Here is a 142,974-nt window from a genome sequence, read left to right on the forward strand (position 1 = left end):
ATGTATGTAATAAACTCAGGACATTCCCAGATGGACCACAGATTCAAAATGGTAGCACTGGACTGTGACCTTCTTGAAGGCAATGAGGAGCTCATGTCTCTTGGACAAATTAATGCATGAATGAATAAAAAAAGAACAAAAGAGTCAACTGCCAAAAAGGCCAGAATCTTGGACTCTTTGCTGGTTAGCAGCACATCATCTCCCCTGGTATAATCACCTCTGGAAAACTGGCTGGTTTCATAAGACCTGGGTTCAAGTTTTGCCTTATCCACCCTACTGACTGTATGACCTTGGACTTGTCACCTAACCTCTCTCAGCCTCATTTTCCTCATCAGGAAAATAATGTGAATTACAGAGAGTTTTTCTTTTTGTTTTAAGTTTTTTTTTTTTTTAGCCACGCAGCGCGGCTTGGGGGATCTTAGTTCCCCAACCAGGGATCGAACCCGTGCCCCCTTCAGCGGAAACGTGAGCACCAGGGAAGTCCCCAGAGTGTTTTGTAAGCTCCAAAGTCTACTGAAAACATGAGGGGCTCTTATTTTTGGTGCACCTGGACCTAGGCAAAAGGAACCCAAAATAATGTTCCTATCAACCTGCCCTCAAGGCCTCCAGCTCCCATCAGCACAGGCCTGCCTTGGGATAGGGAGATTCCTGGGTGGGTCAGCTTGCTCAGAGGAAGGTGTAAAGACATGCTGAGCTGCCAACACCATCTATTGTTAGCATATCCACAGTCAGATGGCCAGGTTGCAACACAACTGAGGCTGAGACAGCTTGCTTTGGTCTCATTCCAGGCCTAAGGCCACACCCTGTACCAGTAGATGAGGTAGAGACTCCTGCAATCCTTCAGGCAACAAGTATTTATTGTGCGCTGGCTGCTCTAGATCAAGGCCTGTGCAGCTGCTGCGGATATCCTGGGAGCAAACGCACTATGGCCCCATCCTCGTGGAGGTGACCTGATGGAGTCTGATGGGAGGCAGACATTAATCAATCACCCAGGACAAGTACAGGGTGCTGTGGAGATGTGGAATGGGAGGTCCTGACATCAAGGTGGGAGGAGGGGTTGTGGGCATAACAAATTTCCTTTTAGAAGTGACATACAGAGCTCAGCCCTGAACTCAGTGAGAGGCCATGGATGGTGTGGGAAGAGGCTACAGTATGTGCAAAGGGCCTGTGGTAGCACATGTGAAAGTCTGAAATAAGGCTGGTATGTTTAGAGCACACAATACGAGGAGGAGAGGGATGCAAGAAGTAACCATGGACACGAGGCAGGCAGAGGCTAAATCGCCCTGTTCTCTCTAATGTGACATTTGCAAAAATGAAGAGACTAGAGTGGCAGGTTTCAAGCCTCTGAAAGCTGTTTCACAGAAGGAGGGTGCTTAGAAGCCAAATGAGAGGAACTACCCCAGCAAGTGGGATCTGAGTCAGACAGCACAGACTTCCTGGCCCAGACGAGGCCCTAGGGGATTACTTTGTCTTCTTCACCTGTAGTGGGGGTCTGCTAGGTAGCAGAAAGGGTATTTGCTCATTCACTTCTCTATCCTGTTCCCCCTGCCACATTACTCCCCAACCTTGTTGTTCAATGGGGGAGGACAGCAGACAGCTCAGTCCGGGTGAGCCCGTTGTATGGAGAAGGGGCCGGGGCTGGAGAAGGCAGGGAGGGAAATGTTACCCGAAAAACCTGGAAAGGGATTTATCCAGCCCTGATCCCTAAGCCCCAGCACAATGCCTTAGACCCAGAGCACCTAAAACAGATCTTGCAGAACTGCCTGAGCGGGGTCACTCCCAGTGGCCTCTTCCACTAAGCCCACCTGCATCAGTTACCAGATCCCCAAGGGAACCTCTACCTTCTGCAGACAGAGAAGTGCTGACCTGAACATCGGGACTGACCACCACTTGCTACACAGCATCTTTGGGCAAGGTGCTTTCTTAATGTCCCCAAGCTTCTGCTTTCTTATTTGTAAAATGGAAATACTAAAACCCATCTGCCAGGGTTGATGTGGGAATTACGATCTTGGCACCCAGTTGGTGCCCAGTGCCTGAATGCAGTCGTCCCGGCGGCAATCTGCTCCTCCCTCTGGCAAGCGCTCCTCTCACCACCGGGCAGATTGGAGAGTCAGAGGCCACATTCCTGGCCTCCCGGCCTCCCAGGCCTTACAACCAAAACCTCGGGCAAGAGTTACATCCTCTTTGTGAAGAACAGCTGGAGAGCTCCATTCCTGGCCACCTGAGTCAGGGCTCACCAGGGACTCCTGTCCCTGTCACCTCAGATGACTCCCATCTCCACAAGCTCTCTGCCAGATGGACTGAGCTGAGTTCTAAGGTGAACCCCATGGGAGGGGAGGAAGTTCTGCAGCCAGAGAGCTGGGCAGAGGCCTCAACCTGCTGGGGGTGGGGATAGGGTGTGGTAGCAGGTGAGAATTCCCATTCCTTCTGTCCCCATCTTTAGACACATGGCTGAGCATCCAACTTGCTTACTCATTGGCACAATGAGAGGGGAAAGTTTAAAGAGAAATACAGGGCTTCCCTGGTGGTGCAGTGGTTGAGAGTCTGCCTGCCGATGCGGGGGACACGGATTCGTGCCCCGGTCCGGGAAGATCCCACATGCCGCGGAGCGGCTGGGCCCGTGAGCCATGGCCGCTGAGCCTGCACGTCCGGAGCCTGTGCTCTGCAACGGGAGAGGCCACAGCAGTGAGAGGCCCGTGTACCGCAAAAAAAAAAAAAAAGAGAGAGAAATAGGTTTGCGTCCTGAAAATTTTAGTGCAGGGAGAGCTAGGAGTTTCTACATTTATTCCATAAAGGTGCTTTGCACGAAGCCCCTGTTGAACTTTGGTATCCCTGCTGGAAGGCGAAATCAGGCAGTAAGAACTCACTATAGGCGGCTACAGGAAGCTCTCTGCCCACCCCTCCTTCAGCCCCAGGGGTGAATTTGGAAACAAGGTTAAAAGGGCTAATTGCATCAAAGGGATTAGAATCTAGTGCCTCCTGAGAGCATGTGACCCTGGACAAGTCATTTGATCTCAATTTCCCTGTTGTAAAATGGGAATAAATCCGAAGTGACTGTTGGTGTGAAGATTTAACAGGGAACACAAGTGGAGCACTAACGTTGAGGAGACTAATGTTGAGGCGAACACAGCAGGGGACCTGTTTCATCCAACAACAAATATCTAAGGTCTACTATGTGCCAGGGTCTATATGCTAGGGACTAGGGGGACACTAATAAATAAGACAAGCATGGTCTCTGCCCTCGTGTTGCCTACTGGAGAAGCAGCGAGGCAGACACTGAATGAGAGGGTGTGGCGTGATGATTAAGGTAGCCAGGTTGGAAGCCCAGCTCTACCATTCACCAGCTGAGTGACCGTAGTCTAGCTCAACTCTTTGTGCCTTGATTTCCCAACAGTAAAACAAGCCATGCACCCACTTCATAGGGTGGTGAGGATTTCATGAACTGACATATGGAAAAATATTTATGTTACTTGAAAACTAGGCTTGCCCCTTGGTGGGTGTTGAGCCAAAAGACACAACCAAACCAAAAAGCAGGAGAAGGAAGAATTTATTATTTAAAGCACACTTCCACTGCTGCGGCCCGGGTTCAACCCCTGGTCAGGGAACTAAGATCCTGCAAGCCAGGCAGTAGGGCAAAAAAACAAAAACAAAAACAAAAAAAGTCAATAAGGAGAACACCAGGCATCTTTCCCAAAGGAGATTCAGCATGAACTGGGGCAAAAGTCAACAAAGTTCAAGCTTTACTTGATTGAAGTCGGGAGGGTCAACATCTTCATTCCATCCTCCACCTGGGCAGGGGCCTTAGCTCCTACAGAACTCAAAGATATGTATCAGATTGTCATGCAGATCCCTTGAGGAGGATCCAGGACTCTGTTTTATAGCTGAGCTATTGTTTCTTGACGGCTTTTCCTTTTTTCCTGCATTCCCTCACTTTCCTTAAACTCATGAATTACTGAGACCTGTTAACGATAAGCACCGTGGCCTGGATCAGATCACAAAATGGCTTAGGTCAAAAACGGCCTCTCTCATGTCAAGAAAGCCATGCCTGATCTCTTTCTCCAGGGACCCCCTACATTTACAGCACCTACTACGTGCTCTGTTAGCACACACGTGATCAGTATAATAAAAGGAAGTGCAGGATGTGTAACAGGGCAAGAGATGATGTCCAGGCTGAACTTGCTCAGCAAATGGGGTGGGCGTGGTCCTGAGAAGGAAAGGGCCCCCTGCAGGGGAGCAGGAGGAAAGGGTGAGGCGTGAAGACAGGGCTGTGAGATGAAGTGGAGCAGCAAACCAGTTGAAGGAGCTGGGGCACTGGGAGTTACTGGCAAGGGTTTTAAAGGTCAGGTTTGCAAATTTAGAGCCTTGCTTCCCCTTTGTATATATGGAAACATGGCACACGTTTGCCCTATTCATCAATGTACCCCTAGCCCCTGGCACAGAGATTAGGGTACTTCCTGGCTGACCCTCACTCCCTCTCTGGTTTCCAGTCCCACTGGCCTCCAGATCACTCAGGGCCTTTGCATTTGTGCCCTCTCTTCCCCCAGGAGTGGAGCCAGGGAGACTAGCTCCAGGCCTGGGGCTGCCCACCTTCTCCCCACCCACACAGCCCCTTTGTGACCCCCCATGAGTTAGGTGTGCCTGGGTTTGAACTCAATTTTTCCTGCTGTCAACATTCAACCATAAGTGCTGCGATCTAGTACGATACCCGGTTCATAGTATGTTCTCAGTAAATAAGTTTCTTTCCTCTCTAAACATAATCTTCTCTCCTCCTCACCACCAGGGTGGGAGGGCATAAGGGTGGGGTGGGTGTGGCTAGGAAAGGACTCAGCGAGCGAGGAGAAAGTGGGTTTTTTATTTACCACACTACTTGCAAAGGGGCAGAGAGTTTGGTCCCCAACTTAGTGTTTACAGGGTAGGGGAGTGGGAAAGTCGGCAACTCCCTGTGACCTGTAACGGGAGCAAGGGTCCCAAGGAGCGGGGCGCAGTGACTCCGCCTGGAGGGCAGAGGGCACCTAGCTATGCGCACGTGGGAGAGGAATTGCTTTTCCTCGGCGGGGTCAACCGATCCCTGCTCTTGAGCTTAGGAGAGCAGAACGGAATAAGGGCTGGAGATGGTGGTGCATTTCTGCAAATCTCCGGGATCAGAGCCCTGGAGGCGGCGGTGGAGAAAGTCCACAGCCCGGGCACCTCCAGGTGTGTGCTCGGGACTTACGTAGAGGCCCGCAGCCGCTCTAATGAGGGTGCCCCCACCCACGCCCCTCTGAAGGGACGCGTTCCACCTCCACTCTCCTACCCTTCCCCGCAGCTCCCTATCCCACCTTCGCTTGCACTCCGGGAGCCTCCGGGGCAGCCGGGAGGCGTGGCCTTCGGCGGCCCGCCCCCTTAATGCTCTCCGGCGCCACTGTGATTGGACAGCCGCTTGTGACGTGCGGGGACTGCGGTGGGCCCGGGTGCTGCGGCAGCCGCAGCGCCAACCGCGGCTTGGGCTCCGGCTCAGGCTCCCGGGTATTTAAAGGGGACGCGACGGCGGCCCGGGGTGGGGATGGGGGGCAAGTGGAGAGAGCGGTCCAGATGCACATCATCCACGGCCCCTCGGGAGTGGAGGGACTCGTGAGAGCCGGAGCCCAAGAAATCCGGGGGCGGATAAGACACCGCGTCCCCTTCAATTCCCGTAAGCACCCCTTGCTCCATCCTGCGCCCAAATACCTCAGCTAGCCCCTCTCCCCACTCTTTACACTCCAAACTCAGCCGGGACAGACGTCTGCAGCCACCGCTCCCCACGTGAGTCCTGGGTCTCCCGAGGTGGGGAGTGCTGGGGTCCCAGTGTGGGGTGGCGGCTGCGCTAAGTCTGAGAGCGCTCTTTCACGCGCGTGTCATTGGGGGAGTCTCCGGGGCGGAGGAATGAGTCCCCCTTCTCCTACCCCAGGAACGGGCTGTCCGGGTTTAGGTCTGTCCCCGACTCGGACAAGGCTTAGGAATCCGTGCTCCTTTGCTCCCTGCCACCCACGAGTCCCCTCGACTCCCGAGCTGCCCGCCCGCCGCCCCTCACTGGAGCGAAGCACCCGCCAGCTGGGGGTGTGCCAGAGTGCCTGCTTTCCAGCCACCTCTAAAAATATCTCTCCCCCCACTCCACCGTCAGCTGCCACCTCCTTGCCCACTGAGGATCCTCTCCTAGCTTGTCCACCCAGGCAGGGCGAGACCAGAGGTGACTCAGGGTCTCAGCTTCCTCACTGGCAAGAGAGCTCCAGGACTTCAACCCAGCTAGTCAGGACTGCAAGCTCACAACCCAGGGGGGCAATAGGGAGAGTTCTGGCTGCAGTTTTCCCAAGAGGCAGTAGAGACCCCTGAGTTCTAATCTTGATTCTGATGCTGTGTGACTCAGGATGTTAGCTTGACCTCTCTGGGCCTTTCCTATTCACTGCTGGTGGTGGTGAGCAAGGAATAGACCATGACAAAGTTGGGAGTGCTGTCTGGGGGAGGGAGAGAATTCCAGCCTAGTGGTGGAATCTGGTTTCTAGTGGTTGATACAAAGAGGATGCGTTACTATAGTATCTCTGAGGTCCTTGCCCCCACCACATCCTTATCCTGCACGTTTCTCGTAGAAAACCGTTAAAGCTGCTAAAACTCCATCCATCCATTAAGAGGAGCATTTCAAACTTAGGGCCTATTCTTGTTTCCCTCCCCCATCCCCAGGTGTCCTCCCACCCTATTCGCATAGATGTAATGTAGCAGCACTTGTGTAAAAAGGTGAACAGGGTGGGGGGGAGGGGGGAGGGGGGAGGAGAGAAGCAGTGCTTTTAGGTAGGACTAGAACGTGGACTCCCTGCCAGCCTGATGAAACCCTTCTCTCTACTCTAGCCTGCAGGAGAAGCTCAGAGGTCCTATCCCCCTTTCCTCTGAGGGACCCTTTTTGGTGACCACAAAAGGTTTTGATCACTCAGGACAAAGCTAGCAGAGGTGAGTACCTTTTTGAATGTCACAGGAGGCAGATCCAAGCGGAGCCTGGGGTCCCTCTGACTACTCTGGGGTAGGGGTGGGTATCACAGCATGGCCTTCTCAGTTTTGAGGGGAGAAACCCAGGATGCCTGGCTTTCTGCTGTGGGGACTAAAACAAGGGCAACTCACCAAATAAATGTTTAACTGATTTCCCTAAATACTAGTATTAGATGAAAAAAATGTAACTATTTCTTTTGCTATGAGAAGTTTTGAACATGATTAAAACCCAGTAGACTATTCCACCAAATTTAAAAAAGAAAAGAAAAGAAAAAGAACCAAGGGCAGTGAAAGTTGGCTTCTGGGTGGCTCCTGGAGACCCTTTTTTATCTTTGTATCTGCCGGGCACATGTCTGTCCATGTTTGCTTTTACAAGGGGAGTGGCATCCCTTGACCTTTTCTTTTTGGATTTGCCTGGCCCCTGGGGAACATGTGATATCAGCCAGGATTCTGGAAGGCTGAAACTCCCTCTAGATGGGGCCTGGGGACAGCCCTCCCACCTCTAACCCCCCTAAACGTGCCCTTCCTTCACCTCACATGCCTCCCTCCCCTTCTCTCCCATTTTCTTTTTCTTTTTTTTTTGCGGTACACGGGCCTCTCACTGTTGTGGCCTCTCCTGTTGCGGAGCACAGGCTCCGGACGCGCAGGCTCAGCGGCCATGGCTCACGGGCCTAGCCGCTCTGCGGCATGTGGGATCTTCCCAGACCGGGGCACGAACCGGTGTCCCCTGCATAAGCAGGCAGACTCTCAACCACTGCACCACCAGGGAAGCCCTCTCCCATCTTCTTGAACTGTGTCTCTTCAATTCCTAGATTACAAGTTCTTAGGGAAAAGGCTGAAACCCACATCCCATCCCTAGTGAAAGGGTTTAACGCATGTGTGGTCAGGGACTGGGGAGGGATGGGGTACCTCAAGATGGAGAGCGAGAGAGCCCCTCCCTCCTGGGATATCCCAGTCTCTGTCTTGAGGGCTACAGCTTCTCCATGCTGTCCTGGGATGCTCTGGGGAGAGTCAACTTGACAAAGTCAGAGGGGTACCCAGTGTCACCCACTCTCACCACCAGAGGGAAGCAGCCAGCCAGACCTTTGCTCCTTTGCTCCTTAGCCTGTCTGGTCTCCTGGCTCACAGTAGCTTTCCAGACCTGTCCCAGCTGCATCTAGTCTCTCATTTAACCCCAGGATGGAGGGGAGAAACTGGAGTTGTGGGTTTGTAGCTGCACTGGTGAAGCCCCCCACGAAGCCAAACCCTGTCCCCAAAGTTACATAGCAAAGTCCGGCAGAAATTTCAACCCGACTCCTGCTGACTGCCAGCCTCTAGAAGCACCAGGGAGGAAGACAGTCGCAGATCACCTGTGGTGCCCAGGGGTCCCGGCCCTCCAGCTGTGGTGCAGTGAGCCTGGTCATCTGCCCCTTCCCCTTTGAGGGCAGAGGGCAGGCAAGGCTGTGGCCAGGTTTTCATGAACCAGGCTCTGTGCCATGGAACCGTCATGGCCTTGGGCAAGTTATTTAATCTCTGAGCCCTTCTCATCTGCTGAATTCATGGGGTTGTGATGAGCAGGGAGAGAATGTGAGTGAAGATGACTTGTAAACTATGATGCACCATACACAAGAATGGGGCAATGACCATACAGAGAAAAAAGCGCTGGTCTCAGACTCTGAGATCTGGTTTCGAGATCTCTCTCTGCCACATACAGTGGGTGATGTCTGCACAAGTGGGTTAAACCTTCTAGGTCTCCAATAATATCATCTGTAACCTTTCCAGCATCGTAGGGGATTGTTAAGAGGGTGCCCAGCAAGGGCTTTGTGGTCCTTAGCCTATCTGAGGGGCTGTTTTTACTGAGTGGTTCCTGGGGCTCAGGAGAGGGGTTAGGACAAGGAAACAAAGCCACCTGATTGGGACCCTCAAACGGACCTTGTGTGGTTTTTAGGAGCTCTGGACGACAGCTGGAGGCCAACAGTCCCTACAGGTGGTGCCCAGGTGATGTACTGACAATGAGTGGGTGTTTTCCAGTTGCTGGCCTCCGATGCCTATCTAGGGTAAGTGGGCCCCTCCAGGGGTCTCTTAGGATGAGGCCTCAGCTCCCATGTTCCCATCATGGGGAGGGAGAAGCCCTATCCAGCCCCTTTTAAGCCTGCCCTCACCTCTACTGCGCCTCCACTAATCCCTGGAAGCTTCCATCCCAGGGGTGGGGCCCTGATGCTTTACATCCTCCACTCCAGGGATCGTGGGCCACTGAAACTCACAGATAGATGTTGGTGAGACCAGAGAGTGACTCTAGGGGTGGAAGTCAAAGGGACAATTCTCTTAGGGAGGCAGATAGCAGGTTCAAATCCCAGTTTGGAAATCAGGAGCTTGGCCTTCTGTTTACAGGATGTACCAGGCCATAAACATCACAGGAATATTGGAAAGGGAGTTAGGAAGAAACCAGAAAGAGGAGTGGCTCTGTCTCAACTAACTGGGGTTGGGGGTTGAGAGGCAGAAAGGCAGCATGGTGGATATTCTGAAGCTGTACGTAACCTGCTCGCTGCCCCTCTGTCACATAAAGCTGCTGGCAGGCTCAGAGGCAGGGCCAGGCTGCAGAGGGCTTCTGCTCTCCATTTGCTTGCCTTCGCGCCCTCACACTTGCCCTGTCGCCTCCCATCCTCTCCCTTGTGTTTCCCACCCGCCCCCCACAACATGGTTAACCCAGGGTCTTGACTTCCTGTTCCTTCCTCCTCGTGGCCCCGGCATGACTTCCTCCTCTAGCCCTCTTCTTCCCCACTCCTGCCTCATCCCCCCCCCCACGTCCCCACTACCTGCTCCCTCCTCTGCCTTTTCAGCCACTGCTGCTCTCTTTCCTCTTCCTTACCTGTCTCCCAGGTATGTCGTGGCCTGGTGTGGGAGGCTCCGACTTCCCCAAGCCCCACTGCTTCTCCTGCTGCCCGCTTGCTTCGGACTCTCGCAGAAACCCCACCTGCTGACAAGTTCCTCCCGGGGAATTGGCAAGTGATTAGCGATGAGCTGTCAGCACAGGGCCCTAAAACTCCCCCGAGAAGTTGTGTCCCATCCTCGGACCCCTGCCCAGTGCCACTGGCTGGAGGCAGCTCACAGAGAGCCTGCCTGGATTTGGGATAGTCAATCCACCTACCTGGCTCTTCCAAGAGCTAAAATCCAATTCTCTGGCCAGTGCAGAAGCCCAGGCCCCTAACTCTCCAGGCCTGGCACTGATCGCCCACATGCTTTGGGTGGTACCAGCAAGTCTTCCCTGGCTCCTCCTGTCCACCAGTCCCACAAGCCATCGGCTGTGCATGGCCAAAAAGGGGAACGAGGAGGCTGCTGCATTTGGATGAATGGGTGGTTTCCCTTAACTATGTTAAGGAAGAGGGAGTAGAGAGTCCCTCCCACCCTCCCTGTATCCAATGGACAGCTGGGGTCACTGGAAGTCTCCAGAATACTCTAGTCCAGAAACCTCACCAAAGGAGCGCCCCCTTGGAAGCCGCTCTGCCACTCTTTTAAGCTGACCCTCGTTAAGCCCCCATAGCCCCGGATGAGAGTAGAAGAAGCAGGTGCCAAAGAAGCCCTTCTGGGTTCACAAGGAGGATGGTCCCCTGAGGATAAACCCCAGCGCAGTTAACCGAGAGGTGCAAGGGGGTGGGCGGGGAAGGCTGGGGGTGGGGACGGCGTTGCTTAACCAGCCTTGGGTCCTCCTCAGGTCTTGGATGTGCCAGCGCCTCTGGCCGAGGCCCGCTAACCAGCCTCTCCCTGGCCGGCTCCCGCCGCGCCCCCTCTCGCTTGCTCCCTCCTCTCTCCCCTGCTCCCAGGACGGCGGGATGGCTGCGCAGGGCGCACCGCGCTTCCTCCTGACTTTCGACTTTGATGAGACTATCGTGGATGAAAACAGCGATGACTCCATCGTGCGCGCCGCGCCGGGCCAGCGGCTGCCTGAGAGCCTGCGTGCCACCTACCGCGAGGGCTTCTACAACGAGTACATGCAGCGCGTCTTCCAGTACCTGGGCGAGCAGGGCGTGCGGCCCCGGGACCTGCGCGCCATCTACGAGGCCATCCCCCTGTCGCCCGGCATGGGCGAGCTGCTGCAGTTTGTGGCCAAGCAGGGCGCCTGCTTTGAGGTTATTCTTATCTCAGACGCCAACACCTTTGGCGTGGAGAGTGCGCTGCGCGCCGCCGGCCACCACGGCCTGTTCCGCCGCATCTTCAGCAACCCGTCGGGGCCCGACGCTCGGGGGCTGCTGGCGCTGCGGCCCTTCCACGCGCACAGCTGCGCTCGCTGCCCCGCCAACATGTGCAAGCACAAGGTGCTCAGCGACTACCTGCGCGAGCGGGCCCACGACGGCGTGCACTTCGAGCGCCTTTTCTACGTGGGCGACGGCGCCAACGACTTCTGCCCCATGGGGGTGCTGGCAGGAGGCGACGTGGCCTTCCCGCGCCGGGGCTACCCCATGCACCGCCTTATCCAGGAGGCGCAGAAGGCCGAGCCCAGCTCCTTCTGCGCCAGGGTGGTGCCCTGGGAAACCGCCACCGAAGTGCGCCTCCATCTGCAACAGGTGCTGAAGACGTGCTGAGGACGTGGCCTGCAGGGGGCACCCGGGCGGGGAGGGGGTGAGGGGGTGGGGGTCGGGAAAGACAAACCTAGCTTTATTACCCCCTTTCCCTTTCGCTTTGTTATGATCCTCCGGGAATTTCCGGAATCCTAGGTTCGTCCATTTGGGGACTGAAAGAGGGAGTTCGGAGCTGTCCCCGCCTATGCAGTTAACCCAGCTCTGCTGCCTCCCCCAGTTCCACTACAAGCAAATTCCAGAGTCTGCCCCACCCGGGTGGTGCGCATACCTGAGCAGGCAGCAGCGTTTCCAAAAACCTGGTCCTCCCAGCTGGGAGGAAGGGGTTCCCTGGCGGGGTAGAACATCTCCCGCTGCATTGGTTTAGTTAAACCAACTAAACCTTTAACTAAAGGTTTAGTTAAACCTTGGGCTGCATGACCTCCCACCCCCAGTCTTCTGTCAAGGGGACCCAGGCCCTGCACTCTCCACCACCCCCTCCCCCGCACCGGACTCCCCGCGGAGCGGGGTGGCACTCTCTGCCGACGGTCCCAGGCCTAGATCTTGTTTTACCTACTGTGACCCTACACTGTACTCCTGGCCTCCCTTCCCCGCCCCCCCCCCGCAACCGTGTCAGCATCCCCACAGGAAAAAAAAGCCAGAGGGCACAGACACCTCCTTGTGGTCGAATGAGGTAGCACACTGTCCGGGGCTCGGGTCTGGCCAGCCAGGGACCTCACAGACCCCGAAGATATCTCCTCGCACCCCAGCCTCGTCTATGCAGCAAGAAACCAGGAACTTAACCAAAGTTGCCCCGCCGACTGGGCCCTGAGTCCCCCTTCCCCCGTATGGAACAGAAAGCCATGATGTTTTAAAGCAGAGCCAGCGGAAACCCAAGGCCCTCCTCCCTCTTTTGGTGTTTCAGAGCTATAAAGGAGGTGAAGGGGCTTCCCTGGTGGTGCAGTGGTTGAGAGTCCGCCTGCCGATGCAGGGAACGTGGGTTCGTGCCCTGGTCCGGGAAGATCCCACATGCCGCGGAGCGGCTAGGCCCGTGAGCCATGGCCGCTGAGCCTGCGCGTCCGGAGCCTGTGCTCCGCAACGGGAGAAGTCACAACAGTGAGAGGCCCGCGTACCGCAAAAAAAAAGAAAAAAAAAAAGAGAAAGGAGGTGAAGGGGGCTGAGATCTCTTGCGCCGCCAACTGAGGGATGAGGGCGAGGTGATCTCTGCTCTCAGAGAGCCCCACTTAAGTGAGGGAGCTGGTCCCCACTCTTGGGAGGAGTGCCCAGCTTGGGGAACCAAGACTAAATACATAACAAAGCAAGCAACAGGCAAAAGAGCAGGGTGCAGCCCATCTCTGCAGAGGGGCACAGGGGTCGAGTGCAGAGGGCTCAGTGAGCACCGAGGAGATGGGGGATACTGCTGCTTAGGGCAGGCAGGGGGGGCTCAATTAGCGGGAGCCTTACAAGTGGGTTGCCTTTCAGTCCCTCGGTTCCCCAGCCCTGCAGGGCAATCAGGTCATCAGAGTTTTATTCAAAGTTGGCACTTGCGGCTGGAGACCCTGTCATGCATGGCGTAAGGGTCCCCTGTGGATAAGGTCACCAAACTCCTTGGTTTCCAGCTCTTTCCTGTCTCCAGCAGGCCTCTGGAGAAGGAACAGACACAGCTCACAGCCCAGGAGGTGTGCAGGCCTGGTCCAGTCTTGACTGTGGAGCTGGCTTCGGTGTGGGACTCAAAAAGAGGCTCACTCAAGGCTGTGCTTGGGTCCGCATCCCAGAGAGCCCAGACTGTCAGCAGCTGGGTTCCACATAGTTCCCGGGGAAGAATCCAGACCCCTCTGAGCAGACACCCTCACACCAGCCATCGGAGTAGCGGCGGGTGATGCAGATAACGGTGCCCTCAGAGAAGGAGAGTTCGTTGTCCTTCTGGCGGGTGTATGGGTACAGTGTCACCACTGCAGGGCGGGAGGAGAAGGTGCCATGAGATGTGCCTCCTGCCCTGCCACAGGGATGCTGGTGCCCACATACTGGACCCTAGGGAGCAACGTGGGGAGTGGAGCAGGAAATGCCTTCTCCAAAGCCCCGGGACTCCTCCCCAGCTGAGATAATATTCAATATCAGGCCGGCTGCTTCTCTTCTCTATGGGGGTGTGGGCAACAACAGGCTCACCCCTTTGCAGCTGGAGGGGAGAATGGCTCTGGGCTAGAAGAGCGGGGAATCCTGACCCCAGGATCTGGCGCCTTTCAGTCCCAGGAGTCAAGTACCTTTCTCCAAGTATGCATCAGGGACCCAGCTGGGTTCTTCAGGCCCAAAGCCTGGTGGTGGCGGAGGTGGTAGCCCCAAATCACCTACATCCAAGGGTGGAGGAGGGGGCAGGTCCAGGGGCATGGGCAGCTCTGGGGCTGGGAGGGAAAGCAGAAAGGCTGCAAGTGTCACACAGGCAACCCCCTCCAGGCCAAGAAACTTCAGTGTTGGAGAGCAGGGCCCCAGGATCTACCCATTTTTTGCTTTCAGCCCCCATTCATCCTGGTCCTCCCACAATGCCTCTAGCAGGTAGTAGGTACTCAGTAAATATGGTAACATTGAACAGTTGTAGGGCTGTCAGACTCTGCCACTTGGCTGAGTGAGCCAATGCACTTAGTTTAACCTCTCAGGCTCAGCTTCATCTACTAAATGGGAGTGTGAAGATCCTAGGAGGTTAAGTAAAAGTGAGAAAATGGATGAGAAGCTTTGACCCTGGGGTCTGGTATAAAGCGGGGGCTAAATTATGTTAGTTCATTCCCTCCGCCTCCTTTCTTCCCGTTACTCCTGCCTTGGACAAAGTGGTCACTGACATAGACCCAGTTGGACCCAACAAGGGTGAGGGTGGGGAGAAGTATTGGGAGGTGAGAACGACCCCAAAGTTGAGCTAGGAGGAGAGGGCAGAGCTCCTTACCTGTTGGGGGCAGGCACAGTTCCCCCAGCGGAGGGGGCGGCAGGAAACCTTCGGAGGCAGCAGGTGGAGGGGGTGGAGGTGGGGGTACTGCCTGCTCCTGGGTCGTGGAGACCCCACCAACACCTTCGGCGCTGCTGAAGACCAGAGAAAGCGGGCGCTCGGCTAGATTGGGGGCTGGGGGGACACCTTCCTAACTCAGCACCCAACTGGCCCCGCCCCCTTCCGTCATAAAGCCCCGCCCCCGTGACCCTGAGTCCTCTTAAGCCCCCGCCCTTCGCGACCACCCCCAACCTGGACCTGTGCGGCTCACCCGGCCGAGGCTAGGGAGGAGGCAGAGGAGGCGGCGGAGAGTTTGCCGTCCGGCACCACGGGGAGCTGCACTGGCTCGGGGATCCGGGGCGCTCTCCTGGGGGTGGGCAGAGAGAAGGGGTGTCGTCAAGGGGAAGGCATCAGGCGGGCAGGCGGTCGGTGCGGGGAGGAGGTGGCAACTGGCGGAGGAGGAAGTTTGGCGCCCGGCTTGAAGGGGGCTGTGGAGGAGTAGGGTTTCTGGATGGGGCGGCGCAGGTGTGAATTGCGGGGAGGCCTCACCCCAGGGTGGCGGAGCCGGGTGTGGCAGGCGCCTTGATGCTCTTTCGAGACAGGGTCCCGGTCCGCGACAGCTGTGTGCTCAGATCCTGCGGGGGAACAGGGGGCGGGGCTGACACCGGGGTGGGGGGGCCTGCAATAGCCCCCTCATCCCAGAGAGGAAATGCGGGAGGGGCAGACGAGAACTGGGAGGGAGAGGGCGGACACAGCAGGTTCCCGGTTCCACTTCCCAGCCCCTCTCTCCCACCCCGCCCCACCCACTCTTGCTCGCTGCCTGGATCCCAGGCCTCAAGTCTGCCTAGGCTCAGACAGGCACGGTCAGAAGGCCACTTCCTCTGCATAGCCTCAGCGGCTGAGCCCCACCCGCTCGCAAAAGCATCTCAGCGCTCAGCTTGGTGGTCCCTGACTCTGAGAAACCCCAACACCAGTGTGCGGTTGAGGAGGTAGAGGTTGACTTAGAAATGTCCCACCTGTCATTTTCTCAGGCCTGGGGAACTGGCTTTGGGGAGTTTGGGGCAGAGAGGAGCAGAACATTTAGAGTGTACCAGTGACAAGGTGCAAACCCACATGAAAGCCAGCACCTCTGTTAGTGACAGGGTTTCCCCTACCTAGAGTGGGTGCATGGGGGATGATGTCCTCTGCTATCCTTCACAAGGGACAAGACAAAAAGGGACTCGAGCTCAAGCATAAAGAATTTAAGTTGGACAGAAGGAAGAACTTACTGGTGAGGAGGCCTGGTGACTGAAGGAGGGAGCGTGCTTTCTCTTTCTGGGGGGAGATGGCGTGTTAAGGATATCAAGGGGCCATTTAGATACAGGGGAACATCCAATCTAATCTGGAATGTTGGAGTGTGGGGACAAGTAATCAACAAAATGTGATGGGGGGGTGTGTCCTCTCCCACCTCTCAGAAGGACATGGGTTGTCAAGAAAATGCCAGAGTCATTCACCGTGTTCTCCTTTGAGTGGCTGCGTCCCAGCCCCTTCCCACCCAACAGCAGCTCTGGGGTGACTGTTCAGTGCAGTGACCTCAAACCTCCAGACAGAGGAAGTTGCCGATCTCATGTGGCTGGCCTGCCATTCTCATGCACACCCTGACATTCTCCCTCCCCCCTCTTCCCTTTCACACACACCCGCCACCCACAAGGAGGGGTGGGGTGCCCAGATGTCACTCGCAGCAGATCGTGTGATACAGAGTAAAGGTCAGTTATGAAGAGAGGGGTCATGAAGAATTTTTAAGGAGGAAGGGGGTGAAGGGACTCCTCTAAGGAGGCCTTGTGGAGTAAGGTAGCCACTTAGGGTGGTGGCTTCAGGGAGTGAGGACGGAAAGGGACTGCAGCTTGGGACAAGAACATGGTTGTGGAAGAAAACTGAGGGTCTAGAGAGAAGAGAGCCATGAGGCAGAAGAGGGTGGGGGGACTTCCCTGGAGGTCCAGTGGTTAAGACTCCGCACTTCCACTGCAAGGGGCACAGGTTCGATCCCTGGTCAGGGAACTAAGATCCCGCGTGCTGCGTGGCACAGCCAAAAAAAAAAAGAGAAGAGGGTGGGCTCTGGAGAAAGAGGAGGAGCCCCTCTCTCTACCTTGACCCCGTGACCGATGTCATCCAGGCAACCGAAGTTGAGGGGTCTCCTGTAGTAGGGCGTGAGGGGAGGCAGGCTCTCAGGGGCGATAATTTTCTGGCTGGGGGGCAGCCGCTGGACGGTGGCTAAGGTGCCGATCTCCCTTCGGGCCACCTTCTCCATGTGCATGTTCACCATCTGCAAAGACAGAGTTGGAGATGACAGTGGGGCAGCCTCTGCACAGCACCCTTCCCCTTAAGACTTTGGGGTGGGAGGAGGGACCATCGGAGGCAGGGAAGTCCAGAGAAAGAGTGAGTTTTGTCCCCAAGGGCAGGCAGCATTTGGGGAAAGGGTTGCCAGTTGAGAATGGAACCACTCTGGAGCAACTTCCTGGTGGAAGAGAACAAGGGTTATTATTAGCTGAGCAGGAACCGAGGAAGAGAAAACACAACATCCCTGGGGATGCTGGGAAGAGACTGGGCTGGCTTGGGAGCAGAGGGAGATAAAGTGGAGGTGGCTGAGAATTGTGGCTGGATCAGCTCTTCCTTTGAGGGGACAATAATATAAGTGAATTAACTTCCTCTTGGAATGTACTGTGGAGAAACCTACAGCACTGAGAGGGTGGGAACTCCAATCTGCTGGGGTGAGAGGAAAAGACACACCCACACCGAACATGTGAGTGATGCACAGGCCAGACCAATGTGTAGCTGGATCTGTGCGTGTGGTTTATGGGGCAATTCCTTGGCCAAGGATCCAGGAAGGAAGGAGGAGGGTGCGTATGCTAGATGGGCTGGGGTTGCTGTGTGGTGGTGGCAGTGCTTCCAGGGCTGAGGACGACCTTGCCAAGCAAGCACTCTGAGTCTGGGATATTTATAAAATCACCACCCGTGTTTATATGGAAACAGGGTCCATTTTCCTCTTTCCTGTCCTATGCAGCCACCATGATAGGGAGAGCCTGCTTTCTACCATGTAGGATAGAAGTCAGAGAAAGATGAAGTTCTGCCATCAGGGAGTTCCTGGTCCGATGGGACAGCAAGGCTCACCCCTGAGACACAGCCACAAAGACGAGAAGGCTCAAAAAGTCTGGGGAGTGCCAGCCTTCTGTGATACAGGTGGGCATTTGGACATGGAGGGAGGCAAGAAAAAAATTTTGCTGCAGAAGATGTCCAGGTGGGGCTGAAGAGTTGGGGTCTGAGGCAAGCAGCCTTCCCACAGCCCTTACCTGGCCCAGCGTGCTCACACGGGCTTCCACCTGCCTCAGGGCGGACGCCTGAAGGTCCAACATATGCAGAGTGTGTCCAGCCAGGTTGCCCACCTGGTAGGCCACACTGGCCAGGGCCTGGGTGGTGAAGGCCATGGTCTCCTCCAGCGCCTTCCGTTTGTCTGTGGCCTGAAATACACACAGCCCTGGCCTGAGGCCAGCATATTCCACTGGGGCCGCGGCTGGGTGGGCTGGGATGGGATGGGGTATAGGAAAGGTGGGGGCTGAGTTGGGAGGAAGTGGCAACCCTCAGATGTTTGAGGAGGTTTCTGTAAGAATGATGTGGTAAGAAGGACTCAGGGGACATCAGGAGAGTGATTCTGCAGCCCTGAGGACTGGGTGCAAGGGAAGGAAAAGGCACCCTGCTCAAATAGTCACACAGGATTGGCTGCACCATCCTCCTGAAGATATTTTTTGAGGGGGGGGGGCGGCGGGAGCTAAAGGGTGAATGGTAGAAAGGAAAGAGGAAGTCAATACTGGCTGGAAGAGATATTCTCAGACTTGAAAACCAAACAGCCAACCTCATGCCCCCATCCCAGACCTTCTAACCAGAATCCCCTGGGCGCGAGACCAATGAATCTGTACCTCTAAAAGTTCCTCAGGTGACTCCTGTGCTCCTGGTTTATCTCCAGTCTTCAAGCTGGTGTTTGGGAAGCAATAATCTGATCCATTTTATAGATAAGAAACTGAGGCCCAGGAAGGGTGACTTCAATCATTCATTCCCTCCAACAGCTTCCCAACACACTGAGAATAAAGCAACTTCTAACCGTGGCCTATATAGGGCCTCACAAGGCTGGCTCCTGCTTTCTTTCTCACCCTCATTGCCTTCCACTCTCCCTCACTCACGCCCCTCAAGCCACACTGGCCATTGGGTCTCTCTTCCCGATCAAGCTAAGATTGTTTCTACCTTAGGCCTTTTTTTTTTTGGCTGCGTTGGATCTTTGTTGCTGCGTGCAGGCTTTCTCTAGTTGCAGCGAGCAGGGGCTACTCTTCATTGCGGTGCACGGACTTCTAGTTGCGGTGGCTTCTCTTGTTGCGGAGCACGGGCTCTAGGTGTGCAGGCTTCAGTAGTTGTGGCACACGGCCTCAGTAGTCGTGGCACACGGCCTCAGTAGTCATGGCACGTGGGCTCTAGAGCACAGGTTCAGTAGTTGTGGCGCACGGGCTTAGCTGCTCCGTGGCATATGGGATCCTCCGGGATCAGGGATCGAACCTATTTCCCCTGCATTGGCAGGCGGGCTCTTAACCACTGTGCCACCAGGGAAGTTCCTCTACCTCAGGACTTTGCACTGGCTGTATTTCTTTCTAGAATCCTTACTAAATCTCAGCGCTTCAGAGACACCTTCCCTCACCACCCTAAGATCTCCTCCAGCCCACTTCTGTATTGACTCACTATAAGATTTACTCTGTTCTCTTTTCTTCATAGCACTTAGCACTATCAGAAATTATTTATCTATGTACTTTATTATCTATACTCACACACACACACTCACACACACACACACACAAATGTAAGCATTGTGAGGGCAGGGAGCGCATCTGTTATATTCTGTATCCTGTCCTGGAATAGTGCCCAACACACAGACGGTACTTAATGAATATGTGTCTGTGAGTTACTCAGCGGATTGAATGCAAACCCAGACACTTGCTGGGCATCTTCCTGCTGCGTGCCCGGCACTGTGCCAGGTGCTGGCCAGGGCCACACTTCCAGTCAGTGGCGGTGGGGTGGGCAGGGAGTGGCTGAAGACAGAAGAGGGTTTTTTTCCGTCCCAGATCGGACTGTGCGGGTTGGGACAAAGCTTCTCCGGTCATTTGCTTCCCCAGACAGCTTCCTCATCTCAGGTCAGGGACATGGAGGGTAGTGGGCCAATCCATGGCAAGTCTGGGGAGAGGCCAGCGGAGTGACCAGCGAGGCTGCACGCTGAGGTCTCCTTGCTAAGGGCTCTCAGGTACTCCTCTGGGCCTGCAGTGGAGAACAGACCTAGAACCTGTCCGAGAAGGGTGCTGAGAGAGACCTGGGTGCCTCCAGTGTAGCCCAAGCCAGGCTTGAGCCAAAGGGCAGGCCTAGAACCTTCTGGACAGCACACACACACACACACACACACACACACACACACCCTCCATGCTTTTCCCCTCAGGTGCTCCTCCTTGCCTTTCTGTTCCAACTGAGGGAAAGAGCTGCTCGTTTGCATCTAATTTACATCTCATCAACATATGTAACCAAGTGCCTTGAAAAGGCAAAGAAATCAAACCAGAAAGCATAGCAGGTCTTATTCTAGTCCAAGACCTTCCTTTAGTAGGCAAGGAAATGGACGAAGGCCCAGAATGGAGCTGTGACTACTTCTCTGGTCTTAGCTGGCCTCGCCTGTACTGTCCCCTCCCTGGACTGGCATATGGAATTCATCACTGGATTTTTCCTGTCAGTCCAAACAGGAAAAATGTCTGCTTGGGCCCAGCTCTGGGAGGCTAGAGCCTGGATGCCTACTGACCCCTGGCTTTGGTCTTAATCGAAAGTGAGGTCTGGAGAGACAAAGGTCTGGGATCCATCTTCATGGCTGACTGCTTATTCATCATGCAAATCACCCTGTCTACAAATCCAACGGACCCTGACGGAGAACTCTGCAGTTCACCCCAGCCTGCCCTCCCCCATTCCCCATGGGTTTCCTGACACCTGGTTGGGGTGGAGGGAGGGGTGAGGGAGGGAGGGTGTGGGAACAGGCTTTGTTTAAGACCAGTTCTGAGAAGTCATCCAAACCCTTCCTTAGCATTTGCTCCCCAGACAAAGATCGTCAGAGAAGTCAGGAAAGGTAACTGGTTGTGTGGTCTAGTAGTTAGTGTTCTGCATGAAGGAAGCATAAATCTACAGATTCTGACCTGGGTCAGGGCTTCCAATGCCCTGAGTGTTTTTGCAAGGGCTGCTTCACCTCACTAGAATTGACATATCTATATGTGTCTTCCATCCTTCTGATGAAAGATGGTGATGACGGTAACAGCTGCCATTTATCCTGCCCTTAAGGAGGAGGCGCTGGGCTAAATGCTTTAATACATTATTACATTTAACCCATATGACCACTGTGAAGGAGGGTATAAGAATCAGAGAGGAGGGCTTCCCTGGTGGTGCAGTGGTCGAGAGTCCGCCTGCCGACGCAGGGGACACGGGTTCGTGCCCTGGTCCGGGAAGATCCCACATGCCGCGGAGCGGCTGGGCCCGTGAGTCATGGCCACTGAGCCTGCGCGTCCGGAGCCTGTGCTCCGCAACGGGAGAGGCCACAACAGTGAGAGGTCCGCGTACCGCAAAAAAAAAAAAAAAAAAAAGAATCAGAGGGGAAATTTGTCTCAGGTCCAGGAGTTGGAAATTGGACTCAGCTCTTTGCGACCTCAAATTCTGTGTGCACACTGTGTGCAAACGGGAACCCATCTGGAAGTGCTTTGAGATGCGCAGAAGATACTGAAGGAATGGGAAGGCCAGCCTCCATCCTAGTCCATAGAAGGAGCATGCCTTCCAGTGCTTGGAGAATAGAGCTGGTTTACAAGCCACATTCCAGCTCATCTGCAGTAGCTACAGTCAGCCACTCAATATCTACACGCGGGGTAACATTTTCAACTAGAGGTTTGGGGGTGCTGCTCTGGAGTCAGAGTTGCCGGTTCGAATCCAGATTCTACCACTAGCTTAGAGACCTTGGGAAAGTGAGTTAAATTCTCCAAAGCTCAGCCTCCTGGTTGTGAAGTAGGAGTGGTCCTCACCTCACAGACTGGGGTGAGGACTGAAGGAGGCAATGAGAGCAGTTTGGGCGCAGAGCAAAGCGGCTTAACTTTTGTTACCATTGACTCTCTTTAATCTGCCATTTTCCCATAAGCACTTGCTCCTTATATTATTACTTTTTTCCACACTCCTACTGAGCCGGGAGGTCCCAGTGCAAATAACTGTCTTAAAATCATACAGCATGTCAGGGAGGGGAAGGCAGGGAGGAGAGGGCTCATCGTCAGAAGTCAGGAGTCCTGGGCTGATGCCTGCTCTACCATTGCCAAGCTGTATGACTTGGACAAGTCACCTCACCTCCCTGAACTGTTGTTTCCTCATCTATGAAATTGGAATAATGATGCTGTCTCACAAGGTGGTTAAGAAGATTAATGAGGGCTTCCCTGGTGGCGCAGTGGTTGAGAGTCCACCTGCCGATGCAGGGGACACGGGTTTGTGCCCCGGTCCGGGAAGATCCCACATGCCGCGGAGCGGCTGGGCCCGTGAGCCATGGCCGCTGGGCCTGTGCATCCGGAGCCTATGCTCCGCAACGGGAGAGGCCACAACAGTGAGAGGCCCGCGTACCGCAAAAAAAAAGGTTAATGAAATAACAGAGGTGCTCGATCGTTGTTAAGTTTCCCGTGCTCCAGACTTGCAGTCCTGGGACAACCCCACAATTTAGAAAACTATTCTAAAATGCCACCATCCTTATGTTTTGCCGGTAGCCTGTTCCCGGCAGTCTTATTGTCCATCTCCCTGCCTCTGAGTCAGACCTCATCTCTTTAACCCAGCGTAGTCTGACATCTCTCGGCTCTCCCTCAGATCTCAGGAGCAGAACTTTCCCCCGTCCATCTCAAGCTCATGACAATGGGAAGTTCTTATGAAGTCTCACCCAGAGCCAGCCTGAACATGGAATGATGGCACCAACAGGTGTGTGAGGACAAGTTTTTGGGCCTCTGGATCTGAGTGAAAGGCTAGGAGGGAGATGAGCCTAGGATGAGGCCTGTAGCGCTGCCTGCCGGGCATGTCTGAGGCTCTGGAAGAGAGAAGGGGCACAGTGGGGGCTTGGAGAGCATGAGTCAGCATTAGAGTTTGCGGGACTGGGATGAAGCCGACCTGGAGTGGGAGGATAGATCAGCCAAGGCCCAGGCCGAGCACCTGTCAGGATGGGGTCCGGGCCCCTGGAGGGGCTGGGCCGCCGGGGCCGCGCCTGCTCTGCTTACCTGCACGTAGTTGTCCTCGCAGTAGTCTGCGACTCGCAGCAGGGAGCTGTAGTTGCCCTGCAGGGCCTCCCGGCCCGTGGGGATCTCAAACTCCTGCAGCTGCTGCAGCTCCGCCATGGCCCCCCGCCTCTGCCTGGCTCCCCGGGGAGCCGCTGGTTTTGCGCCTCACCCTGCCCTTGATTGGTCGCTCTGCCTTCCCTCCCTCTCACTGCTTTTGGTTTCCTCTGCTTGAGAGACCCAAACCCACTTGCAAAGGGCAGACATGCTCATTCCGGCACAAGAGGAAGTTAGTCCCCGCTCCCTGGGCCTGTGCTTCTCTGTCCCCTGCCCAGGGGAAGGGGGAAGCTGGGGGCCCCTTGCAGGGGCCCAGCCCCCCAATCCCTCCCAGCAGAGGAAGCCAAGGTCGGGGCGGCTGTGATTGCTCCCTGGGCCTGGAGAGGAAACTGCAGCGGGGGCTGGGATGGGAGACAGGAGGAAGGGGGCTGGCCTGCTCTGGGGGTGGAGATGGATTTTCCACTCATGGAAGGGGAGGAAAGGGCAGAGGGTGGGGGCTTCCTTGGGAAGCTCGGGGATGAGTCACCAAGAGACAGGGGACTGGAGGGTGGAGAGGATATGGAGACCGGTTGTGCTGGGGGCCCTAGGGCAGTGGTGCCGAAACAATGGAAAACAGCCGATGCAGCAGCCAGGGACACCATGCTGGACACCGGGAAGATACAGCCAGAGGTCCCCTGAGAATCATTATCAAGTCTCTGAAGGGTTACCTGCAATGAAGATCTGGTGTACATACATGCTCCGTACCTGATAGCGGCAGGACAAGATGAAATTGACTAAGCGTAGAACAAGGGACTCAGATGGGACAACAGGAAGGACTTGGCTTTGAGAAGCACTAAGTTTAAATTCCAGATTAACAGGTCAGTCTTAGGAGGCAGCGGTGGCTGGAGCACTGAGCCCGCCTCGGGAGGTCTGTGCTCCAGTTCCTGCATTCACAGGAGGAGACTCAGACAGGATGACCTCCGGGGTCCTGTCCTGATCTCAATTTCTTAGTGCTCAGAGCTGTGAGTGGGACTTGGATCCTGGAGCAGGGGAAGTTAGGATGGACTCTGGGCCTCCTCCCAGCCCCTCCCACTGGGGAGTCTGTCATTCATTCTAGAGTCAGGAGAAAGAAGAGGATCCCTCACTGACCACATCGGTCCCTTAACATCTGCTCCTTGAGAGGGTTTCCTGTCTTTGGACGGGCGTCAGCCTGAGCAGGAGCTCAGTGACTATTAAATGGCACAGCCCTTGGGTGGTCCTGGGAGGAGACCAAGAGAGAGATCAGGACGTGGGCCCTGAGCTCGGGGACTGCTGAGGGAGACCCACACATGGGGCTCAAGGGGAGGCATGGAGGCAAAAACGTGTGGACACAGGTGTTAGAGGTGTGGCCATGGGCCCAAGTGCTGACAGGCACAGCGTCCTAAGTGAGTACATTTTTACTGAATGAGTGAGTGAAGATTGAGCCGGGAGAACCTTGTAAGGTGAAATGGTGGGGCTCGAAATGGGGACACAAGGCTTCTCGGGTGAGGGAAGTTAGGAGCTGGTCTAGGAATTGCCTCATTGGGAAGAATAGCCTCAGAGCAGGCTCAGAGGTAGGGGAGGAGAGGGCTTGGGAGAGAAGGCCGGGGAAGGGGAGCAATCAGGGCCGGAGGGCGAGAACAGGGAAGCGGGCTGTAAGCCAGAGGGGTCACTACAGGAGGGGGGCCGACGCAGGGGGCAGGGTGCCTGCAGTGGTGGCAGTCTTGGAGGCTCAGGCTGCTGGATGGGCTTAGAACCTTGAGCCTATGATCAGCTTAGGCATCAGAGGTTTGGGCTTCCAAACCATCTGCTTTATTCAAAGACTTTCAGCCGCTGAGGAGCTAGGAGGCTCAAACTCCATCTTGTCTGGGTTGGGGACAAGACTTGAAGTGCACGTTCTTTCTTGGCAGGTAAGAGGGGCTAAGGTTGCACTGGGCTGGGAGCTAGCCTTAGAGTTATTGGGTTAGGCACTGGGCAGGCCTTCCTGATAACCCTGTAGCAGTGATGGGGATGATGATAAATGTATTTGTTCATTATGTGCCAGGCAGTGTGTTAAAATATTTTACATGCATTATTTTCTTAGTACTCACAATAATCATATAAGGTAGGTAGCATTATCATACCCATTTTGCAGATGGGGAAACTAAGGCTCAAGGAGGATGAGCAACTTGCCACAACTTGGAAGCAGCAGAGTCACGATCAGAGTTGGAGTCTGGCAGATTCCAGAGTCTTTCTCTTAGTCACTAAACTACTCTCTCTTCTGACAGGACCTGGAGTTTCCTGAAAACTTCTACCTGTGTCATTAGGTGGAACAATAACTTTGCTTCCCAAATCTGCCTCACTGAAAGAAACTCTTCTCTCCCTTCTCCATGCTCTGATTCCCTTTTCCTCCATAGACAGGTCTTATCTAAAGGGCAAGGATTGTCTGTGCCTCCCCCATGGGGCTGGGAGCATCCTCTCCTCCAGAGGCTAGACTCATAATGGGATGGGGGTGGGGGTGCAGTGAATCTATGGTGAGGGATGAGAATATACGGTGAGCAGGGAAGAGGGTAGAAGTTGAGGTGTGGGGAGTACAGAGGAGGGAGCTGGGGGAGCCCAGGGGATTTGCAATCCCAGCTGTGGAATCCTTTCCAGGACCTGGTCTCTCCAGGGCAGGATGGCCCAGGAGCTCAGTGAGAAGGAGCTTTTAAAGATGGAGGTGGAGCAACTGAAGAAGGAAGTGAAGAACCCAAGAGCTCCGGTGAGCCTCCTATTCCCTTCCCTGCTTCCTCTTCTCCATCCCCTTCTGGTCCTCATGGAGCCGGGACACGAAGGAGGAAGTGATGGACAGCCTGGTGGTGGGCCTTCTCCAGGGCAGTAGAAAGAGCAGGAGGTGCCTCTGGAATGGGATGGGAAGTGGAAGGAGGTCAGGGTTTGATCCCACAAAGGTGTGTAAGAGATAACCTCAGAGCCTCGAGGGCTCAATGTGTCCGGCCCTGTCCCTGGGCTGGACCTGGCCAAAAAGTCCCTCAGGGTAAGAGTCAGGCTTTGCGGTTCTGGTCAAGGAACTCACACCTGCCTGTGCCTCTCATCTTTCTCCTCTCCGGCCTCTATCCCCGCCCTGCCCAGAAGCCTGCTTTCTTGGGACTGAACAAATCATGAATCCCGAGCAACAGACAAGGGCTAGAAGCACACTTTATTTTCTCGCAGATTTCTAAGACAGGAAAGGAGATCAAGGATTACGTGGAGGCGGAAGCAGGAAACGACCCTCTTCTCAAAGGCATCCCTGAGGACAAGAATCCCTTCAAGGAAAAAGGCGGTTGTATGATAAGCTGATGGCACTGGAGCCCCTCATCCTGAATGCCTGCCCCTCCTCAGCCCACTCCTTATCCAGAATCAAGTATCCTGGAACGCCCAGGGAACCAGTGGATGTTCACCTTCTCTTAGTCACAGAATGAGTAAAGATGCCTGGCTGCATGCATCATGAATCCATTCCCCAGTCCTGCTTTGAACTCTTTTCTCCCATTACCACCTGCCTTGTCACTGCTGACCCCACTTGGAAACACTCCCAGGAAAGCTTCCCTGGCTCAGCAGTTGACACCTAAACTCGTGGGGTCTGAAAAGACTGCAGTTCCCTGAGACCTCGGACAGTCCTTGGGAAACAGTTACTCCTCCCATTTCCCCCCTCCACTGTCTGCCTAGGAACCAGAATTCCCATTCAGAGCTTTTGGGTTGAGGACTGGAGTTGGGGCGTCCTTTCCCCCCACCTCATGTCCGGTCCTGTGGAAGTCCCCCTGGTCATTTGGGTCACCCCAGATGGCCTGGTGACAAAAAGAGCTCGTAAAGTCATGATGTCATGATTTATTGAATGTTATTGAGTGCCTGTTCCATGCTGGGCTAGGATAGAAAAGTGAGCTAAATTCAAATGGCTCTTATTTTCATGGAATTTAGCATAGAAGGCATGAAACAGGGATACAGTTTAACCAGTAAGTGCTGCTGTGGGGAAAAGAAAGTCAAGGGTGGTGCGGGAACACACAGCAGGTGGACAGTCAGGGCAATGTGAACTGTCAAAGTGAACTGTTGCAGGCAAATGGGGGCGTGGGGGGTGAGGACAGACCTGGGAGGGGTGAAACATGGGGCTGGAGAGGAAGATGAGCTCAAGTCTAAAGGATCTTGCTGTGAGCTCAGGTAAGAACTTCCTTTTTGACCCTCATTGCAATAGGAACCTGCTGAGGGTATTTAAGCCGCAGAAGGCTAGCTTTTGATTAGCATAAGGGAGGCTGGATCCTGCTAAGGTCGGGAAGACTAATTCCTAGGCCTTGTTAGCAAGAAGATTACTGTCTAAAGGGGCCACAGACAGACGTTCATGATGCAATGCATTCAGTGCAATGTCAGAGAGGTCTGCGTGAAGTATGAGGGGGACACATAGAAGGGCTATCAAATCCAGCTGAGTGGCTGCGTTGCATCCCGGGAGGGAGGACAGGAAAGGCCTTGAAAAGTAGGTGATACTTGGAGCTGAGTCCTAAGGGGTTAAGTTGTAAAGGGTGGATGGGTGGCAAATCTGGTTGAAGGGGCAGTTATGAACAGAGGAATAGATAAACAAAGAAGAAAAAAAGAACATGGGTTTGTATGCAAACACTCATCAGATCAGTTGTTGGAATGTCAAGAGAAAGGCCTAGATTTTTAAGATCTGCTGCTAGACAGGTGGGGTTGGAGACCATCAGAAGGTCTTGTTTGCAGTACTAAACTACTGATTCTGCTGGGAGTGGGCTGGTAATGTTCGCATTTAGAAGGGAATAGCTTTTGACAAGATGGAAAGGAGAAAGAGTGGAGGCAGAGAGGGAGTTAAAGAGATGATTGTGAGCTCAGGGGAGAGGTGGGTTAGGGCAGTGGCTATAAGTCTAGAGGGGGAGTTCTTTGCAAAATAAAGTTTTCAGATCTTTTTTTTTTTTTTTTTTTAGTTTTCAGATCTTGACATCTCATTGAGAAGCGAGGGACAGGGGGTGGTCAAGGATGCTGACAAGTTTCTGGCTTGGAGGGTGAGAGAGAGAATTGAAAGCAAGTATCTGAAAACAAACCTAACATAATACATTGATCTGAAAACAAACCTAACATAATACATTGATCTGAAAACAAACCTAACATAATACATTGAGCTGCAAACTCCCTCAGCCCCTCCCCAGTGGGCCACAGCCCTACGGTGTGTCCTGCTCCTACAGGTGAGGTCATGGGCCACTGGTCAGAATCCAGGGTCTCCCGGGAACCGTCCACTCCTTTCCCAATTCCATAGTAACCCCACTATGCCATTCTGTGACCTCAATAATAAATTCAGCCACCCCAATATACTCTGCTTAAGAGCAGGAAAGGAAGAGGAAACATTTAAATATAATACTTTTTTTTTTTAATGGGGAAGTGTTAATATTTCATATGGCTCCATCAGTAAGAAAGGAAAAACAGATGGGGGCTACAGTCACATGGGTGTAGGTCATGGGCTATGGCTTCCTTCTTGGTTGGAGTTCTTGGTCCAGGGGTGGACTCCCACCTTCATTCCTCAGGACTCTGAACCCTTATCAGGGCTCCAGGTAGAGCAGTGGTTTCTTCTGCCCACCTTTGTTACCTGAAAAACCCAGTCTGCCTCCTGGTGGGTTTCAAGCTAAGAGACACAACCAAGCCAAAGAGTGGGAGAAGGATTTATTACTTACAACAAGTAAGGAGAACACCAGGGATCTTTCCCCAAACAATAAAATTGGGGAAGTTTTAAGCTAAGGATACATGCATACTCATGAAGGGTCCACAGGAGTCCAAGCTTGAGTTGATTGAAGTCATGAGGGTCAGAAAAGGTCCACATCATTATCCCTTAGGTTCCAGCTGATCTGGTGGTTGAGTGCTTCAGGCTAATCTTTACCAGTGAGGCAAAACTGGGAGTCTTTACAACTGATATATTATCTTTGATATAGTACAATAACTTCTCTCGCCTGATAACAGTTGTTTGCTTTTGCATTCTTTTGTTCCCTTAAGATCTTTAATTACTGAGACCTGTTCAAGGGCAAGCATTGTGGCCAGGCTTACATCACCAAATGGCTTAGGCCAAAAATGGCCTGTCTTATGTCAAGAAAGTCATGCCTGGTTCTCTTTCTCCAGGGACCCCTTACCTTATCTACTTACACCTTTACTCAGGGCACAGTGCCCCAGAGGTTCTCTAGGCTCCACCTGTACCTGCCTAGTCCCCCTAAGATGTGGTGACCATCATAGGACCTCAAGATAGTGGTGGGCCCAACAGCTTGACTCCCTTTTCTGTCTGTTTTCCTAGTGCCAGGGGAGCCTTCAGTGGCCAAAGGCAATCTCAGCTTCCATTTCAAAGGAATTAGTATTTTGTGCCCTGGTGACAACATTCCTTCCTTCACATTAGCAAGTTCAGAGGAGGAGAATAAGGGTGGGTCATTGAAGTCATCTGAGCCACCCTTCTCCACCTCCCCCCCACACAGATCCCTGAGCCTTTTGCCATGAAAGGAAAGCACCAGATGGATGTTGTTACTGGTTCAGGTCACAGCACGTCCAGCAGGCTCTTCACAGCGCCTCATCTTTGGAACATGGTATCTCCTCGCTGGCACCAAACTGGGGCTCCACCAGGCCAGTGCTCACTCTGTAAGGCCACCAACGTCCAGATGATGGACCAGATTGACAAACCCCCAGGGACTTTTGCTTTACTGGGATGGAGGAAGAGGGCCATGAAAAGACCAAGCAGAGAGGGTCAGAGGTGTGAGGACACCAAGCAAAGACACGATCATTGAAATTCTGATGATCCTGAGCAGTAAAATAATGCCAAGCCAGCAAAAGGGAGGAAGGTGGGTGGGATGCTCTCGAACTTCTGATTTCCTGGTCAGCTAACATCCAGCTGAATACTTTCCAAGTTTCACATTCTCTAGCACCTTCCTTCCACACTGCACGTTCACCGGAGACTCCCAGGATGAAATTCCCAGGCCTCAGAAGGAGGAGAGGGGAAGAGGAGACAGCTAACTTAGCTAATTCCAGGCTCAGCTCCAGGGCTGGCTGCAGCTTGAAATCCTGCCTAGTGGATCAGGCAGCTTCGCCTCCACCCCTGCAGCCCTAGGGAGTGGAGTCGGGTGTGTGTGTGGGGGGGGGCCGGGGTCTTATCTGCTCAACATGTTGGTGCCTCAGGCAGAGGGCAATTACCCAACCCTGACCTCAGGGTCTCTGGGAAAGTTAGTCAGAGCCCCCAGCCGCCTGCCACCTGTTCCCCAGCTGAGCTTGAGGCCTGGAGACTTAGATCAGCTTTGTGGGTGTATTCCACCTGTGCCGTCACACGGGGCCCCCTGCTTAGAAGGGCCCTGTGCTTCGTTTAACACTCTGTTGCTTCCATCTTGAAATTCTCAGTTTTTGAACATGGGTCCCACACTTTCATTTTGTCCTGGGCCAACACGTGTCTGGTCCTGTGTTGGGAGACAGAGGCCCTGGCCTGCTGGACAAGGCAGGATGCTTATCCAGGAGCAGGGTTTAAAGTGGGGTTCAAAATAGCATCGAAATGCTCGTACTCCCTGCCCCCCTCCACCATTTCTGAGGGTTAGAAGCTGGGGTCGGTGCGGGGGGGAATGACTCTGCAATAGTGTCTCAATGTCCCCCTGGCCCCTCTGACTTTTCTCTATGGGTGAAGGGGGTGACATCACCTGCAGCATCGGAGCTGAGGAAACAAACCAGCGGGGCCAGAAGAGGAGAAAAAGGCCAAGAAGAGATGAGGACTCTGCCCACTGCCCCATGCCGTCTGATCAGATGCAAATTCCTCAAGACTCTAACTTCTACCCTGCTCACACACTCATCTGTCTGTCCCTTTGTTCCAACGGCCTCCACTGAGCTCCCCTCATCTGGCCCCTCTACTCCCACCCCCAACGCCTTGGCTGCAGTGTTTCTCTGTGGCTCCCTTGCTTACCTCCTGTAAGACCAAGTCAAGACTTGTGGGTTTAGCACCAAGGCCCTTCCCACACCATGGGTAAGGGTCCTGCTTACCCCTGCTTACCCCTGAGGCCTCAGCTCTCCCCACTGCTCACCCCACCTGCCCCCAGGGCTCCATCAGTGGAGCTTTTCTTAATTCCTCCACCAGCTCGTGCTGGGCTTGAGACACCTTCTGTATCCAGCTAATTCATGTAGAGTCACAACTAGGCTGAAGCATCCCTTCTAGGAAAGCTTTCCCAGATTCTCTCCTTTATGACTGAATGAATAGGTCATTCAAAATTAGGTAGTTCAGAATTTAAGAAAGAAGTGTAAAACGGCATACCATGAACAGTGCCTCCCTCCTCTTCTCCTATATCCCTCCCTGGAGAAACCAATGTTAACTGTTTCTCACATGAGCTCTCAGAGATGTTTTATGCAGATACAAGTCAACACATATAAACATTCTCCCTTTTTTTACACAAATGGTAGCGCTTCATGCTGTTCTGAGCTTTTGTCTGGATTTCTTTTTTTTAACCTTACCTAGCTGGACTTCACTTACCTTTGGTGCCTACATGTACTCCTGAGCCTATAACCTTTCATTTTAAACTCTCCTTTAGTCTTCCATTTATTAGTCAAGTTTCAAGCTCCTTGAGGGCGGGGGAAAAATCTTTGATTTTTGTATTTCCAGCACCTAGAACATAGTAGGTGCTCAACAAATGGGTGTGGAATGACTGAGTGATTCCTCTTTATAGGCTTACTATGCGCCAGGCATTGTGTATTGAATATACACTATGTCATGTACAAATGAATAAACCAAAGATAATGAATGGACAGCCCTGGGAATATAGCATAATGGAGGGGCCAGGCTAGGCACAGACCCGGCTTCCCTGGAGGTCCTGGTGTTCTGCCCTCTGCTGGTCACTCCAGGCAAGGACAACATCCTGCAGGCGCTACCTTCCCGACGATGTTGTCCCTGGGGGCCCTTCCGTGAAATAAACCCATGGGAGGGGCTCCTCAGACTGCTGGCAAGGAGGAGAGAGAGGTTCTCCCCTCAGCTACTGGGGATGGAAAAGGGAGGAAAGGTGGTGGTGGTGGGGGGTCTCAGAGAGAGAAGTCTCAGAGAAGCTGAGCTAGGAGGGGAAGGAAGAGGGGATGATAGTGCGTTCAGAACCATTAGTGAGCAGTTGTGAAATCACTTTAGTAGTTGTGACCAGATTTATTTCTCTTTAGTATTTATTTCTTTATTTATTCTTTATTTATATTTATTTTGGCTGCGCCAGGCCTTAGTTGCAGCACACAGGATCTTGGTTGAGGCTCATGGGATCTTTAGTTGTGGCAGGCAGGATCTTTAGTTGCGGTGCGCAAACTCTTAGTTGCGGCATGCATGCAGGATCTAGTTCCCGAACAGGGATCAAACCTGGGCCCCGTGCATTGGGAGCGTGGAGTCTTACCCACTGGACCACCAGGGAAGTCCCGAGACCAGCTTTAAAATAATAAAAACATAGAAAATATCAGAGTGCAATTTACATAGAATAAAGGTGAATATTGTTTCTCAAACTTTTATTTCAGTTTTGTGTATGTGTGAACTGGTTTGTGATGTAAAACAGATATCTTACTGAGGATCTTCGTACAAACAAACAAGCAAAACATGGTGAAAGCCACTGGAGACAGGATGAGAAAGGTCGTGGGGAGTAAGTCCTCAGTGGGCATGAGGATTCCCAGCAGAATCAAAGCTCAGAGAAAACCATAATTCAAAAAGACACATGCACCCCAATGTTCATTGCAGCACTATTTACAATAGCCAGGTCATGGAAGCAGCCTAAATGCCCATCGACAGACAAATGGATAAAGAAGATGTGGTACCTATATACAATGGAATATTACTCAGCCATAAAAAGGAACGAAATTGGGTCATTTGTAGAGACGTGGTTGGATCTAGAGACTGTCATACAGAGTGAAGTAAGTCAGAAAGAGAAAAACAAATATCGTATATTAACGCATATATGTGGAACCTAGAAAAATGGTACAGATGAACCGGTTTGCAGGGCAGAAATTGAGACACAGATGTAGAGAACAAACGTATGGACACCAAGGGGGGAAAGTGGCAGGGGGGTGGGGATGGTGGTGCGATGAATTGGGAGATTGGGATTGACATGTATACACTGATGTGTATAAAATTGATGACTAATAAGGTCCTGCTGTATAAAAAATAAATAAAATAAAATTCAGAAATTCAATTTAAAAAAAAATCAAAGCTCAGGGCAGAAGGCAGGGCAACTTTTGTGGAGCTCAACCTCTATCTCAGTGCAGAAATCTTCCTACACCCCATGTGACAAAGACCTTTGAGCTCCCTGACTCCAGACTTCCAGGCACCAGAAGCTCAAAATTTCTCAAGCCTGTTCCATTGATGGACAGCTCAGACTGTTAGAAAGTTCTTCCCATTTGCCCCTCTAACTTCCACCCATGAGTCCTCATTCTCTGCCTCTGTTGCAACCAAGACTAGGAACAACTAGGCAAATAAATTGACAACTAACAAGTGCTCTATAAGTTTTCTTTTCCTTCCCATATAAGCATTTGCTTTTTTCTCAAGAATCTAACTTTCCATAGTCTTTAATATTCTGGTTATCTTTCTAGCAGTTAACATTATTGAGCCTATCATGGATGGGACACAGAGAAAAGGACTTTTTGCTTACTATATTATTAAGTCTTAGAGCACTGCCATGCAAAAGGGACCGTTATTGTCATTTTACAGATGAGGCGCAGAATTTTTTTTCCAGCTTTATTGAGATGTAATTGACATATAACATTGTATAAGTTTTAGGTGTACAACATAATGATTTGATATACACGTATACATTGCCAAATGATTACCACAGTAAGTTTAGTTAACACATCCATCGCCTCACATAATTACAATTTCAGAACATTTAAATTGCTTACCCAAATGCACCCACCCAGTTAGTGGCAGGATGAAATTTATCAGTGTCTTTGTGTGATCCCTAGGATTGAACCTGATCCTCTGAATGTGGTTCAGCTGGCTCAGAATAGAGGCTCTTTATCCTGACTCCCTCTCTGTGGACAGCTTTTGATCTCGGATTTCTCATCTGTGACCATGGCAGAAACATGTCTCTAGGCAGGTACTTTTTGACTTTTGTTTGTTTGTTTTCTTTTGTGAGTTTTTTGTTTTGTTTTTTTGCGGTACGCAGGCCTCTCACTGCTGTGGCCTCGCCCGTTGCGGAGCACAGGCTCCGGACGCGCAGGCTCAGCGGCCATGGCTCACGGGCCCAGCCGCTCCGCGGCATGTGGGATCTTCCCGGCCTGGGGCACGAACCCGTGTCCCCTGCATCGGCAGGCGGACTCTCAACCACTGAGACACCAGGGAAGCCCCCTGTTTTGTTTTTTAACTTATTGAAGTATAGTTGATTTACAATGTTGTGTTAATTTCTGCTGTATAGCAAAGCGATTCAGTTACACATACATATATATACATTCTTTTTCGTATTCTTTTTCGTTATGGTTTATCACAGGATATTAAATATAGTTCCCTGGGCTATGCAGTAGGACCTTGTTATCACTTTTTGACTTTTTAAATTGACATTCAGAATAGTGCATACAACATAATGTGCACTTTAACAAAATTTTGTAAAGTGAACAATCAATGTAACCTCCACCCAAGGACAAGAAATACAATAGTACCAGTACCCCTGGAAGACTGTTGCTGGCCCCTTTCCAATCATGGCCCTCTCTCTTCCCCAAAGTATTCCATATCCTCACTTATATGTGAATTACTCCTTTGCTTTGCTGGATAATTTTACCATCTAAGTTTGCAGCTCTAGACAATATACAGTAGTTAGCTTTGCCTGTTTAGAAACTTTATTTATTTATTTATTTTTGGCTGCTTTGGGTCTTCATTGCTAAGTGCAGGCTTTCTCTAGTTGCAGCGGTGGGGGGGTGCTACTCTTTGTTGCGGTGCGCGGGCTTCTCATTGTGGTGGCTTCTCTTGTTGCGGAGAACGGGCTCTAGGTGCGCGGGCTTCAGTAGTTGTGGCTCACCGGCTCCAGAGCATAGGCTCAGTAGTTGTGGCTCTCTGCGGCATGTGGGATGTGGGATCTCCCCGGACCAGTGCTCAAAGCTGTGACCCCTGCATTGGCAGGCAGATTCCTAACCACTGCGCCACCAGGGAAGTCTCAAGAAACTTTATACAAATGGAATAATTTATCATTTATCCTTTTGTATCTACCTTCTTCTGTTCAATACTTTAAAAAAAATTCACCCATTTCGTTGCATGTAGTTGTCCATTTGTTTTGTTGCTGTGTAATATTCCATTGTGTGGCCTTACTGCAAATTATTTATCCATTCTACTGTAGGTGGACATTTGAGTTCCAATTTTTGGCTATTATGTTGCCCAAAACTCTTACACGTGTCTCTAAGTGCACAAAAGTACACATTTCTGTGGGTATATGCACAAGAATGAAATTGCTAGATCATAGGGTATGATATCTTCAACTTTAGTAGATATCAAACTGCTTTCCACCAATTTACTCTCCTTTGAGAATTCACATTATTCCATATTCTCAATAACATTCAGCATTGTCATTCTGGTGAGTGGTATCTCAATGGCATCTCATTGAGCTTTTAATTTGCATTTTCCTGATGACTGATGTGTTGCATCTTTTCGTGTGTACCGGTTATTTTGGATTTCCTTTTTTTTTATGAAGTGCCAGTCCAAGCCTTTTGTTATTTTCCATTAGGTTGTTTGTCTTTTTTCTTACTGAATTTTAGGAGCTTTTAATATACTCTGGATACAAGCTGTCAGTTATGCATTACAAATATCTTTTCCTATTCTATGGCTTACTTTTCACTTCCTTTTTGGCGTCTTTTGAGAAGAAAAACATAGACTATCATATTAATATGGTGACATATATCAAACTTTCAGAACCTTTTGTGTCTTGCTTAAGAAGACTTTCCCTACCCTGAGGTCATGAAGATATTCTATGTTGTCTTCCAAAGCTTTATTGCTCTCTTTTTTCTTTTTTTCACATAAAGGTCTATAATTCACATGCAATGTATTGCTGTGTTAGTGAAAACTGGGAGGAATTTGATTTCATATTTTTCCATATGGACACTCAATTGTCCCAGAATAATTTATTGAGAAAAGGTCCTTTTCCCCACTGCCCTGTTGTGCTATATTTGCCATAAGTCACTGGTCCAAGTATGTGCGCAGCTCTATCCGGGCTCTCCATTCTGTCCCATTGGTATGTTTGTCTTTCTTTTCACCAGTACCACACTGTCTTAATTCCTATAGTTAATAGTTGATAATAAGCTTTAATATCTGTTAGTGCAAGTCCTCCCACGTCTCATGTTTAGGTATTTTTGAAGCTGGGATCGCTCACACACACAAATTCATTCAAATGTTTAAGGGGTGTGTGGGGTGGGGTGGGGAGGAAGGGTGCTCAGGAGAGAGTTGGGGAGAGCAGAGCGAGGGTTCTGTTTCCACGGCATCCTCCCAAGGCGCGGGGCCGTATAACCACAGTGCCAGTCACCCTGTAGGGGGATCACAAATGCGTGAGCGGGCTCCCTCGTCACTTGTCCCCGAGAGACAGACAGCTCTCAAAACCCAGATACCGATCCAAAGAAGACAATACTCCGTGTACGTCTCTTCCCCGCTACCCCAGAGGTAGAGCCTTTCCTGCAAATCACGTGCGCTTGGTCAGCACCCAAATCAGCGACCCTGGACAAATTCGCCAAAAGAGATTCGCTCAGCCCTGCGGGTGAACCCCATAGAGATTCCTATCGTCTGCTCGGGAGAAATAGCCCATCGATACGGCGAGAAACCGCCGCCAGAGATACCCTGACCGGCTGAAACGGATTGAAGGGTGGATTCCTTGACTAAGGGATTTTTTTTTTCCAACTGAAAGACAACCTCGCAGTCTACTGCCCGAGTACCGGACAACCCAGACAGACACACTTCAGTATCTGGCCGACTTCCGGGCGGACGGACCCCCAAACACACGTCCTCCTCCGCAGTCGGTTATTCCCTCCCGCTCCCCTCGGCTCCCTTTGGCTATTTCGTTCGCTGTTTCCAGAGCAGAAGTGTTTGGCCCTTCTGCATGTTAGCCAATGGGGAGAAGCATTCCCGGCAGCTTGCGGGGCGGGGGTGGGGGTGGCGGTGGCGGTGGCGTTTCCTAGACCAGAAGGCTGCCACTGTTCCCCGCCCGAAGCGGAATCCTCGGGATCCCTCGGGCACCTTCGGCCGTCCCCGGCAAACTAAAGTCACGCTCCAGCTCCCACAGACACTTACTTTTCCGCCCCGAGTCTCGCGCATGCGCACCGCGACCTTCAAGCAGGCTCTGAAATGAAAGCATCTTGAGAAAGAGGGAGGGACCCTAAATCGCGGTCAGGTAGGTCACGGGGGGGCGCCGGCACAGCCTGAGATGGCCACTGCCGCCAGGGGCCTCCAAAATAGGAATTGTAGAACCAAAAGGTTTTCGAGAGGTCCCACCGAGATTTGAACTCGGATCGCTGGATTCAAAGTCCAGAGTGCTAACCATTACACCATGGGACCCGCTCGCTACTTCACGCGGCCGGGAGCCTCCTCAAGCCACATAGCGGCGCGCCGGGCTGCCTTTCGAAAACGGCAGTGGATGCCGGGTTTACCGGCTCTGGGTCCTGGGCTCTGGTCCCCAAGCCGAACTGGCGGGCAGGAGCGGAGCAACGAGGGCTTCAGCGTCCCCGGCGTCCTATACGATCCCGGTCCCAGGGTGTCATTTCTTGCTGCCTCTCTCCCTGCTCTCCTCCAGGGGTCCTCACCGGGTTTGAGGAAGCCCGGGGCGTGGGGGGGGGGGGGGGGCGGAGGGGGCGGGGCGGCAGGCTGGCGGGGTCGGCCTTAGCGGGGCTAGGCCCGCGATGTTGGACCGGAGAAGGCCGGCTCCGACCCATAGACCCCGAGCAGGAGGCTCGGCGCTCGCATCCTGGGCTTCGTATTGTTTATTTATTTACTTACACAGCGACTACCCCGGGTAGGTTATTTTGGCCGAGCGGGGAGGAAAGCTGACTGGCACGTCGAGGGACAGCCGTTCAAGGCCCAGGTGCCCCAAGCGCGAATCGCCGCTAGGAAGTGCGCCCCACCTGATTCCTTGGCGTTACACGTAGCTAGAGCCACCGAGAAATCTGCACAGAAAGTTCCGCTTCCATTTCCCCTCTCCTACTTTAAACGCTACTTGGGGGCATGGTTCCTTTTAACGTGTAGATCAGAATCAGATCAGTGAAAGAGACAATCCCTTTTGGACTTTCTCATAAGTTTTAGTGAAGGTGTAAAAGGATAATGTTTCTTCAGGTCAATCTGGCGACAGATAAAATTTCATATGCCATTTGCTGAGCAATTGCACTTTTGGAAATTTATCCTAAGGGATTACTAGGACGAGTGCCGGTTAGTCAAGGATGTTCTCAGCTGTGTGGTTTTTAATAGTAAAGAATAAAAATAAATGTCCATTGAGTGAAACTTGATTAAATAAATACTGACAATATCTATACAATAAATACTGTGCAGGAATTTAGGGGGGAATTTATTGTATTGGCATGAAAAGATATACTGTCCTAAAGAAACAAAAACAAAAACAAAAATCTACTTGCCAATTAGTGTGTATAATAAAATCCAACTTATACACAAACAGAAAAGCTGAATGAATACACATGTAATGAATATCTGCCATTTATTTGCCCTCGGCCATCTGATTGACTCCGTTTCTTGACTCAACATTGCATGGGACTGGGTGACAGCAGAACTGTGCCCCAAGGTAGACACGCTCACTCTCCAGGCTTCTGGCAGCCAGAGTGAAAATGTGTGTCCTTAACTTGGCCAATTGGATTTAGAATCCAGAAGCAGGAACGTTTTAGAACTTAGTTGGCTGCCGGTGGTGGCTGTGCCATCCAGAGCCTCAGGGGCAGTGATGGCAGCCGTGCCATGTCCACTGGCAGCAGAAGTGGCATCCTAACTAGACTGTCCAGGATCCTGACCTTGGCTGGGTTCCTGGTTGCCTAGTTCCCCTTCATTCTTGTCCATCTTTCTGAGTTTGCTTTCCCTCTGGTGCTGTGAACTCTATAACGTCCTCCTAATAAGTTCCTTTTCTATGTAAGGTACCCAGAGTCCCTTTCTGTTGCATATAGTCAAGAACCTGCTTAGCCCAAATCCGAAAAGATCTGTTGATGACATTTATCTCCTGGGAGTAAACTTATGAAGTCCTGTTTTTTTGTATTGCTTGAAAAAATCGTTTATAATTCTTGTATATTGTCCGAAGAAACATTAATGATTTTCCATTTTGAAGAATGAACCAAATTCCCCTTCAGCTCCTATGAGATAATGGTGTCCCTCTCAAGGCTGGAGTGACTTAATATCAAATTGACTTAACATCAAATGACGTTAGCAGCTCTGGACCTCAGCTTTCCCATCTATTTCCTTCTTACAAGGGTTCTGTACTGGCTAGAGGGTATTGAAATTAAGTTTTCAAAAGCTACTGTAGAAAGCTACTAAAGGGTGATGATTGTATCCTTTGAAAGTGTATGACAGTTTCTCTGTCTGGTGTGAGGAGAAGGAATGACTGCCCTCCTATTCCCACTCTCCCTACTCCACTCCCTAGTTCTTTGCAGTTCCCTCCACTTTCTTTCTCAGCTTGAAAAAAATCTTACCAGCCCAAATGAAATCCTCCACTTGCTCATTCCTCAAGGAACGTAAAAGAATCATCTCCCTTACTGCTTTTGTCATGACTCACTGGAATTATAAGAAATTGTGTTCTGCGGCTCAGTCTCTCCCATCTTCCCGCTCTCTTCCCCTTGGTTGCGCTGTGAATTCCTTGGGACTTGCTTATCTTTATGTGTGGCTAGTGCCTTAACAGACACGTCCCCTGAACCCCCTTAGAGGGCACAGGAGAACTTAGGAGGAAGAAACAACATTCTAATTTTGTGTTCAGAGACCCTTTATAGCATCATATTCTATATATATATATATACTTAATGATAACAGAGAAAACGGAGACAATATGTAATCTCCCTGCCCCAGTGTGACTAGGTTCTTTTAATATAAATCCACTGCACGTGACATCCCAAAGATGGCATCCCATGACGTCTTTGAGAACAGACTCTCAAGCTTCCACACAAGGCGGCTCCTGAAGCTGGGGAAGCCCAGGGCTCTGCTGGAGGTGGGTTTATTGTGGCTTCAGCTGTGGCATTCTAGCTGAGGGCTGAACTGGGAAAGAGTGTACCCCAGAAACTACAATGAGGCCAAGGGTTAAGAAAAGAGGGCTGAAATCCAGGATTAGGGGCTTTAAAGATATTTTCCCAAGTTTCTTATGAGCCTGTAAATATATAGACAATGGAGTAGGGACAATAATGCTTTGAGGAGTCAACATGGAAAGTATTCATATTCACTCTCAAGGCTGTGTTCAGACAGTTTCCTGTATCCATGCTAGGCTGCTCACAGCTGGGATAGAATGGGCCTTGCTCTGTGTCCTCGCCATTCAGGATAAGTGAGATCTGCCACAAGTCCCTACTTTGCCTTGGGAGCCCTGGTTTTGCCAGACAAGCCACCACTTTGTGCAGGGTGACAGCTTGCCCCTACCCAACCCCTCCGGTCCAGGCCCCCGCTCTGGGCCTGGCATTCCCCAGGCTCTGATGGGGAAATCTGACCGCTTAGTTGTTTGTTTGTTTTTTTTTAATTGAAGTATAGTTGATTTACAGTGTTGTGTTAGTTTCAGGTGTACAGCAAAGTGATCAGTTATATATAATATATACATATATATATTCTTTTTCAGATTCTTTTCCCTTATAGGTTATTACAAGATATTGAATATAGTTCCCCGTGCTATACAGTAGGTCCTTGTTGTTTATCTATTTTATACATAGTAGTGTATATCTGTTAATCCCAAACTCCTAATGTATCCCTCCCAGGCCACTTACTTTTTTTGAACAACAGAAAAAAGCAGCATTCACCTTTTATCCTTTTCTTTCGTGTTTCTACTTTCTCTTTTTAAAATAACTATCTTGGGACTTCCCTGGTGGCACAGTGGTTAAGAATCTGCCTGCCAATGCAGGGGAAACAGGCTTGATCCCTGGTCCAGGAAGATCACATGTGCCGCGGAGCAACCAAGCCAGTGTGCCACAACTACAGAGCCTGTGCTTTAGAGCCCATGAGCCACAACTACTGAGCCCACAAGCCACAACTACTGAGCCCGCAAGCTACAACTACTGAGCTCACGTGCAACAACTGCTGGAGCCCATGCTCCGCAACAAGAGAAGCTACTGCAATGAAGATGGAAGGCAACCAAAAATAAATAAATTAATTAAAAAATAATAATTATTATCTTTTCAGATTACAAAGGTAAAATATTTATGGAAAATGTAGAAAATACAGTAGAAGGAAGATTTTTAAATAACTGCCATTCCAACAAGCACTTTTACATTTGATATTTCATTTCCTTTTTTAAAATGCATTTTTACAGTCTCACTGTATATATAATTTTATGTTCTGCTTTTGCACTTAACATAATTAAAATGTTAAAAAATATTTAAATGGATAATACATGAGCATAATACAAAATTCAAAAGGTATAAAAGGAAAACACAGATAAATAAAACTTCCTGACTATAATTTTTTTCTGTTCTCCGAGGCAACTTCTGATATGGTCCTTCTAGAGATATTTCATTCTTACACAGATATACATGCATATGCGTAATCCTTTTCTAGAAAAAGAAATCAAAACATTGTTCTGCACCTGGTTTTATTTATTTAGCACCATATCTTGAGCATTGTTTCCACAACAGTACATATGAAATATACCTCACTTTTTTAAAGGCATTTTATTTTGAGATATTATTTACATTAAGGAAAATGCACAAATCTTAACGGAATCAATTATTTTTTACAAATGTATACACTTGTGTGATCATCACCTAGATCAAGATATAGGGCATTTCCATCACTCCAGAAAGTTCCCTGGTGCCTTTTTCCAGTTTTTACTGAAATCGCTACTCTGGTTTCTATCACCAGAAATTAGTTTTGCCTATTATTATAGTATACGTATACTGTTTTGCAGTATCTATCGCGTGTGGCTTCTTTTGCTAAACATGTTTTCGAGATTCATTCATGTCACTTTATATATCAGCAGTATGTTTTTCATTGCTGAGAAGCACTCCACTGTATGAATATACCACAATTCGTTGGTCCATTCTTCAGCTGATGGACATTTGGCTTGTTTCCAATTTGGGCCTAATATAAGTAAAGCTACTATGACCATTCCTTTACAAACCTTTTTCGGTTTTGGGTATATAACTAGGAATGGAATTGCTGGGTCGTAGGGTAAGTGTACATTTAAGTTTATTAGGAACAGCCAAACAGCTTTCCAAAGTGCTTGTACTATTTTACACTCCCACCAGCAGTGTATGAGAGAGTTCCAGTTGCTTCACATCTTAGCTAACAAGTGGTATTATTAGTCGCTTAAATTTAGCCATTCCTTTTGCTTTTAATTTGCACTTCCCTAATGGTTAATGATGTTGAACGTATTTTTTTACATGCTCACTAGCCATTTGAATATCTTCTTTTCTAAGTGCTTCAAGTATTTTGCCCATTTAGAAAAAAAAAAACCTGTCTTTATCTTATTGATTTATAAGAATTATATATTTATACATACTTTTATGTATATATATATGGATCCATTATGGATATATATATGATAATTATATATACGGATCCATTATGGATATATATATGATAATTATATATATGGATCCATTATGGATATATATATGATAATTATATATATGGATCCATTATGGATATATATGATAATTATATATATGGATCCATTATGGATATATATATGATAATTATATATATGGATCCATTATGGATCCATATATGATAATTATATATATGGATCCATTATGGATCCATATATGATAATTATATATATGGATCCTTTATCAAATATTTGTACTGCAGATATTTTCTTCCAGTCTGTGGCTTGTCTTTTCACTTTCTTTCTTTTTTTTTAATTTTGCTAATTTAAAAAAGTATATTTATTTATTTGGTTGTACTGGGTCTTAGTTGTGGTAGGCGGGCTCCTTCGTTGCGGCATACATGCGGGATCTAGTTCCCCGACCAGGGATCAAACCCGGGACCCCTACATTGGGAGTGCAGAGTCTTAACTACTGTACCACCAGAGAAGTTTCTTCACTTTCTTAATAGTGTCTTTTGATTAGCAGGTTTTAATTTCAATCAAGTGAAATTTATCTTTTTTTTTTTTCCTTTTATGATTAATGCCTCTATGTTCTTGCATGCAGAGATCTGGGATATTTCCAAGCACACAGGATAGAAGAGGGGCTTGTGCAGTTAATACAGATTACTCAATTATACAATGAAAACTTTGATAATCTCTTGGTAAAATTTCAAGAGAGATGTAGGTTTTATTTATTTTTATTCTTTTTCTGTTTCATTTATTTTTTTAATTTTTAAGTTTTATTTATTTATACAGCAGGTTCTTATGGGATGTAGGTTTTACATGGGAGAGTTGTCTGAAACTGGAGCAGGGAGGCTGAAGGGCAGAAAGGTAGCTGGAGGACCCAGGCAAAGGATTAAGAAAAAGAGCTGTATATAGACATGAATACTGTGAAGGTCATTAGATGTAGGTTTGAGCAGAAGAAATGGGGTAGAGAGCAGAGACTTCCTGGGAAGCTGGTGATCCTGATGTTGTTACTGGTGTCTGAAACACAAACTATGGGCCTATCAAGGCTGTAGAATATCAAGAATGGGAAATGGGAGGAAAGAATCAGGATATTGGCATGTGTTAGTCTTCATGTTGGTCCTATGAGAGATAAGCTTTAGGCTGAGGCAGCCTGTTTTTTATTTTTGAGGTACACGGGCCTCTCTCTGTTGTGGCTTCTCCCATTGCGGAGCACAGGCTCCGGATGCGCAAGCTCAGTGGCCATGGCTCACAGGCCCAGCTGCTCCGCAGCATGTGGGATTTTCCCGGACCCGGGCACGAACCCGTGTTCCCTACATCTGCAGACAGACTCTCAACCACTGCGCCACCAGGGAAGCCCAAGGCAACTTGTTTTAAAGCAGGTGTAGTATGGTTTTGCTGAGAGTATCTTGCAATCCAAGTTTACTGGATGTCCTATAACTTGGAGCCTTGTAGGCCTAGAAAAGCTAAAATCTCCAACCCAAGAGAAAGCACCGGCAGAGACAGAAGACTTCGCAGGAGACCAATTTGAGTAAAAGACCAGCCTACTACACTGCAATGCTTTAAACATTTTCTGCCCATTAAGAGGAAAAACCTGGGGGCAAAGAGCAAATTGTAGATGGTCCTTCTGTACCTTAGATGACTGTTTTGAAGAGCATTAAGGCAGAGGCCAGATGCAGAGACCTGTGGGCTTGGAATCCCTATTACATATTCCTGTCGGTCATAGGACACCTGTGCTCTGCCCCACCTCTGGGCTTCAACCTATATATGATAGTTTAAGACAGTTTGGGTCAAGTTTCTGGTACTTGCAGACAAATGCATTCTCATAGATACACTTGGTAGCGGCTTGTATATGTTGTTGGTCTATCAACAATCAAAAAACAGCTGGGGAGGTACTTTCCTGAGTCAGGGAGAGACCTATCCAGAATGAGGCGGACCCCAGTCCCATTTCCACTTCAGCCACAGGAAATGGACACGCCCATGCACGCAAAAAAGGGCCACTAGCCCAGTAGCCAATAGGATCCCTCCTTTCTGAAAGTCTTAGGAATTTTCCTTTTCTGAGCAGGAGGGTGGGACTAAGTAGAGGGGAAACAGAGAGAGTGGACTTGAGCTCCCCCTGGAGGCCCACACGATTATTTGCACCAAGTTGTCCAGGAATTAGGAGTTGAGCCGCAAGTATCAGAGGCCCTTCACTGTCCTGGAAGGATACCTTTGTCATTGGTTTGGTCCAGGCTGCTCAGTTGTGTCTGAAATTGAAGGTTGGAGGGAGGCCTGTGCGGCGGTTATTTTCTGTGATCTGATTTTTACTTCCAAACCACCCAAAGAGAAAACCTTTTATTTATGCCTTTCTGTTTTGAAAACACACAGAATGGTTGTATTATTTAGGACACTTTGCTTGTAAGTCACAGGAGCCAACTCAAATTTGATTAAGCAAAAAAGGAGAATTATAAGGGTATAGTGTTTCACAAAACCCCAGGGAAGGAGTATAGCCAGACCTCAGGAAAGAACCAGAAGGCCGCCAGGAGGCTCTCATTTCAGCTCCTTTTTGTGCTTATGTCGAATTCTTTTCTCACTGCACACTGGCTTTCTCGGCTCCCCGGTCTGCACAGTAAGGGGCTGCCCCGCTGCTCCGGAGTGTGACGCCTGCCATCCAGCCACCCATAAAGCCCCACTGGGTATTCTCAGGCCCAATTCAAATTCCAAGAAAGACAATCTGCTTGGCTATTGGTACAGCTTCTCTTAATCCAATATATTTTGACTAGGGAATGGAGGCACACACTCTCTGGGTAGCTGATCTATTCCTGGAGAAGAATTCTTGGAGAACTGGCTCACAGTTTAGGCAAACACCCTCCACTTTAAGAACTCCTCCCTGCTGGAGTAGAAGGTTCCAGTTCTTGGGACAGGGAAGAGGATTTTCCTGGAACCTACCGATGGTAACCACAGCACATCACAACAGTCCCTGCTGGGGGATGTTTTAGGATGCTACAATTGCCATGAAAACACACACCTCTATCTCCCTGTCTCAAGAATGCAAGAAATTCACCAGGAAGGCAGACATTTTTTTTTTGGAACCAGGCATGGGGCAAATTAAATGTTTGTCTAAATATTTAATTTACATTTTAGCTATGTTTATATATTTAAATTTTTAAAAGCTATAAAAACAGAAGCTAGCAAATTGTTAAAATAAATGTTCTATCCTCTTACCTTGACAAATATATCTTTAAAAAGGAAAACTCCAAATTATTGTAAAGCTGTGATTTTTGTAGTTATTTTATTATCCCCCCCTTTTTAAAAAAAATTTTTTTTTTGGCCGTGCCCTGCGGCATGTGGTATCTTAGTGCCCCAGCCAGGGACTGAACCTGGGCCCCCTTCACTGGGAGCGTGGAGTCTTAACCCCTGGACCACCAGGGAAGTCCCTTTTGTAGTTACTTTAATTTTTAAAAACTTAAGCCATTAAGTGTTTTTATAAAAATAATTACAGTTTTTGCATTCAATAACCACTTAATTCCCAGCGTAAAGAACTGGTATTGGGACTTCCCTGGTGGCACAGTGGTTAAGAATCCACCTGCCAATGCAAGGGACATGGGTTCGTGCCCTGGTCCGGGAAGATCCCACATGCTGCGGAGCAACTAAGCCTGTGCGCCACAACTACTGAGCCTGCGCTCTCACCCTGCGCACCTAGAGCCTGTGCTCCACAAGAGAAACCACCGCAATGAGAAGCGCGCGTACCGCAATGAAGAGCAGCCCCCGCCCCCCACCCCCACCGCAACTAGAGAAAGCCCACGCGCAGCAACTAAGACCCAATGCAGCCAAAAATAAATAAATAAATAAAAAAGAATTGGTATCACCCTTCAAGCATGATACATCTAGAACTACATGTATAAAAATTAGAGTAATAAAAATTGCTTCTATTTTATTTATTTTTTAAAACTATCCAATTTAGAATGTTTATTTTTGGCATGAGGCATTGAGGACTCTTTTACATTAAAAATTAAGGTAAGATCTTACTCCAATAAAGATCTATTAAAAAAAAAACCAAAACAAAAGAAAATGTCTCATAGTATCTTGTTCAAAGGTCTTTGCTTACTATTTTTAAATGTTCTTAAGCCACACGTGCAATTGTTGTGAACAGCACACTAATTTTCTAGTACTTTTGGAACCATGAATTGAAAGGCAAGAAAATAGACACTAGGTAGTGGGCAAGACTCTATTGCTATTTATGTTATCTGAGAGGAAGAATTTGACAAATTTAAAAATGTGTCTTTTTCTTTTACCTAAGCACTTTGCTGCTCAAATATTACCAGCATTCCAAAGCACTGTCCACAGACTTGCAGGGCGTTTACACGCAGTCGCCTTTTGTTTTGAGAACATAGGGCAAAAGGAATGGAGAGGGCTTCCCTGGTGGCGCAGTGGTTCAGAATCCGCCTGCCAACTCGGGGTACATGGGTTCAAGCCCTGGCCCGGGAAGATCCCACATGCTGCGGAGCAACTAGCCCGTGCACCACAACTACTGAAGCCCACGTGCCACAGCTACTGAAGCCCACATGCCACAACTACTGAAGCCCACACGCCTAGAGCCCGTGCTCCGCAACAAGAGAAGCCACTGCAATTAGAAGCCCGTGCACTGAAATGAGGAGTAGCCCCCGCTCGCCGCAACTGGAGAAAGCCCGCGTGCAGCAACAAACACCCAATGCAGCCAAAGATAAATTAAAATAAATAAATTTATTTTCTTAAAAAAAGGAACAGAGAAACATTTCTCTGGAGCCTGAACAGTGTTTAGTCCCAAGAGGGGATATTTAGGGAAACAGGTTATGCTGTCCCGGCGCTAAGCACTAGATCCTGAGTGACAGAGATGCCCAAATGTTCATCAGTAAATACATGTGTTTGTTCTTTTCCTCCAGTTTTATTGAGATATAATTGACCGACAGCACTGTATAGTTTAAGTAGAGCATAATGATTTGACTTAGCATACATCATGAAATGATTATCACCATAAGTTTAGTGAAAATCTATCATCTCACATAGGTACAAAATTAAAGAAATAGAAAAATAATACTTTTTTCTGCGATGAGAACTCTTAGGATTTATTCTCTTAACCACTTTCATATATTACACACGGCAGTGTTCGTTATATTTATCATGTTGTACATTATGTCCCTAGTACTTATTTATCTTATAACTGGAAGTTTGTACCTTCTGACCACCTTCATCCAACTTTGCCTTCCCCCACCCCCTGCCTCTGGTAACCACAAATCTGATCTCTTCTGTGAGTTTGTTTTATTTATTTGGTTGCGCTGGGTCTTAGTTGAGGCAGGCAGGCTCCTTAGTGGCGGCTCACTGGCTCCTTAGTTGTGCCATGTGAACTCTTAGTTGCAGCATGCATGTGGGATCTAGTTCCCTGACCAGGAACCGAACCTGGGCCCCCTGCATTGGGAGCACGGAGTCTTAACCACTGTGCCAACAAGGAAGTCCCTGTTTGTTTGTTTTTAACATCTTTATTAGAGTATAATTGCTTTACAATGGTGTGTTGGTTTCTGCTTTATAACAAAGTGAATCAGTTATACATATACATGTGTCCCCATATCTCTTCCCTCTTGCATCTCCCTCCCTCCCACCCTCCCTATCCCAGCCCTGTTTGTTTCTTGTTTTTTTTTTTGCGGTACACGGGCCTCTCACTGTTGTGGCCTCTCCCGTTGCGGAGCACAGGCTCCGGACGTGCAGGCTCAGTGACCATGGCTCACAGGCCCAGCCACTCTGCGGCATGTGGGATCTTCCCGGACCGGGGCACCAACCCACGTCCCCTGCATCAGCAGGCGGACTCTCAACTACTGCACCACCAGGGAAGCCTTGTTTGTTTGTTTTTGAAGTAAATACATGTGTCTGTGATATGCAGCGTTCTCTAAAGCACAGGATCCAGGTAGGGGCTCATCTTGCCTGGGTCTAAGGACAGTACTGAATGGAGCAATCCAACATTGTCCCCCTATATAGCTATGGTGTTGTACATAAAATACATACTATTGAGCTAAATGATCATGCGTGCTGAAGTTAGAAAAACTTTATAACTATGTTTATGACATACACAATGGAATGAGGTATGTACTTTATTCCTGTTTGGGAGAATAAACAATGACTGCCAGTCTGTATTTGTATCTGAGAAACGCTAAACTGAAGTTAAGCCAATTTCTTTACAGCAGGACTTCTCAGAACCTTGAATATACTAATGTGAATTGCGACTGTCCAAGAGGGAGACAGAGCATGCAGTATTTTTCAAAATTATTTGACCACCAAAACATTTTTCATGAAGTTTTATTAATATCTCACAGACACATTTTCAGAGATCCTGAACTACCCTCGGCCGTCTTCAGTAGGAAAGAGTAGAAACCAAAAGGCAGAGCCAGTGCAACACTGGGAGAATCTCCTGACTCCCAAGATAACCGAGAGAGCCTGCCTCATCATGATGGTTCCACTCTGCAGATGACATGGGTCCTGAGTGGTCAGCAACTGATCTCAAGGCCCTGGAATCTAGTGGCCTGGCCACTGCACTTACGCTGTTTATCATGGCTCCTCAGCACAGGGTCCAAGTTCAATCCCAGGAATTATGGAATCTGTCTTTATGACAGGGAGTCTGATGCCAGGGAAACCTTTATTCCAGCAGTGAGTGGACTCTACCCCAGTGATCTCATCCCTTCAACTGCCCGCGTCCCATCCGTGTGCCGGGCTCCAGGTGAGCTGACTCCCTCCTCGCCTGCCTGGTCTGCCTCTCATCCTCTGATCCGATTCCACTAGTGGACTGAACTGAACCAGGCTTCCACCTTCTCCAGGCAAGGACCCTGGGTTATTCACATTATTTGAGTCCACAAGGTAGGACCAAAAGAAATCAGTGGATGGCAATGATGCTGGAGATGATCTGTGATATAATTTCCGCCAAATAACCCTCAAGGACCCAGCAGCCATCTTTTTGACTGAGGATACCAACCCATCATATACTCTTTCGTGTGAGATGAAATGAGATAATGTGAGATACTATATGTACAAATGTTTCATAAATGGTAAGACATCATACAAACAATAATGAATACAGTCTCCATTGCCCTGATCAGTGATTGGTCCATTTCTAATGACCCTCAGCTTTTGATTAATATTTCCAGTACCTGAGCCAGACCCATCTGCCCTGTCAGTCTTATCTAGAGTTCAAATTTTGATAGCCCATCCACCAGTTCCTCTGTTTTAGATACCTGCAACCGGTCAGCATAGCGTTTTTCCAGTGCCCGGACAACCTTTACGTGGCACATTGGAGATGGTTCTTGAAGTAGTGGAGAGCCAACTTGAACTGGATCTGAGCTTTGGTGTTGGTCCGGTATACGTTGTAGCTCTTCTCCAGGGCTGCCAGCTCTGGGTCCGCCACTGGAGAACGGGGCTGGTGACCTACAATCACATTTGAGCAGGACCCCACAAGCAGGCTTCCGAGCCCATCAATAAAGAACTCTGCCAAGAGAGGGAAAGTGCGAGAAGGAAATGTGAGCTTCCGCCAGAGACCCAGGGCCATACTGCAGGTCTGGGAGGAGAGTCAGGGGGATGGGACACAGTTTATACCCCTGGGGAACTCCCGCCCCTGTGAAGCCACCTGCCCAGGCTACTGAGTTGGAAGGACAGACAATGATATGGGTAGAGAGACACAGATTGGCTTCCAACTGGACGGAACTGTGGACTCCAGGACTGAGAGGAATGAGAGGGGAAGGTCACCAGCTGCAGTTTCATAGGAGAGGATGTCTGGAAAAGAAGCAGCAGCAGCCAGGTGGGAAAAGAGGGAGGGACCAGAGCTGTAGGCAAAGGAAGGGGAAGGGCGTCTGGAGAAGCAGAACAGCCTGGGGGAGACAAGAAGGCAGAGAGGGTGGTGGGAGGCAAGAGAGACCATGAGGGACTTCCCTGGTGGTCCAGTGGCTAAGACTCTGAGTTCCCAATGCAGGGGGCCTGGGTTCAATCCCTGGCCAGGGAACTAGATCCCACATGCCACAACTAAGAGTTCGCGTGCCACAACTAAAGACCCTGCATGCTGCAACAAAGATCCTGCACATGGCAATGAAGATCCGGTGTGCCGCAACGAAGACCCAGTGCAGCCAAGTAAATAAATAAATATTCTAAAAAAAAAGAGAGAGACCACGAGCTCTCCATTTTAGGGAGAAAGGGTGAGCTCCCCATTTTGGGGAGAAAGGACAAGCTCCCCTGAGCAGTGGCACACGGCCCTCCCTCCTTGGGAAAAAACAGGCTTCTGAGATCTGTCCACAGCACAGCTCCCTTCCTCACTCTTCCAGCCTCCCCACCTGAATGAGCCACTCGCTGCAGGCGGGGGTCGAAGCCCACTCTTTGGAGCCGCTCGGTGTGGGCCAGGAAGAAGTTGACAACACCACTCGTCACCACGCAGCTGGGGAAGCCGTCCAGGGGCCAGAAAGATCCTGACCGCCGGTGAAGACAGTCCCCATTCTCACTGTGCTCCAGGAACAGCTTAAACTGGAACACGTTTCCAAGCACACTGCCGCCTACCTAGCCGGTGGGCAGAGAAATCCACATTAGAGCATAGACTCAATATCCATGTAGCCGCTGTCAAGAAGCCTTCCTGGACTGAACCTCAGTTATGACAAGAATCACACCCTTTATCTACCCTTCACACTACACTTACACCAAGTCCAAAGGGCAGACAACTCTGCTCCGTTTACCCTCCAGCAGGCTCACTCTTTCCAGAAGGTGACTCACTCCCTTCCAGTACAAGGAGTGGTGTTTAGGTGCAAGCAAGAGGCAGTCTGCTCGTGCAGGGGTCCCTGTGTGGACTTCCTGCAGTCAGTAGTTTGTCTCAAGCTGCCTTCGTTCCGTTCTCTGCTCCCGGCTCACCTCTCTGTGCTGCCCGTCCCTGCACTCGTGGGAGATGTGTGCATCTAGCTGTTGGAGCCCGAGCAAAACAGGACAAGCAATTATATCTATTCCTGAACCATCATAATCACCCAGGGTGGCACAGAAGTCTGATTGTCTGCCATCACCTGTTCTTTCCCTCCCCCCTTAGTAAATGAACCTCTTGAGTTTTAACTGGACTAAATTAAAGTCTAGTCAATTAACCCAATAAAGATGAAATTTTCCCACTTCCCTTGCAAGGTCTGACCATGTGTCTAAGTCCTGGCTGAAAGGATGTGATCCAGAACAGATGTCTGCAGCTTTTATAAAGATCTCAATCTTAAAAGAGGACTTCTTGTCCTTCACTTCCCCTCTCCCCATTTCTTCCGACCATGCAGCTGAGGACCACGAAGATGGACAAACAATGGGGAAGGAAGCTGGTCCAGGATGACCCTGGAAGGAGAGTCGAGTGCCAGCTTGCATTCTTACACGGGTGGGAACTGCACCTTCTATGTCATTTACGCTATTGTGATTGGGTCTCTAGAGACATCTTAGTCAAGTCAGATGCTTTGGGGACTGTCCACCTGGAGTATGAAGTAACTGTGGTCACTGTGCTACTTCTTATACATTTTCTTTCTTTTCAACAGCTTTATTGAGATATCTTTGACATATTAAAATTGTATATATTTAAGGTGTACAGCTTGATGTTTTGATATATGTATACGTTGTGAAAAGATCACCACTCAAGCTAATTAACAAATCCATCACCTCTACCTAGTAATCTCTGAAAATTTCAAGAATACAATGCAGCATTATTAATTATTGTCACCTTTTTCTTCTCTTTTCTATATGTGACTTGACTTTTGATGTTTTAGTTATTTTTTTAATGTCCTTAAGGCCACATAGTCTTTTATAGCCTTGTGCCATTTTCATTTTTGTAATGGTGTGTGACAGCACCAGAGCCCCGCTCACTTTCTCCGGCCACTCCAGGGATGAGGAAGGTAGAAGTAATAAACACACCATTTTAAAAACAGAACAACGGTGAGTTTTAGGCGTGGGTGTTGGTGTAATTTGCTCAAAGAAAAGTAAGAACAGAGGCAGAAGCAGAACTCGTGGGTCTGATTCCCATGTGATGGTCTCAACCCCAGAGCTGTGTTGCATCACCTCCTGCACCGGGCCCTCCCCCGCCCCTTCCGCCCTCCCTTCTCTCTTTCCCTCCTCTTCTTTCGCATACTTTCCTCTCTTCCTTTCTCCTCCCCTTCCCCTCTCACTTGTCAGATTGCAATGGGGTAGAACCAGCAACTCTCCCTTACCACGTCCAGTTCCGTCTTCTCTAGGACATCCACCAGCACCTCAATCTTGGTCTTGTCGTTGAAGAGAAAGTCATCGTCCACCCAGAGAACGTATTTGGTGGTGACCTGAGATATGGCCAGGTTCCTACCAGCAAACCAACCCTGTGAGTAGAGTGAGGTTAGATGGTGGTTGCCTGCCCTGCTACATATCAGCGTCACCTGGGAGCTTTCTCAGTTCCCAACAAGCAGGCTGCACCACAAACACTGGCTGAGAACCTCTGGGTTGAAGGGAGTCCATGTCTCAGAGACACTGGGAGAGGGACAGGGGCTCTCTGGATCAAAGACTGAGACAAAGGCGGAAAGTCCTTCCTTGGCCCTGTGGCTAATATGGACCGATGGAAGTCCCCTTTCACCCGAGAGAGTCTCTGTGGCTCTCCCGCCCTTTCCCCTCATGCAGCCTGGAAGCTGTTGGAGGGGGGGACACTCTGGTACGTATAATATCCACTATCCACTTCCTCCTGTGTGTGCTTGAAAGATGGTGCATGGGGGAGAGAGACGCTCCAGCGAGGGGGGAATTATAGGGATGAGAGGTTTCTCTGCTGTTGGACCTGCATGTCAGGAAACCTTAGACTGTCAGACACCTCAAGTCACTTAGAAGGCCCTCAATCAATTTCCACACCAAGTGTGAGGAGAGGCAGATTAACTACCCTGTTAATGCAGAAAAGGGAGAGTGGCCTGATTTCTCTGTGGATTTGGAATCAGCAAGGGGACTCCCCTCCCATGCCAGGACCCTGCTGCCTTGGGAGGGCCACTGAAGCAGCCCCATTCAGGGCAGAACCTGACTGTGGGCCCTCTTGTCCCAGGATCCAGGTGTCTCCCCATCGGGGAGGGACATACCTTCCCATAAGGCATGGTGTAGTACTCCACGTGGCTGTCATTAATTTTCAGGGGCTCCTTGCTGTCATCAGCCACGATCACGGTCAAATCTGGGTAATACACACGAATGCTTTGGAGCATGGTCATGAGCTTGTGGGGACGGAGGAAAGTTTTGGTGGCAATGGTCACCAGGTCTCTGAGCTTCCTCTCTGAGCAAGAAAGGGTAGATGTCAGAGCTCTGTCTTCAGGAAGCCTCACTGTCCTGACTTGCATCATTCTGGGGGCACGTGGGTCGTCTGGTGAGGTGGGGTCAGCTGAAGTTAACGCATGCTGAAAGCTACACCCTCACCTATTGTTTGTGGGTGAATGCAACAGAACCCAACTGCAGAGCCACTTTTCAGAATGACAGAAATCAGAAATCATTCTATAAACCCTTTTCAGTACATGCTGCAGCATTACCCAGCTTCTCCTGGGTCTGTGGGAGTGAGTCGAAATGAGACAGGGAGACAAGAGTACAGCCATTTTGGAAAAAGACCAGTCTTGGGTAAACAAGCCTTGCAAACTAAAGAACAAAGGCCCTGGGGCCCCGAGTCCCAGAGGAAAAAAACCAGACTCACAGGAATAAAAGAGTAACTTTATCTCTGTGCCACTAAGAGTATACCTAGTTGCCACAAGACAAGAAGCTCAACTGTAAATTTTCACCTAATCTGCTCGTGGGCTTGCTTACAGAACATTCTCATGCACTTCTTCCCCCTCACAGAAGGGCTCCCTATTCAGGACAGCCACCATGGAACCACCTGCCGCTGATCAAAGAAGTTGGATGATTTCTGGAAATTATCCGTGCTCATGAGACAAACCTCCCTTTTGTTATAAAAGCAAGTCTCCCCTTCTACTCGAGGAGTTGGCACTTTTTTCCCGCCTTCTCTCTCTCTCTCTTTTAAAAAATTTTTGTATTTTATTTTATTTTTTATACAGAAGGTTCTTATTAGTTATCCATTTTATACGTATTAGTGTATACACGTCAAACCCAATCTCCCCATTCATCCCACCACCACCACCCCCCCGCCACTTGGTGTCCCTACATTCGTTCTCTACATCTGTGTCTCTATTTCTGTCCTGCAAACTGATTCATCTGTACCATTCTTCTAGGTTCCACATATATGCATTAATATACGATATCTGTTTTTCTCTTTCTGACTTACTTCACTCTGTATGACAGTCTCTAGACCCATCCACATCTCTACAAATGACCCAATTTCGTTCCTTTTTATGGCTGAGTAATATTCCATTGTATATATGTACCACATCTTCTTTATCTATTCGTCTGTCGATGGACACTTAGGTTGCTTTCATGTCCTCGCTATTGTAAATAGAGCTGCAATGAACATTGTGGTACATGACTCTTTTTGAATTATGGTTTTCTCAGGGTATATGCCCAGTAGTGGGATTACTGGGTTGTATGGTAGTTCTATTTTTAGTTTTTTAAGGAACCTCCATACTGTTCTCCATAGTGGCTGTATCAATTTACATTCCCACCAACAGTGCAAGAGGGTTCCCTTTTCTCCACACCCTCTCCAGCATTTGCTGTTTGTAGATTTTTTGATGATGCCCATTCTAACTGGTGTGAGGTGATACCTCATTGTGGTTTTGATTTGCATTCCTCCAATAATTAGTGATGTTGAGCAGCTTTTCATGTGCTTCTTGGTCATCTGTATGTCTTCTTTGGAGAAACGTCTATTCAGGTCTTCTGCCCATTTTTGGATTGGGTTGTTTTTTTAATATTGAGCTGCATGATTTATTTATATATTTTGGAGATTAATCCTTTGTCTGTTGATTCATTTTGCAAATATTTTCTCCCATTCTGAGGGTTGTCTTTTCCTCTTGTTTATGGTTTCCTTTGCTGTGCAAAAGCTTTTAAGTTTCATTCGGTCCCATTTGTTTATTTTTGTTTTTATTTCCATTACTCTAGGAGGTGAGTCAAAAAAGATCTTGCTGTGATTTATGTCAAAGAGTGTTCTTCCTATGTTTGCCTCTAAGAGTTTTATAGTGTCCAGTATTACATTTAGGTCTCTAATGCATTTTGAGTTTATTTCTGTGTATGGTGTTAGGGAGGGTTCTAATTTCATTCTTTTACATGTAGCTGTCCAGTTTTCCCAGCACCACTTATTGAAGAGACTGTCTTTTCCATTGTATATCCTTGCCTCCTTTGTCATAGATTAGTTGACCATAGGTGTGTGGGTTTGTCTCTGGGCTTTCTATCCTGTTCCATTGATATATATTTCTGTTTTTGTGCCAGTACCATATTATCTTGATTACTGTAGCTTTGTAGTATAGTCTGAAGTCAGGGAGTCTGATTCCTCCAGCTCCATTTTTTTCCCTCAAGACCACTTTGGCTATTCGGGGCCTTTTATGTCTCCGTACAAATTTTAAGATTTTTTGTTCTAGTTCTGTAAAAAATGCCATTGGTAATTTGACAGGGATTGCATTGAATCTGTTGATTGCTTTGGGTAGTATAGTCATTTTCACAATACTGATTCTCCCAATCCAAGAACATGGTATATCTTTTCATCTGTTTGTATCACCTTTAATTTCTCTCATCAGTATCTTATAGTTTTCTGCATACAGGTCTTTTGTCTCCATAGGTAGGTTTATTCCTAGGTATTTTATTCTTTTTGTTGCAATGGTAAAAGGGAGTGTTTCCTTAATTTCTCTTTCAGATTTTTCATCATTAGTGTATAGGAATGCAAGAGATTTCTGTGCATTAATTTTGTATCCTGCAACTTTACCAAATTCATTGATTAGCTCTAGTAGTTTTCTGGTGGCATCTTTAGGATTCTCTGTGTATAGTATCATGTCGTCTGCAAACAGTGACAGTTTTACTTCTTCTTTTCCACCTTGAATTCCTTTTATTTCTTTTTCTTCTCTGATTGCCATGGCTAGGACTTCAAAAATTATGTTGAATAATAGTGGTGAGAGTGGACATCCTTGTCTTGTTCCTGATTTTAGAGGAAATGCTTTCAGTTTTTCACCATTGAGAATGATGTTTGCTGTGGGTTTGTTTTATATGGCTTTTATTATGTAGAGGTAGGTTCCCTCTATGCCCACTTTCTGGAGAGTTTTTATCACAACTGGGTGTTGAATTTTGTCAAAAGCTTGTTCTGCATCTATTGAGATGATCATATGGTTTTTCTTCTTCAATTTGTTAATATGGTGTATCACATTGATTGATTTGCATATATTGAAGAATCCTTGCATCCCTGGGATAAATCCCACTTGATCATGGTGTATGATCCTTTTAATGTGTTGTTGGATTCTGTTTGCTAGTATTTTGTTGAGGATTTTTGCATCTATATTCATCAGTGATATTGGTCTGTAATTTTCTTTTTTTGTAGTATCTTTGTCTGGTTTTGGTATCAGGGTGATGGTGGCCTCATAGAATGAGTTTGGGAGTGTTCCTTCCTCTGCAATTTTTTGGAAGAGCTTGAGAAGGATGGGTATTAGCTCTTCTCTAAATGTTTGATAGAATTCACCTGTGAAGCCATCTGGTCCTGGTCTTTTGTTTGTTGGAAGATTTTTAATCACAGTTTCAATTTCATTACTTGTGATTGGTCTATTCATATTTTCCATTTCTTCCTGGTTCGGTCTTGGAAGGTTATACCTTTCTAAGAATTTGTCCATTTCTTCCAGGTTGTCCATTTTATTGGCATACAGTTGCTTGTTGTAGTCTCTGAGGATGCTTTGTATTTCTGCAGTGTCTGTTGTAACTTCTCCTTTTTCATTTCTAATTTTATTGATTTGAGTCCTCTCCCTCTTTTTCTTGATGAGTCTGGCTAATGGTTTACCAATTTGGTTTATCTTCTCAAAGAACCAGCTTTTAGTTTTATTGATCTTTGCTATTGTCTTCTTTGTTTGTATTTCATTTATTTCTGCTCTGATCTTTATGATTTCTTTCCTTCTACTAACTTGCATTTTGTTTGTTCTTCTTTCTCTAGTTGCTTTAGGTGTAAGGTTAGATTGTTTATTTGAGATTTTTCTTGTTTCCTGAGGTAGGCTTGTATTGCTATAAACTTCCCTCTTAGAACTGCTTTTGCTTCATCCCATAGGTTTTGGATCGTCATGTTTTTGTTGTCATTTGTCTGTAGGTATTTTTTGATTTCCTCTTTGATTTCTTCAGTGATCTCTTGGTTATTTAGTAACATATTGTTTAGCCTCCATGTGTGTGGTTTTTTTTTTTATGTTTTTTCTCTGTAATTGATTTCTAATCTCATAGCGTTGTGGTCAGAAAAGATGCTTGATATGATTTCAATTTTCTTAAGTTTACTGAGGCTTCATTTGTGACCCAAGATGTGATCTATCCTGGAGGATGTTCCGTGAGCACTTGAGAAGAAAGTGTAATCTGCTGTTTTTGGATGGAATGTCTTATAAATATCAATTAAATCTATCTGGTCTGTTATGTCATTTAAAACTTGTGTTTCCTTATTAATTTTCTGTTTGGATGATCTGTCCGTTGGTGTAAGTGAGGTGTTAAAGTTCCCCACTATTATTGTGTAACTGTCGATTTCCTCTTTTATAGCCATTAGCAGTTGCCTTATGTATTGAGGTGAGCCTATGTTGCGTGCATATATATTTATAATTGTTACATCATCTTCTTGGATCGATCCCTTGATCATTATGTAGTGTCCTTCCTTGTCTCTTGTAACATTCTTTATTTTAAAGTCTATTTTATCTGATAGGAGTATTGCTACTCCAGCTTTCTTTTGATTTCCATTTGCATGGAATATCTTTTTCCATCCCCTCACTTTCAGTCTGCATGTGTCCCTAGGTCTGAGGTGGGTCTCTTGTAGACAGCATATATATGGGTCTTGTGTTTGTATCCATTCAGTGAGCCTGTGTCTTTTGCTTGGAGCATTTAAGCCATTCATATTTAAGGTAATTATCGATATGTATGTTCCTATGACCATTTTCGTAATTGTTATGGGCTTGTTTTTGTAGGTCCTTTTCTTCTCTTGTGTTTCCCACTTAGAGAAGTTCCTTTAGCATTTGTTGTAGAGCTGGTTTGGTGGTGCTGAATTCTCTTAGCTTTTGCATGTCTGTAAAGCTTTTGATTTCTCTGTCGAATCTGAATGAGATCCTTGCCGGGTAGAGTAATCTTGGTTGTAGGTTCTTCCCTTTCATCACTTTAAATGTATCATACCACTCCCTTCTGGCTTATAGAGTTTCTGCTGAGAATCAGATGTTAACCTTATGGGAGTTCCCTTATATGTTATTTGTCATTTTTCCCTTGCTGCTTTCAATAATTTTTCTTTGTCTTTAATTTTTGTCAATTTGATTACTATGTGTCTCAGCATGTTTCTCCTTGGGTTTATCCTGTATGGGACTCTCTGCGCTTCCTGGACTTGGGTGGCTATTTCCTTTTCCATGTTAGGGAAGTTTTCGACTATAATCTCTTCAAATATTTTCTCGGGTCCTTTCTCTCTCTCTTCTCCTTCTGGGTCCCCTATAATGAGAATGTTGTTGCATTTAGTGTTGTCCCAGAGGTCTCTTAGGCTGTCTTCATTTCTTTTCATTCTTTTTTCTTTATTCTGTTCTGCAGCAGTGAATTCCACCATTCTGTCTTCCAGGTCATGTGTCCGTTCTTCTGCCTCTGTTATCCTGCTATTGACTCCTTCTAGTGTATTTTTCATTTCAGTTATTGTATTGTTCATCTCTGTTTGTTTGCTCTTTAATTCTTCTAGGTGCTTGTTAAACATTTCTTGCATCTTCTCAATCTTTGCCACCATTCTTTTTCCAAGGCCCTGGATCATCTTCACTATCATTATTCTGAATTCTTTTTCTGGAAGGTTGCCTATCTCCACTTCATTTAGTTGTTTTTCTGGTGTTTTATCTTGTTCCTTCATCTGGTACTTAGTCCTCTGCCTTTTCATTTTGTCTATCTTTCTGTGAATGTGGTTTTCATTCCACAGGCTACAGGATTGTAGTTCTTCTTGCTTCTGCTGTCTGCCCTCTGGTGGATGAGGCTGTCCGAGAGGCTTGTCTCCTGCCTTCTCTCTTGTGCACAAACTATCTCTTTTAATAAAAAGCTCTGTGTGCCTAAGAGTCTTGCAGAAGCGATATTCATTTCTATGGTATTGCTGTTGCCCAAGAATCGGAAAGGGCTCAGTAACAGAAAGTGTCAAGTAAATCATGTTCAAGAGCATGGCAAATGAATCCTCACCTACCTTTTCTCTTCTCAGGCCACATGATAAGTTTGGTTCTTTTGTTATAGTAAAGAGAGAATCAGAGGCCTGAATTACCATAGGAGGTGGTCAACGTAGGGGACTCCCAGCCAAGTTGGTGGTATAGAATTTTGCTTTGAAATCCCATATTGTTCCAAACACATAGCAATGATAAAGGAAAATGCAGACATAGCTGTGCTCAAAAATAGACAACATTTCTTCCAAGAACAGATATCAACAGCTGTGAGCAGAGCTGGAGCTGGGCTTGCAGCAATCTGAGGTCAGAACAGCAGAGGAGGCTGGGAGGCCGAGTCTGAGTGTTTTAATGGAATAAAAGTGTCTCATAAGGTATGTGGGTCCACAGCCAGGCTTTTTGCTAGAAGCCATGGACTTAAGCCAGGCTGCACTCCCTCCATCTCTCACCACATACTACCTGCTGGGCAAGGAACCCCAAACATCCATCATCCCTGTACACAACTCTGGGTGCAGAGATGACACCACATCACAGCCAAGCCCTGTGCCAAGCCACCCTCAGGCCCAGCAACTGGCTCTTCAGTGATGCCAATATCACTAGGGGACAAGGACCCCAACACTCCAGTATGAAATGATGGACTAGGAATCTTGGGCTACTGGGAATAGAAGCAATTGTAAAGCTGTGAGATGGGAACAAATCAGGAGAGAGAGAGAGCGAAAAGAGGGAGAAAGAAGGAGAGAGGAGAAAACGAAACAACAAGCAAAAGCCTCCTACTCAAGATGAGCCACCAGCAAAAATTCCAAGACACTCAAAGAAAACTACAGCCAGCAAATCTACCCTGCACAGTGTGTATCTACCACTCTAGATAGACAAAATAATAGAGGAAGCTGAAAAGGATTTAAAATGAGAATGTTTAAAATCTTTAAAGTGACAAATCACAGAATCACCTATATGAAAAAGAAAATATGGAACAAAAACAGGCATAAATGAAACGAGAATATTTAGATATGAAACCAACTTAAAATTACTGAAGATAAATGTAAAGAACCAAAAGAGACCTGACTTCAGATATTTAAAATTTTTTAACAAACATAAGAGAATGCTATGAACAGCTCTATGACAAAAAAAAAAAGAGGCAATTTACATCAAATTTAAGACAACTTTACAGAAACATTTAAAAAATGGACTCAATGTACATACAGATCAACAACCATTAAAGAAACAGAACTGATAGTTTTAAATTTCTTCCCTTTCTCTCACTCCTTCCCATCCACATTCCCATCCTTAACCACCTTCCCCAAAACTTGGACCAAAAAAAAAAAGACATAAGGATCAGATAAGTTGTAATAAAACTCCAAGAGGTGTATTATTCCTATTTTATTACAATTCACTTCAGCAAACAATGAAAAAAGGAAAGCTATCCAACTTGTCTTACGAGACTTGTATAATATTGATAACAAAACTGGGCAAGGACATTACAGGAAAAAATAGTCTCAGTTTTGAATACAGGTGCAAGAATCCTATATAAAATTGTATCAAATTTAATTCAGCATTTAATCAACTAATACATTGCAATCAAGATGGGTTTATTCCAGAAATACAGGAACAATTTCAACAGCAGAAAATCAATAATGTAAGTCACTACATAAACCCAATTAAAGGAGAAAAATTATTTCAATGGGTACAGACAATTTATCTGATAAAATTCAATACTCATTCATATAAAAACTCTCTGCAAGGAAATAGAAAGTAGAAATAGAAAAATTCTTAGCAGCAGTAATAGAAGGAAAGGGACTTCCCTGGTGGTCCAGAGGTTAAGACTTCGCCTTCCAATGCAAGGGGTGCAGGTTCAATCCCTAGTCGAGGAGCTAAGACCCCACATGCCTCGCAGTCAAAAAAACAAAACATAAAACAGAAGCAATATTGTAACAAATTCAATAAAGACTTTAAAAAAATGGTCCACATCAGAAATAGAAGGAAAGAAGGAAACTTTCTTACCCTGACACATCTACCACACTCCTACCCAGCAAACATGAACGGTAGAGCATTCGAATGTTCTTAAACTCAGGAACAAGCAAAAGTGCCTGCTACCACTGCTATCATTCAACACTGTACCGGAGATTTTAGCAAAATGCAGTAAGACAAGAAAACTAAACAAATGATAAGAACTGGAAAAGAAGAGACAAAAATTATTATTTGTTCAAGAGACTCCGTGTTAAAAACAATCACTAATATGAGTGCAAGAACGATGCTGCTTGTGTAAGTTCAACATTCAAAAATCACTAATGTCCTATATACCAACGGCAACCAATTAAAATGTAGAAGAAAAAGATCCAATTTATAAAAGCAATAAGAAATATAAAGTACCTAAGACTAAATCCAATGAAGTGTGCCATTCCTCTACAAATAAAACTAGAAAATAAATTATTGAAGAACCTATGAAGAGACTATGACATGGAGATTATAACATGGAGAGGTATACCAGATTCATGGTTGGGAATATTCAACTTCATAAAACTGTCAATTCATCTCTAATTAAGCTACAAATTCTATGAAATTCTCATCAAAATCTCAAGGGATTTTGGAGGATCTTGATGAGCTGATGCCAAAACGCTAATGAAAAAGTAAAAGACCAAGAAGGGCTGAGAAAATTTTGCTAAATGAAATACAGTCATCCTGAAGTACAGAATTTATCCCTACTAGATACAAAGCCTGTTATAAAGTGTATGGAAATGTTGTGGAATGAGCCCAAGGATAAATAGATCGATGTGACCTAAAAAAGGTTCAGACCCCTGCATGCATGAAAGCGGGTGTGTGAGGGGCCGGCTGTACGAGCAGTAGGCGGCTGCACCACTAGGTCTGTGGTGGTGGGACAACAGGCTCTCCATACACAAAAAATTAGGTCCTCTTCACATGCCACACGTAAGTATCTAAATGTAAGAACCAAACATGTGCAACTTTTGAAAAAAATAGGAGAGTATCTTTATGGCTCCAACGTAGGGAAGAATTTCTTGAATAAGGCACAAAAAGCAAAAGGTAGAAAACAACGAATCAATTTTATTAAAGGATAAAGCTTTTAATAACAAAAGACCCCGAAGCAAAATCAAAAGACAAGCCATGGATTGACAAAAGGTCAGAAACTAGAACTTCATGCCATACAATGTAACTTTTATGAGAAGTTCAAAAATGCATTGTACCACACTGTATATGCTGTGTGTGTGTGTGTGTATACACATGTGTAAGAATAGAAATCTACATATTAAAATGTACAAAAACAGGGAAAAGAAAGATCATGACTGCTGGAAGAAGGGAGGGGAAGAACATTGTGGTGATTTCCATTTTATTGGTAACACTTTATCTTTAAAACAAATCTGAAGCCAGAAAGGGTTTTTTGTGAACTCCTTGTACTTATTTCTTTTATTTTTGAGATAGTTATGATGTTAAGCCCATACTTGAAATCCCTCTCCATAGATATTTAATACTATTACTTTAAAATAACAATTTATATTTTGAAAAGAATCTATTTGAATAGATTACATTTTGAATATATAGGTAATACAGTAAAAAAAATGTCAACTGTTCAAAATTCTAAATGTATTGAAAGTTATACCATGAAAATACTTCTTCCCATCCCTGTTCCCAACTACTTGGTTTCTTCCCAGGAGTTTACCAGTATTACTAATTTCTTGTTTATTTTTCTGTAATCAAGCAGTTATGTCTTCTTTCCCCCCTTCTTTTTACAGAAAAGGTAGCTTACTCTTTACTCTTTTCTGTACATCTTGGAAAGCATTTTGTATCAGAATAAAAACCTTCTTGCTCCTGTTTTCCTCCTCCGTCCTTCTGAATGGCACTGCGTGGCATTTCATTATACCGATGGACCACACTTGATTTAACCAGTGCCTCCCACTTTTAAGGTTTTTGGCATTGCAAACAATGCTGCAATAAATACCTTCAAACAAATGTCATTTCACACAGATGTAAGCATCTTAGGATAATTTCTAGAAGCCACATGATAAGCGGCTGGACCAAAGCACATATACGTTTAAAATGCTGACAGGACTTCCCTGGCGGTGCAGTGGTTAAGAATCTGCACTTCCACTGCAGGGGGTGCGGGTTCCATCCCTGGTCAGGGAACCGCAGAGCCAGACCCTAGGTTTCAGGGGCACCCGTGATCATTCACACTGCGATCATAAACACTCGCAGTTTATGTTTCCCCACTCTTCCAACACAATATGAATGTAGTTTTCATTTGCACTTTTCTTAGCATGAAATTGAGCATATATTTTAATGGCTAAAAGTATTCTTGAATTTAACTTTTTGTGAATTGGCTTATTCTTTTCTTATTGTTCTTTTCTTATTCATGTTCTTTTCTTATTGATTCACAAGTGCTCTTAAGTAAAATTAGACCTTTGACTTTAATGTGTGTTGAAGATACTTTTTCCCAATTCGTCCTTTGTCATTTGACTTTGCATATGGTAAGTTTCTGTCATAAAAATATTAAAAATTGTTATGTATTTTATGTTTTTAGTCTTTTCCTTATGGCCTGTGGGTTTTGTGTCATTTTTAGAAAAGCCTTATATGCCAAAGTTTTATTTATTTATTTGGCTGTGCCACACGGCATGCGGGATCTTAGTTCCCGGACCAGGGATTGAACTCATGCTCCCTGCAGTGGAAACACGGAGTCCTAACCACTGGACTGCCAGGGAAGTCCCTCCAAAGTTATTTTTAAACTCCATGTTTTTTTCTAGTACTTCAAAGAAAATAGATATTTGCCTATTTGGAGTTTATCTTGGTATGAGCTGTGAGATAGATTCAACTTGTTCTTTTCCACATAGTTACACAGTTATCCTGCAATGATTTCTTGAATAATCCATCTTTTCTCCCTTTAATTTGAAAAGCTACCTTTATCACATGGTAAACTATCAGCAAGTCTATTTCTAGATTTCTAATTTGATTCCATTGATGTACATATTCCTGCTCTAGAACCACTCTATCTTTATAATTATTCTTCTCCTCCATCTCAGATGGGATCCCTTCTGAATCTCACCAATATTCTATAGGACCCACCATGAAGCCCCAGAGACAAGGGTCTTACCTGGTCCAGGATCATATAACTTGGGCATAACAGGAAGGCGGATGGTCACTGGAAACTTGGCCACTGAGGACTTGGACTCCAGACTCACTGGAGAGAGAAATAAGGTCAGGTTGGGTGCACTGTGTCTGGGTCACTCCCCCCGCTGCCCGGGAAGCCGACGGGATGCGGGAGTGGACTGGTGGAATGAGACTGAGGACCGCATAGTCTATGGCAGTGTGGCTCATAACCTGCTGCGCATCCCTGGGGCAACCTGCTGATCACCTCCAAAACTCACATTTCCTCCCCGTAAGAATCTGTTGGGTAAAGTGGGCTTGGAATCAGAGGGATGGATTAAATTTGACTTTGCCTTGTTATCTGAAATTCCTTGGGTAAATCACTTCACCTCCTTCTCCATCTACAAAACCAAGATAATACTACCTACCCCATTTTATACCTCACAGGGTCATTTTGTGATAAAAAATGTTTGAAAATCTGAAGGTGAAGAGAACTTTGCCTCTAGTTTGTGCTCATGGGAAATCTGTCCCACACTTCATTTTTTCTGTTGGTGTCCTGGGAATGCATCCTGTGTAGCTGCTCAAAATGGGAACGGGTGCCTTGAATTCAACCAGAAAGAAACTGGGGCTGCCCTGCCGGTGGCAGGAGCTGTTCTCCCAGGAATTCTGGGGATGGGAACGGGGACTGGGATGGGAGGAGGAAGACAAAGCCACTGACCTGGGGGCTTCTAGTCCCCCACATCCCTCTTTCCTGTTAGTGCCCAGGACAAGATACTGATGCATTGACTGCCCCCCATCTACTGCAGCCAACATCTTCAGGTTTGCTTGCTACCGAGAATGAGAAACAGAACTGGATGGTTTCTAGGGACACAGCATGAATGATCTGTCTTCATGGAGAGTCGAGCAGGCATTTTGCCTGTCCTTTCCTTTGGGTCACTCTATGTGGTCAATGGCAACGTGGGGGATAGCACTGGGTACAGTAATTGGGAAATTAGGTGTTTAGAGTTAGAAACAGGAGCTAGAGAGGCAGGCTTCCTGGAGGAGGAAGACTTTGAGGGCCTGATGGTGTTTTTCTGGGTCCCTAAGCATTTTGGACAGGTCCCTAAGCATCCAAGGACAGCCTCTCACCTACATCCACCCTGCAGCGCTGATACTCTGTGCTTGTGTATGTCACGTGCTGGAGTATGAAATTCAAAAGCTTCCGGTTACTGGTCGAAATGTTCAGCTGCTTCTGGCCTCTGTCCTGTACCACACTGTCTGGGATGTCAGCGAGGGTGTTCAGTGTCCCCAGAGAAGCTGTCAGGGTGACCTAGGGTGGATGAGATAGAAAGACGAAATGCAAAGAACAGCATATACCCAGAATGGCCAGCAGGGAGCAGAGTGCATAAACACGAGAGGAGAATGATCACGGGTGCCCCTGAAACCTAGGGTCTGGCTCTGCGGTTGCTGCCCCAGCCCCAGTAAAGAAGAATCAAGTCCTAGGACCTGGTGTGTTCAAGGGCCATTTCTGAAGCATTCTTAACTCTTGCCTTGCAGGATACCATTCTTAAAGATTTCTTCCTACCCTTTCCTACCCTGGCTGCTCATATATCTATCTATCTATCTCTCCCTCTCTCTCTCCCTCTCTCTCCCTCCCTCTCTCTCTCTCTCTCTCTCTCATTTATTTATTTATTAAAATTTATTTATTTATGGCTGCGTTGGGTCTTCGTTGCTGCGCACGGGCTTTCTCTAGTTGTGGCAAGAGGGAGCTACTCTTCATTGCAGCGTGCAGGCTTCTCATTTCTCATTTCAGTGGCTTCTTTTGTTGCTGAGCACGAGCTCTAGGCATGCAGGCTTCAGTAGTTGCGGCACATGGGCTCAGTAGTTGTGCCACACGGGCTTAGTTGCTCCACGGCATATGGGATCTTCCCAGACCAGGGATTGAACCTGTGCCCCCTGCATTGGCAGGCAGATTCTTAACCACTGCGCCACCAGGGAAGCCCCATGGCTGCTCCTTTTGAATTCCGTTTGCCGACTCCTTGTCTATCTGACCTCCAAAGAGAGTTTTTCAGGGTTTGGTTCTGCATCCTCTTCCCTTCTTAATCTACACCTTCTCACTAGAGGAGGCAGCAGCTTTAAATACTATTCATATGCTGATGGTTTAAAAATGTACATCTTCAGGGACTTCCCTGCTGGTGCAGTGGTTAAGAATACGCCTGCCCCGCAGTGGTTGAGAGTCCGCCTGCCGATGCAGGGGACACAGGTTCGTGCCCCGGTCTGGGAAGATCCCACATGCCGCGGAGTGGCTAGGCCAGTGAGCCATGGCCTTTGAGCCTGTGCGTCCGGAGCCTCTGCTCTGCAACAGGAGAAGCCACAACAGTGAGAGGCCCACGTACCACAAAAAAAAAAAAAAAAAAAAAAAAAAGAATACGCCTGCCAATTCAGGGGACAAGGATTCGATCCCTGGTCTGGAAGATCCCACATGCTGTGGAGCAACTAAGCCTGTGCGCCGCAACTACTGAGCCTGTGCTCTAGAGCCTGTGAGCCACAACTACTGAGCCCACGCGCCATAACTACTGAAGCCCGCGCATCTAGAGCCTGTGCTCTGCAACAAGGGAAGCCACCACAATGAGATGCCTGCGCACCGCAATGAAGAGTAGCCCCCGCTCGCCGCAACTAGAGAAAGCCTGCATGCAGCAATGAAGACCCAATGCAGCCAAAAGTAAATAAATAAAGTAAATAAATAATTTTTTTTTAAGTACATCTTCAGCTCCTATCTTTCTGAAATCCAGCTGCTTCGTTGGTTGCTCTGCTAGGAAGTTTCACAAGCAGCTCAAACTGATATCTTCAAAACTGAACTATGTTTTTTTCTCGATAAACCTGTTTTCCACCCCGTCCCTGGCTCTCCTTGCCTTGTGAATGGCACCTCCACCCACTCAGCTGTTCCAGTCCCCAAATGAAGTCATTCTTGTCCTGCTCTTTCCCCAACGCCTACAGCCAATCCATGAGTGAGTCCTGCCCGGTCCACCTTCAACATGTAGCTAGAAGCCATCTGCTTCTCTCCATCCCCACTGCTACTCTTTCCCTTGCCTTCTTGTCTTTTGCAACAGCCAGTTATCTTTAGGAAAAGTAACCTAGATTATGTCATTCCTGCTGAAAACACTTTAGTCATTCGAGAGATACTTTCTGAGATCCAAACTACAGGCACTGGGAAAAGAGCAGTGAATAAGACAGACTCCCTGCCTTCAAGAAGCTTATAGTCTAGTGAGGAAGAGTGGCAATAAGCATATCATGACACATATAAAGTAATTCAGGTATGATAAGTGCCATGAAGAAGGTAACACAGAGTAGAGACAAAGCGACAAAGGTGTAGGGGGCAGCGGCGGTGAGGGTAGTTGCGGGGGAGGTGTCCAGAGGCGCCCTCTGGAGGACAGAGCAGCTTTGCTCAATCACCACCTATTACAGCCTCGTGTGGCACGCAGAAGGAGGAAAACTAAAACTGTATTTCCCAGACTCCTTTTCAGTTAGGGTCTGGATGTGATTTACATCCCACCCCTTAGACATACTTGCATAGACCTTGATTTGGAGCTATCTTAAATGGGAAAGAAGGGCAGGCCACAGAGCATCCACCTTGCTGGCGCTGACCCGAACAGGGGCAACACAGCCCGGCTGTGGCGGCAGCTTCCTTGTAGCTGAAGGCAGCAGGACCCTTGGTGGCCCAGTCCTCTGGAAGTCCTCCCTGGAACTCCAGCTACCCCACGGCTGGAAAATTCATGACTTCTATAGGCACCCTTCCCCCTCTCCCCACCATGGACTCACGTCTAATACTTAATCAGGATAGAGACTCTGTCAAAATCTGAAACCGGCTACCATGGGGGGAGGAGGGCACAGGCAGTGAGCGAAGGACAGGATGCCAAGTGCAAAAGGGAGCTGGGAAGGGGACCCTTGCCTCATAGATGGGAGCATCTGAGAACACAGGACATCAAACTGGAGACCTGGAGAACACAGGAAAAAGGACAAAAAACAACATTTGAGAGGATGCCAAGGACTCCCTGATGCTCTCACCTTCCTGGTCCACTCCTACACATCCCTCCAGAGTCCCTTTAAGTGTCACCTATCCAGGGAGTTTGCTGACCACTCCCCTCTCCCCAGGGCTCTATTAGATGGTGTCCCATGGCCCTTCTCAAATTCCAGCAGTTCTAAAGCCTCCAATGCCCACCCTCAGTTTTGGATGGGCGTTGTGACTTAATCCAGTCCCTTCCAGGTATCTCTGTTACTGAAGGGAAGGAAGCAATAGATAAATAATGAATCATCCTTATATGAGTTTCCTGGAATGGTCAAATTCATAGAGACAGAAAACAGAATGGTGGTTGCCAGGGACTGGGGGGAAGAGGGAGTTACTGTTAAATGGGTGCAGAGTTTCAGTTGGAAAGATGAAAAAGTTCTAGAGGTGGTTGCTGGTGATGGTTGCAAAACAATGTGACTGTACTTAATGCCACAGAATTAGACACTTAAAAATGGTTAAAATGGTAAATTTTATGTTATGTATGTTTTACCACAATAAAAAAAGAACTATCCAAAGTGGCAGATCATTTTTTAAATGACTATTCAAAAACACTAGCAATTCATCCCAAATGATTTTATTTTAGAATCTATCTCTGTTCTTATAATATGATCAATTCAAGCTCTAATTCAGACATATTCTTCTTATGTGGTCTTAGATAACTCTGTGAAGTTGGCAAAATAATATTTACCTCACAGGGATGTGATGCTGAACTAAAAGAGTGTGTAAAATTCCCTCGTAGAGGGGAGTTTTAACTGGCATAAATATTCTTTGCCATATGCACTCCCTGGAGATGGGCTCATGCTTTGCCTGCTCCCGTGATGCTGGAGGCCACCAAAAAGCCAATTATGTCCCAAGATTCCTCGATGCACATAGATTTCTGTCCTCTTCTATGTTATCTCGGATACCCAGGGAGGTCACAGCTACTAAGGGCGATTCCCAGTGGTGGAAAGAGTGAGGCTAATGAAACGGTTTCATTTCATTAAATGAAACCATGTCAAGCTTCATTGTGCTGGGTACACAGCAGGTACCCTATGAATGACTGCTCCCTTCTGCTTCCTCCTTTTGCTTAAGAAGGAATAAGAAAGTTGCTCGGGTCTTTTCTGAACGGAGATGTACCTACCTGGGATGGGAACTGTGTGCAGGGGCATCACTTCCACCCCGTGGACAGGGTACCCAAAGGGCAGGTTGGGCTGAGCCAGCAGGGGCGGTGGGCGAGGCAGCCCTTCTCTGCAGAGAAACAAAACCATTGGCAGCTGCTTTGACGCCTGTCCCTAGTTAGTTCTTAAAGTGATGTTTGTACCCAGAGCTTTGTGCTGCCAATGGTGAGAAATTGAAAGTAGATTGGCCCGATCTGCCCTCCATTTTCTCTCCTCCTTTATTCCTGCCCCTCCCTCCAGCCTCTAATTCCGCAAAGGAATTGAAGCAGATGACAACAAAGCACATTCAAAATCAAAATCACAAGCAGCAAAAAAGAAGAAACAAAATAATCAGACCATATCGGCCAACCCAGCAGCAGTTGGTAAACACCAAAGACACATCTGAACTTCCTGGTAGGCAAGGTACAAAGTAACTGACAACCAATACGCTGGACAAAGGGCAAAGCAGACCAACTCCTGAACGGTGGTAAAACTTTTCTTGTCACTGAACAAATAAAATATATAAAACTTTATCTAGGAGTGGATGTTGTCTCAATATTTTTAGAGCAACCACAGTGACCATTTCCAGGTGGCTTTGTTGTTGTAACAACCTTCAGTCAAAGGCATAACACAATCCAGTGATATTTTGACTGTTTGAGGGACTAAAGGTAATACGGTTGTTAGGTAGGCTTCAGGGATCCGCTTAACCATGGAAATCATTTAGATTACCTGGAAGAAAGATTAGACTCCTGAAGTATTTACAGGAACATGAAAAGGACAAAATTTTTAAATGGAAAGGTACAGAAATAGGCAATTAACAGAAGAGGAAATACAAATGGCTAATAAATATATGGAACACGCTCAGCTGCAATATTAATCAGGGAAATGCAACTTTAAAAACAATGCAAAAAACAATGATACCTTTTCCTTGAAGCTTTAAAATTTTATGATAGCCAGTGTTGATCAGGTAGAGGGTATGTAAATAAGGTACTACACTTACCGACTCTTCATGAAAGTGTGAATTAATATTGGTCCTCTTGAAGGCAATCTGGCCATATTTATTAAAAGCAGAAATAAGCATATCCTATGATTGAGTAATTCAGATGCTAGGTAAGGGGAGAAACTTGTGGTTGTCAACAGTAGCACACGCATAAGGAGGTTTGTTTCAACATTGCCTGAAGTGAACATCCTTATACACATCTTAATAAATGAATGAAAGAATGTAAGTATAATGTAATATTATTATAAATTATGTAAATGTAATAATGAAAATTTTGCAAAAATCTGAATATCTTTCAATAGGGGAATGGCTTAATAGAATTCATTGCATTCATATTCATAGTTGTATAGCAATTAAAAGGAATGAGCTGGATGTATTGAACGCTCTTAAAAATGTATCATTGAGGCTCCTGGTGTTGCTTGAGTGCTCATTTGGTGCAGACCTGGTACCTCTTTTGTGAAACGGCAGCTGAGGAGACTCCCGGTGCTCGGATGACGGACAAAAAGCCCAAGAGTTTGTGCATCTGAGTATAGTTTATCCAGAGTGTAATTACAACTGGGGGTGGGGGGCGTCCCTCAGACCGCAGGGGAAAATGTGAGGATCTTGAGCCCTTGAAGGGTTGAGGTGAGGAGAAAGCCCCAAGCAGGATCTTCTTTCCTGAGCATGGGGGACTGACTAGCAGAAAAATTTCCCAGAGCCGGGCCTCTTGGATACCCCTAAATTGGTAGCCAGCGTATCAGCCATTGAAAGCAGGTGCCTCAATGACTTGGCCCAGCCCGCTGTCCCCTGGAAAGCTTGGACACTTTGTGTGAAAGGGGCTTGTAAGGCAAAATCTTGTTTACTCACTTGCCTGCCGCCAAGGGACACACAGCCATTGATATTCATGTATAATAGTGGCGCGTGAGATCTGGTTGTACTGACGCAGGAGAGTCAATTGTTGAATTTTCAGGAGCTTTGAAAGCCAGCTTTTAAACGCAGCCAGTAATAAAAATTAAATTATATACATTTAAAATTAAATAAAATGGGAACACAGGTAATAAATACTCAAAACTCTCCACTTCCAAATTATTTTACTACATTTTCCTATTATTCTGCTCTTGAGGTTATTTTCGTCTATTGTACCTGTATGGTGGAGATGTTTTATAACTGGAATTCAGTGATGTCTTGTCTGTAGCTTGAAATCAGCCACAGTGTGATTATTAAACCACAGAAGTTGGCAGACACTACAAGCCACTATCAAAAGCCCATTGTTAAACATTTACACCACTGTTCATACTCCCCCCCCAACATACATAAACACACCTCCACACACGCACGCAACACACAAATGTCCACCCCTCTTCTAAAAACACAAACTAATACACTACAAACTTTCTGCACCTTGATGCGGAAAGGTGCAGATCTACTTCACCTTCTAAAGGTGCAGCGGGATCTACTTCATTCCTTTTTAATGCCTGAAGCTTCATCCTCCAAACTGCTTCTCTTCCCTCAGGAAGTGAATCACACCCAGAGCTCTGTCCAGAGTCACACATCACCCCATGCCTCTTATTCATTCATTTCTTGACTTGCCCGGCACAGTGCTAAACTGAGGACAAAGAGATCAATAAAGTCCCTTTCCTGGAAGGGTGAGAACCCAGAGCCAGACTCCAAAAGCTAGAATACAAACTCATCTGTTCAGTTACAGAGGTCAGGCCAGCTCTGAATGTCACCTTTTTCTTGAAGTTCCTTTTTCAATTCTCAGAGCTAGATGCTGTTCTCCCTCTGAAAACCTACCACATCCCTCCCTCTGACTGCTATTATAACATTGAGCTTGGGATTGAACTCTTGAGTTCCATGCAATTTGCTGAAAACACTCCCTGGGCCACAGACTGCTCGTGTGCTCTGTGATGATGGTGGCGCAGGGAGGATGTGGTGGGGAGAGTGGCCACTTAACCCCGGGGGGAGGGCACAGTCTGTATCCCTCTATTATACTGTAAGCTCATTGAGAGATGTTGTCTAGATCAGATTGATCTTTTTTTTTTTTTTTTTCCGGTACGCGGGCCTCTCACTGTTGTGGCCTCTCCCGTTGCGGAGCACAGGCTCTAGACGCGCAGGCTCAGCGGCCATGGCTCACGGGTCCAGCCGCTCCGCGGCACGTGGGATCTTCCTGGACCGGGGCACAAACCCGTGTCCCCTGCATCTGCAGGTGGACTCTCAACCACTGCGCCACCAGGGAAGCCCGAATTCCCAAGTTTTATAAATCTTTATTGAAGGACTATTTCCCCAATTCTCTTTACTTGGTTTATTCCTAATAGTTCCTTCCAGGGACCCTGCAAGAGCGGGAGTGCCTTCCTTCTCTCCCTGGACCCACACCCTCAGGAGACAGTAGGGAGAGCTTCTCTTCCACCTCAGGGCCCAAGAGCCCTTATAGTCTGCATTACCTCCTCTGAAAGTGTTCAAATTCAGCCTGTCTCCTCACTTTCACCGCAGGGAGGTCACTCTGGCCATAGGCGTCCTCAAAGTTATAGCTTCCCTGATGTCCCGAGGCTTCACATTTGCACTGGTTTTTCGGGAAGAGCCTAGAACAAGATGAGGACTAAGGTCACGGATTGGGTGGGTGGGCTGGTGGGTAAGGCGGGGCCTGAAGCCTAACCCAGTGTGTTGTTCCCCTCAGACTCTCCTTTCCCATAGCCACCGTCCGGGTTGGGTTGAGACTCTAGAATGTCAGCAGTGGCTGTTCCCAAAGACACAGGGAGGGGAAGGAAGGGGAAAGGGCAAGAAGGCCCTTCTCTCAAAACCAACGTATGGCTACCAAAGGGGAAACGTGGGGGGAAGGGATAAATTAGGAGTTTGGGATTAACATAGACACCCTACTATAGATAAAATAGATAACCAACAAGGACCTACTGCATAGCACAGGGAACTCTACACAATATTCTGTATATAACTGAATCACTTTGCTGTACACCTGAAACTAACACAACATTGTAAATCAACTAGACTCCAATAAAATAATAAAAAATAAATTTTATAATCCAAAAAAAGGCCCCCTCTCTTGAGTCATCTCCTGCACCAAACTTCTGCCACACTGCGCGGCTTGTGCGATCTTAGTTCCCCGACCAGGGATCGAGCCCAGGCCCGGCAGTGAAAGCTCAGAGTCCTAACCACTGGACAGCCAGGGAATTCCCCAAGCTTCTTTAAATTGGAGAGTCATAGGAATGTCAGTGGCATCTCAGCGACCCCGACCAGAAGAGGAAGCCAGAGGGAAAGAAAGGCAGCATCTTTCCTGTGGTTTGGTTAAACAGGCCCTCCAAAATCGTAAGGGACTTCGCTGGGAACAGAGTCCGTGTCCTGCAGACCAAGCCTTTTCCTGGTTCCGTGGTTTGGAATCACGTTCGCAATCAACACAGGTGCAGGAAGGTAGGGCACTGGCTGTAAAGTGGGCACAACAGGACACTGTGAGCCACAGGAAGGAAAGGTCAGACCAACGTGGAATAACTTGTTATCTCACCAGATTCCATCATAGGCAAAGAGGCTCCTGACATGTTCCTCAGGTAGAAGCTTCAGCATCCCGGCAGCCGGAGCAGGGTGAGGGAGCCATGGTTTGTGGTTACTGGACTGTGTATAAAGGTATACACTTCTGAACATAAATAACACAGTGCCCAGGGTCAAGAGTAAGACCGACATCTTGAGCATCCACAGACATCTAGAGCTGTTGCGACACAAAAGAGCAAAGGCTGTTAAAGTTATTTTTCTTGATTATGTAAACAAAAAAGACTTGATTGTGTAATATAGACGGGAACAGTAACTGGAGGAAAAACGTCAGTTAAACCTGTATCTTACACTACTTAGCAAGATTGATTTCTGTTAAATAGAAGAGTAAAGAATCAATTTGCAACAGAGAGACTCAATAAAAAATCAGAAATAAAAGAATAGGCGGGGGCTTCCTTGGTGGCGCAGTGGTTGAGGGTCCGCCTGCCGATGCAGGGGACACGGGTTCGTGCCCCGGTCCGGGAAGATCCCACGTGCCGCAGAGCGGCTGGGCCCGTGCGCCATGGCCGCTGAGCCTGCGTGTCCGGAACCTGTGCTCCGCAACGGGAGAGGCCACAGCAGTGAGAGGCCCGTGTACCGCAAAAAAAAAAAAATAAAGAGTAAGGTTTGCAATATTAATGTCAACACAGTTGAATTCGAGGCAAAAAAATTATTAAGTGGGACCAAAAGGATCACTTATCATGATCCACAAAACAGATGTAGAGGTCATGAACTTTATCCATTAAATAATAGCATTAAAGCACACAGAGCAAAGAATGGCAGGATATGGAAGGAGAAGGATTACAAATACGAAGATAGTCATAGATTCTAACATTCTCACATCTAACACTCTAAAATCTCAGTCCTTAACGGATCAAGTCTCAAAAATATATAAAGCAATAGAGCAACTAAATTATAGAACTCATATTCTGTTAAAGAGCTTTTAGAACATTTACAAAAATGGGCCACTTATTTGAACACAAAGAAAACCATAATAAAGTAGAAATCGTTCAGATTATACACTCTACACTCTGACAAGTACAATCAAAATGAAACCTATAATAATAAGGCCCCTCTCCCAACAATGTGGAAAAAAATTTTTAAAGCTTTCCAAAGCAAGTGTTTGAATCAAGGACATTAGAACAAAAATATAAAACTAATGAAGGTACTACATACAAAACTGTGGAACACACTAAAACTATACTGAGTGGAAAATTTGAAGCTTTAAATACAAATTTCTGATCACAAGACATAAAATTAATAAATTAAACAATCAAATAAGAAGTTTGAAAATAGATAACAAAATGAATCTAAGAAAAGCAGAAACAAGAACTTAATAACAATGCAAATGGAAAGTGGCAAGTTAGAAAAAATCCTGAAATGAAATAATTGCTAAATCTAAGCACTGAGGAGAAAATTTCTGAGATATCTGCCTACTTTATAACCTCCCTGCTCTAAGACTCTTCTCCTGACCCACAGAGGTGACACCTGTGAGTCTAGTTGTACCACACGATGCTCCCCTGGCCATGGCTGATTGGACCAAGGGTGGACACCTCTGAGCTGGGCCAGAACTTCTTCCCAGGAATCGGGAAGCAGAGATATTGATCAGTTAAACCTGGTCCCCTGAACTGAGAATAGAGGGGAGGAGAGAAGGGAGAGAAGATAGAAGATGAGCGACACAAGAAGCCTAGATCTTGAATAGCTAGATGAAAGAGATGACTTTCTAGAAAACCACAAATAACCTAAACAGATCTGTAAAAGTGAAAAAAAAATGAGGAAGTTGTCAAAGGCCTATGTACTCAACAAAGTCCCAAATCCATGTTTCATAAGTAAACAACTCAATGCCGATTTATAAAAACCAGTTTTAGGGACTTCCCTGTTGGCGCAGTGGTTAGGACTCATGCTCCCAATGCAGGGGGCCCGGGTTCAATCCCTGGTCAGAGAACTAGATCCCACGTGCATGCCGCAACCAAGAGTTCGCATGCCACAACTAAGGAGCCAGCGAGCCACAACTAAGACCCAGCACAACCAAATAAATAAATTAAATAAATATTAAAAAAAGTTTTACAACGATGCAAATGTAGGTGTAGATGAATAATGATGTAAATATGCTAAACAAATATTAGGAAATACAGTACAGTGGTATCCTAAATGAAAGATTCACCACTAACAAATGGAGTTTTCTCTAGGAGAGCAAGGATGTCTCAGTGCTATAGTGTGGCTGAACCACTCTGACTCCATTTTGTCAGCTTATCTTAGGCCCACAGTCCTACTCGCTCCCCTTTCTTTTCTTTTTTTTTTTTAAAGAATGACAGCGTCATCAAATTCATTACACAATTTTCAACCTAACAAAAAGAAACAAATCACCGACAACAGAGGGACGTGGTCTTGACCTTTTTGAGGGTTGGGTTTTTTTCCTTTTGCCGTCAGGAAATAAAACTAAGAATTACGTCACTGAGTACAAACGAAAGTGGGGAGAAAAAAATTCTCCAGGTAAATGGCTTTTCTGGTATTCTATAGTTTTTTTCTCCTTAAACTGTTACCTGCTCCCTTTTCCATGTCACTGAGCCTACTCACAAGGAATGTGCCCAAGCAAGGTAAGTTTCCTATCAACTTTTCCCCTGGCCTTTTCAGCCCTGGAAGGACGCCTTTTGCTGACACAGATGGTTAATGGTCATGAGACCCCCAAGAGGAGGGGAAAATAACCCGCTTCCCATCAATATGGACATGATTCTCCCTAGGAGTCAGATTCTATTTTTAGCTTTGGCCCTTTAAATCCCCCTGTACCCTTTTCTACAGCACAGCGCAGCTTTGAATGCCTATGGATCAAATGCCTCTGGATCCTCTGCCAGATCCAGCCCATAAGTAAGTTACCCACAATAAACTTCATAACTGCACTTCATGGAGTTGCCTGCTTCGTTTTCCGGTATCAAAGTTCATTCTCAGTTAGAAGGATATTATTCGATGTCTCTGCCTCCCAACAATCACACAATTTATTAATAAATTTCACCAAGAGAAAATTCAGGTCAGGAGAAAACCCAATATGATTATATTGACAGATGATTTTTTTTTTAAATAAATTTATTTATTTTTGGCTGCGTTGGGTCTTCGTTGCTGCACGCGGGCTTCTCATCGCGGTGGCTTCTCTTGTTGCAGAGCACAGGCTCTAGGCACGCAGGCTTCAGTAGTTGTGGCGCACAGACTTAGTTGCTCCGTGGCATGTGGAATCTTCCCTGACCAGGGATAGAACGCGTGTCCCTTGCACTAGCAGGCAGATTCTTAACCACTGCGCCACAAGGGAAGCCCTTGACAGATGATTTTTAAAGTATTTAATAAAATCCAACATCCATTCTTAATTTGTTAAACATCCCTCATTTAAGAAAGGACCAAAAACAGTCTCCCAAGGCAATAGAAAAGCAAAAATAAACAAATGGAATCTAATCAAACTTACAAGCTTTTGCACAACAAAGGAACCCATAAACAAAACAAAAAGACAACCTACGGACTGGGAGAAAATACTTGCAAATAATGTGACTGACAAGGGCTTAATTTCCAAAACATACAAACATACAATTCAATAACCAAAAAACAAACAACTCAATCAAAAATGGGAGAAGACCTAAATAGACATTTCTCCAGAGAAGACATACAGATGGCCAAGAGGCATATGAAAAGATGCTCATCATCGCTAATTATTAGAGAAATGCAAATCAAAACTACAACGAGGTACCACATCACACCAGTCAGAATGGCCATCACTAAAAAGTCTACAAATAATAAATGTTGGAGAGGGTGTGGAGAAAGGGAACTCTCCTACAGTGCTGCTAGGAATGTAAATTGGTGCAGCCACTATGGAGAAACTAAATCAGAGCTACCATATGATCCAGCAATCCCACTCCTGGGCATATACCCAGACAAAACTATAATTCGAAAAGATACATGCACCCCTATGTCCATAGCAGTACTATTTACAATAGCCAGACCCCCTGGAAACAGCCTAAATGTCCGTTGTCAGATGAATGGATAAAGAAGATGTGGTGTGTGTGTATATATATATTATATATATATATAATATATATAATTATATATATATAATATATATATATTATATACACACACACACACACACACACAATGGAATATTACTCAGCCATAAAAAATAAAATAATAATATCATTTGCAGCAACATGGATGGACCTGGAGATTACTGAGCAAAGTAAGTCAGAAAGAGAAAGACGAATACCATATGATATCACTTATATGTGAAACCTAAAATATGACACAAATGAACATATCTATAAAATTGAAACAGACTCACAGACATAGAGAACAGACTTGTGGTTGCCAAGGGAGAAGTGGGAGTGGGGGAGTGAAGGACTGGGAGTTTGGGATTAGCAGATGCAAACTATTATATAGAGAATGGGTAAACAACACGGACGGTCCTACTGCATAGCACAGGGAGCTATATTCAATATCCTGTGATAAACCATAATGAAAAGATATGAAAAAGAATATATGTATATGTACAACTGAATCACTTTGCTGTACGGCAGAAATTAACACATTGTAAATCAACGATAATAAAAGATTTTTAAAAAGAAAAAGGACCGAAAAGAAATGACGCCAGACTAATGATCATGAGCACACCTAGCATCTGGATCTTGGTTCACATACAGTATATTCCCTTCTGAAGGAAATCAGAGCCCCCTGGAGAAATGGTTGATTCTGGCTTTGGGGCAAGGAAAACTCAAAGCAAGTCTGGAATATCCTGTGGTGTCAGAAAGGAAGGAAGCTATCTAAGAAGACCACAGTTATGTCCAAAGAAAAAGAAGCCAGTTTAGGGTCTTCTACCAGCCATATTTGGGACAATTGATACATCAACAAGAACAATGGTTATAATTAACTATAACACATTGAATAAAATAAAATAAAACCCATGAGGCTTCCCTGGTGGCACAGTGGTTGAGAGTCCGCCGGCTGATGCAGGGGGACACGGGTTCGTGCCCCGGGGCCGGGAGGATCCCACGTGCCGCGGAGCGGCTGGGCCCATGAGCCATGGCCGCTGAGCCTGCGCGTCCAGAGCCTGTGCTCCGCAACGGGAGAGGCCACAACAGTGAGAGGCCCGCGTACCGTAAATAAATAAATAAATAAATAAAACCCATGAAGCTAATGATACCCAAGGGAAAAAAATGCAAGGGGTGAGTGGGGTACTTAAAAAAAAAAAACTTTTTAATTATAGAAAAAAATCCAAGTAAATACAAAAAATAAAGAGAAAAATAAAATAAATTTTACTGTACCCATTACCCACCTTCTACTCCTGTACAAAATGGATTTATCTATTTCTCTACCTATTTTCCTCACTTCTCAAATCATTTTGAAGAAAATCTTGACATCATATCATTTCATCAGCAAATATTCTATCTCTGAAGGGTAATGTGGTAGTTTTGTACTCAAATGAACCGAGCTGGAACCACGTTTCCTTGAATTCCCTTCCCTGTGTAACGCCAGGTTAGTGATGGCCACAAGAGAAATTTGCATGAGATTTAGAGGCACTGCAGGTACTGGCAAGTTCCATCCACTTGATCCTCTTTCCCTCGACTCTGGGTCCAGCACTCCTTCCCAACTACCGGTCCTGCTGACCAGCTACCCCAGGTTCACTATCAGAACTTCCTCTGAGAATTCACAGTAGTGGTAACCATGAGGGACAAGCTTTCATATACTTCTCCAGCAACTCTGTTTGTGGCTGTACTCCAGATCTTCTGAATTCTTTCTTTTTTTCTTTTTTAAAATTTATTTATTTCTTAAATTTTTGGCTGCATTAGGCCTTTGTGGCTGCGCACAAAAAAAAACTTTCTCTAGTTGCGGCGAACGGGGTCTACTCTTCGTTGTGGTGCGCAGGCTTCTCATTGCGGTGGCTTCTCTTGTTGCAGAGCGTGGGCTCTAGGTGTGTGGGCTCAGTAGTTGTGGCACACGGGTTTAGTTTCTCCGCAGCATGTGGGATCTTCCCAGACCAGGGCTCAAGCCCATGCCCCCTGCACTGGCAGGCAGATTCTTAACCACTGCGCCACCAGGGAAGCCCTGCTTCTGAATTCTTGCAAGTTCCAGCTCATTCACCTGTGACACGGTGGCTGGTGACTTTTCTCTAATTCTTTTTTTTTTTTTTTGGAACTTTTTTTCCCCAGCTTGTCCCACAATTGTGTTAATTCCTATAAAAAATATTTTTTATTCTGCAATACTCATAGAAGTTTTCCTTCTTTGCTTAAGGCTCCAGATAAGGGTTCTTACACAGACACACAATACCATTATCAGCTAAAAATCTAACAATCATTCTCTAATACCATCAAATGTCCACAGAGTTTAACTTTCCCTTTTGTCTTTTTTTTTTTTTTTAAGGATCAAAGCAGAATCCAAATAAGGTCCATACGCTGGTTGATATATCTCATCAGTTCCTTTTAATATACAGATTCCCCTATATCTCTCTATTTTTTTCTTGCAACTTATTTGTTGAAGGAACCATGTTGTTTATCCTACATGATTTGGATTTTCCACATCTGGACTGTGCTGATTTCAGCCCCCTGGGTCATGTTCCTTTGTCCCCTGTATTTTCTATAAATTTGTAGTTAGATCGAGAGGCTCAGTCAAATTCAGGTTTGATTTCTGAGAAAACTACTTCATAAGTGATGGTGTGTGCCCCTCCATCTGGGAGGCGAGGCAAAGAATAGCTCATCATCTCTCTTTCAGGGGATATTAGCAGCCATTTGATGATTGCCCAAATCACTGGTTCTGAGTATTTTTGGTCTCAGGACCTCTTTATAATCTTAAAAATTATGGAGGACCCCCAAAGAGCTTTTGTTTTTGTGGCTTATATCTGTCAATGTTTACCATTTTGGAAATTAAATTTGAGGAGTTTTTAGAAGTATTTATTAATTTAGAAGTAAAATAATAAACCCATTACATGTTAACACAAATAACATATTTTATGAAAAAAGCTACATTTTTCCAAATAAAAAGTAGTGAGAAAAGTGGCATCGTTTAACATTTTTGCCTATCTAATGTTTAGCTTAATAGATAAAATGAATCCTCACATTGTTTCTGCATTCAATCTGTTATGATATGTTGTCTGGTTGAAGTATGTGAAGAAAATACGGCCCCACACAGATGTATAACTGGAAAAGGGGGAAACATTTTAATCGCGTTTTCAGATAATTGTGGATATTCACCTTTGATACCACACCAAAAATCAAGAATTGGTAGTTTCTTAAAAGATTAGCAGCCCTCCAGGACCCCCGACGGGGCACTGCACTCCTGGAAGCTCCCTCCCCCGGCGCCCCCTCCTTCCCAGAAGGCCTCGGGGCAGAGCGGTCCCACCCCCTGCGCCCAGAACGGAGCCCGCGTTTCCGCAGAGCTGGAACTCCCGGCTCGGGGTCTCTTCCTCCGCCGTCACGGAACTGCCCCGGAGCCCGAGGGGAGGGCGGCCTCACTGAGGCTGCCGGCTCTGGAGAGGCCCCAGCGGCCGAAGCTGCGACAGTAGTGGGGACAGCGGGCCGGAATCATCGTACCTGGGGGGGTTTGGAGAAGATGGCGGAAGAGTAAGACGCGGAGATCACCTTCCTCCCCACAGATACACCAGAAATACATCTACACGTGGAACAACTCCTACAGAACACCTACTGAACGCTGGCAGAAGACCTCAGACCTCCCAAAAGGCAAGAAACCCCCCACGTACCTGGGTAGGGCAAAAGAAAAAAGAATAAACAGAGACAAAAGGATACGTACGGGACCTGCACCAGTGGGAGGGAGCTGTGAAGGAGGAAATGTTTCCAAACACTAGGAGCCCCTTCGCGGGCGGAGACTGCGGGTGGCGGAGGGGGAGCTTCGGGGCCGCGGAGGAGAGCACAGCAACAGGGGTGCGGGGGGCAAAGCGGAGAGATTCCCGCACAGAGGATCGGTGCTGACTGGCCCTCACCAGCCCAAGAGGCTTGTCTGCTCACCCGCCGGGGCGGGCGGGGCTGGGAGCTGAGGCTCGGGTTTCGGTTGGAGCGCAGGGAGAGGGCTGGGGTTGGCGGCGTGAACACAGCCTGAAGGGGGCTAGTGCACCACGGCTAGCCGGGAGGGAGTCCGGGAAAAAGTCTGGACCTGCCGAAGAGGCAAGAGACATTTTCTTACCTCTTTGTTTCCTGGTGCGCGAGGAGAGGGGATTAAAAGCGCTGCTTAAAGGAGCTCCAGAGACGGGCGCGAGCCGCGGCTAAAAGCGCCGACCCCAGAGACAGGCATGAGACGCTAAGGCTGCTGCTGCCGCCACCAAGAAGCCTGTGTGCGAGCACAGGTCACTCTCCACACCCCCCTTCCGGGGAGCCTGTGCAGCCCGCCACTGCCAGGGTCCCGGGATCCAGGGACAACTTCCCCGGGAGAACGCTCGGCGCGCCTCAGGCTGGTGCAACGTCACGCTGGCCTCTGCCGCCGCAGGCCCGCCCCGCACTCCGTGCCCCTCCCTCCCCCCGGCCTGAGTGAGCCAGAGCCCCCGAATCAGCGGCTCCTTTAACCCCGTCCTGTCTGAGCGAAGAACAGACGCCCTCCAGCGACCTACACGCAGAGGCGAGGCCAGATTCAAAGCTGAACCCCGGGAGCTGTGAGAACGAAGGAGAGAAAGGGAAATCTCTCCCAGCAGCCTCAGAAGCGGCGGATTAAACCTCCACAATCAACTTGATGTACCTGCATCTGTGGAATACCTGAATAGACAACGAATTATCCCAAATTGAGGAGGTGGACTTTGGGAGCAAGATATATTATTTTTTTCCCCTTTTCCCCTTTTTGTGAGTGTGTATGTGTATGCTTCTGTGTGAGATTTTGTCTGTATAGCTTTGCTTTCACCATTTGTCCTAGGGTTCTGACCATCCAGTTTTTTTTTTTTTTACTTTTTAAAATTTTTTTCTTAATAATTATTTTTTATTTTAATAACTTTATTTTATTTTATCTTACTTTATTTTATCCTCTTTCTTTCTTTCTATTTTTTCTCCCTTTTATTCTGAGCCGTGTGGAGGACAGGCTCTTGGTGTGCCAGCCAGGCGTCAGGACTGTGCCACTGAGGTGGGAGAGCCAGGTTCAGGACACTGGTCCACAAGAGACCTCCCAGCTCCACGTAATATGAAACGGCGAAAATCTCCCAGAGATCTCCATCTCAACGCCAAGACCCAGCTTCATTCAACGAGCAGCAAGCTACAGTGCTGGACACCCTATGCCAAACAACTAGCAAGACAGGAACACAGCCCCATCCATTAGCAGAGAGGCTGCCTAAAATCATAATAAGGCTACAGACACCCCAAAACACACCACCAGACGTGGACCTGCCCACCAGAAAGACAAGATCCAGCCTCATCCACCAGAACACAGGCACTAGACTAGTCCCCTCCACCAGGAAACCTACACAACCCACTGAACCAACCTTAGCCACTGGGGACAGACACCAAAAACAACGGGAACTACGAACCTGCAGCCTGCGAAAAGGAGACCCCAAACACAGTAAGATAAGCAAAATGAAAAGACCGAAAAACACACAGCAGATGAAGGAGCAAGGTAAAAACCCACCAGACCTAACAAATGAATAGGAAATAGGCAGTCTACCTGAAAAAGAATTCAGAATAATGATAGTAAAGATGTCCAAAATCTTGGAAATAGAATAGAGAAAATGCAAGAAACATTTAACAAGAACCTAGAAGAACTAAAGAGGAAACAAGCAATGATGAACAACACAATAAATGAAATTAAAAATACTCTAGAAGGGATCAATAGCAGAATAACTGAGGCAGAAGAATGGATAAGTGACCTGGAAGATAAAATAGTGGAAATAACTACTGCAGAGCAGAATAAAGAAAAAAGAATGGGGTTTCCCTGGTGGCACAGTGATTGAGAATCCGCCTGCCGATGCAGGGGACACGGGTTCATGCCCCGGTCTGGGAAGATCCCACATGCCGCGGAGCGGCTGCGCCCGTGAGCCATGGCCGCTGAGCCTGCGCATCCGGAGCCTGTGCTCCGCAACGGGAGAGGCCACGGCAGTGAGAGGCCCGCGTACCGCAAAAAAAAAAAAAAAAAAAAAGAAAAAGAATGAAAAGAACTGTGGACAGTCTCAGAGACCTCTGGGACAATATTAAACGCAGCAACATTCGAATTACAGGGGTCCCAGAAGAAGAAGAGAAAAAGGGACTGAGAAAATATTTGAAGAGATTATAGTTGAAAACTTCCCTAATATGGGAAAGGAAATAGTTAATCAAGTCCAGGAAGCACAGAGAGTCCCATACAGGATAAATCCAAGGAGAAACACGCCAAGACACATATTAATCAAACTATCAAAAATTAAATACAAAGAAAACATATTAAAAGCAGCAAGGGAAAAACACAAATAACACACAGGGGAATCCCCATAAGGTTAACAGCTGATCTTTCAGCAGAAACTCTGCAAGCCAGTAGGGAGTGGCAGGACATATTTAAAGTGATGAAGGAGAAAAACCTACAACCAAGATTACTCTACCCAGCAAGGATCTCATTCAGATTTGATGGAGAAATTAAGACCTTTACAGACAAGGAAAAGCTGAGAGAGTTCAGCACCACCAAACCAGCTTTACAACAAATGCTAAAGGAACTTCTCTAGGCAAGAAACACAAGAGAAGGAAAAGACCTACAATAACAAACCCAAAACAATTAAGTAAATGGTAATAGGAACATACATATCGATAATTACCTTAAATGTAAATGGATTAAATGCTCCCACCAAAGGACACAGACTGGCTGAATGGATACAAAAACAAGACCCATATATATGCTGTCTACAAGAGACCCACTTCAGACGTAGGGACACATTCAGACTGAAAGTGAGGGGATGGAAAAAGATATGCCATGCATATGGATATCAGAAGAAAGCTGCAGTAGCAATTCTCATATCAGACAAAATAGACTTTAAAATAAAGATTATTACAAGAGACAAAGAAGGACATTACATAATGATCAAGGGATCGATCCAAGAAGAAGATATAACAATTGTAAATATTTATGCACCCAACATAGGAGCACCTCAATACATAAGGCAAATACTAACAGCCATAAAAGGGGAAATCGACAGTAACACAATCATAGTAGGGGACGTTAACACCCCATTTTCACCAAAGGACAGATCATGCAAAATGAAAATAAATAAGGAAACACAAGCTTTAAATGATACATTAAACAAGATGGACTTAATTGATATTTATAGGACATTCCATCCAAAAACAGCAGAATACACATTTTTCTAAAGTGCTCATGGAACATTCTCCAGGATAGATCATATCTTGCGTCACAGTCTAACCTTGGTAAATTTAAGAAAATTGCCATCATATCAAGTATCTTTTCGACCACAACACTATGAGACTAGATATCAATTACAGGAAAAGATCTGTAAAAAATACAAACACATGGAGGCTAAACAATACACTACTTAATAACCAAGTGATCACTGAAGAAATCAAAGAGGAAATCAAAAAATACCTAGAAACAAATGACAATGGAGACACGATGACACAAAACCTATGGGATGCAGCAAAAGCAGTTCTAAGAGGGAAGTTTATAGCAATACAATCCTACCTTAAGAAACAGGAAACATCTCAAATAAACAACTTAACCTTGCACCTAAAGCAATTAGAGAAAGAAGAACAAAAAAAACCCCAAATTTAGCAGAAGGAAAGAAATCATAAAGATCAGATCAGAAATAAATGAAAAAGAAATGAAGGAAACGATAGCAAAGATCAATAAAACTAAAAGCTGGTTCTTTGAGAAGATAAACAAAATTGATAAACCATTAGCCAGACTCATCAAGAAGAAAAGGGAGAGGACTCAAATCAACAGAATTAGAAATGAAAAAGGAAAAGTAACAGCTGACACTGCAGAAATACGAAGACTCATGAGAGATTACTACAAGCAACTCTATGCCAATAAAATGGACAAACTGGAAGAAATGGAAAAATTCTTAGAAATGCAAAACCTGCCGAGACTGAACCAGGAAGAAATAGAAAATGTGAACAGACCAATCACAAGCACTGAAATTGGAACTGTGATTTAAAAACTTCCAACAAACAAAAACCCAGGACCAGATGGCTTCACAGGTGAATTCTATCAAACATTTAGAGAAGAGCTAACACCTATCCTTCTCAAACTCTTCCAAAATATAGCAGAGGGAGGAACATTCCCAAACTCATTCTGTGAGGCCACCATCACCCTGATACCAAAACCAGACAAAGATGTCACAAAGAAAGAAAACTACAGGCCAATATCACTGATGAACATACATGCAAAAATCCTCAACAAAATACTAGTAAACAGAATCCAACAGCACATTAAAAGGATCATACGTGGGCTTCCCTGGTGGCGCAGTGGTTGAGAGTCCGCCTGCCAATGCAGGGGACACAGGTTTGTGCCCCGGTCCAGGAAGATCCCACATGCCGTGGAGCAGCTGGGCCCGTGCGCCATGGTCGCTGAGCCTGCGCGTCCGGAGTCTGTGCTCCGCAACGGGACAGCCACAACAGTGAGAGGGCTGCGTACCACAAAAAAAAAAAAAAGGATCATACACCATGATCAAGCAGGGTTTATTCCAGGAATGCAAGGATTCTTCAATATACGCAAATCAATCAACGTGTTACACCATATTAACAAATTGAAGGAGAAAAACCATATGATCATCTCAATAGATGCAGAGAAAGCTTTTGACAAAATTCAACACCCATTTATGATAAAAACCCTGCAGAAAGTAGGCATAGAAGGAACTTTCCTCAACATAATAAAGGCCATATATGACAAACCCACAGCCAACATCGTCCTCAATGGTGAAAAACTGAAACCATTTCCACTAAGATCAGGAACAAGACAAGTTGCCCACTCTCACCACTATTATTCAACAGAGTTTTGGAAGTTCTAGCCACAGCAATCAGAGAAGGAAAAGAAATAAAAGGAATCCAAATCGGAAAAGAAATAAAGCTGTCACTGTTTGCAGATGGCATGATACTATACACAGAGAATCCTAAAGATGCTACCAGAAAACTACTAGAGCTAATCAATGATTTTGGTAAAGTAGCAGGATACAAAATTAATGCACAGTAATCTCTGGCATTCCTATACACTAATGATGAAAAATCTGAAAGTGAAATTAAGAAAACACTCCCATTTACCATTGCAACAAAAAGAATAAAATATCTAGGAATAAACCTACCTAAGGGGACAAAAGACCTGTATGCAGAAAATTATAAGACACTGATGAAAGAAATTAAAGATACAAATAGATGGAGAGTATACCATTTTCTTGGATTGGATGAATCAACATTGTGAAAATGACTCTACTACCCAAAGCAATCTACAGATTCAATGCAATCCCTATCAAACTACCACTGGCATTTTTCACAGAGCTAGAACAAATATTTCACAATTTGTATGGAAACACAAAAGACCCCGAATAGCCAAAACAATCTTGTGAACCAAAAATGGAGCTGGAGGAATCAAGCTCCCTGACTTCAAACTATACTACAATGCTACAGTAAACAAGACAGTACGGTACTGGCACAAAAACAGAAACATAGATCAATGGAACAGGATAGAAAGCCCAGAGATAAACCCACACACATATGGTCACCTTATCTTTGATAAAGGAGGCAGGAATGTACAGTGGAGAAAGGACAGCCTCTTCAATAAGTGGTGCTGGGAAAACTGGACAGGTACATGTAAAAGAATGAAATTAGAACACTCCCTAACACCATACACAAAAATAAACTCAAAATGGATTAAAGACCTAAATGTAAGCCCAGACACTATCAAACTCTTAGAGGAAAACATAGGCAGAACACTCTATGACATAAATCACAGCAAGATCCTTTTTGACCCACCTCCTAGAGAAATGGAAATAAAAACAAAAATAAACAAATGGGACCTAATGAAACTTAAAACTTTTGCACAGCAAAGGAAACCATAAACAAGACCAAAAGACAACCCTCAGAATGGGAGAAAATATTTGCAAATGAAGCAACCGACAAAGGATTAATTTCCAAAATTTACAAGCAGCTCATGCAGCTCAATAACAAAAAAACAGCCCAATCCAAAAATGGGCAGAAGACCTAAATAGACATTTCTCCAAAGAAGATATACAGACTGCCAACAAACACATGAAAGAATGCTCAACATCATTAATCATTAGAGAAATGCAAATCAAAACTACAATGAGGGCTTCCCTGGTGGCGCAGTGGTTGAGAGTCCGCCTGCCGATCCTGGGGACACGGGTTCGTGCCCCGGTCCAGGGGGATCCCACGTGCTGCGGAGTGGCTTGGCCCGTGAGCCATGGCCGCTGAGCCTGCGCGTCCGGAGCCTGTGCTCCGTAACGGGAGAGGCCCGCGTACCACACACACACACACACACACACACACACAAAAACTACAATGAGGTATCACCTCACACCAGTTAGAATGGGCATCATCAGAAAATCAGGGTCTGGGGTGATGCTGAGGGTGGAGGAGGGGTGGTGAGTAATGGAAGATGCTGGGAGAGGGGTGTTTAGAGGGTTGACCCAGAGAAGGTTGCCCAGAAGAAGAAAATTAGAATTCCTGTAATTTCTCGGGGGCTTTGGGTAGGTTTCTTGGTGGCTGGTTTTGAAGCCAAAATCTGACTCTTAGTAATGGAAATTTTGGTGTGTGTGTGTGTATGACTCTCGTTTTCCAGCCCTAAGTCAATGAATTTTTTGTACACTGTTACATTAAAATCCACTGGTATGACTTGGACTTTGAATGCATCTTTTACCTACTCATGATTTTATTACACTATACATTAGTCATATGGAAAATATTGGTTAACTGAGTTATGCTGATCCCCCAAATGCTTATGCATTTATTTATTTATTTATTTATTAGCTGTGTTGGGTCTTTGTTGCTGCGCACTGGCTTTCTCTAGTTGCGACGAGCAGGGGCTATTTTTCCTTGTGGTGCTCGGGCTTCTCATTGTCGCAGCTTCTCTTGTTGCGGAGCACAGGCTCTAGGCGTGAGGGCTTCAGTAGTTGCAGCACGTGAGCTCAGTAGTTGTGGCGCACGGGCTTAGTTGCTCCACGGCATGTGGGATCTTCCTGGACCAGGGCTCGAACCCGTGTCCCCTATATTGGCAGGCGGATTCTTAACCACTGCACCACCAGGGAAGCCCTGCTGATGTATTTTTAATGCAATATCGAGAATTCACATTCATTAATATCAACACCAATCTCATCAGAAAAGTCTCTAAATATTAAGACTGTCAAGCTCATTGCGGTGGAAATAAGTTTTACAAAGTTCTAATTTTTTGGAAAGCTTGACCTTTATGATTGGCAACTAATACTGGCAACTGGTGCATCACATGGTCCATTTTTTTGAGAAGATATCTACCCAGTACAGAAGTCTGAATAACCAGCTTATTCTTATTCATTCTTATTCTTTCAAGCAAAAAACATTTCCTTTATAAAGCATCTACTTCAGGGGCTGCCCTGGTTGCTCAGTGGTTAGGAATCCGCCTGCCAGTGCGGGGCACATGGGTTCGAGCCCTGGTCTGGGAAGATCCCACATGTCACGGAGCAGCTAAGGCCGTGCACCACATCTACTGAGCCTGTGCTCTAGAGCCCGCGAGCCACAACTACTGAAGCCCACGCTCTACAGCCTGTGCTCGGCAACAAGAGAAGCCACGGCAATAAGAAGCCCGTGCACTGCAACAAAGAGTAGTCCCCGCTCACTGCAACTAGAGAAGGACTGGGCGCAGCAACAAAGACCCAACGCAGCCAAAAACAGAAAAAGAAAAAAAGATTTCCATTAAAAAGCAGCTGCTTCAGGGTCTTCCCTGGTGGTGCAGTGGTTAAGGATCCACCTGCCAGTGCGTGGGACACGGGTTAGAGCCCTGATCCAGGAAGATCCCACATGCCACGGAGCAGCCAAGCCTGTGTGTCACAACTACTGAGCCTGTGCTCTAGAGCCCGCGAGCCACAACTACTGAGCTCACGTGCCACAACTACTGAAGCCTACGCTCCTAGAGCCTGTGCTCCGTAACAAGAGAAGCCACCACAATGAGAAGCTCACACACCGCTATGAAGAGTAGCCCCCTGCTCGCCACAACTAAAGAAAGCCCTCCTGCAGCAATGAAGACCCAACACAGCCAAAAATAAATAAGTTAAAAAAAAAAAAGAAAAGCAGCTACTTCAGCTCGCTACTCAAATTGCACAAGCACTTTTTCTTGAGACAACAATCACTGCACTTCAGTCTCTGTCAGGAATGTTTTACGTGTACCTATCATCAAAAAATCTACTTAAAATTGACACTTTTTAAAAAAAAATCAATCGATTTTACTGTTTCGTCAAGGATATTCTGAAGTAAACTGGCTTTTTTCCCTGAGTGTGGTGGGAAAGTACAACTCCCACCAGTTCAAGCTAAGGTACCAGCAGCAGTTTTGCCCATCATTGCCTTTGCATCATCAGTGCAAATGTCAGCACAGTGAAAAAAGCAAGTAGCATCTTACTATTATCATGAAATAGTTTTCACCTTGCAGACTCCCTGAGGGTCACTGGGACCCTCGGGATTCTACGGCCCACAGTTGGAGAAGCCCTGCTCTAGCGCATTCTTCTACAGGCTTTTCCTTCCCTAATTTTAGAAGCTCTTGATGTATAGAGATATTCACCTTTTGTCTGTGGTGTAAATAGCTAAGGTTGTCTTTCCCAATTTGTCACTTGTCTTTTTTCTTTAAAAAAAATGTTTAATTGTGGGAATAAACATAAAGTTTACCACCTTAACCATTTCTAAGTGTACAGCTCAGTAACGTTACGTATATCGTTCACATTGTTGTACAATGGACCTCCAGAACTTTTCCCTTTTTTCTTTGCTTATATTTTTGCATGCAAATATATTTTATCAATTTTTCTGTAATTGAAATCTTAATCTTTTATCAATTTTTCTGTAATTGAAATCTTAATCTTCCATTGAAGAAAAAAAGCTCCTCTTTATAAAAAAATGAAAATTAATGTATGTAGGAGAAATGATAGAATTAGAGAAATAAATCACCACTTTGCTACCACCAATGTAATAAATGATTCTGGCCAGGACCATCAATGCATGTTAAAACCAGCGGGTGGAAGGCTGTTGGGGAGCAGGATATTGAATGGTGCCAACGTCCAGATTGCTTACTATTTACAAAGCGAAAAAAACTCACCTTTACAATGGAATGATCAGGTAGTCACTACCTTAACCACGTGATCCAAATGAGCATCACTAATAGTGAGACAGCCTAACAAAATGTCCCCCTGATATGACGTGATATGAAGCACACAAATCACTTATGGAGTATTAATGCCAAAAATGTTGAATCAAAATGTAATCAAGACTCAGAGACCTCACTACCAGTTTATAGGAAATAACAGCAGATAAAAAAGCAAACTGAATAACACCATCAACAACTATCAGACACGTCAGGATGTGGAACGTTCTGTAAGACAGCTGGCCTGGACTCTTCAAAAAGACAATGCTATGAAAAGAGAAAAAAGAAAAAAGTGGAGGGATGGGATAGCTTTTGATAGTTTAAGGAGACTAAAAAGATCAAACAACAAAATGCAATGTGTGAACTTTGACTGGATCATTGTTTCAAAAAACAGTTTTGAAAGACATTTAGCACTAATTATTAGAGAAATGCAAATCAAAACTACAGTGAGGTACCATCTCACATTAGTCAGAATGGCCATAACTTAAAAATCTACAAATAACAAATGCTGCAGAGGATGTGAAGAAAACAGAACCCTCCTACACTGTTGGTTGAGATGTAAATTGGTGCAGCCGCTACGGAAAACAGTATGGAGGTTCCTCAAACTAAAAATAGAGTTGCCATATGATCCTGCAATCCCACTCCTGGGCAAATATTCGGAGAAAGCTATAATTCGAGAAGACACGTGCACCACAATGTTCACTGCAGCACTATTTACAATAGTGCTATTTACAATAGCCAAGACATGGATGCAATCTAAATGTCTACTGATAGATAAATGGATAAAAGAAGATGTGGTATATATGTATATAACACACACACACACACACACACACACACAATGGAATACTACTTGGCCATAAAGAGAATGAAATAATGCCATTTGCAGCATGTTGATTGGACCTAGAGATTATCACACTAAGTGAAGTAAGTCAGACAGAGAAAAATACCATATGATAATCACTTATATGTAGAATCTAAAATATGACACAAATGAACTTATCTACAAAACAGAAACAGACTCACAGGGGAGTTCCCTGGTGGCCTAGCGGTTAGGATTCTGTGCTTTCACTGCCGTGGCCTCAGTTCAATCCCTAGTCATGGAACTGAGATCCCACAAGGCCGCGCAGAGCAACCAAAAGAAAAAAACACCACAGACATAGAGAACAGACTTGTGGTTGCCAAGGGGGAGGGGGGTGGAGGAGGGAAGGATTGGGAGTTTAGGATTAGAAGGTGCAAACTATTATATATAGAATGGATAAGCAACAAGGCCCGACTGTAGAGCACAGGGAACTATATTCAATATCCTGTGATAAACCACAATGGAAAAGAATCTGAAAAAGGATGTACATATGTGCATAACTGAATCATTTTGCTATACAATAGAAATTAACACATCATTGTAAATCAACTATACTTCAATAAAATAAATTTTAAAAGCCATTTAGGGGACAATTGTGAACATTTGAGCATGGGCTGAATGTTAGATCATGTTAGGGAATTGTTCATTTTTTTTAGGTGAGACCATTATATTATGATTATATAGGAGAATGCTGTTATTCTTAGAAGTATGCTCAAGTATTTACAGGTGAAGTGTTAAGATGTCTGAAAATTCTTTTCAATGGTTCAACCATTTGAAAGTAGGGGTGAGAGATAAAGCAAATGTGGTAAAATATTAATCTAGGTGGATCTAGGTGCAGGGTGTATGAGTGTATTCAGTAACATTGTTTCAAGCTTTCTTTAGTTTGACAATTTTAAAAGTAAAACTTTGGGATTTATAAACAATTAAGTAAAAATTCCTCAGGTAAAATAAGAATAGGTGGATGCTTTCTTAACATGGCAAAAGATTTACCTTTCAAGCCAAAGCCAGCATTATGCAAAACTCCATTATATCCAGGAACAAGATAAGAATGCCCACTGCTATTATTTAATATTATCATGAAGGTATTAATAAATGCAATAAAATTAGCTTACGGACTAAAAAAGATATATAACTAAAAGGGTAATTAAAAATATAATTATTTACAATACATAATAATTGCATATTTGGAAAAACTAAAATGTTTTAAATGGGAAACTATTAGAAACTGAGATTTTAGTAAGGTAGCTAGTTACAAAATAAATATTTTAAAAATAATAATAATTATAGTTATAATCTAGTGACCACCTACTATGTTTTACCCCTCTGCCAAGAGCTTTGTGTGTATTTAATTCTCACAACATAATAAAGACGTTCCATTACTCCACCCAATTAACAGATGAATTAGCTGAGGGCGAAAGCAACTTGCACAGTTGGTTGGTGTTAGATGCAGGATTCAAAACCAGACCACACTTTTTTTTTTTTTTTCAGACCACACTTTTAAACACTACATTACCCAGTTTTCTATAAGCCAACAACCATGAGTCAAAACATAATGAAAGGGATTTCCCTGGTGGCGCAGTGGTTAAGAATACGCCTGCCAATGCAGGGGACACGGGTTCTATCCCTGGTCCAGGAAGATCCCACACGCCAGGGAGCAACTAAGCCCGTAAGCCACAACTACTGAGCCCACACGCTGCAACTACCGAGCCTGTGTGCTGCACTACTGAAGCCCACGCCTAGAGCCCATGCTCCGCAACAACAGAAGCCACCACAATGACAAGCCCACACACCACAATGAAGAGTAGCCCCCGCTCTGTGCAACTAGAGAAAGCCCACGCGCAGCAACGAAGACCCAACGCAGCCATTAATAAATAAATAAATAAATAGATAGATAAATAAAAGAATTAAGAAAAACCAGTATATTAGGGAAGTACAAATAAATGGAGATAAATTTCTTATTCTTGACTAGAATAATTCCACACTGTGAAAATGGAACTTCACCCTATATTAATGTATAAATTCAATACAATAACTACATAAATGAACCCACAACAAAATTTTTTTTTCATTTGTCAAAATGACTCAAAATGAAGTAACACATGAGAATAGCAAGGGAAATATTATACATAAGGAGAGCCATACTACTAGAGAATAAAATTATTGTAAAGCTAGAGTTAACTAAAAGCATGTTATTGATTCAAGAATAAGCATATAGGTAAATGGAATAAACCAAAGTCCAGAAATACTTGGAACTTCCCTGGTGGTCCAGTGGTTAAGAATCCGCTTTCCAATGCAGGGGACGCAGGTTTGATCCCTGGTTGGGGAACTAAGATCTCACATGCCAAGGGGCAACTAAGCCCACACACCGCAACTAAGCCTCTGTGCAGCAACTAGAGAGCTTGCCGTGCCACATCTACTGAGCCCGAGCACTCTAGAGCCCAAGCACCACAACTAGAGAGAAGCCCACGTGCCGCAACAAAAGATATCGTGTGCCGTGGCTAAGACCTGATGCAGCCAAATAAATATTAAAAACAAACAAAGTCCAGAAATACTTGAGTGTAATTTTATGTGGAATTTTCACTATTTTGTTATATATTTCTGTAACATCTGAATTTTCTAAAATGGCATTCAGAACAAGATAGATACATTTAAACTATTCAAGTTATAGACATGCCCGCAGAAAAAAGGCCTTTACTTCCTCTTAGTCAAGTTTCAACCATCTGATCAGACCCCTCTCAGCTTGGAGTCATTATAGGAATTGTTCGGTAGGAGATTCCTAATAAAATGTTCAACAGCCGAATTTTTAACAAACGACTACAAATGTTCTACACTGTTAAAATCACACCGTTTATGTGCTTATGTGGGGATATTAAAATTATAATTGTATGGGTCTGCTATTCTGGTTGGACCATATTTGAGAAACATTCGAAAAAGGGCCAAAATCCAATTTATAAAGTCAGTGAGAAATAAGGAAATGAGCTTGTCATGTGTATCAGCTGATGGCAACTTGTCCCTTCAAGCCAGGTGAAGCTGTTAACCCTGCCAAGTGGTTCTCCTAGTCCAAGTACAGAGAGCTTTGGGACCAGGCAGAAGCTAGAGAGGCAGCCTGAGTCCTCGGTCAAAGGTGGTGATTCTCATTGCCCCAAAGCACTCTTGTACCCGAGCAAGTAGGGTCTGATGTTAAGCTGTCTCTGCAGACGGTGGAAACCAATTAGTCAAGATTTTCCTTTTGCCTAAAAAAGTAGTCTCATGATTCTGTGTGCTTTATTACAATAATCCCTTTGTGAACCATGACACTTTGACAGCATAGAAACATCTACAAAGAGAAAGATTTAAATATTTAAAGATGCATCAGAACTTTTTAAAATGTCTGCACAGTGAAAAAAAAAACTGAAATCAAAAGGGTAGTATTAGACTACTGAAATGGTTCCTAACAAATATGAGAGCAAAGGTTTAATCTTAATTTACCTGTGAGAAAAGCACCAAGACACCAAGCAATAAATGGACACAGAATATGAAGAAATGACTGACCAAAGAATAAGTACATTTAGCAGGTGAACACACAGGAAAATATTTGTTCTCACCTATAAGTTAAAAAGATTGATATTGAAAATAACACTGAAGTAGCTTTTTTTTTTTTTTTTTTTTGCGGTACGCGGGCCTCAAACCGCTGCGGCCTCTCCCGTTGCGGAGCACAGGCTCCGGACGCGCAGGCTCAGTGGCCATGGCTCACGGGCCCAGCCGCTCCGCGGCACGTGGGATCTTCCCGGACTCGGGCACGAACCTGTGTCCCCTGCATCGGCAGGCGGACTCTCAACCACTGCGCCACCAGGGAAGCCCTGAAGTAGCATTTTATGCCTATTAAGTTAATAACCAAAAAGGGTGGGACTTCCCTGGTGGCACAGTGGTTAAGAATCCGCCTGCCAATGCAGATGGTTCGTGCCCTGGTCAGGGAAGATCCCACATGCCGCAGAGCAACTAAGCCCTAGCGCCACAACTATTGAGCCTGCACTCTAGAGCCCGTGAGCCACAACTAGTGAGCCCACGTGCCACGACTAAGAAGCCTGTGCGCCTAGAGCCCGTGCTCCGCAACAAGAGAAGCCACCGCAATGAGAAGCCCGCACACCACAACGAAGAGTAGCCCCCGCTCGCTGCAACTAGAGAAAGCCCACGCGCAGCAACGAAGACCCAACATAGCCAAATAAATAAAATAAATATATTAATTAATTAATTAATTATAAATAAATAACCAAAAAGGTTTGGTGAAATTGTGGGCAAAGGTGATATATACACACTACTTTTAAATATTTTAGTCAGGAATTTTTGGTTGCAAGTAACAGAAACTTAGTCAAATTATTTACATAAAAACTATGAGTAATTATATAATACCTATGAATTGCTTCACTATATTAAGAACACAGATAACATTATCCTTTTTTCCTTGAACTAAATTAGAATTTCCTTGAACTAAATTCCTCTACTGTGATTGGTAGAAAGTCAGAAAAACATTCTGATGGAGCTCCTGCCTCCTCTACTGGCTAGTCTAAGAGCCTTAGAGGCAAAAGAGACTTCTGCCTCCAATAACAATTGATGGGCAATTCAGACCAACCTTCTCACTGATGACAACTAGAAAAGCTGAACAAGTACAACAACAAATCTGCCTGAAAGGATCAGATGGCTACCAAGACAGTGAAGAATTACTGGGACTGAATTCAAGAGATAACGGAGGCTAAGGATGGAGGCTACTTTTTCCTCTGCATGTGTTTGCTGATTCCTAAGTGGGCGGCTCACAGGCTGAGCATGTTTATCTCAGCCCCTTGGGGTTAAGGGAATAAACGTTAGAGTCCAAGATCCACCGTGAGTGGAGATGGGTGGGGGGTGGGGGGGAGGCGTTCCTGGTGAATCCCCTTTGCTTTGCATTGGAACTCCAATGGCTTACACCTCGGAGGAGTGAACCAGAATCAGATAGGAATTCCCAGGCATGGCCGTAAGGCTTCCCGTCATCTCTTGAAGTTGGATTGAGGCGATCCCACATTGCTAGTGAACCCAGTGCCTAGCAGAACCAAACATAAATCATCTCCGGCAGAAGTTATCCTAGGTCTCAGATTATTTTCACGAACTATTTTGTAAAGACATTGTTTGGCACATGTGGAGATAGCATTTTTAAAGAGAGGAAAATAAGGCAATAAAAACACAGGGCTTCAGATACTGGAGTTATCAGACATATATTGTAAAGTAAATAGACTTAGTATTAAAGAACTGTAAATTAATTATTGAGAATTTTAACACAAGATTGGAGAATACAAAAGGAAACAGACAGAAATTTTAGAAATACAAAATAAAATAACACTATTGAAAAGTTAAGTGGATGAATTTAACAGACAATTAGACAAGACTGGGAGATAAGTCAGACTATAACTGCCAAGGCAGGCGGAGGGGCGGGAGGAATAAATTAGGAATTTGAGATTAACAGATATATGCTGATATATATAAAGAAGATAAACAACAAGGACCTACTGTATAGCACAAGGAACTATATTCAGTGTCTTGTAATAACCTATAATGGAAAAGAAACTGAAAAAGAATATATATATATATATATATGTATATGTATAACTGAATCGCTTTGCTGTACACCTGAAACATTGTAAGTCAACTATACTTCAAGAAAAAAATAAAATAAGAGCAGCAGACGGAGTGGGAGCTGCCGCCTGAGACCGAGGCCTGAAGAGAGCTGAGACGCGCCCCAGGAGTGCAGTTAGGAGCTGAAACTCGCCTGGGTTTCATGCAGAAGGCCGGAGCAAGGGTGTAGAGAAGTGGCGCACAGGCGAGCGGGTCTGCAGTCCGTCCGGGGTCGGGCGCGCGCGGGTCCGGCGGACTGTAGTCAGAGCCCGCAGCCCGCCCGGGCGAGTTACGCTGCAGGCGGAGTATTGAACACTAAGTAGTGGCTATGCAGATACAGCTTGAAGCAAATGCAGATACTTCAGTGGAAGAAGAGAGCTTTGACCCACAACCTATTTCTCGATTAGAGCAATGTGGCATACATGCCAATGATGTGAAGAAATTGGAAGAAGCTGGATTCCATACTGTGGAGGCTGTTGCCTATGCACCAAAGAAGGAGCTAATAAATATTAAGGGAGGGCTTCCCTGGTGGCGCTAGTGGTTGAGAGTCCGCCTGCCGATGCAGGGGACACGGGTTCGTTCCCCAGTCCGGGAAGAATCCACATGCCGCGGAGTGGCTGGGCCCGTGAGCCATGGCCGCTGAGCCTGCGCGTCCGGAGCCTGTGCTCCGCAACGGGAGAGGCCACAACAGTGAGAGGCCCGCGTACCGCAAAAAATAATAATAATAAATAAATAAAATAAAAGAGATTGTTAGTTAACTTTCCAGCAGATTATACGGGAAGCCAGAGACACTGAAATATCTTCTATACCATCAGAACTATTCAAAAACGAAGGTGCCCATAAAGGCATTTTCAGACAAGCAACATTTGAGGGAATCTGTCACCAGTATACTTGCACTAAAGTAACTACTAAAGGCAAATTACTCCAGAAGGAAGATCATAAGGAAAGAAGGAAGAGAAATAAAAATGACAAATAAGTGGGTAAGTCTAGATGACTACTGACTGTGTAAATTAATAGTGTTTTGTTCCTAAACAAAACAGTAAAAAATATCATAAAGCACACTATAACCAAAAAAGGGTAAAGTAATGACATGTAAATCAGGAAAGGCAGCAAACAGACTAAAATCGTTCCAAGGTCTTCGCATTGTCTAGGAAGAAGATTAAAAATACCAAGTAATTTTAGACTATGATAGGTCAAGAATATGATATAATCTATAGAGTAACTACTATAGAAGTAGTACAAATAAGAAATAATATTCAATAGGAAAATGGGGTAATAAAAAAATAATACACAATAGCACAAGAAAAGAGAAGAACATAGACCAGGTAGAACAAATAGAAAGCACTCATTGAGATGTTAGATTTAAACCAATTGTATCAATAATTACATAAATGTAAACTGATTAAATGCTCCAATTAAAACATAAGGTAATCAGACCGGATGGAAAAAAGAAGCCCAATTATACACAGTTTGCAGCAGACACAACTAAAACAGTGATATAGAAACACTGAGAGTAAAAAGAAAGATAAATATACCAAGTGTAATGAAGATAAAGTTGATATCTTTATATTAATATCAGATGAAGCAGACTTTTAAGACAAAAAGCCAAAACCACAAATACCTCAAGTTATAACATATTCAGTTCACAGGAAGAGATAACAATTCTTTATTCTAATAACATAGCCTCAAAATACATAAAGCAAAATCCTGAAAGAATTCAAAGGAGAAATAGACATATCCACAATCATGGTGTGAGATTTTAACATACTACCTGGCTCAGCAACATAGGCTCCTTTCAAGAGTAAACTTGCAATCAGAGTAAATATATAACATTCAGAATTGTTCAAGCTGGCTTAGGGAGAAGTTTCTGTCCCTAACCTAGGGGGTACTACTCATTCCTCCATCTATGCAATAGATGTGAAATAAACACTAATAGCACCGCGATTTTAAAGATGAAACCAAGCAACAGTTACTTCAATTCGGCCATTCGTGTGAGCACTTTGAGTTTTTCATTAGTGTTTAAAATTTAAAACAGTGCAGACTGCCAAGTATATTTTGTCTGGTAAGTGTGAATTTACCACGTATGGATTAATTCATACATAAAATATTTTACCCAGTTTGCATATCTTTAAAAATTGTAGTTTTTTAAAATTGTCTTCAAATGAAAAGAAAGCAAGACAACAGGAATTATCATTGGTATTACATATTATTACTGAAAATAATTCTGTCCTATAGAGAAGGGGAGTATTAAAAAATGATCAGCTGACGTCAAATACGCTAGAGTCATAACTCCTCCAAGAGGTCGTGTCAGTTGTATTCCCAGTACCTAGTATGATGCCTCGCACGTGGTAGGATTATCAAACTTTTGTGGAATGAAATATTATGAATAAAATGTCCCACACAATCAAAAAAATATTGGCTTTATCCCCAAATGGAGTTGGATTCCAACCTGCTCCTTCCATTGTAGTCCTTGGGCAAACTTCATTTCATTCTCCATTTCCACAACTATGGCATGGACATAATTCTTCAAAGAGTGCTTTGGTGAACACTAGGGGCACAGTCTAGAACAGGGCCTATACGTAACAAATAAGTGCACCACACTGAATGAAATGAAATGAATTTACCAACTAACAGCCCTCTTGTCTGTATTTCCCATCAGTCTGAAAACTGTTTTTGGAGACACCCTGCTCAACATAACGCTGCTTCATTTCCCCTGACTCATATGCCACGTGCTGCATTTGCCGATGAAGGTCCTGAGGTATTACCGAAGAATAAAAAATATTAAAATCTAGATTATTCCTGCCAGCTAGTCTAAGTCACTGGCATTTTAGTTTTAAATAAAACTTACTAACATGCAAAAAAAACCTAACATTTACTGAGTTTACTGCGTGCTACTGTAGTGATCATTTCCTGGGTTGGTAGGGTGTGTTGGAGTCAACTAGCCTATCTCAGAGGGACAAAAATCAGAAATACCTATTTCAAAGCAAGATACTTTTTTATTTTTTTTTGCGGTACGCGGGCCTCTCACTGTTGTGGCCTCTCCCGTTGCGGAGCACCGGCTCCGGAAGCGCAGGCTCAGCGGCCATTGCTCACGGGCCCAGCTGCTCCACGGCATGTGGGATCTTCCCGGACCGGGGCACGAACCCGTGTCCCCTGCATCGGCAGGCAGACTCCCAACCACTGCGCCACCAGGGAAGCCCCAAAGCCAGATACTTTTTAATAAAAAAGAAAACTAAAAAGGCAAAGAAAAGAAATAGTTTCTTCGGAGGAAGAAACGTTACTTCCCCAAGGCCACAAAGGCCAGCCGCCTTAAGATCATAGAGATGTAAATTAAACAGCAACAACATCATTTAAAACCCAGACCTTTGGTTCACGGTTCCAGCTGCCCATATCTGAAAGGAAAGTCAAGTTTGCCGAGGACTTGCCAGCGTTAAATTCGTTGGCACCAGGAATGTGGGGTGAGGCAATGAGGAAGGTGCTGGAATGAAAGCCTTAGCCAGGGACTTTCGGCGACACGAGGGCTGCCTCCTTCCCCTCGCTCCGCCACAGCCTCTGTACAACGTGTGCTTCATTTTAGTGCTCATAAAACATCATCTGACCAGCACGTTTTTGCATTGTCGGGAGACACCTTCCTTGTTACCCTTAAATGATCGTTCTAGTTTTGAAAAAGAAAAAGAAAAAGTAAACTTTGGGGATAAAAGGCACAAAATGTATTTTTGATCCTTCTTCCTGGTTTATAAAAACTAAATGAGCCCTCCAAGTCTACTTTTCCCCCGTTAATTAATATGCTATTCCTTAGAGGCTTTAGCGCCCGGAGCCCCAAAACAGACGCTCACTCTGCCTCGAGGCTGTCGCCTGAACCTGAAAACCTACTTTTCGAAACCCCTGACTCCAAAACCCCGGGCTGTTTTCTGAAGCTGCGTAAGAAGGAGCAGCCTAGGTTTCCCGACTGCCCGGAGCCCGCGGTCCCCTCGCCGGGGACCCACATCACCAGGGACCCACATGTCCAGCCCTGGTCAGAGGGTCCGGGTTCCAGGCCTCCCCCCACGCTCGGCACCACAGCGCTACGCACTCCAAGCACGAGAGGCAGCCTCCACGTCGAATTTTCCACCTCGAAAACCAGTGTCCCCTGGAGCGCAGCGCTGGAAAACGAGCAGGGGCTCTCAATACCGTCCCCAGGTACTGTCTCCTCGCTGCCCCACCTACGCAGGGGACCGGTTGGACTTAATTTAGAGACCGGCTGCCCCCTCCCTCGGCCCTGGCTTCCGCGGCCCCCGCACCTGGCCGCTTCCCGACGGCGCGTCCGGCTGGCCAAGTCTGACCTCCCACTTTTCTCTGCTTCGGGGACACTCACCCGCACGAAGTCATCCCGAAACCCGCCGCCTCGCACGTTCCGAGGTGGTGGAGCCGGGCAGCCACCCCGCCGATTGTCCAGCCCTTGGCACCGACCCGGGGTAGAGGAAGCCGCGAGAGCCTGGGTCGGACCTGTCCACGTCACCACCAACCCCCGCCCACCTCCTGGGTCTTGCCTTCCGCCCAGCTTGGCGCCAGTCCGTCCCAGCATCTTTGTGGTCTTTTGGGGACGACCGCACCTTGCAGGATCTTAGTTCCCGGACCAGAGATCGAACCCAGTGCCCCCTGCAGTGGAAGCCCCGAGTCCTAACCACTGGACCGCCAGGGAATTGCCGAAAAGGTGACAGTAATGACCACAGCCCCTGCTTGTGATAGATACTAGGCAACGGCTTGGGGGCTAAACGCTTTATTTACGTTGTACCATTTATTCGTCGCAACAGCCCCAAGAGACGAGTGCTGTTATTAGCCCCACTTTTAGGATGGGGAAGCTGAGGAGAAGTGGGGTGATCAGCTAGTAGGTGGAAGAGCTGGAATTCGAAGTGAGTCTGGGTGACTCGGAAGCCCCGGGCGAGTGGAGCAGTTTCTGTCCCTTGTACGCGGAACCCCCATACCGGCCAGACGCCACCTTGTTGGTGGTCCGAGGTGAAAGAAGGGGCCTTTCTGCGGAGAACCGCGTGGATCCGGCGTTTTACCCCGCGGCACCCGCGCTTCCCTTCTCCCGGGCGGGTCACCAGCCCTGGGCTGTCGGAGCCCGTCCTCGCAGCGCTCTTCGAACGCGTAGCGCACCCTACCCAAGGGCTGCAGTCCCGCTCCCGCGCTTCTCTCCCAACTTCCCAGACTCGGTCTGGGACCACTTCTCCCGCTCGGTGGGTAAACGGAGTTCCTGCTCCACCTTAAGGAGCAACAAAATCCCTGCGCCCACCTCTAGCCTCCCTACCATCGCGGCCTCTCGCTTTCCTTCCCATTGAAACCGTATCCACCTGTCCGCGAGCCTCACTGCCTCCCGCGCAGCTCAAGCTAGAGTTCCGTCTTTGCCCCGCCTCCACCTCGCTCCGCACTCCACACCCCACCGGAACAGTTCCGGCAAAAGACGCGGGGAGGACTGGAGTGGGTTGAAACCCTCTAACAGCCCCTTACAGCCACTTAATGCCTCTGTGTCTGGACGAGTCTGGTGAATTTCACATGAAATTAGCATTTGCGGGAACCTTTTCATAAGCCACGTGCGGTGCTGGGCGGCTTCCTGTGCTTCATCTCAAGTGCGATTGTACTGTATTTTACTATGACCCAGCGTAAGTCACAAACATAACCTTGCTTTAAACTAGACAAAACAACGGCACCGTACTTCCCAGGTGGCACCGTGGTTAAGAATCTGCCTGCAATGCAGGGGACACGGGTTCGAGCCCTTGTCCGGGAAGATCTCACATGCCACGGAGCAACTGAGCCCCTGCACCACAACTACTGAGCCTGCGCTCTAGAGTCTGCGAGCCACAACTACTGAGCCCATGCGCCACAACTACTGAAGCCCGCGCGCCTAGAGCCCATTTTCCGCAACAAGAGAAGCCACCACAGTGAGAAGCCCGAGTACCCCAACGAAGAGTAGCCCCAGATCGCCACAACTAGAGAAAGCCCCAGCGCAGCAACAAAGACCCAACACAGACAAAACTATATAAATAAAATAAATAAATTTATTTAAAAAAAATAAAACAAAGGCATTTAAAATGCTTGCAAAATGACCGGTGTTTCTATGTGTATATAGTACGTCCTTACTTATACCCTGCCGTGTCCCAAAAAGGAATTTAAGACAGAGACATAAAATAGAATGTCGTGCAAATAAAAGAGAAAAATGACAGTCAATCAATCAAACCAAATAAGTCTGGAAAGAGATCTGCTACCAGAGGGATCTACGACCTTGCTGCAGGTGAGTCCCAAATTCGGCTCAGAGCTTCTCAGCAGCCAGCAGAAAAGAGAAACCCTGCTGGAGAGAGTTCTGAAGTAGCTATTATAGGTAACTATTTTCTAGGAATAGCTGTGAAAGGGATACTATGCTTCCCCGGGCAAGACTAAACAGCAAAGCGTTGTACGTTTTACTATTTGCCACGTACATGTAATAAAAACACCTCACCGTTTACCAAGGGCTTTCACATGCATTGTCCTTCTTAATTCAACGGATAATAAAGCTGTGAACCGCTTCGCAGATGTGAACACCCAGCCTGTGAGAGATTTCATGACTTGTTCAAACTTTTGTGGCCAGCCTCGAGCTAGGACTTGCACCCAGGAGTTGTGTCTCTAAGGCCAGTGCTGACTCCACTCTACCGCCCCCCCCCCAGCTCTATCTAAATGGGGAGCTCTTCTTGTGACTTGGAAGTGGGACTGGATTAATTCAGCCAGATTAACTCTTGCCTCACAGAAGTATTGTTGAACGAAGAAGGACCCTGTGGGGTCCTCCTGGGCACAAAAGCCTTTTGGGTGTCCCCTATTTCTTTTCTTTTTTTGAAATTTTTTATTTTTTTTTAATTTTATTGAAGTATAGTTGATCAGGTCCCCCATTTCATATTTGCAGGATAAAGCCTTCAGCCTTCTAGACCTTCCCTGAGTACCAAAGAGCAGATTCAAATAAGGAAATAGGGAATGCAGAAACAAAGGAGGAACTATCAAGAAACTATAGTGCAGGGATGGGGCAAGATCCTTGTTCCTCCTCAGGGAATATACATAACAATACCTTTGAGTTCTTCTACAGGAAGTAAGGCCCCCACCCAAGCGGAGGTGGTAACTTCAGGCTGAACACAAGATTCTGTTGCCGACCAGGGTTCTTGGTCTTCCCCCATCAATAGAAATTGATTAAGAGGCCAAACAAGAAATTCAGGCAAGGCTTTATTGGGGCCCCTGCTGCAGCAGGGAGGGGGAGCGAAAACATGTAACAGGTTCCCTTTCTGGCTCCAGAGGAGAGGCGGGGGGGATGAGCTGGTCCCTTACAGGGGGTGAGGGTAGGGGGTGTGTCCAGGGGTCTAGCCAAAGGGGTGGCTTAGGAGGTTTACCCACCCTTTTGGCTGTGTTGAGTGCAGGGGGCATGCGCAGTACCCTGCTTTTGCTCCCGACACCCTGGTATTTGCTCCCACTCTTCAGAGATGGCAGCTGGGGGTTTTTTTCGTCTTTTTGTATCTTGTCCATAATTTGCCCCAATTGCGCATGGACGCAGTTGTTTTTAGTCTCTTATAGTTTCTTTGTATTTTGTTGCTTGAGGAGACTTTTGTCCAGGTGCAAGCACTGCGGCAAAGTGTCCCAGGTCCCAAATCCCAGCCTGTCTCAATTCCTGGAACACCAACCATTACCTCACTACCAGCCAATCGGAATAAAGTCACACACACTGCAGCCCACATCCCAAATTTTGCCTAGAAAATCTTCTCCCCCAAAACCATTGGGGAGTTAGGGGTTTTTGAGCACAAGCCACCCATTCTCCTTGCTTGGCTCTGAAATAAACCTTTCTCTGCTCCGAACTCCGAAGCCTCAGCTTGGCCTCATTGTGCACTGGACACAGAACTTTTCTTCGGTAACATTGTGACCTGTGATTTTGGTTCCAGGGTGCATTCTTTGTGATGGGCAGGAAGGGAAAGTTAGCTAAGTGAGGATGTTTGCTGGTTTTCAGCTTGATTAGCCAGGGGTTTAAACACCAGTTCCCCATGGCAAAAGCCTGGCTGTGGTCCCTGGGTGTCTAGACCCAGAGCCAAGCAGTGTTTGCTGCTGTCCTGAGACATAGGGAAGAAACGGCCCCTCCCTTCTACCTGGAGCCCTACCATGTGGCCAGGTCTGTGCACATCTTACACCAGGTGCTGTCTGGGCCAGCCTGAGGGTAGCCTCTCCCAGGATGACTTCAGGCTTTTTCATGGTGGCTGGTTACTATATATTTTACCACCATAACAAGACCTCCACTTCTCCCTATGTGTGGGCCCATTTCTGGCTGTCACTTGATAAATTGGCAAGTTCTTAAGTCATTTGAACCTCCTCTGTGCTTGGTTATTCTAGCCACTCCCAGTGTCCATTACACCCACCTCCATTACTGGTGTCACTGGGTCAAAGGCCAAACTCTTTCTTTTTTTTAAATTGATGTATAGTTGAGTTACAGTGTTGTGTTAATTACTGCCGTACAGCAAATTGCACAAACTGGGCACTGTTCATTGACTGAGTGGATGATTACCTTGAGTGGTGGAATTGCTTTCTCATCCACGTAGTCACTAGCCCTTCCTCCTCCCCAAATCTAGTGCTTGTTGATGCTCAATAAATGTGTGCTGAAGTTATTTTTATATATTTATTTAGTTAGTTAGTTTTGGTTGCGTTGGATCTTCATTGCTGTGCTCCGGCTTTCTCTAGTTGCAGCGAGCAGGGGCTACTCTTCACTGCAGTGCGCGGGCTTCAGGCTCTAGGCGCACGGGGTTCAGTAGTTGTGGCTCTTGGGCTTAGTTGCTCCGTGGCATGTGGGATCTTCCCGGCCCAGGGCTCGAACCCGTGTCCCCTGCATTGGCAGGTGGATTCTTAATCACTGAGCCACCAGGGAAGTCCTATGTTGAAATTAAAAAAAAAAAAAAAAAAAAAAGAAGATGGGGGTCAGCTGTTCAAAGGACTGAAGGAGCAGGGACAAAATACCCTGGTGTTGGTTTGCAAACTGGCCCGTGTACACGGAGGGCAAGAAGCGACTGAAGAAAGCAGCAGACCACTCCAGACTGGTAGCTGGCAATTTTACTAAGCAAGGGAACTTACAAGGCTTGTCTTGAGCAGCAGCAAGACAAGTAGATCTCAGCATCCATCTGCCAGAATCTTAAGTTTATATAGAGGCCTTAACAGGGTTCAATCGTATACCGTTGTTGATGGTCCCAACACCTTGCTCTCTCAAGGCTGTGTCCTTGGAATGGCTCTCGCTGTGGGAACAATGTACAGAGTGTACCTTCCAAGGACAGGGGAGGGGGCGAGGAGCTGCCTACATCCACCTCGAGGGTCAACCAGAGGCCATGTCCTCTTGATTACCTCCTCCAACACCTGGCTTGCCATAATCTCAAAAGGCAAGTGGTGTCATTTGCTCGAGAATAAGAATTAAGCTCTAGATGTACAGGGTTGGGTCCTCAAGGAGGCAAGGTCCTAAATAAATTAGGCTATGATCTTGGTGAGGCTCAAAGGTTGTTCAAGGTCTCACATGCTATTCCTTCTCCCCGAAAGACTCCTCCAATCCTCCATGCTTCTTTTGTCTGGCTTTTATTTTCAGTCTCTGGTTAAATGTCACTTCCTCAAAGTGGCCTTTTCCAGAGCAGGTGTAGCTAAATCGGACTCCTCGTTCGACCTGTTTCTTTGACTTTAACATTTGCTTTTCGTTGCTTTTGTTATTATAATCATACCTGCCTCAGGAAACCCTGCCCACCTGTGAATGGCTGCAAGAAAAAAGAAACTAACACATCCCCTCCCTGAAGCTGGCCATTCCAGCAGCTGTTTTGCAAGACTGATGGCCCTTTTACTTTTTCTTCCTTACTGCCTCTCCCTCTCTGATACTGTAAGAGAAACTGGCAGCCAGGCCCATATAAGATGGTTTTTCAGAGACTCTAGTCTGCCATCTTCTTGGTCTGCCGGCTTTCCGAATAAAGTCATATTCCTTGCCTCAACACCTCCGATTCACTGGCCAGTCGTGCGGTGAGCAGAGCGAGCTTGGACTCGGTAACACAGGGACCAGGTCAAATTCTTCTTTTGGTGTCCTTGTAGCACCCAGTACTTCCTGGTCGCCGTCCTGGGCAGAGTTTGTAAGTTATATTAATGTGCTCGTGTGCGTGTGTGTGTGTGTGTTTGCTGCCTGTTTCCAACATTCCCTGAAAACAAGGAACATCACCACTTCTGTTTTGCTCTCCAGTTTATCCCTAGCGTAGGAGCTGGCTCATAGTTAATGTTCAAAACTATCTCATGGAGAAAGGAAGGAACGCGTTTTGCTTTACCATTTGATGCTCAGAACAATCTCGGGCCTTCAGTGTTGTGTTTGTCTCATTTTCACATGAGGAAAGTGAGCTCAGAGACTTGTGAGGGGAGGCAGAGGGGACCTGAGCCGGGTCTGCTGGATCTAAAGCCCCTATACCTCCCCTGCTGCCTGTGTAGAAGGGAGGGTCCAGGTTAGTGATTATGGGAGAAACAGAAAGAGACAGAAGAGACAGGAAGAGACAGAAAGAAAGTCAGGAAGGATAGGGCCAAGTCTGGAACAGTGAAGCGAGGACTGAAGTGGAGGATACTGCCTTGCTGTCTTTAGCCTTAACCTGACAGTCAAGAAGTGCGTCACTGGGAATTCCCTGGTGGTCCAGGGGTTAGGGCGCCATGTTCTCACTGCTGAGGGCTCAGGTTCAACCCCTGGTTAGGGAACTAAAATCCCACAAGCTGCATGGTGCCGCCAAAAAAAAAAAAAAAAAAAAGGGCCTCACTGATGAGGACCGAGGGAAAAAGAATGCAGACTTGAAAGGCTACGGATTTCTTCTCAATTGTCTTCTGAATTCTCTGGATGCCTTCCAGAGGCAGAGCGTACTGGTTAAAAGGTGAACTCCAGAGCCTGGCTCTGCTCCTGCCCCCTACCTGCTGTGTGGCCTTGGACAAGTTATTCAACATCTCTGTGCTTCAGTGCCCTCAGCTGTAAAAATGTGGATGATAATATCACTTACCTCATGAGATTGTTTTAAGAATTAAGTGAGTTAATACATGTAAAGTGCTTCAGACAGTGCCTGCAAGTGGTACTCTCATAGTAAGTGTTGGCAATTATTATTTGAAGGGCAGCTTTTTTTTTTTAACATCTTTATTGGGGTATAATTGCTTTACAATGGTGTGTTAGTTTCTGCTTTATAACAAAGTGAATCAGTTATACATATGTTCCCATATCTCTTCCCTCTTGCAGAAGGGCAGCTTTTTTTTTTATTAATTTTTTTTTTTTTTATACAGCAGGTCCTTATTAGTCATCAGTTTTATACACATCCTTGTATACATGTCAGTCCCAATCGCCCAATTCATCACAGCACCACCACCACCACCACCGCTTTTCCCCCTTGGTGTCCATACGTTTGTTCTCTACATCTGTGTCTCAATTTCTGCCTGAAGGGCAGCTTTTGTGCTTTGAAGTCTCTGTAACTACTAGGGTTTAATATTTTTAAAATTTTATTTTTTATTGAAGTCTAGTTGATTTACAACGTTGTGTTAATTACTGCTGTACAGCAAAGTGACTCAGTTATACATATATATATATACATACATATATATATATTCTTTTTCATATTCTTTTCCATTATGGTTTATCACAGGAGATTGAATGTAGTTCCCTGTGCTATACAGTAGGACCTTGTTGTTTATCCATTCTATATCTACCAGTTTGCATCTGCTAATCCCAAACTCCCAATCCTTCCCTCTCCCAAGCCCTCCCCCTTGGCAACCACCATTCTATTCTCTATGTCCCTGATTCTCTTTCTGTTTCATAGATAGGTTCATTTGTGTCATATTTTAGATTCCACATACAAATGATATCATATGGTATTTGTCTTTCTCTTTCTGACTCACAAATTAATATGGAATGTACTGAAATCACAACTACAAGCTCCATATTCAACGAACAAATCTTATTATTTGTGGTGGAATGAATTATGGGTTCCAATACTTCACTCCCCTGTAGAGTTCTACATCACATGCTTGCCATGGCCTCAGGGTGGGCCAAGCCCAGCAACCCTGGGTTCAGTCATAACATTTGCTTGAGCCAAGTGGATGTTAACAGAGGCTGAAACATGTTTGTGTGGATCGGCTTTTTCTCCTGAGTTCCAGTGATCTGCCCTTAGAAGAACACGCCCCAGGTAGCTGTTGTCCCTTCAGCTTTTGACTCTAGAAGAAAACCCAGGAAGGGGATTCAAACCGAACCCATGGCCAGGAGCCAAGACCAACTGACAAGCAGTCTATAGCAGAGTCACCTAGCTGGGCACAGCCTAGGTCTGCTGAAACGTAGTTGATCTTTGGACTCCACAAACTTGAGAATGAATGCTTGTAAGCATTTCTGGGATTTTGTTTTTTGTTTTTTGGTTTTTTTTGTTTTGTTTTTTTTTTTTTGCGGTACGCGGGCCTCTCACTGTTATGGCCTCTCCCGTTGCGGAGCACAGGCTCAGCGGCCATGGCTCACGGGCCCAGCTGCTCCGCAGCATGTGGGATCTTCCTGCACCGGGGAACGAACCCGTGTCCCCTGCATCGGCAGGCGGACTCTCAACCACTGCGCCACCAGGGAAGCCCTGGGATGGTTTTTATACAGCACTATTTTGACAAAAGTCAACTGAGACATATTTCTATCAACAAGTCCAGTACATTTTAATCCTAAGTTTTAAGGGAAACTTCGATTAATATTTAAAGTTCCTTTAATAATCGTATGCATCTGTCAATGTCAAGTTCACAGTTGGCTCACTCCAGAGGGTTTGGCTGAAGGGAGTTAGAATAAGAATTATTTACAGAGATGTGGGTAGGGTTAAAGAAACCAAAATGAGATAGTGAAACCTTTGGGTGATTAGCAGCAGCAAGAAGCTGTTACCACCTTAGGCTGAGGGGCAAGAGGTGGAAAGAGGGATATTCGAATGACCTCCCACTCCAAAGGACACCTAATGGCATTGTCCCCCCATAATCTGACACCCCTGGGAAAACTGTCTATTTGCATGGTCCTTTAGTTAATTCAGAGGCCCCATGGAGACCCAAACGGCCAGGTGAATGAGTGGGTACAGCTTGTTTGCAGTTTTTTATGAACACTTTACACAGGTGCTTCATTCAACCGGATGGCACTGCATAATCCTCAGGTTACCTGTAATACCACAGGGTTTAGTTGGGCACCTGGTGGCAGACCCAGGCTCGGGAGAAGCAGAAGTACCAAACAGAGGTGGTGAGCTGGGTCTGTCATCTGCTATATTAGCTATACCTCTTGTCTTTGAATCACCTGCAAATAAGATGTTAGAAATATGTACAGCTATATTAGAAACCATGATAGATATGAGGACTAAACTCATATATAAAAGACAACCTATTGGGAATTCTCTGGCAGTCCAGTGATTAGAACTCGGCACTTTCACTGTCCACGGGCCAGGGGTTCGATCCCTGGTCAGGGAACTAAAATCCTACAAGCTGCAAGGTGTGGCCAAAAAAAAAAAAAAAAGACAGCCTATCAACTTGGATTATTAAAATGAGCTATAGGATCCTCGTAAGGCACATCCCAAACCAAAATAAAACAAAACAAAAGGGGCACAGGAAGGTTAAACATAAAATGATGGAAAATATTTACTCGGCAAATAGCTAACTAAAAGAAAGCTGGTAGAACAATATTAAAATCAGACAGGAAAATCTTAGGCAATGAATATTAACAGAGACAAGGAGCAATATTTTGTAAAGATAAAAGGAACACTCTTAAAAGAATAGATAGTAATCTGGAAATCTTCTGTCTCCTTATAACAGAACCTCAAAAATGTAATTATAAGGAGAAATTAACAAGCATCCAATTATAGTTGGAGATTTTAACATAAACAGTTCAAGCAGACAAAATTCTAGTGAGGATTTACTAGAATCGAAAAATCCAGTTAACAACCTTGATCAAGTGTGTGTGCGCGCACGCACGCTTATGTACACTGACATATATACACATACACACATATATGTACTCAAAAGATAGAGAATATACATTCTTTTTAAGCACACACACACATTTATGAAATGGACTGTTTACTGTGCCCCCCAAAATCTCCAAAAAGTCAGCATCTTATAGACGACATTCTCTAACCACAGTGCAGAGCAGTTAGAATCACACACACACACACACACACACACACGCCAGGAACCCTTATTTGTAAACTGAGACACATATTTTAAAATGATGCATGCCTTAAAGAAGAAATCTCAATGGAAATTGCTAAATATTTAGAAGTGAACTATGGTGTGGTTCTGGTTTTTACCAGTAAGCTGAACTAACTATGGAGGGAAAACACCATGAAATGGGAAGATTGTGAAAAAACCTAGGGGTGGAGGGGTGGGTGGAAGGTATAGGACAGCAGCTTTGGCTCGAGGTTAGCCGAAGGTGGTTATATAAACTCAAGGAGGAGCTATTGGAGTTATGCCATTACCTTGGAACAACTCGTGCCTGGCCACACCTGTGGTGACTCAGAGCTGTTCCAGGTGTCCTCAGAGTAAAATCAGGACAGCACAAGCAAGTGAGGGGCTAAGGAAAACAAGAAGGCCAACCAACCTGTATATTCACTTCTCTCCCCAAACCTCCAGGAGACAGTTTCAGTTCCTAATTCTGTGAAACCATGACTGTGCATTTCAGTGAGAACATTCCTCCTTGTTCACTAGGACCTTCACATCCCCAAACACAAGGTCATGGGGGATGGGAAGAAAAATTATTCAAGCAAATTTTTATGTGTAATAGTAAGAGGACTGCTTCATCCTTCACTCCATGGTTCCCCAATCCGTGCTTCCAGGCTAAGGGGAAGAAGATGGCATATACTGGCCACAGGTTTAAGGCATATGCCCTTTAGACCCAAGCGAAAGGGAACCCTGACTTGGGCCATGAACTTCAGAGGCCCTGTTGTGTTTCTCCTGTGGGGGCACTCTCATGGGAGGAAGAGTCTGGGCCAAGGGGATGTACCAACCCAGAGCCCACACACACTCAGGCCACTCTCTAGGTGCCCAGGACCCTGGAATTCCCTGCCCACTTCCAGAATCTGCACAGGCCTCTTCCCTAGGAATGTGTCACCACCATCAAAATATACATCCCTAGACTCACAGAGTGGCCAAGCGTTAGCTATTTGTAGGGCATGTGGATGGCGCCTGAGATGTGAAGGTTTGGTCTATACAAATTTACGGAAAGACAAAGGCAGTGGTTGGAAAGGGAAGGGGCTAGACCACGGGCTGCAGCTGGACGTTGGTTTGCCTTGCACTACAGAGATCCGAAAACTCTCAATTCAAATTTGAGTTTCCCCTTCTAATCTGTGCCTCTTAATCCCCTACACCTATTTTGCCCCTCCCCCTACCCCTGTCCCCGGTGGTAGCCTCTAGTTTATTCTCTGTATCTGTGAGGCTGTTTCTGTTACCCTTGTTTGTTTCGTTTTTTAGATTCCACATATAAGTGAAAACATACAGTATTTCTCTTCCTCAGTCTGACTTAGTTCATAATACCCTCCAGCTCCATTCATGTTGTTGCAAATGTCAACATTCCTTTTGATGGTTAATATTCCATTGTATATATATATATACCACAACCTCTTTATCCATTCATCTGTTGACGGGCACTTATTTTTTATTAATATTTATTTATTTGGCTGCGCCAGGTCTTAGTTGCTGCGGCATGTGAGATCTTTTAGTTGGGGGCATGCGGGATCTTTAGTTGCGGCATGTGGGATCTAGTTCCTTGACCAGGGATCGAACTCCGGCCCCCTGCATTGGGAGTGCAGAGTCTTAGCCACTGGTCCGCCAGAGAAGTCACTGTTGATGGACATTTAGGTTGCTTTCATAGCTTGGCTATTGTAAATAGTGCTGCAGTTAACACAGGAATGCACATATCTTTTCATTTTCTTTGGATAAATACCCAGAAGTGGAACTGCTGGATCTATGGTAGTCCTATTTTTAATTTTTTGAGGAACTTCCATACTGTTTTCCATGGAAGCTGTACCAATTTACATTTCCACCAGCAGTGTATTAGGGTTGTAAAGTACAGCACAGGCCATATAGTCAATATTTTGTAATAACTTTGTATCGAATTGCCATTTGTACACCTGGAACTAATATAATATTGTAAGCCAACTATATTTCAATAATAGTAATACAGAAATAGAGAAGAGATGCACTGGGGCTTTCCTGGTGGCGCAGTGGTTAAGAATCCGCCTGCCAATGCAGGAGACATGGGTTCGAGACCTGGTCTGGGAAGATCCCACATGCCACGTTGCAACTAAGCCCGGGCGGGGCACCACAACTACTGAGCCTGCTCTCTAGAGCCCGTGAGCCACAACTACCGAGCCCACGTGCCACAACTATTGAAGCCTTTGCACCTAAAGCCCGTGCTCCCAACAAGAGAAGCCACTACAATGAGAAGACTGTGCACCACAACGAAGAGTAGCCCCTGCTCGCCACAACCAGAGAAAAGCCCACGTGCAGCAACAAAGACCCAGTGCAGCCAAAAATAAATAAATGTATTTAGTTTTTAAAAAAAAGGAATAGATGCACTAAAAAATTGAGTTTCCAATTCATTATGAAAGTGTATTTGTTAAGGTAGGAGGGCAGAACATTTTATATTTGACTGTTAGCCTCATTTGTAACTTCAAGTATTTAGACACATGGTATGTCTGCCTCTTATATTCTTGCCTCAGCCTCGCCACTGGGCCTGTGTACTGTGCGCTGTAGGACAGAACTCCGAAGGCACAGTGCTGTCTCCCAGCTAGTGTGTGACTGAGTCTTCAGCAGACCTTTCTGCTGTTCTGTCAAGCCGCTGCTTCTGTGATGGGGCCACTTGTTAAGACCAGGAATTCTGTGAGCATGAACCCACTATCATACTTGCTTCACCACAAAACGTGTCCCCTGGTTGGCATTCCACATTTTATGGGGGACATCATGGTGATGGACGAAGCATTCTGTACAGGGGGTTCGGGCAGAAGTGCTGAGGGTAGGCGGGCAAATCTGTACCCGAATGTGTCTTATCCCCACTGCCCTCCATGACGGGGAAGGGTCCAATGTAGTCCACCCACCTTGCCTCCAGGTAGCCAGCTGGTTCCCAGGGAATTGGGGGAGCTTAGTATTACTCTCTGCTGTTGGCAGGTTCGGCACTCAGCAGTGGCAGAAGCCAAATCAACACTGGGAAGGAAAGAACGTGTCTCCACTATGGCCACTTTGTACCTGGGCCCATTGAGCAAGCACTAGGGTGGCTGGGCAGGGAAAACCACCCCATGCCTGGTATTCACATCAATCCTAGTTAGGACCCTCCAGAGCAGAAAAGATCTGATATAATCAACCTGCCTCTGACTGGCAAGTTGGTTTCCTAAAGATGGTACCATTTTGAGGGTTTAGCCATTGTTTCTGCTGCTGACAGGTCAGACATGCAGAGGTAGCAGCAGAACGTAGACCAGCCTTGATGATGGGGGCCCATGCACAGGGCCATGCCTAGCTGCATCCCTGCCATTATGGCTACTCTGCTCATGGGCCCATTGGCAAGCATGGGGTGGGGCTGGGGCAGGACAGAGGCTGGCTGGCATCCACTGAATTAGTGTATCCACCTCATTGTTGAGTGCCTCTGAGGTGGATGCCCTCTTACGGTTATCGATGGAAAACATAAATATATGCACACTGATGCCCACTCCCACAGGTCCATCCACACACATCTCTAGACCTCCTTTCTCCAGTCTTTCAATCTTGCTTCTTCCAGACCCCAGAGCATCCAGCCAAGCTATTCTTTTTTTTTTTTTTTTTTTTTTTTGCGGTACGCGGGCCTCTCCCGTTGCGGAGCACAGGCTCCGGACGCGCAGGCTCAGCGGCCATGGCTCACGGGCCCAGCCGCTCCGCGGCATGTGGGATCTTCCCGGACCGGGGCACGAACCCGCGTCCCCTGCATCGGCAGGCGGACTCTCAACCACTGCGCCACCAGGGAAGCCCACAAGCTATTCTTTATTATCCAGACATTCATGTATCTCTTAACCTCTGACCACTTTACCATCTATACTATGACACTGCCATTAAGATACAGCCTGTATCAGTTAGCTTTTGCTACGTAAAAAACGTCTCCAGTCTGAATGGCTTAAAAACAACAAGCACTTATTTTTTCTCATGATACTGTGGGTAGACTGGGCAGCTCCTCTGCTCTGGACTGGACTCAGCTGGAGCTGGGGCTGAATAATCTGAGAGCCTCATGGCATGTCTGATTGTTGGCAGGCTGAGTGGTCTAAGGAGACCTCAGCTGGAATTGAGGACTCTTCACATTTAGGAACCCTTCTGAGGGAGAAAGGTTCCTAAATTCAGTGAGGGCAAACCCTTCCCAAGTCTCTGCTTTCATCACTTTTGCTAATAATGTAACATCCTACAGAGCAAGCCACCTGGCCCAACCCAGACTGAAAGCGTGAAAAACAGGATCTACCTCTTGATGGAAGGATCGACAGTCACAGTGAAAGGGGTGTGCATACAACCCTCTGGAGGAATTTGTGGCCATTACTGCAATCTACTACATGGCTTTAAGACAAAGAAAAAGTCAAGTGTGTGGCTATCACACCCTTTTAAAAAGACCTCTGAAAAGATTAAGGCAGGGCCTAATAAATCCACTCAGCTAGACAGAAGGGTTCCTGGAATGATTAACTCTAAACTCACAGAAGAGTGATATGCCACTTCTTTTTCTGTTTGTTTTGCCTTTTTTTTTTTTAACTTTTTATTTTATACCGGAGTATAGCTGTTAACAGTGTTGTGTTAGTTTCAGGTGTACAGCAAAGTATACATATAAATGTATCTATTCTTTTTCAAATTCTTTTCCCATTTAGGTTGTTACATAATATTGAGCTGGGTTCCCTGTGCTATACAATAAGTCTTTGTTGGTTAACCATTTTGTTTTAAACCTTAATTTTCTTTACTTTTTAAAATTGGTTAATTAATTTATTTATTTTTGGCTGCGTTGGGTCCCCGTCGCTGCACGCGTGGGCCCTCTCTAGTTGCAGTGAGCAGGTTCCTCTCACGGCGGTGAGCTCTCTTGTTGTGGAGCATGGGCTCCAGGCGTGCTGGCTCAGTAGCTGTGGCACACGGGCCTAGTCGCTCTGCAGCACGTGGGACCTTCCTGGACCAGGGATTGAACCCGCATCCCCTGCACTGGCAGGCAGACTCCCAACCACTGCACCACCAGAGAAGTCCCCATCCATTTTAAACATAGCAGTGTGTACATGTCAATCCCAAACTCCCTAACTACCCCTTTCCCCCCCGCCCCCTCCGGTAACCATAAGTTCGTTCTCTAAGTCTGTGAGTCTGTTTCTGTTTTGTAAATAAGTTCATTTTTATCTTTTTCTTTTTTTCTTTTTTTTTTTTTTTAGATTCTGCATGTAGGCGATATCATGATATTTCTCTTTCTCTGTCTGACTTACTTCACTCGGTATGACAATCTCTAGGTCCATCCATGTTGCTGCAAATGGCATTATTATTATTCTTTTAATGCTATACTGTATGAAACTCTTTATTTGGTTGCTCTGGGTCTTAGTTGTGGCAGGCGGGCTCCTTAGTTGTAGCTTGTCTGCTCCTTAGTTGTGGCACGCGGGCTCCTTTAGTTGCAGCAGGCAGGCTCCTTAGTTGCGGCACACCAACCGTTAGTTGCAGCATGCATGTGGGATCTAGTTCCCTGGCCAGGGATCGAACATGAGCCCCCTGCACTGAGAGTGCAGAGTCTTAACAACTGCGCCCCAAGGGAAGTCCTGCAAATGGCATTATTTTGTTCTTTTTTATGGCTGAGTGATATTCCATCGTATGTATATACCACATCTTCTTTATCTATTCCTCTATCAATGGACATTTAGGTTGCTTCCATGTCTTGGCTATTGTAAACAGTTGATATGCCTGTTCATAAATATCCAATATTAAGTCTAGAGAGCATAAAAGAATTGTGAGCATGGCTTCTGGCCCATGAAGTTGTCTGAAATCAAATACATAAGAAATATTCATTTCTGGCAGTTATGTTGACAAGTGGCCCCAACTTGGACTGAAAGAGACAGGAGATGTAAAAGAACTTCAATGCCCCCAAGTTTCTACTATGAAAGGAAAATCAAAATGGGAGTCTGCATTGCTAAGAGCACTCTCCACAAAGGAGCCAGCAGGACACTAGGGAAGTGTGATGTATGCACTTCTCAGCCTGGATGGAATCTGACCTTTTGACCTGACGAAGTCACACAGAACACCTGCCAGAAACTCAGCATATGTATTGGACCCTTACACTAGAATAACTTGTGATAATCTATCTACTTATCAGACACCTACCCTACAACAACTTGGGATTCCCTGAGGACAAATATTTTCCGATTTTCATCAAAGTCAATCACAATTCTCACCAGGCAACTTTTAACAACATAGTGGCTTTTTGTATTTATAAACACCTGACTCTCTCTTCCTTGGAACACTCTTTCAGTATTACCCAAATCTGGGCCTCTCAAATTCTTTTTTTTTCTTTTTAATTTATTTACTTTATTTATTTATTTTTGGCTGCATTGGGTCTTCGCTGCTGCGCACAAACTTTCTCTAATAGCAGCGAGCGGGGGGCTACTCTTCGTTGCAGCGCGCGGGCTTCTCATTGTGGTGGCCTCTCTTGTTGCGGAGCACAGTCTCTAGGTGCGCGGGCTTCAGTAGTTCTAGAGCGCAGGCTCAGTAGTTGTGGCACACGGGCTTAGGTGCTCCGCGGCATGTGGGATCTTCCCGGACCAGGGCTTGAACTCGTGTCCCCTGCATTGGCAGGCAGATTCTTAACCACTGCGCCACCAGGGAAGTCCTCAATCGCAATTCTCAAGACCCCAATTAAATAAATAAGTAAATTCTTTTCTTATTTGCAGCTCCTGCATTATTATTTTCATTGACACTGAAGACAAGAAGGTTAATAAAGCTTCTCCGCCAACACAGGGGGCATATTTTCAATGCCTTCTTCCAAAGTGACCAAGGAGAATGAGAAAGGAAGGATCTTGTAAATACTGAGCTAGGTCTGACAGGAAGGACGCCCAGGTGGTAAACACTCCACTGAGAATGTCACAATGCCAAATGCAATGGTCCCTTCTCTACACTCATGCTATTTGTCTTCTTAGGAGCTTTTAGCAGTTGACTGCTCCCTCTTTCTAGGAACCCATTCTTCTTTTGGTTTCTACTCCACCACATATTTCAGGTTTCCCTCCTACACCCTGGCAGCTGCTTTCCAGTCTTCTTTACTGGCTCTGTTATCTGCTCAAACTGAAAATGTAATCCAAGGTCATTCCTGAGAGTCCTTTCTCCAACTATACAGCATCCCTAGGAAATTTCATCCAGATCATGGCATTAAATATCATCTCCATGCCAATGACTATCAAATCTGTATGTCTAGTCCTGACACTAACCACCCTGAGTTAGCACAGACACCACAGGTTTAAGGGCACAATTTCCCAAACTGCTCTTACTTCATATGCCAAGTGCAGGGGTGTCCAGACCACCCGCACTTCTGACCAACTGGCTACAAATTCAGAGGTCACCACACCCCCTCAGATTCAATAATTTGCTGGAATGACTCACAGAACTCAGGAAACTCTATACTTACTATTACAGTTTTCTTATAGAGGATACAAATCAGGACCCGCTAAATGAAGAGACACATAGCAGAAGGTCTGGGAATAAAATTAGATGAGCTATTCTCACTCAGCTTAAGGCTGAGCTAGTTTGTCCTGCATTCCCTCATTCCGGAAAAACATGGTTGTATATGTTAGTCAGCTGGGCCTGCCATCACAAAATACCATAAACTGGGTGACTTAACCAAAAGAAAGTTCTTTTCTCACAGTTCTGGAGGCTGGAAGTCTGGGAGCAGGGTGCCAGCATGGTCAGGTTCTGGTGAGAGCTCTCTTCCGGGCCTGCAGACAGCCACCTTCTTGCTGTGTGCTCAAATGGTGGAGAGAGAGACTAGAAGTTCTCTTGTATATCTTTTTTTTTTGGGGGTGGGGGGCGCACCGTGCAGCATGCAATGTGGAATCTTAGTTCCCCTACCAGGGATCAAACCTGAGCCCCCTGCAGTGAAGTGCGGATTCTTAACCACTGGACCGCCAGGGAAGTCTTGTGTATCTTCTTTTAAAGGCACTAATTCATTCTTTAGGGTCCCATCCTCACGAACTCATCTAAAACTAATTACCTCCCAAAGGCCCCATCTCCAAATACCATTACACTGGGGGTTAGGGCTTCAGCATATGAATTTGGAGAGGACACAATTCTTCCACAGCACTGCAGTTTTTTGTTATCTTATTTTTCTGCGAGACCTAGATCTCTTACACACACCTTGGTGGTTTGTGATGTCCCCCAAAAGCATGTCCTAGGTGACTGAGATGGGACCTGAATGTCTTGGACCTCTTCGATGTTTGTTTGGGTTCTCTTTCTTCTACTGTATTGTACCCTTTGTCGTAACAAGTACACTTTGCTTAGGTGACTGAGATAGGACCTGAATGTCTTGGACCTCTTTGATGTTTGCTTGGGTTCTCTTTCTTCTACTGTACTGTACCCTTTGTCGTAACAAGTATACTTTGCTAAGTCTCATGAGTCCTTTCAATCATCTGGTCGTGTGTAACTGCTGCATCCTCTTCCTGCTGAGCCACCTGTTTGGCTTCCACCGCTTCTGTGAACGCCTTCCCGAAGGTCAGATGCGTCTACGGGGAGAGAGTGAGCACGAGATGAGGCAGAGTAATGGCTTCGACAGCGCTGCTGCAGGGCCCGCACGGCCGCTGGAGGAAGAGGCCACGAACGGCTCTAGCAGCTGGAGATAATGTGAGGTCAGAATGCCCTTCCACCTCCACATCCGTGCCCAAACTGAGTTCACACCCCAGAATCCTCGGCTGCCCAAAGTGCTCCTGTACCTCATTCTGGCACCCTCAGGTAGAACACAGCCCACGGGCACCAGAAGGCATCTACTCGATTGACCACCTCCCTAGGGGAGGAGACCTGTGGGTTCCAGGACCCCCACCACTGACTAGTGCTCTTCCAAGGTCCTTTGATGGCCTGCTTGAAGCCCCCAGAGAAGCCAGATGGAAAACTGAGCCCCTGAGAGTGAGGGATGCAGCTGGTTCTCGGGGATTCAAGAGTGTGGTGCTCTCTGCTTATGACTTAACCAGTCCACTGCTTTCTCACAGCATCTCCACCACAAAACAGGAAGAGGACTAGAGAGACGATTTCCAAATCATGATTTTGCAAACCATGGTTTTCCCTATGTGTGAGTGCTTCTGATAAAGGGTTTAAAAGAAAGAGAAGGCAGGTAGAGATATTGCTTCGGGTGAAGGTTTAAAATTCTGATTATGCATCGGTCTTCCCTAATAACATAAATAACTAAGAGACTCGGCTGAAATAAACGTCCCTAATGATAGTGCAAATGGTGAGAATAGATCTCAGGACTCCTAATGCCTAGCCTAAAGCAATTTACTAACTAACCCAATTTTTTATTAAAAAAGAAGTAAAGGGGAAAACAGCTTTCGTTCTTCTATCAAATTCTACTTGCTTTATTTCTTCCCCTACTCTCCTAACTTCTGCTTTTTCTAATATAAGCACTTCGAAACTTCTACTGAAGACTGCAGTGTGTTCCCTGTTTCTTCCAGAATTTTTAACACCCTCAACTCCCAAACTATGCCTGTTCTGTTCTGTCTGCTGTTTCTACTCTTGTTCAAAGTTTGAGGACGAAAACCCAATCCTGAGAAATGAAAAGTGAAATATATAATTGGAAAATAAAATTTCTCTCTAGAAGGGCCAGCTGAAGGCAGCAAATTTCCCACAAAATCTAATTTTATTCTCATGCTTCTTAGATATGGTTTCTTGTGGTCAGCACAAATTTCCCCATCCAGAATGAAAAGAGCTTGGCAAACAATCTGAGCTGTTCTGAGAACAATCTGAGGTCCCAGACAGACCATGTCCTATAAGTAAGGCTACACACACTCCAGGAATAAAGTAAAAAAAAGACTCACTCTAGCAAAACCTAAGTCAGGGTTACCTATTAGCAATTTAACTGCCTGCCAAATCCAAATGTAATATTCTTTACGGGAAGATAAAATAATCCAGAACCTCTACAACATATTATCCCAATGTCCAATACACAATACAAATTACTGGACGTGGGGGCTTCCCTGGTGGCGCAGTGGTTAAGAATCCACCTGCCAATGCAGTGGACACAGGTTTGAGCCCTGGTCCGGGAAGATCCCACATGTCGCGGAGCAACTAAGCCTGTGTGCCACAAATACTGAGCCTGCGCTCCAGAGCCCGTGAGCCACAACTACTGAGCCCATGCGCCACAACTACTAAAGCCACGCGCCTAGAGCCTGTGCTCTGCAACAGGAAAAGCCACCACAATGAGAAGCCCGCGCATCGCAAGGAAGAGTAGCCCCTGCTATGCGCAACTAGACAAAGCCTGCACAGCAACGAAGACCCAACACAGCCAAAAAATAAATGAAATAAATTTTTAAAAAATTTTTGTAAAATGAAAAAAAAAATTACTGGACATGACAAGGAAGAAAGTAACTCATAACCTGTAGCTAAAAGCCAATAGAAGCAGCTTCTTCATTTTATTTGTAGCTACTTCAGTTCCTCACTCCATGATACCCTAGACTTCTCTTTTTACACTTTGAGTTACCTCTTTTACCATTTTATACCTAGCTTCACCTAGTTAACAATTCTTTTTTTTTCCCCATTGTTGAGGTATAATTGATATATAACATGATGAGGTATAACTGACATATTAGTTTCAGATGTGCGACACAATGATTCAGTATTTATATATATTGCAAAGTGATCACCACAGTAAGTAGTTAACAGCTGTCACCATCCACGGTCACAACATTTGTTTTCTTGTGATGAGAACCTTTAAGATCTATCCTCTTAGCAACTTTCAAGTATGCAATACGATATTATTAGCTATAGTTACCATGCTGTACATTGCTTATAACTGGAAGTTTCTACCTTTTGACTCCCTTCACCTATTTTGACCACCATCCATCCTCCACTTCTGGCAACCACCAATCTGTTCTCTGAATCTATGAATAGATTGGTTCTTTGTTTTTCAGGTTTTTAAAGATTCTACATATAAGTGAGATTATATGGTATTTGTCTTTCTCTGACTTTTTTTTCTTTTTTGCAGTACGCGGGCCTCTCAGCGTTGTGGCCTCTCCTGCTGCGGAGCAGAGGCTCCGGACGCACAGGCTCGGCGGCCATGGCTCACGGGCCCAGCCGTTCCACGGCATGTGGGATCCTCCCGGACCGGGGCACGAACTTGCGTCCCCTGCATCAGCAGGCGGACTCCCAACCACTGTGCCACCAGGGAAGCCCCTGTCTGACTTATTTCACTTAGCATAATGTCCTCAAGGTCCATCCTTGTCACAAATGGCAGTTTCCATATCTTGGTTATTGTATATAATGCTGTAATGAACATAGGGGCAGCATGATAACAATTCTTAATAACAATTCTATTAAGTTGTGTCTTTTCAAATAACTATGAAGATTTCTGTCTCCTCACTGGACCAGCAGCAAAAAGAGTAACAGCAGCAGTGAGGTGAAACACATCAATTACGTCAACATTCATGAACTCATAATAATACTTTTCAGAAACATCTTTGGCTTTGGAGAATGCTGAGAAACCAACTTGTTATTCAGAAAACAGGTAAATAAAGGCGAAATTTTAAGCATTCATCCTGTCTTCCCTGTATGAACTGTTCCTCAGGGCAACCAAATAGTTGACGAGGGAAAAGTTTTTATGATAGAAACATTCCAGTTAATAAATAAAGAAGGAATGACAGAATTAGAAAATGGCTAATGGAATAATGAAACTAGGCAGCTGCTAAAAAAACAGGTGAAAAGCTGCATAGTTTCACTCTTACGTGTGCATAATAGTAATATGATTTTTAAAATGTCTAAGTAAGTCTTAAAAGACTCTTTTGATAAAATAAAATTTCTAAGTGAAAGGAAGCAATGACAAGATGCTCAACACCATCAGCCATCTCAGAAATGTAAACCAAAACCACACTGAGATACCACTTCACATCCACTAGGGTGGCTGTAAGCAAAAAGGCAGACAAAAATAACAAGTACTGGTGAGGATGTGAAAAAACTGGAAGCCTCATACGTTGCTAGTAGAAAAATAAAATGATGCGGCTACTTTGGAAAACAGTTTGGCACTTCCTCAAAAAGTTAAACATAGGGCTTCCCCGGTGGCGCAGTGGTTGAGAGCCCGCCTGCCGATGCAGGGGATGCGGGTTCGTGCCCCGGTCCGGGAAGACCCCACATGCCGCGGAGCGGCAGGCCCGTGAGCCACGGCCGCTGAGCCTGCGCGTCCGGAGCCTGTGCTCCGCAACGGGAGAGGCCGCAACAGTGAGAGGCCCGCGTACCGCCAAAAAAAAAAAAAAGTTAAACATAGAATTACCATATAACCCAGCAATTCCATTCATAGGTATATACCCAGAGAAAAAAGTATATATGTCCAGACAAAAACTTGCACAGGAATGTTTACAGCAGCATTATTCATAATAGCCAAAAAGTAGAAACAACCCAAACGTCCAGCAACTTCTGAATAAACAAAATGTGGTATCTCCATACAGGGCAATATTACTTGGTAATAAAAAGGAATGAAAAACTAACTTATCTACGACATGAATGAACCTTGAAAACATTATTACGTTAAGTGAAAGAAGCCAGTCATAAAGACCACATATTGTATGACTCCATTTATATGAAAATGTCCAGAACAGGCAAATCTATAGAGACAGGAAGTAAGTTAGTGGTTGCCAGGGGCTAGAGGATGTGACCTCTAATGGGGTTTCTCTGGAGGGAGGGACCAAAATGTTCTAACTTTAGATTGTGGTAATAGATGAATATGAACCTCTATGAATATACAAACACCATGGAATTGTATACTTAAATGGGTGAATTTTATGTTATGGAATTATATGGGTATATGGGACTATATGGTTACCAAAAGCAACCAAACAAACAAAAAGAAGCAATGGGGCTTCCCTGGTGGCGCAGCGGTTGAGAGTCCGCCTGCCGATGCAGGGGACAAGGGTTCGTGCCCCGGTCTGGGAAGATCCCACATGCCGCAGAGCGGCTGGGCCCGTGAGCCATGGCCGCTGAGCCTGCGTGTCCGGAGCCTGTGCTCCGCAACGGGAGAGGCCACGACGGTGAGAGGCCCGCGTACCGAAAAAAAAAAAAAAGAAGCAATGAGGGGACTTTCTTTTCATGGTGATTAATGCTGCATCTTACAACTGATATCATTTTGGCATTGATTAAATATGGTAGTTTGTTTTCTTAATTATCAAAGCAATCCTGGAACTTAAGTATTAATAGCCTTATCTTGCAGACGAGTGAACAGTTGTGGATTTGAGGTTAGGTCTACATGGCTCCCGCACTCTGCCTAAGAGTTTGAGGGATTGCAAACCCGGGGTTAGCGCACGGCAGGAAGGAGGCTGTGGTCTGAAGGAGCCTAAGTCAAGGCTGAGCCTACGGGGAAAGTAGAGCTGATTTCGACCCTGGGAGTCCAGGTGGAGGAAACAGGTGCTGGTTTCTTCTAGTCTGGTCAAGAAGATAGTTCCTAGCTTGGGGACATGAAGAAAACAGGGCTGGCGGCAGAGATAATCGTCCTGAACTCAGTCGTCTCCTCAGGCCCCAGTCCAGGTGCCGACTCCTCCACCGAGTAAACGCTATGGGCTCCGCCCCCAACCCGCAGTGTCAGGGCATCTTAGCTCTTCCCCTGGGGTCGGGGTCAGGGTCGCATATCAGGTCTGACTCTCCCTGGGAAGGCTTCACTCTTCTGTGGGAACACTACAGCCAGAAAGAAGGCTTCTTCTCTCCTCCTGGTGCAGGGGCTCTTCCCTCGCAGCAGGGCTGGTTCTGTCCCAGGAGAAGATTGCAGATGCTCTCACAGGAGAGCGGGGCCTAGTAGACAGCCGTTTGGACAGTTTCTGGACCCGCCTTCCAAGCCATGCCTTGAGACTGGCTTAGAATTTTGGCTTCAAACAATTAGTAAACCTATAAAAGCCATCTCGGCAAGGAGGAGAGAAGGCAAACGAGTTAGGTGTTTGCATCTAAATGTACGGTTTCACCTCCACATGATGTCCAGAAACCAAGGACCCTCTGTGCAAGACCCTTAATCCTGGAGAGTGAAAGTAATATGTAAACCCATCCTGAGTTCCCTCTCTTTCCTCCCTTCTCTGGATTAGGTTTCCAGCCTTTATCAGTTTCTTAGCCTGTTTTGTCCCCCACCCCAACTCCCCCCCCAGATCTGCTGTTATCACCTATTTTCCCTTCCTGAGGCTCAGTTTGCACTCAGCGACATGGGTAGGTTCGTCTCTGCCCTGGAAACCACTGCTGCTGGGAACGTTGCCACTTCCTTGTTCCTTCCAGCCTCCTGCAGGAGCGTCCGCTCAAAGCTCCCTGCCTCATCCACCGCTTCCCCTGCTGAACTGTCAGGACTCTGCCCTGGGCTCTCCTCACCCTGCATTCTCCCTTCGGAGTGGGGCAGAGGTAGGGCTCTCCGCTTCAGTCAGGAAAGGAAAGACACAACAGTTCAGCTGATTGGAATGAAAGATGCAGCAACTGGAATCACATATCTGCACGGGTCAGGCTCTCAGGTGGAAAGACGGGAGGTAGAATCTGCACACAGGTACCATCCCTCTCCTTGCCGAGAGAGCAGCGAGACCCACTTGGTGGGATCGCCCCACTCTGCCTTGTCACACTGCCTGACTGAGCCTCATTGACTAGCCTCTCGAGGTCTAAGATTGTCTCTCCCACCAACCCAGGTTCTTCCCTGCCTTCCACAGCCACGTGATTATATGACCAGTCTCTGCAGGGGTCATTCCACCCTTTATCCAGTCCTCCCCATGTCTTGCCTGCATCGCACACTCAACCTCATCCCTAGATGGCTCAGCAATTTCTTTCTTATATAACTCGTACGATCCTAGACCATCTCACCCTGTACCTTGCCCACTGTGTGAGCACCACCACTCTGTGATCTATGCCAGGACTAGCTTAGGAGTTGTCACTTGCATTCTTGATCATTAACTTCAGTGTCCATGATTGTCCAAATCCAGCAAGCATGGGCAGGGGGTGGGGGGTGGGGCAAAAGAATCACCGGGTTGGGTTGGCGGTGCCTGATCTTCTCTGTTACTCTCCAATTCCAGTGGTCCAGTCTCCCAGAGGTAGATGTGGAAAGGAAAAATGTGACCTGAGAAGGGTTCATTATGTGGTTTGGGTCTCTTACAGCCATTCTGGGTCTCCTCCCCTCCTCCCCAACCTCATAATTAAGCAATTTATTTAAACGGGAGGTACTTTCTAGAAAATTGCCACATTCAGAGACCAAACTGCCTTTCTTAAGTGTGATTTGCTGGAAACTGAACCTCGGTTGTCTGGTTAGCTGTCTTTTCCAGTTTTTCCTTTAAGAGTCCATAGTAGGGGGGCTTCCCTGGTGGCGCCGTGGTAAGAATCCACCTGCCAATGCAGGGGACACGGGTTTGAGCCCTGGTCCGGGAAGATCCCACATGCTGCGGAGCAACTAAGCCCGTGCGCCACAAGTACTGAGCCTGCGCTCTAGAGCCCGTGAGCCACAACTACTGAAGCCCGCAAGCCTAGAGCCCGTGCTCCGCAACGAGAAGCCACCGCAATAAGAAGCCCGCGCACCGCAACGAAGAGTAGCCCCCGCTCGCCGCAACTAGAGAAAAAGCCCGCACACAGCAACGGAGACCCAATGCAGCCAAAAATAAATAAATAAATAAATTTACTTAAAAAAAAAAAAAAAAAAAAGGAGTCCATACTAGGCGTCAACGGCACTTGCAGCCAGGGGGTGATATGGGGCACGAAAGATCCAGTGAATGTTCCAGGTGCTGCCCACTGTTGCTGTACTTTCTACTGCAAAGGCAATGCCATTGTCTGATTGTATGTGTTCAGGGAATCCAAAAACATTACTCAGTCCATCTAAGAGTCCTTGAACAGTATGGCACCCACCTCTTGTGCAGACAGAGATGGTTGTGCCACCCCACGAAGATATCCATGGACCCCCAAAGGTATCCACATCCTAATCCCTGGAACCTGTGAACATATGTTACCTGGGAAGGTGAACTGGAGTTACAGATGGAATTAAGGTTGCTGAGTTTGAGGTGAGGAGATTATCCTGGATTTTCTGGGTGGGCCCAATGAAATCACAAGGATCCTTATAAGTGAAAGAGGGAGGCTGGAGGGTCAGCGTCAGAATTATGCACGTGAGAAAGACTGGATCGGCCATTGCTAGCTTTGAAGATGGAAGAAGCCAGGAGTCAAGGGTGTGAGCACCCTCCAGAAACTGGAAAAGACAGGGAAAAGGGTTCTGCCTCGGAGCTTCCAGGAAGGAATGCAGGCCTGCCAACATCTTGATGTTGGCCCAGTGAGACCCATTTTGTATTTTTGAACTGCAGAACTGTAAGATAATAACTGCATGTTGACTTAAGCCTCTAAACGTGCAACTTGTTACAGCAGCGATAGGGAAAGAACACAAGTCTCCTGCAGCCAGTGCCCTCAAGAAACAAAACAGGGGGCTTCCCTGGTGGCGCAGTGGTTGAGAGTCTGCCTGCCGATGCAGGGGACGTGGGTTCGTGCCCCGGTCCAGGAAGATCCCACAGGCTGCGCAGCGGCTAGGCCCGTGAGCCATGGCCGCTGAGCCTGCGTGTCCGGAGCCTGTGCTCTGCAACGGGAGAGGCCACAACAGTGAGAGGCCCACGTACCGCAAAAAAAAAAAAAAAAAAAAAGGAAGAGTAGGGCCCTACGCGGTTTTCTTGCCAGGGCCAGCCCTGTCTGGTACCCCTAACTGTACACTCTGAAGTCCCCTTTGCTACTCAACTATGTGGCTGGCAGTCCAGGCACATTTTCCAGGCTTCCTTAGCCTCCTGGGCTGGAATCACTAGGCCTTGTTTTAGGGCCCAGTTCTGAATTGTACATGGATGACCACACCCTGTGTGACCATGTGTATGCACAAAGCTGTGGTCCTCACCTGGGCAGTGCAGACCAGCTTGTCGATTCCACCCATGTTCATCCTTGAAGGGTCTCTTTCCCCATGGGTCATGAACAGGGGGTGTGGCTCTTGTGCGATCTGCTGCCATGGTGTTCGGCCCCACAGGGCCTGAGACTTGTTGATCCGGTCAACTCCGGCCAGGCACCAGACCACACTGCCAGCCCCATGAGTTAATAAATAGATCACAAGGTACATTTTTGGGGGGGTGTTTTCAAGACAAGCACCGAAGTCTGCACTCTGCCTACTGAGCAGAATTGCTTTGCCCATGCAGTCTGCAACCATGTTCTAGGGCTGCCACAACAAAATACCACACACTGGGTGGCTTAAACAACAGCAATTTATTTTCCCACAGTTCTACAGGCTAAAAGTCCAAGATCAAGGTGTCAGCGAGTTTGGTTTCTTCTGAGGCCTCGGTCCCTGGCTTGCACACGGCCACCTTCTCACCGTATCTCCATATGGCCTTTCCTCTGTGTTGCACATCCGGGTGCCTGTGTATGTTCAAATTTCCTCTTTTTATAAGGACACCAGGCAGACTGGATTAGGACCCGCTCTAACACCCTCATTTTAACTTAATCACCTCTTTAAAGCCCCTCTCTCCAAATGCAATCCAATTCTGAGGTACTGGGGGTTAGGGGTTTTGTTTGGCTGTGCCACGCGGCTTGCAGGATCTTAGTTCCCCGACCAGCGATCGAACCCCTGCACCCCTGCATGGGAATTCTGGGGGTTAGGGCTTTGACACATGAATTTTAAGGGGACACAATTCATACCATAACAGTTTCCAAGAACTTTGGTTGGGTTACTGGTCCCAGATTCATGATGGGGTTAATCTTCCAGCCCTGTTCACTCAGAAATGGAACCATCTTATCTAAGGCAGTCAGTATACTGTCCTTAGCCCTTCCAGTCAGAATAATGTCTCCATGTAATGGTACTGGACCCGGCTGGTGAGATGTTAGCCTTTTTAGGTCTCGATCTATCCACTGGTGACAAGTTGTGGTAGAGATTAGGCCGCCTTGCAGCAGCCCAGTGACAACACTGTAACCTAAGCCACGTGAAGGCAAATTGGCTCTGATCATCTGGATGCAGTGGGATGCTGGAGTCGGCGTTAGCATCGCTCCCCCACAGTGTATGAGGCCGCTCCAGTCTGCACAGTGGGGCACTAGGCCACATTGAGCTTGCAGGGGTCCACAGGAAGATGCCAGGTGCCAATGGCTTTTTCACTGACCACAAGGCTTATTATAAGGTAATAATACTTCGGGTTTTCTTCATTAGTTAATTGATTGATTTATTTTTGGCTGCGTTGGGTCTTCATTGCTTCACGCGGGCTTTCTCTAGTTGTGGCGAGCGGGGGCTACGCTTTTTTTTTTTCTTTTAAATCTTTATTGGAGTATAATTGCTTTACAATGGTGTGTTAGTTTCTGCTTTATAACAAAGTGAATCAGGTATATATATACATATGTTCCCATATCTCTTCCCTCTTGCGTTTCCCTCCCTCCCACCCACCCTATCCCACCCCTCTAGGTGGTCACAAAGTACCGAGCTGATCTCCCTGTGCTATGCGGCTGCTTCCCACTAGCTATCTATTTTACGTTTGGTAGTGTATACTATGTCCATGCCACTCTCTCACTTTGTCACAGCTTACCCTTCCCCCTCCCCATATCCTCAAGTCCATTCTCTAGTAGCTCTGTGTCTTTATTCCCATCTTGCCCCTAGGTTCTTCATGATCTTTTTTTTTTTCTCTTAGATTCCATATATATGTGTTAGCATACAGTATTTGTTTTACTCTTTCTGACCTACTTCACTCCATATGACAGACTCTAGGTCCATCCACCTCACTACAAATAATTCAATTTCGTTTCTTTTTATGGCTGAGTAATATTCCATTGTATATATGTACCACATCTTCTTTAGCCATTCACCTGTTGATGGACACTTAGGTTGCTTCCGTGTCCTGGCTATTGTAAATAGAGCTGCAATGAACATTTTGGTACATGACTCTTACTGAATTATGGTTTTCTCAGGGTAGATGCCCGGTAGTGGGATCGCTGGGTCGTATGGTAGTTCTATTTGTGGTTTTTTAAGGAATCTCCATACTGTTCTCCATGGTGGCTGTATCAATTTACATTCCCACCAACAGTGCAAGAGTGTTCCCTTTTCTCCACACCTTCTTCAGCATTCATTGTTTCTAGATTTTTTGATGATGGCCATTCTGACCAGTGTGAGATGATATCTCATTGTAGTTTTGATTTGCATTTCTCTAATGATTAATGATGTTGAGCATTCTTTCACGTGTTTGTTGGCAATCTGTATATCTTCTTTGAAGAAATGTCTATTTAGGTCTTCTGCCCATTTTTGGATTGGGTTGTTTGCTTTTTTGATATTGAGCTGCATGAGCTGCCTGTATTTTATGGAGATTAATCCTTTGTCAGTTGCTTCATTTGCAAATATTTTCTCCCATTCTGAGGGTTGTCCTTTGGTCTTGTTTATGGTGTCCTTTGCTGTGCAAAAGCTTTTAGGTTTCATTAGGTCCCATTTGTTTATTTTTGTTTTTATTTCCATTTCTCTAGGAGGTGGGTCAAAAAGGATCTTGCTGTGATTTATGTCATAGAGTGTTCTGCCTATGTTATCCTCTAAGAGTTTTATAGTGTCTGGTCTTACATTTAGGTCTTTAATCCATTTTGAGTTTATTTTTGCGTATGGTGTTAGGGAGTGTTCTAATTTCATACTTTTACATGTACTTGTCCAGTTTTCCCAGCACCACTTAATGAAGAGACTGTCTTTTCTCCACTGTATATTCTTGCCTCCTTTATCAAAGATAAGGTGACCATATGTGCCTGGGTTTATCTCTGGGTTTTCTATCCTATTCCATTGATTTATATTTCTGTTTTTGTGCCAGTACCATACTGTCTTGATTACTGTAGCTTTGTAGTATAGTCTGAAGTCAGGGAGCTTGATTCCTCCAGCTCCATTTTTCGTTCTCAAGATTGCTTTGGCTATTCGGGGTCTTTTGTGTTTCCATACAAATTGTGAAGTTCTTTGTTCTAGTTCTGTGAAAAATGCCAGTGGTAGTTTGATAGGGATTGCATTGAATCTGTAGATTGCTTTGGGTAGTAGAGTCATTTTCACAATGTTGATTCTTCCAATCCAACAACATGGTATATCTCTCCATCTATTTGTATCATCTTTAATTTCTTTCATCAGTGTCTTATAATTTTCTGCATACAGGTCTTTTGTCTCCTTAGGTAGGTTTATTCCTAGATATTTTATTCTTTTTGTTGCAATGGTAAATGGGAGTGTTTTCTTAATTTCACTTTCAGATTTTTCATCATTAGTGTATAGGAATGCCAGAGATTTCTGTGCATTAATTTTGTATTCTGCTACTTTACCAAATTCATTGATTAGCTCTAGTAGTTTTCTGGTAGCATCTTTAGGATTCTCTATGTATAGTATCATGTCATCTGCAAATAGTGACAGCTTTATTCTTTTCCAATTTGGATTCCTTTTATTTCTTTTTCTTCTCTCATTGCTGTGGCTAAAACTTCCAAAACTCTGTTGAATAATAGTGGTGAGAGTGGGCAATCTTGTCTTGTTCCTGATCTTAGTGGAAATGGTTTCAGTTTTTCACCATTGAGGACAATGCTGGCTGTGGGTTTGTCATATATGGCCTTTATTATGTTGAGGAAAGTACCCTCTATGCCTACTTTCTGCAGGGTTTTTATCATAAATGGGTGTTGAATTTTGTCAAAAGCTTTCTCTGCATCCATTGAGGTGATCATATGGTTTTTATCCTTCAGTTGGTTAATATGGTGTATCACATTGATTGATTTGCGTATATTGAAGAATCCTTGCATCCCTGGGATAAATCCCACTTGATCATGGTGTATGATCCTTTTAATGTGTTGTTGAATTCTGTTTGCTAGTATTTTGTTGAGGATCTTTGCATCTATGTTCATCAGTGATATTGGCCTGTAGTTTTCTTTCTTTGTGACATCTTTGTCTGGTTTTGGTATCAGGGTGATGGCGGCCTCACAGAATGAGTTTGGGAGTGTTCCTCCCTCTGCTATATTTTGGAAGAGTTTGAGAAGGATAGGTGTTAGCTCTTCCCTAAATGTTTGATAGAATTCGCCTGTGAAGCCATCTGGTCCTGGGCTTTTGTCTGTTGGAAGATTTTAATCACAGTTCCAATTTCAGCGCTTGTGATTGGTCTGTTCATATTTTCTATTTCTTCCTGGTTCAGTCTCGGCAGGTTGTGCATTTCTAAGAATTTGTCCATTTCTTCCAGGTTGTCCATTTTATTGGCATAGAGTTGCTTGTAGTAATCTCTCATGATCCTTTGTATTTCTGCAGTGTCAGTTGTTACTTCTCCTTTTTCATTTCTAATTCTATTGATTTGAGTCTTCTCCCTTTTTTTCTTGATGAGTCTGGCTAATGGTTTATCAATTTTGTTTATCTTCTCAAAGAACCAGCTTTTAGTTTTATTGATCTTTGCTATCGTTTCCTTCATTTCTTTTTCATTTATTTCTGATCTGATCTGATCTTTACGATTTCTTTCCTTCTGTTGACTTTGGGGTTTTTTTGTTCATCTTTCTCTAATTGCTTTAGGTGCAAGGTTAAGTTGTTTATTTGAGATGTTTCCTGTTTCTTAAGGTAGGATTGTATTGCTATAAACTTCCTTCTTAGAACTGCTTTTGCTGCATCCCACAGGTTTTTGGTCGTCGTGTCTCCATTGTCATTTGTTTCTAGGTATTTTTTGATTTCCTCTTTGATTTCTTCAGTGATCACTTGGTTATTAAGTAGTGTATTGTTTAGCTTCCATGTGTTTGTATTTTTTACAGACCTTTTCCTGTAATTGATATCTAGTCTCATAGCGTTGTGGTCAGAAAAGATACTTGATACGATTTCAATTTTCTTAAATTTACCAAGGCTAGATTTGTGACCCAAGATATGATCTATCCTGGAGAATGTTCCATGAGCACTTGAGAAAAATGTGTATTCTGTTGTTTTTGGATGGAATGTTCTATAAATATCAATTAATAAGTCCATCTTGTTTAATCTATCATTTAAAGCTTGTGTTTCCTTATTTATTTTCATTTTGGATGATCTGTCCATTGGTGAAAGTCCCCTACTATGATTGTGTTACTGTCGATTTCTCCTTTGATGGCTGTTAGCATTTGCCTTATGTATTGAGTTGAAAACTTCCCTAATAGTAGGGAATAGTAGGGAAACTTCCTAATAGGAAGGGAAATAGTTAATCAAGTCCAGGAAGCACAGAGAGTCCCATACAGGATAAATCCAGGGAGAAACACGCCAAGACACATATTAATCAAACAATCAAAAAGTAAATACAAAGAAAACATATTAAAAGCAGCAAGGGAAAAACAACAAATAACACACAAGGGAATCCCCATAAGGTTAACAGCTGATCTTGCAGCAGAAACTCTGCAAGCCAGAAGCGAGTGGCAGGACATATTTAAAGTGATGAAGGAGAAAAACCTACAACCAAGATTACTCTACCCAGCAAGGATCTCATTCAGATTTGATGGAGAAATTAAAACCTTTACAGACAAACAAAAGCTGAGAGAGTTCAGCACCACCAAACCAGCTTTACAACAAATGCTAAAGGAACTTCTCTAGGCAGGAGACACAAGAGAAGGAAAAGACCTACAATAACAAACCCAAAACAATTAAGAAAATGGTAATAGGAACATACATATCGATAATTACCTTAAATGTAAATGGATTAAATGCTCCCACCAAAAGACACAGACTGGCTGAATGGATACAAAAACAAGTCCCATATATATGCTGTCTACAAGAGACCCACTTCAGACCTAGGGACACATACAGACTAAAAGTGAGGGGATGGAAAAAGATATTCCATGCAAATGGAAATCAAAAGGAAGCTGGAGTAGCAATTCTCATATCAGACAAAATAGACTTTAAAATAAAGATTATTATAAGAGACAAAGAAGGACACTACATAATGATCAAGGGATCGATCCAAGAAGAAGATATAACAATTGTAAATATTTATGCACCGAACATAGGAGCACCTCAATACATAAGGCAAATGCTAACAGCCATAAAAGGGGAAATCGACAGCAACACAATCATAGCAGGGGGCTTTAACAACCCACTTTCACCAATGGAGGCTACTCTTCGTTGTGGTGCGCAGGCTTCTCATTGCGGTGGCTTCTCTTGTTGCGGAGCACGGGCTCTAGGCGCGTGGGCTTCGGTAGTTGTGGCACGCGGGCTCTAGACTGCAGGCTCAGTAGTTGTGGCGCACGGGCTCAGTTGCTGCACAGCATGTGGGATCTTCCCAGACCAGGGCTCGAACCCGTGTCCACTGCATTGGCAGGTGGATTCTCAACCACTGAGCCACCAGAGAAGCGCCGATAACACTTCTTAAACATCTCTGACTCCATTAGCTTCTTGGTCAGTATAGTGACCTCCTACCCCTTCTTCGGCCCCTACCTCATAGCATCCTGTATTGGTTCACAGTCATAAGAGTAGGCCAGGGAAGCCTGTTGGGTTCCTGACTGTGGACTTGTCCCACTACCACTGTTCTAATTGTGGCATTTCCCCATTGGGAACATTCTTTGTAGTCAAAAGCAGTGTCAGTGACAACCACTTGAGTGTGTATTGGCCAAGGGGCCACTCATCGAGTTACAATCGTCCACTGTCCAAGCTGAGAGCTAGTCCCAAATCCAGTGGCAGCAGCTTTCCAGCCATGTCCCTGGGCGCTTCCTGGCACCACAGACTTGTACCTCAGTGTCCAAAAGGACTGAAAAGGTTTGGCAACCTTGGTTGCCATCAGGTCCCCAGCACATCTTGACCAGTGCATACAGCCTCCAGCCTCCCTTAGGGAAGACGGGACCTTGGCTTCTGCCATAGTCCTGTTTGTTCTTGAAAGGGTGACGTCTGGTTAGATGGGCGAAGCGAAGGCATCAGACCAACACAGGTGTAAGCAGTGCCTCTCAGCCCTCCTGGTCCTCCTATTTGTCCACAGTAAATGTCACAGCTGGCCAGGCATCTTCACCTGCTACAGCCCAGATCTTTAAAATGTGTGGCCCTCTAATGGCCCAAGAGTGATAATTTCCTTCGTGGGCAAGTCATCAATCTCCTGTTTGGGAACTCCCTGATGTAAATGCTAGGTCCACATTGTCCTACAGACTGGATATTCAATCTGTTTCTCTCCTCTTTAGTCTGAAGGGCATTTACCTCAACCTGTGTCAGGCCTCTGACCTGTGGAGTTGGTTGCCCAGTAGCTAAAATAGTTTTCTGGACTTAATTGTCCCCGACGATTGGTGCCAATTGACCAAGCCAGTCAGCCTGACCCTGAGTAACTATCTCATCACCTCGGCACTCATGGTTTCCACTGAAATTCCAGGCTGGGGTTCCAGTGACCCTAAGGAAATTTATAGGTTCTCCTTCTATCATCCATGGATGCTTATCAGACAAGGGAAGCTCCTGTAGGGTAGGCCATTGTTTCATTGTGGAGGCAGACACCCACTAACTGGGCTTCCCTGGTGGTGCAGTGGTTAAGAATCTGCCTGGGGCTTCCCTGGTGGCGCAGTGGTTGAGAATCTGCCTGCCAGTGCAGGGGGCACGGGTTCGAGCCCTGGTCTGGGAAGATCCCACATGCCGCGGAGCAACGGGGCCCGTGAGCCACAACTACTGAGCCTGCGCATCTGGAGCCTGTGCTCCGCAACAAGAGAGGCCGCGATAGTGAGAGGCCCGTGCACCGCAATGAAGAGTGGCCCCTGCTCGCCGCAACTAGAGAAAGCCCTCGCACAGAAACGAATACCCAACACAGCTATAAATAAATAAATAAATAAATAAATTTATTTTTAAGAAAAAGACTCTGCCTGCCAATGCAGGGGAAACAGGTTCGATCCCTGGTCCGGCAAGATCCCACATGCCGCGGAGCAAATAAGCCTGTGTGCTACAACTACTGAGCCTGCGCTCTAGAGTCCATGAACCACAACTACTGAGCCCGCGTGCTGCAACTACTGAAGCCCGTGCTCCGCAATGAGGGAAGCCACGGCAACAAGAAGGCCACGCACCGCAAGTAAGAGTAGCCCCCGCTTGCCGCAACTAGACAAAGTCCGCGCGCAACAACGAAGACCCAACGCTGCCAAAAATAAACTTAAAAAAAACCCCAAAAAACCCATGTAGGCAGCCTGTCAGGTAGGCCCAAGTAGTATGTCTTCTGTAGTAAGTTGCATGGTGTCCCCCCAAAAGATATCCCCACCCCAGACCTTAGAATGTGACCTTAATAGAAATAAGGGTCTTTGCAGATATGTGCAAGGATCTCGAGACGAGATCATCCTGGATGAGGGTGGACCCTAAATCCAGTGAGGACTGTCTTTATAGGAGACAGAAAAACAGAGACAGAGCCACAGAGAAGACCATGTCGGCAGAGATTGGAGTGATCTGTCTTCAAGCCACGGAGGGCCAGTGATTGCAATTAACTACCAGAAGCTGGAAGACAGGCATGAGATGGATGTCCCTAAGGGCCTCCAGAAGGAACAGACCTGCTGACACCTTGATCTGACTTGTTTTGGGGTAATCTGTTACAGCGGCCCAAGGAAACTAATATGACCTCTTTTACAGCAAGATGAATAGGCCAACTTTGACCAACTTTTGCCAAGAGCTACAAGTTTTGAATTAGGACACAGAGTTTCTTGTTAAAAAAAAAAAAAAAAGCAGCTTTTCCTTGACTGTCAGAGAAAATCATTGTTTCAAGACACTTGACTTGGCAAGCAGGCCTGAGTCTCGCTGAGGCTCATGGGTTGTGGTCGCTGCCACTGGCAGGCATCCAAGGCCACTAAGAACGAGACCTCTAAACTCACCAAACAAGATACCTGCATAGAGTGAAAATTTTGGACACCAGAGGAATTTTCTAACACTTCATGCACAGTCACAATTCAAACAGGTGACACATTTCAATACCTATTGCACGTTTATACAATAGTTCATACAATGAATGGGCTGGACCCTTGGCCTGCACAGTTACTTTAACCTTTTTTTTTCCTGTCTTCACTGCAAGTTTTTTGCCCAAACTCTATTAGGTGCTTTTTCAGAGAAACAGAGACCAAGGAGTTTTAACACAGGCACTGCAGTAGCTGGAAGCTGAGGGAGCAACTTGCACCAATAAGCAGCTTTGCACTTACTCTGGGTTTTAAGTGATCATTAATTCAGCCTCAAACTCACTTTTAACACCTGAAAGCTCCAATCCTACCTCTAGCCACTTGACCTCCAACATTTATCAAGTGGCATTAGCTATCAGATCCCTGCAAGTCCTGTCCCCTAATGCGACCCACGAAGCACACAGCCCCTGAATAGATAGGACCTCTGCCCTCTTGCCAACCACTGAGTTACCAGGTCCGGGGGCAAGTATATTATTCCCTAGCCTGGTCCACACAGCCTCCAGTCTTCTTTTAAGGGCATTTTAACTGTATGAGCTCCACACTGGGCACCAATTTGTCAAACTCATGTACACGTGACAAGGCAGGGCCAAGGTCAAGGTCTAACGGGCTTGACCAGCAAAGATACAAAGAGATTTACAGTTTATTACTTACATGCATGGTGAAAAGAAGAAAACGGTTTTCCAGTAAACCTTTCGTCTTGTCTCACATGCACCAATGACAATTTCTCTCGCAGAGATGCTGGTTAGCCTTGTCGTGAAAGGTAGTTTCTAGAATCAAACGTCTGTGCGACTTTCGTAACAACCACTCTGAACTTCGGTTGCTTCATCTATAAAATGGGAATAACATTCACTTTAGAATTGTCGTAAGGGTTAAATAAATAATCCATCATGTAAAGTCCTTAATGCCTTAAATGTGTAACAAGCACAATATTTATCTCGACAAACACTGGCCACCATTAGGAAAGTATCCACAGGGTTTCATTCCCATGTTTAACCACCTTAATTATTCCTGTTTTTTTTTTTTTGGCCGCACCTCAAGTGGCTTGCAGGATCTTAGTTCCCCGACCAGGGATTGAACCTGGGCCCCGGCAGTGAAAGCACTGAACCACCAGGGAATTCCCTAAGCTGCTTTTTTTTTCCACCTTAATTATTCCTAAAAAAAAAAAAGTCAGGGAGCCCATAAATATTAATCTCCTACATAAAGCTTCCACTAAGACTTGAAAATCATGTCCCAACATTTATCCAATTATTTGGGAAGGCACTATAACAGCAACACTAAATCCAGCCCAATGACCTTACCCCATCCAGTCACTTTGCAGAGGAAGAGGGTTAAGTATGGTATCACCATACTTGGCAAATATCCCTCACTGTCCCCTGTGGAAGTCAAGTTTTCACTGATCTGCTCAACATCCAGGGCTGCTAAAAAGCCTAAGTGGGAGGGACAGCTCTTAGTGTGTTCCTTCTACACCAGACTTCTGGGGGTAGAGCCACATCTATTCACTCAAAAGATAACCTGGAATGTTTCTTTAAGCGTGGCGTTGCCCAGTACCATCATGTCATCTTTTAAGGATGGGTGATAGAGTGGAAAAGGCTGGACCGAGAATCAGGAGAGCCAAGTTCGGGTCCAGGTTGTGTCACACAAGGCTGTCCCTCAACCAATCTGGGCTTCAAAAAAGGAAAAAAAAATAAGGGAGGGCAGGGTCACAGTAGATGATGACCAAGCTCCCTTCCAGGAAACCCCCCCCAAAAGCCATTGGCACCGTTTTTCTTAGGGCAGGTGTCAGGAACAGCAACTGCAACTCCTCTGCAGACGTTATCCAACATCTTCTTTAACGGTGGAGGCCTTACTCCAATATGCAAAGTAAATTAGGAGCAAGGCCATTTAAAAGCCACTCCTCTCTTGCTATCCTGTAAATATAAGAAAAACCGCCTACTTTGCATTTGAGTGGCTCTGGTCCCTGGAGACCAGAGCTCAGCCCCCCCAGAAGTCTGAGCATCTCGGCTACCAGATCTCCCAAACCCTCCCTGAAACATAGACACAGTTCACAGCTTTCAATATGTTTCCTTTTATTTTGAAATTGAAACAGCGGAATGAAGTGATTTGTAGCTGAAACAACCTTCACAGGAAAGAAAACGGGAGCGCGCTCATCCAGCAAAAGAACAAACCCCAAGAGTCGGAGGCAGCCGCCCCACCTCCCCAGACCAAGCACAGAGCAGGTTAAAGGGTGGAAGGAAGGGTACAATCAAAACCCGGTGGCGACGGGCCGGCAGATTCCCAGCCAAGTACAGTTTTCAAAGTGGCCGCAGTTACAGAATACGGTTACACATATCACAGGCGTGAGTCCCCCCTCCAGCCCCCACCCATGTTTCGCCTTTATAAAAATACATTTTTCACTCTCCCACGTGAGTGATGTCTCAGGACCAGACACCAATTCACTTCGCCTCAGGGGAGGGGGCTCTTTTATTCTGGTTTCTGGCACCAGGATCAAGATGCTGGAGAAAGGGGGAGACCTCAAACGGTGGCAGAGGGTTTTTATTCCTCCTGCTATCTCATTATCGGCTGAAATTCATCTCGAACACCTTTGCACTGCAGCAGGTTACAGAAACTTTGCATGGAAGTGTTACAGGTGCTCCCCCAACCCCTGGAGGTTGAAATGGTGAGACCAGACTTCAGCGCCCCAACATACACAAGCCTTTGTTCTTGGTGGGGGTGAGTGAAGTCACCTGGCTGAGAAGCAACAGGGAGAGCACAGGTAGGAACTCACTGGCAGGAATGGCGTCTGGGGTGGGGCAAGCCGGGGGGCGGGGGGGGGGGGGGCAGATTGTGAAAGCTGAACCTGTTAGAAGAGCACATCATCTTAAACAAGTGGAGAAAATCGCCGAAGAGTGAAACTTATTTGCGGGGGAAAAAAAGAGAAAAGTTTGGGGAATTAAAACACTCCAGCAGTCACCGGAAAATGTCTCCCTCTTAAAATTTTTTTTTTTTTTTGGTTTTTTTGTGTTTTTTTTAAATTTTTTGGAAAGTATTTTTAAGGTAATATTTTTCTTTTCCTTTGGAAAAAGAAATCTTTTTCCCCCCCTAATCTAAGCAAGTGGAGTTGCCACTACCTAATTTATCTCTATTGTCTTGCTAAGAGGTAGATAAAACAAAAGTGAAATGGGGCTTCTATGAGGAGGTCCATTAGAGGGTGGGGAGGGGCTGGGATCGCCCAGTGGAACTCCCCGACTACAAAGACTCCTGAGTGACCAGAGGACCAGGCCCTCGGACTCTCAGGATAAGGGGTCCTGCACCACCTGTCCTTCTAGAGCCAACCGTCCCTGTGAAGACTGGGAAGGGGTACAGAGGAGGTGGAACATCTCCAAGAAACCCTGTTGAAGAGGTCTTAGCTCCGGCTTCCCCAGGCTTCCTGGCTTTGGGGCTGAGTGGCGGGTTCCAGGCTGAGCCCCACATCTTGCCTCCAGGCAGCCCCCTCTGCAGGAAGAGAGGAGGCAAGTCCTCTCCTCACCCTCTGGTCCAATAAGATACAGCAGGTGAGGGAGGGACAGGCTGAAGGGAACAAGGTGAAGCATAGGACCCCGGGGGCAAGGAAGGCAGAAAGGGGGGCCTAATGGCCAGTCCTCCCAACCCAACCGATGAGTATCTAGCAGGCATGCCTGTTCCTCAAGGACAAACCTTTCGTGGCACAAGCCTCAGCTCACTCCTCCTGACTGGGATCCAAACCCTTACTCACCAGTCCCAGCCCTTGGTTCTAATCTCACTGTGAGGATTGAGGTAGTTAATCCATTTATACTCCTAGCATCCATCACCTGTGGTTACTCAGAACACATGCCCCGAGGAGCTTCCTGCTATTTCATTTAAGGAAAACAATTCTTTCTTTTGTCTTGTCCATCCAGATTCAACCAGACTAAGGCACCAGTAATGGTACCATCAGACTGTGCCCCCAAGGAGTTGCACAGGGCCGAGGGTCAGGGTTGGGGCTCCCGCCCTCACCCTCTAAATCCACCTTCGGTCATGAGGCCCCCTCCCTGTTCTGTACCCCGATAGAGAAGCCTTATGTATCCAAAGGAAAGAAACTGAAATTTTTAGCTGGTGTTCCTCTAAGTCTGAACACAAGAGAAAAGTCCTGCATCTAAATCACCAAGAGTTTGGAGAGGAAATGGCTTTATGTCCCCTGGCATTGAGGATTCTTCTATCTTCCTGCAGCTACGGTGGCAGGCTGTGCTGTTTTCCTCCTACCAGTTTTCAACAAATAGGCAAAAGTTGGCAGGGTTTGAACGTCAAAAGCCACTAGGATCTCCCCACCAACACTTCAGGGGGGAAAGGGGACTCCCCACCCCTGAGCCAGGAGGAGGAGGGAAGGCTGGACTGGAGGCAGAAGCTCGGGCAGTCCCTCTGGGGCTCTGTGAGGTAGTTATGTAGTACTGCTGTTCCCAGTTTGGCAGAGGGTATGTCTGGGGTGGGAGGAGGGGAAGGCACCCTTGAGAGATAACTGAGGCCCCTCCTCGTCGCCAGTCTGCCAGGCCTGAAGAGAACTCGCAGTGCTGCCTCTGCAGTGGGGTCAGGGGACAGAGCACAGCCCCACTCGGAGGAGCCCCGAACTTCCCCTCCTTCTCCAAAGTGCAACCAGGAGCCATCGGACCCCCTTCTCAGCTCCCCG

General features: G+C 46.2%; 4 protein-coding genes and 1 non-coding gene across 12 annotated transcripts; 2 read left to right on the forward strand and 3 right to left on the reverse strand.

Annotated features, from left to right (window-relative positions):
* Positions 1-3,530: 3,530 nt before the first annotated feature.
* On the reverse strand, positions 3,531-23,237 carry ABI3 (ABI family member 3). 5 transcript variants are annotated; one of them, XM_022557887.3, is made up of 8 exons: positions 22,824-23,231; positions 17,823-17,990; positions 16,622-16,798; positions 15,046-15,131; positions 14,768-14,863; positions 14,458-14,588; positions 13,787-13,924; positions 3,531-13,477 (listed from the first exon to the last, which is right to left on the reverse strand). In XM_022557887.3, exons 1-8 carry the CDS (start codon positions 22,938-22,940, stop codon positions 13,314-13,316), a joined length of 1,077 nt encoding a protein of 358 aa, XP_022413595.1. In that variant the 5' UTR covers positions 22,941-23,231; the 3' UTR covers positions 3,531-13,313. The 5 variants fall into 5 exon arrangements, with proteins under 5 accessions (XP_022413595.1, XP_022413594.1, XP_022413597.1 ...); XM_022557886.3 differs by having other exon boundaries at positions 14,458-14,591; positions 22,824-23,225; XM_022557889.3 differs by lacking the exon at positions 22,824-23,231 and adding an exon at positions 18,447-20,471 and having other exon boundaries at positions 14,458-14,591.
* Positions 5,503-14,662, forward strand: PHOSPHO1 (phosphoethanolamine/phosphocholine phosphatase 1). 4 transcript variants are annotated; one of them, XM_022557900.3, is made up of 4 exons: positions 5,503-5,781; positions 6,859-6,957; positions 8,921-9,029; positions 10,794-14,662. In XM_022557900.3, exons 3-4 carry the CDS (start codon positions 8,985-8,987, stop codon positions 11,550-11,552), a joined length of 804 nt encoding a protein of 267 aa, XP_022413608.1. In that variant the 5' UTR covers positions 5,503-5,781; positions 6,859-6,957; positions 8,921-8,984; the 3' UTR covers positions 11,553-14,662. The 4 variants fall into 4 exon arrangements, with proteins under 4 accessions (XP_022413608.1, XP_022413609.1, XP_022413606.1 ...); XM_022557901.3 differs by having other exon boundaries at positions 5,503-5,671; XM_089901121.1 differs by lacking the exons at positions 5,503-5,781; positions 6,859-6,957 and adding an exon at positions 9,853-9,974 and having other exon boundaries at positions 10,685-14,662.
* Positions 23,238-24,649: 1,412 nt separating the features above from the next.
* Positions 24,650-29,152, forward strand: GNGT2 (G protein subunit gamma transducin 2). Its single transcript, XM_022557892.2, has 3 exons — positions 24,650-24,784; positions 25,509-25,614; positions 26,064-29,152. The coding sequence occupies exons 2-3, from the start codon at positions 25,531-25,533 to the stop codon at positions 26,187-26,189; spliced, it is 210 nt and encodes a 69-aa protein (XP_022413600.1). The 5' UTR covers positions 24,650-24,784; positions 25,509-25,530; the 3' UTR covers positions 26,190-29,152.
* Positions 29,153-37,293: 8,141 nt separating this feature from the next.
* On the reverse strand, positions 37,294-37,365 carry TRNAQ-UUG (transfer RNA glutamine (anticodon UUG)). The gene has a single exon. It is a non-coding gene; the product is annotated as a tRNA-Gln (tRNA).
* An 11,266-nt stretch (positions 37,366-48,631) lies between these two features.
* B4GALNT2 (beta-1,4-N-acetyl-galactosaminyltransferase 2 (SID blood group)) lies at positions 48,632-74,765 on the reverse strand. The gene is given in 13 exon segments (XM_089901122.1): positions 48,632-50,017; positions 50,854-51,073; positions 52,729-52,869; positions 53,605-53,792; positions 64,868-64,954; positions 65,088-65,147; positions 65,150-65,221; positions 65,989-66,169; positions 68,789-68,805; positions 68,975-68,981; positions 70,012-70,132; positions 73,462-73,599; positions 74,532-74,765. Coding segments are annotated over 13 exon segments (1,623 nt in total). The 5' UTR covers positions 74,717-74,765; the 3' UTR covers positions 48,632-49,811.
* Positions 74,766-142,974: the final 68,209 nt, after the last annotated feature.

Source organism: Delphinapterus leucas, chromosome 19, assembly GCF_059928025.1.
Source record: "Delphinapterus leucas isolate spDelLeu-1000000601 "Yukka" chromosome 19, BTC_Dleu_Yukka2, whole genome shotgun sequence".
In the NCBI taxonomy this organism is placed as follows: domain Eukaryota; kingdom Metazoa; phylum Chordata; class Mammalia; order Artiodactyla; family Monodontidae; genus Delphinapterus; species Delphinapterus leucas.

Bases quoted from the DNA above. Each gene is read 5' to 3' on its own strand.
- GNGT2 (XM_022557892.2), top strand. From the start codon at position 25,531: ATGGCCCAGGAGCTCAGTGAGAAGGAGCTTTTAAAGATGGAGGTGGAG. The intron at 25,615-26,063 runs GTGAGCCTCCTA...ATTTTCTCGCAG, and splicing joins TGAAGAACCCAAGAGCTCCG to ATTTCTAAGACAGGAAAGGA.
- ABI3 (XM_022557886.3), bottom strand. From the start codon at position 22,940: ATGGCGGAGCTGCAGCAGCTGCAGGAGTTTGAGATCCCCACGGGCCGG. The intron at 15,132-16,621 runs GTAGAGAGAGGG...GTTCCCCCGCAG, and splicing joins ACATCGGTCACGGGGTCAAG to GATCTGAGCACACAGCTGTC. The intron at 14,592-14,767 runs GTGAGCCGCACA...TCTGGTCTTCAG, and splicing joins TCCTCCCTAGCCTCGGCCGG to CAGCGCCGAAGGTGTTGGTG.
- PHOSPHO1 (XM_089901121.1), top strand. From the start codon at position 8,985: ATGAGTGGGTGTTTTCCAGTTGCTGGCCTCCGATGCCTATCTAGG. The intron at 9,030-9,852 runs GTAAGTGGGCCC...CCTGTCTCCCAG, and splicing joins GCCTCCGATGCCTATCTAGG to GTATGTCGTGGCCTGGTGTG. The intron at 9,975-10,684 runs GCAAGTGATTAG...GGTCCTCCTCAG, and splicing joins AAGTTCCTCCCGGGGAATTG to GTCTTGGATGTGCCAGCGCC.